Raw genomic sequence first — 137,523 nt, 5'->3', positions numbered from 1 at the left:
AACGTTTGCATTCACTGACTTAAAGTGATGTACGTTGAAACTGCGTTTCCACCATGTCATGGAAATAGACTTTTGAGCTTTAATTTTTGTTTCATTTGGACATTTCCATACAAAATTAGGGCAAAGCCGAAAATCAGTACATACTAATATTTTATTAGCAAGTGATGTGACATATTTATTATAGAGATGAATTGACTTATACTAGTGTAGCTAGTAATTATATTAATAAATTTAATTATTTTGATTTTGAACTAATAATTCATATCTTATATATTAATTATATTTCACACAGATTCAATGTTGTTATTGTATGTTTGAGTGTGTTAAATTTATAATTTTAAAATATTATAATAACAATTATACTAATTAAATTAAAGCTAATTAACTTTTTCATCTCCTATTCTCTATACAATAATTATAGAGCCATTTGTTAAGCTTGGGTTGTACAAAAGGTCGGGGGATTTTATTATTATTATTATAGCGTAGGGCAAATTAAGGCTCTAATTACTTTTTATTGGGATAGGGTTTGGGCATGGCTGAAGAACCAAATTTGATTGCCAAGTCAAAACATGCATAATTTCAACTTTACTCCACCGGCAACGACGGGAAAATGAATTTGCGTACAAAATTTTGATTGATAATTTTTTTGGATAAATTTCATTGAATTATCCAAAAATAAGCAGGAACCTGCTACAGGCTACATAGATTCAAAATTAATTTATAATTTTAATTTAAGTTAAAATTTCAATTAATAGAATCGAACATGACTCAAATATCGAAAAAATGATTTCTTAAAAAAATTCAAAATCCGTAAATAAGACCTTAACTTAACGATAACAAGGTTTTCGGCCTTAGTTTTCTCTTTCTTTTCTTTTTGTCATTAGTCTATTTTTTTCTTTATTTTTATAAGCGGCGATGATATCAATTTTAATGTTGATTTCTGACCGCCAATATTCATTGTTTTATCTTTATTTTATTATGTCGTATTTTTATCTTTTTTTCTTGTTTTAAATTTTTTTAATAATTATATCTTTATGACATGTTTACTATGTCTTTTGGCACATTTTTTGTCGTTTGACCGTTATTTCATTTATCATTTTTCTCAAGACTGGATTTGACATCGTCACGACTGATTAAGATGGTGCTCATTTGTTATTATGCTGATCTTCCTTGCCTTGGACCCTCATATTGGATTTAGATACATAATTTGCGTTTGTGGACAATTTCCTCATGTCGCTCGATTCTGATTTATAATTTTTTGGTCTTTGAATAGCTTGATCCCTTTTGTGGTCTGTTTATTGATGTAGTTAGATATGTTCGTATCTACCTTTTAATTCGAGATTATTTGGTTAGATTTTTTGTCACACCCAATTTATGGGCTAAATTTTATTAAATCGAAATATAGACTCAAATTCATAATTCATGGAATTAAAGGACTATAAGTGTAATTATACCTTTTTTAAAGTGGGTATAAGCTATCCCACTTGTCTAGAAACATCAACATTTTTTTTTCTTTTTCTATCTCTTGGTTTCTTTTTTTATCTCTCAAAGAAGCTAGTATCAACTTTTTACCGTCGATCGGTGGCCGATGACTTATACCGCCGACACCATTGTGTCTAGCTTGTCGGCAAGAGTCGATCGGTGATCCCGCTACCACTATCGTCGTCTTCGTGAAGGAGTTCAGGGCCGAGGGAGTTTTCCATTGGTTCATTGTTTCTTTTTTGTTGTTTTTCATCGCAAGACAACACTGGTAAGTGACTTCTCGACCCTTAAAATTTAATTTTGGAAAAAATGGTAGTTGTTCGACCACCGTAGGCTACCGCACGTGCCCCCTACGAGTGGGCATCATCTGTCGCTTGGAGGAGCTTCTAGACCGATCTGAATCGGTCGAGATAGCTCGAGTTGAACCAATCCAGATAGCTCAAACCAAACCGATCCACATCAAGTCGAACCGTTAATCAAGCCGCCCAATTCGAGCCATATTCGCATCGAGTTGTTGACTTGAGCCTAACTGTTGACCTACGTTGACTTGAGCCTAGTAGTTGACTAACCGTTGACTTTTTTAAGACCACCTATTCTGATGTGTTTTTGGGGTATGTTTTGAGAAATTCAAACCCGATAAGTTGTTATTCATCGTTTTATTTTATGATTCGATCTGTTTTTCCTGATTTAGTTTTGTTTTTGACTTAATTCGTTTTACTTTTTACCATAGTTATTATGGGATCTCGAATTCAAGTACAAGGATGATCAATTGTAGTTTAAATAATCGATCGGTGTACCTCGAAAATCAATGTAACACTTTACTACCCATTGCATGCTATATGGTACATGGTAAGTAACTGGTTGATGCATAAATAAGTATATTTGGTCTTGTAGTAAATATCAATTATTCTAAACCCATACTAATTCTGGTAAAATGATGATAAATCGATTGAGACCCTAATGACTGCAATTGAATTTTAGGGGATCATAAGAAAATTCTAATCTTGGTGGTTGTTTGATTAAGAAGTTAATCTCGAAAATGTTCATTTTCGAGTTGTGTTCGTAAAAGATTTTAATACCTGAAATTCTTGGTTATGAAATGACAAAAATGTCCTTGAGATACAAATATGATCCGATTTACTCTAATAGTGAAAATGACATGAAAATTTATACGGGATCTAATATAAGCCCTGAATCATCTGTTTAAGTTCCTAATCTATTTGAAAAATGACTCGAATAACTTGTATAAGGGACTAAAAGACTTATAAGAAATAATTCAAGTTTAGTGGTTATTTGATAAAGCGATTAACCCCATAATTCTTATATTCTAATCTTTCTCGTTAAATAGTTTTTAATGCTAGAAATAAGATGATAAAAAAATTACAAAATTACCCTTGTGAGATAAAAATGATATGAATTGATCCTAAAAGTGGAAATAACCTTGAAAAGTCATTCTTGATTCGATAAACTACTGATTCACCTGTGAAATACTCAACTTGTTTAAAAAAATTCCGATAACTAGTTTTTAACCTCTGAGATAACAAAGGACTTAGAATTTCTAATTTTAGAATAAGCACACGATGACTAAATTACTATAAATGATTTATACGACTTAATCAAATAAAATGACTAAAATACCCTTAAGCTTTAAAATGACTAAATGCCCTTATAAAACAGAAATAAGTGAATGCCTCGGATAGACTCTGGGAACATCGATAAACCTGATTGTGGTATCGTCCTAAATGTTGAGAAACACTTATCAAATTTGTTGGCCTTTTTTAACACCATTGTAATAATGGAATAAAATGAATATCACATGAATACATGTATGTCTCTCCGAGACTTCTCAGTGATGATTTGTGATGGTGATATGTTCAGCTATAATATGCAGTTGATACTGGAATGAGCATCCATAAGGCACATCTGTCTAAATATTTGGTAAATATTACATTGCTGAGATTTATTAGTTTGACTGAACTGAATGACTGATAAGTCGCTAAAAATGGAAATACTATAAATTACTGTTTTATCCTCATTAGATCAAATTACCAAGTTTTCTCCCGATAATAAAATGACTAAAAGCCCCTGATGTCTTAAATAATATAATCACTTTGGTTATATCTGAATCTTAGTAAATTTCGATGTAAAAATTCCTAAATACCTTCATAGTGCATTTGAATCCTAAACATTCCTAATGCAACAATTTCTAAAGGTATGATTAAATCACTTAGTAATCGAACCCTTTTTGTAGAAATATCATTTCTGAAATCCAACTGTTAACTTCTTAAAAGGTCTACTTTTAAGGCCTTTTTCACTTAAGTTATTGTTTGTTTAAAAGCTCATTCTAGTCATTTTAGATATAGTTGCATTTGTGGTGATAGTGTCGTTTTATTTCTTAATGGTGTTGTATGAGAGGAAGGTACAGTTGTTTGTGGTGTGCAGGGAATAACAGACAAAAGGAATCATTGGGAAGTAATGTCGCGGCATCATACGTTGCTGAAGCATATTGAAATGCCTTGGTATTTTTGGCACACAAAATGACAAAAGATACAGCTGTACGAGGGCAGCTGGCTCTGCACGTGAAATGATTGTTGTAAACACATGCCAGAGGACCACTTCCACCTGGAGGATAAGGTTCATGCTTATGGTGTGATTCTAGGGGTACGATATGTATTTTGCACCCAACAACCTAATCATTACCCCTAGATATTTTTTATTATATATGACACCTCATTGGAGAGAATGAAGAGAGAGACACACACATAGAGCAGAAAAATCAGATTTTTATTTTTCCTTTTCCATTCATCTTCCTTGGGTTTTCCTCCATTGATAAAGCTCCAAGGAGTGGCGAGCTAGGCATCCGAGAGGAGCTAGCGAGCTAAGGTGGTTTATGGTGGCCGAGGAGACCTTCGATAGCGCGGGTCGAAGGCTTCTTCTCACTTCCCTTTTGCTGTTATTTTTATATTATTCTTGGGTTGTTGGAACGAATATTTTCATGATTTATTTTGTGGATATTTCGAACCCCACCATGAACTAACTTATTTGGTGGTGGTTGGTTTAATGTTTGTTTAAACTTTATTTTAACGGTATATTTATGTTTATCTCGATTATTTGCTTGCTTTGCTTATGAATGCTTCACCATCTAAGCTTGTAAGAGGCATGAGAGTGTCCATTTCTTAGATGAAGGTTAGGTGTTCGAGAGAAACCTAATCTAAAAATACTTGCAGTATTCGAGAGAAACATAAGACAAGATCATCATAAGCAATGAGCTATAGTGTTTTCAAGGGGCTTTGAACTGGCCTAGGAATATTATATCCTAATCCCTTCGTACTCGAGAGAGACTAGGAGGATTTCAATGACTAAAAAGGGTGTTTTTATCAATAGAGTGGGCTGTCAACATCGTTGAGTGAGAGCAGATGCCTTGGCATCCTATTCTGTTAGGTTCCTTTGACTAGAGATAGCGGGAACACTCTAGAAAACCCTGTCGAGTAAGAAAAGATTAGATAGCATAAATATGCCTGAGCAATAAGTTTAGCATCCTTAAATCAATCCTTACTATTCATTACATTGGAAGCTTGTCACGTGAGGATTATCTTCTGATCATTTTATTTGCTATTTATTTACTGTTTTTACCATTTTTCATTACCTCGACATTACACCATTTTCAACACTAAACATCTTACCTTGCCACTGCATTTCCATCTATTGCACTATCAGACCATCACTCTATATCCATCTTCATACACTTTTCATTTGTCGTGACATTTGTATATATCAAGACTAACTATACATAGATAGATTAGTGCTTTGCTTTGGTTAGACTTTTGTAATTTCACCCAATACCTGTGGAGACGATACTCACTCATCACTGTATTACTTGAGCGATTGTGTATACTTGCACATTATTTGCGTATAATTTTATAGTACTCACAACACGCAACAAGTTTTTGGCGCCGTTGTCGGGGATTGGCAGCCTGAAGTTATTTAGTTTTCCTGAGCATTTTACTTTGCTTTGAATTTTTATTTGTGTATATTTTACTTGATATTTTTATTTTATTTTTCAGGTTTGTTTAGTGTATGCCTAGAAGAAATTCTGAAGAGCCTTTGGAGTCGATATAACCTGAGATTGAAAGACTCTTTAGACAAAGGAAACATGTTCAACGCGCTCAAGGAAATATGTATCAGATTGGAAACCAAGCCATTGGTCTGGATGACAGAAATTTATATGCCGTGTCATTAGACAATGCTGAACCTGCTGGTAGGTCGCGTGTTATTCAAGATCACTTAAATCCGATGTTGGATGATCTAAATCCTGGAATTGTGGCACCCGATATTCAAGCTGCACATTTCGAGCTTAAACCAGTCATGTTCAACATGTTAAATTCTATTGGTCAGTTTGGGGGTATGCCAAATGAAGATGCCAGACATCATATTCGTAATTTTCTGGAAGTTTGTGATTCTTTTCGCCAAGAAGGAGTGCATGAGGATGTTCTGAAATTAAAGTTATTTCCGTATTCATTGCGTGACCGAGCAAGGGCTTGGTTGAGTGGTGTACCGTCACGTTCGATGGAATCGTGAGCTGATATTTGTAAGAGTTTCTTATTGAGGTACAACCCACCAAACATGAATACACAGCTAAGGAATGACATAGCATTTTTTTTCCAGGGCGACAATGAATCCATGTATGAGTGTTGGGATCGTTACAAGAGTTTGCTTCGAAAGTGTTCAAATCATGGTTTTCATGATTGGACTCAAGTAGTCTTGTTCTATAATAGAGTCAATGCACCCATGAGGATGTTACTGGATGTCTCGGTAAATGGGACATTACTAGATAAATCACCTACTGAGGCGTTTGCTATCTTGGACAAAATTGCTAACAACGATTATCAGTTTCATTCCTCAAGACTTGGGAGTGGGAGGAGAGCACCTGGAGCATTTGAATTAGATACCAAAGATTCGGTGTCTGCTCAAGACTCAACTATCACCAACATGCTAAAAATTTTACAACGTTATACTAAGGTGAAGGAAATGAAAGCAACTATTTTGGCATGTCTGTTATGCCAAGACAATCATCATGAGAGCGAATGCCCGACCAACCATGAGTCCATCAACTTTGTAAGCAATTTCAATCGAGGCAACAACAATCCTTACTCTAACACTTATACTATTGGATGGCGTCAGCACCCCAATTTCTCATGGGTAAATCAAGGAGCCCACAATGCTAATCAACCTACTCGGCAACAAAATCACAATGAGCCTCAAGGTTACCAGAATGTTATGCCATGACATAATACCAACAAAGGAGCTTTAATTTTTAAGCAAGCACGAGTTCCTTGGAAGCTACAATTCAAGAGTTCATATCTACTACGAAGACAATGCTACAAGACCATTCTACTTCAATTAAGAATCAAAGAGCTTTACTTTAAAGTCAAGGCGCCTTACTTCAAAGCCATAGCTCGTCTCTGAGAGCTTTGGAAGGTCAAGTTGGTCAGATTACAACAGTATTGTAAGAGCGTCAGCAAGGACGATTGCCAAATGATACTGAAGTCACTAAAGACCATAGAAAAGAGCATTGTAATGTGTTAACTCTTAGGAGTGGAACACAAATCAATCAACAAGTCAAAGCTAGTGGGGCACAACATGAAGACTCTACTCCCACTACTGACAATGATGAAGCTGAATTACATGATGAACTCATTTCTGAGAAGGACAAGGAGGAGGATTCTGTTAAGGAACCAGATTCTGAAGCCAATGCAAAAGTTATTCCTACTACTACAGTTAAGGAAGCTAGACCTCCACCACCCATCCCGCAAAGACTAAAGAAGCATAATGATGAAGTTCAGTTCAAGAAGTTTGTGGACATTCTCGATCAGCTCCATATCAATGTACATCTCTTGGAAACTATTGAACATATGTCAATGTATGCCAAATTTCCGTAGAAAATCTGTACCAAGAAGAGGAAAGTAGAGATTGTTGCCACGACAATAGAATTTTGTTCTTCATTGAGTAAGTTGCCGCCAAAACAAAATGATCCGGGCAGCTTCATTATTCTTTGTTCGATTGAAGCTAATTTCGTTGGAAAAGCATTGTGTGATCTTGGCTCAAGTGTCAATTTAATGCCGAAATTGATATTCTTGAAGCTTGGCATATGAGATACAAGACCCACATCGGTTATTTTATAACTTGCCGACATATCCTATGTTAAACCTGAAGGGAGAGTCGATGATGTAATAGTACGGGTGGATAAGTTTGTGTTTCCAATCGACTTCTTAATTTTGGACTACGAAGTTGATGCCAAGGTACCAATCATTCCGGGAAGACCTTTCCTAGCCACTGGACGTATACTGATAGACTGTGAAAAATGTGAACTCACCATGAGAGTAGTTGATCAGTGTGTGACTGTCAACGTGTTTCGAACGCTCAAATATATCAATGACACTGAAGAATGCCAAGACATTTCTGAATTGAACTCAGTGATTGAAGAAGAGACTTAAGAGCTTTGTCAGAACAATTTCATTCAGCTAGCAGAAAATGATTATTGGGTGGATAATGAAAGCTTAATGGAGTACGACAACTTTTCAAGTTTGGAGGAGCAATCTAGCTTACTACAAGCTAGATCATGTATGAATTTTGAACCTCTGAATTTTGATGAATTTATTCCTCCTAAGCCTTCATTATTGCATGCACCTACTTTGGAGCTTAATACTTTCCTAGGACATCTTAAATATGTGTACTTAGGTAGCAATGAAACTTTACCAGTGATTATTTCCGCTAACCTTACTGCTAATCAAAAGCAAAGTTTGTTAAGTGTTTTTATGCAGCATAAGAAAATAATTGGTTGGACGATGGCCGATTTGAAAGACATTAGTCCCACGATCTGTATGTACAAGATTCTGCTTGAAAATTGCCACTACAATTCAATCAAACCATAAAGAAGACTCAACCCCGTTATGAAGAAAGTGGTGATGAAAGAAATTCTTAAATGGCTTTATGTTGGAGTGATTTACCCTATCTTGAATAGCTCATGGATAAACCCTGTCCAATATGTTCTGAAGAAATGAGGCACGACTGTGGTTACTAATGAGGATAATGAGCTATTACCCACTCACACTGTTACCGAATGGAGGATATGCATGGACTATCGAAAACTCAACAAAGCTACAAAGAATGACCATTTTCCTCTACCTTTCATCGACCAAATATTGGATCGATTGGCTGACAAAGCATTCTATTACTTTTTGGATGAGTATTCGGGGGATAATCAATTTGCCATCGCACCAGAGGACCAAGAAAATACTACATTTACTTGTCCTTATGGCATATTTACCTTTAGGAGGATGCCTTTCGGACTCTGTAATGTCCCGACAACATTTCAGCGATGTATGCAAGCTATATTTTCAGACATGGTTGAGGATTTTTTGGAGATTTTCATGGATGACTTTTCTATTTGTGGGGACGATTTTGAACAATACCTCAGCAATTTAGCAAAAGTTCTCAAAAGATGCGAAGAGGCTGAGTTGGTCTTAAATTAGGAAAAATATCACTTCATGGTGACTGAAGACATTGTATTAGGCCATAAAATTTCTCACAAGGGTATTGAGGTGGACAAGGAGAAGATTGAAGTGATTGAAAAATTGCCACCACCAACTTCGGTCAAGAGTATAAGAAGTTTTCTTGGAAATGCTGGATTCTATAGAAGGTTTATCAAAGACTTCTCCAAGATTTCTAAGCCCTTGTGCACATTGCTTCAACAAAACCAACCCTTTATGTTTGACGAGTTATGCCTCGACGCATTTACTAAGCTAAAACGACAACTGATCTCGGCACCCATTGTAGTTCCTCTCGATTGGACATCACCATTTGAGCTGATGTGTGATACAAGCGATTATGCCGTAGGAGCTATTTTAGGGCAACGCCGAGGTAAAATTTTCATTTTATTTATTACTCTAGCCACACTTTAAATGAAGCACAATTGAACTACACCACTACTGAGAAAGAATTACTTGTCGTGGTATTTGTTTTTGATAAATTTAGACCTTACCTAATAGGCACTAAAGTCATTATTCACACTGATCATTCAGCTATAAAACACTTAGTGAACAAAAAGGATGTCAAGCCTAGACTTATTAGGTGGATCTTACTGTTGCAAAAATTCGACTTAGAGGTGGTAGATAGAAAAGGAACTGAAAATAAAGTTGTTGATCACTTATATAGGCTATAGAACAATTATGAATGCCATGACACTATAGATATTCAAGAGGAATTTCCTGATGAGAAAATTTTATATGTCGCAGAAATCTCGTGGTACGCTGACCTGGTTAATTTTCTTGTTAGTGGAATATTGCCTTTTGATTTAGACAGTCAGGCCAAAAATAAGTTCAAGCATGATGCAAGGCACTATTTTTAGGATGAGTCATATATGTTCAAGCATTGTGCCGATCAACTCATTAGACGATGTGTACCCGAAGAGGAACAGCGTGACATTTTGTACAATTGTCATTCAGCCCCATATGGAGGCCATTTTAGTGGAGCAATGACTGTTGCTAAGGTCATGCAATCAGGCTTTTACTGGCCAACTCTGTTTCGAGATGCCCAAGCATTTTATAAAGCTTGTGATCAATGCCAGCGGACTGGAAACATATCCAGACGACATGAGATGCCACTGCAAAATATTTTTGAGATAGAGTTGTTTGATGTTTGGGGCATCTATTTCATGGGACCATTTTCATCTTCTGGAGGAAATCTATATATTCTGCTTGCTGTGGATTATGTGTCAAAGTGGGTAGAAGCAATAGCAACATTAAGGAATGACTTTAAGACCGTACTCAAGTTTTTGCACAAGTATATTTTCACTCGGTTTGGAGTGCCTCGTGCTATCATAAGTGATGAGGGAACCCACTTTGATAATAAGTTGATTGCCAAGGTATTGAAGAGATATGGAGTTCAACATAAGATTGCCACGGCATATCATCCACATATAAATGGCCAAGTAGAAATATCCAATCGAGAGATCAAGCATAATTTAGAGAAAGTGGTTAACCCAAGGCGTAAGGATTGGTCGCCAAAGTTGGATGAAGCATTTTGGGTGCATAAAATAGCATTCAAGACTCATTTGGGGATATCACCCTTCAAGCTGGTATATGGGAAAGCTTGTCACCTCCCGGTTGAACTTGAACATAAAGCTTATTGGGTCATCAAGCAATTGAATTTTGATGCTCAACTAGCTGGGGAGCAGAGATTACTGGAACTTAATGAAATGAAAGAGTTTAGAGAACAAGCATATGAGAATGCTTAGATTTACAATGAGAAAACCAAGAAGTGGCATGACAATAAGCTGATGCCACGGCATTTTCATGTAGGCTACCAGGTTTTGCTCTATAACTCCAGACTTAAACTCTTTCCTGGAAAGCTCAAATCTCGATGGTCAGGGCCATTTGAGGTGCATTATGTCTACCCCCATGGAGCTATTGACATTAAAAATGCAGATGAGATGATCTTTAAAGTTAATGGCCAGCGTCTCAAAGCCTATATTGGAGTTCCTCCACCGAACAACAAGGCAGTTTTGCATCTGCGTGATGTTGAAGAGTGCCCCTAGGAAAACCAAATTTCGATGCCACGGCATTAAATTTGTGTCTATTCATAAATAATTTTTTTAAAATTTAATATTTTCTTTATTTATATTTATATTTTATTTTGTAGATAATTTTTTATTTGATTTGTGAGGACCACAGTGCTACAAACCGTACAAGGAGCGGTTACCAAATGGAAGAAAGGACATCGCATTAATTAGAGAGATATTCTTTTGATTTGTTTCTTTTTAATTTATTTTATTTCTGACATTTCTCTTTCTCTTTCCTCAGGTTTGTCCTATCACTATCATTACTTTTGGCAATTTTATTTTCCTTCCCCATACACGCATTACCCCCCATCCATTCATTTCTTAACCGTCCCACACCTCATTTCCCTCTCAAATTTTTAACTTTTTACTTTCTCTTTCGTCCTTAACTTTTTCTATTTCATTTTAACTTTTACTTTTTCTCTTTTATTTCCTCATATTATTCACTCTTTCTCTCCATAGTTGAAACTCACTAAAGCTTTCAAAAGCTAATTCCTTTTCCATTTTTCTTACTTCACAACCGGTTAAAATGGTGCGCACAAGATCGGCTACAACCAAAGGTTTTACTTTCCAATAGTTTGAGAACGACGAAGCCAAGGCATGGTTCCAAAACTTCAAAAAACCGAAAACTTTTCTTTGAGTTGGGTTTTATTTTTACTGAGGAGACCGATGGTGGTTTTGGTCCAGACGTGATGGACATCGTCACGCCACTCAAATGGAAGAAATTTGCAAGGCATCCGGGTTCGGTGAATGCCTCGTTGGTTAAGAAGTTTTACGCAAATATGTCCAAGCCAAACCAACATGCCATTTTTTGTGCGAGGTAAACAGATTTGGTTTACACCCTCTGTGATTAATCGGTATTATCATTTATAGGATGTAGAGGACCGACATGCCACATTTGAAAATGAGGCCGATAGCACCACATACGACAGAATTTTTGAGGACTTATGCTTTGAAAACACTGAGTGGAATGGTCGTCAAACCATTAGATACTCAGTCAACCGGGAGCGTCTTCAGCCACACGCTAAGTTATGGAATCACTTCCTTAAACATAAACTAATGCCTACTTCCCACAATACGACAGTATCACTTTCTCGCTTACTGCTTTTACACTCGATAATGGTATCCCGTACTATTGATGTTGGTCGTTTTATTGTTCATCAAGTTCATGACTGTTTGGGTAAAAAGACAAGTGCTTTATTGTTTCCTAACTTAATTACTACTTTGTGTCGTAAGAAAAAAGGTCAATGAAAATGCTTTTGATGAAATTTTACCTAGATCATCGGGCATTACTAGGGCTAGGTTACCACTGCTATTGGGAATTTAAAATCTCAAGTCTAAAGACCCTGTTCATGAGCAATCTATAGGTACTACACAATCAAATGTCGAGGCAAGATTGCTTGCTCTCGAGAAAGTTATTCCCTACGATCAACGGAATTTCTTTGGATATGTAAAGCATAGAGATGTTCTGGTGGAATCAATGTTTCAAAAAATTATTCCCTACGGTCAACGGAATTTCCCTGGCTTTCCAGACAAAATTCTACCGACATTCAATGCCGAGGCATCTCCAGAACCCAAGAAAGATGCAGCCGATCCTCCAGTTGATGACCCGACTCCTGATCAACACCGTTCTAAGACACCTGATCCTCACCATTCCGAGACCCTTGAATATCCACCTACTATTCTTGTTGAAGAAAACCAAGTCCCGTTCTTGCACCACGTAGTGGCCGACGCACCAAAACCACGGCTGGATGTAAATATATTGTGCATTATTACTCTAGTTCTTCAGAGTCCAGCCCAGCACCCCAACACAAACGTACCATACGAGGAGTTGCTAGTAGCTCCAAGGCAACACCGCCACGCAAATCCTGAGGTACCTCACTTGCATTCATTTTCATTTAGTTACATTTCATTGCATGGCATTTAGTTTAGTTCTCTTTAAGCATTGAGGACAATGTTTCCCTTAAGTTTGGGGGAGGTAGTGTTCTTGGTAGGTAATATGCATGATAGCATTAGCGTAGTATTATGTCATGGCATCAGTAAATGGTAGGACAATTAGATAGAATATTTTGAGGATACTCGATGATGATCTTGTTAGGCTAGAAATTGGAATGTAAATGACTGTTGAGAATTATAGAACTCACTCTAGGGCTTAATGCTTTGTGAAATTTTTTTACACGATTTGTATGTTCTCTATACTTAGAAAAATTGGAAAATTTTTATGAATGAACTCTAGTTAGTTTTGGAATTGAAATATAGTATTGTGCTTAAATGAAAAATAAAAAACAAATCCCTTATATATGAAACTGTGAATAAATGCTTAGGCATAACTGTAGAGGGACACTCCTCTTTGCCGTGGTATTGCCTGGAATTCTCTTTAATAAATGGAAGCCTTGTACATATGAGTGAATGAAAGAAGTCACGAGATAACTCTACTTAACTAGCTCGGGGATGGAAGGTATGCTCCTTTTTATTTAGAGTGTAAGAGAGTATGTGTTATGAGCTGACTCCCTTCGTAACAGTGTTTAAAAAAATCATTAAAAAGAGAGTAAAAACGTGATTAATGAATAAGTAAATGCCTTGACAAAAACTAGGGAACTTTATTAGAAATTGTCTAAATTTTCTAAGTATAGATTGGATACAATCACGCGCACACACTACCACAAAGAATATTGACCTACGGAAAAGTACTTGAATTCTTGATATGTCTAGCATGTTGAAGCCTATTTTTCTGAGGGTTGAAATTCAATTTTGTCCTACTGTTCTATTGTTGAAAATTGCCATGACATTCTGCTTATGTAACTACTATCCATTGCTTGAGGACAAGCAATATCTTAAGTTCGGGGGTATGTTAACTTCCTAAAAATGCTACTTTTAAGGCTTTTTTCACTTAAGTTATTGTTTGTCTAAAAGCCTATTCTAGTAATTTTAGGATCATGTAGTTGCATATAGTTGCATTTATGGTGGTAGTGTTGTTTTATTTCTTAATGGTATTGTATGAGAGAAATGTGCAGTTATTTGTGGTGTGCAGGGAATAGCAGATAAAAGGAATCATTGGGAAGCAATGCCGCGTCATCACACATTACTGAAGTAGATTGAAATGCCTTGGCATTTCTGGCGTAGAAAATGACAAAAAAGATACAGATGTACGAGGATAGTTGGCTCTGCATGTGAAATTATTGTTGTAACCGCCTGTTAGAGGACCACTGCCACCTGGAGGATAAGGTTCATGCTTATGGTGTGATTCTAGGGGTATGATGGGTATTTTGCACCCAACAACCTAATCATTACCCCTAGATATTTTTTATTATATATGACACCTCATTGGAGAGAATGAAGAGATAGGCACATGCACACGCATAGAGCAGAAAAATCATATTTTTATTTTTCCTTTTCCTTTCTTCTTCCTTGGGTTTTCCTCCATTGATAAAGCTCCAAGGAGTGGCGAGCTAGGCATCCGAGGGGAGCTAATGAGCTAAGGTGGTTTGTGGTGGCCGAGGAGACCTCCGGTGGCGCGCGTCGAAGGCTTCTTCTCACTTCCCTTTTGGTGCTATTTTTATATTATTCTTGGGTTGTTGGAACGAATATTTTCATGATTTATTTTGTGGATATTTCGAACCCTACCATGAACTAACTTATTTGGTGGTGGTTGGTTTAATGGTTGTTTAAAATTTATTTTAATGGTATTTATGTTTATCTCGATTATTTTCTTGCTTTGCTTATGAATGCTTCACCATCTAAGCTTGTAAGAGGCATGAGAGTGTCCATTTATTAGATGAAGGTTAGGTGTTCGAGAGAAACCTAATCTAAAAGTACTTGTGGTATTTGAGAGAAACACAAGACAAGATCCTCATAAGCAATGGGTTATAGTGTTTTCAAAGAGCTTTAAACCGGCCTAGGAATACTATATCCTAATCCCTTCGTACTCAAGAGAGACTAGGAGGATTTCAACAACTAAAAAGGGTGTTTTTATCAATAGAGTGGGTTGTCAACATCGTTGAGTGAGAGCAGATGCCTTGGCATCCTATTCTGTTTGGTTCCTTTGACTAGAGATAGCGGGAACACTCTAGGAAAATCCTGTCGAGTAAGAAAATATTAGATAGCATAAATCTGCCTGAGAAATAAGTTTAGCATCCTTAAATCAATCCCTACCATTCATTCCATTGGAAGCTTGTCACGTGGAGATTATCTTCTGATAATTTTATTTGTTATTTATTTACTATTTTTACCATTTTTCATTGCCTCGACATTACACAATTTTCAACACTAAACATCTTACCTTGCCACTGCATTTTCATCTGTTGCACTATCATACCATCACTCCATATCCATCTTCATACACTTTTCATTTTCCGTGACATTTGTATATATCAAGACTAACTATACATAGATAGATTAGTGTTTTGCTTTGGTTAGACTTTTGTAATTTCACCCAATCCCCGTGGAGATGATACTCACTCATCACTGTATTGCTTGAGCGATTGTGTATACTTACACATTATTTGCGTATAATTTTATAGTACTCACAACACACAACACCAACCAACTTGCAAAAGTTCGTCTTTTCCTTCCTGATAATTACGTAGTGTCTTCGAAAAATATATGGATCATCTAGTGTGTTCCTTGTATGTTATATGACTGTTTTTCCTGTTTTGAAATATATTTTGTATCATAATTGCTTTATGAATATTTTATCTGATAGATATCTTGATTTCCTGAATTACTGTTTACGACCTATGTTTTCCCGATATATGCTCTCTAGTTACCATTTTGACTGAAAAATATAATTATGTCTAATTTATAAATCCTGGAACTACTGTTTTCTATCTGAACTATTTTATTGGGTAAGATTATGGAGTTCTAAGGTTTAGCTCTGATCAAGCTGATAATTTCTTGGCCTAAGGTGATCCTTGAGTAGGCCCAGAGGCCCCAAGGTGCTCTCTTAGGTTGGCTCCTACACCCTAAGGGCCTTATAGATGCAATTCTGGGGAATTGCATATGGAGTGTTCGGTTAGAGGATAACTCTTAGTTTTAAATAAAGACTCGATCTTTGATCTTTGTTTTCTGATGTATAATATATCTAACTCTTGATCTCTGATATTGTTGGTTACTATTTACTACTCAATCTGATTTTTACTAGGGTATTGTTTAGGTAAGAGTCTAGAGTTTTGAGGTTCTGACCTGATCTAGTTCGTAATTTCTTATGGACCTAAGGTGATCCTTGGGTAGGCCCATAAGCCCCAAGGTACTCTCAGGTTGGCTCCTACACCCAATGGGTCTAGGGTAAGTCTTTATGGATGTAGTTATGAGGAACTGCATATAGGTGTTTTGTTGGAGGATTCTACAGTGATTTTAAAAACTTGTTTTACTGATATAAACTACTATTGTTTTTAAACTATTATTACATTTATTCTGGTTTTGAGGGAACACACTAGACATCCTATTTCGATTTCCTGAATATGTCACTCTGAATGTTTTTTCTGGACTGTAGAATTCTCAACTATTACCTGAAAAAATTAATTGAATAAGTCTCAACTCATCATGAAAACCTGTAAATTCTTAATCAATAAGGAAATTTTATGCCTTGTCATATCTTCTTGCCCTATAGCATCATCTTGTAGTTATATATTACTTAGATTTCCCAAAACTCACTATGTTACTTACTATTTCAGGTTAAAAGAATCAATCATGTTCAGTTATCAACATTAGTGATGTGAGCTCCTTAGTCGTTGTTTGCAGAGTATGACGCATGCGTAATTATGGGGCATGTATGTCATATTTATTTTTATAATGAGTCTGAAACTTGTACGCCATTACTAAATTATGTTTTAATATATGAATGATTTTTTGAAATTTTGTTTTTATTATAAATTGTTTTATAGTTTGAAATAATTTAGCAAAAAAATTATTTTTCCTAGATTTTTATTGTGGGTCGCACTAGTGGCCCTAATGTGGCACTCCGGATCGAATCATATCACATGTATCGGACTAAAGGAGTTACATTTTTAACCTTTTCCTTATATGGTCTTTGTGGGATCTTAATGTAAAGAGTAGTGGTCTACTGAGTGTAACTAGCCTGAATCGTCTTTGTTGTGCTACACCAGTAGTTGGTTATGCAATTATATATGAGTTGTGGTTTGTTGAGTGTAACTAGCTTGAATGGTCTTTGTTGTACTACACCAGTAGTTGATTATACAGTTATTAGATTCGTTAGGGTTGTTAGTTCCCTGTTAACCAATCCATGGTTCCCTCTCCTTTGTATATATTGGCCTGGTTCTCTTCGAGAATATTGAAGATTTCTTTAATAAAATCAATGAATGTCACCTCATTGTTCCTAACTCTATCATTGTATCATTCGTCAACGTTACCTTAGGTTGCTTCGCTGTGTAGTATTGTTAATTTTTCTTTTCATTGCTGTTTCTTTGGTCTTTCATGGCTGACTTGTCATCTTTCTTGGTGTTAGTTCAACACTTACCGAAGTTGGATATTGTAAAACTCTCAAAAGCCAACTATATTCTTTGAAAGCATCAGATGTTGTTGACTGTGGATGGGTATGGTGTAGTATTGTTGTCTCCTTATCATCCAAGTGGCAGTGGTCCTTTGGCAGCTCTGGCAGGCGGTTACAGCAGTCCTTCACGTGCAGAGACAACTGTCCAGTGCCAGCTGTCCTTATGCAGAAATATTTTTTTGTCTTTTTCTGCGCCAGAAATGCCAAGGCATTTCAATCTTCTTTAGCAACGTGTGATGCCGCGGCATTACTTCCCAAAGAATCCTTTTTTCTTGCTATTCCCTGCACACCACAAACAAACTACATCTTTCCCTCAAACAGCATCATTAAGAAATAAAATAGCACAACCACCACAAATGCACTATATGCAACTACATGTTCCTAAAATGCCTAAGATGAGCTTTTAAACAGACAATAACTTAAGTGAAAAATGCCTTAAAAGTAGCCTTTTTAGGAAGTTAACAGTTTACGACCTATGTTTGCCCGATATATGCTCTTTGGTTACCATTTTGACTGAAAAAAATATAATTATGTCTGATTTATAAATTCTGGAACTGCTGTTTGCTATATGAACTATTTTATTGGGTAAGATTATGGAGTTCTAAGGTTGAGCTCTGATCAAGCTGATAATTTCTTGGCCTAATGAGATCCTTGGGTAGGTTAGAGGCCCCAAGGTGCTCTCTTAGGTTGGCTCCTACGCCCAATGGACCTAAAGTGAGTCCTTATAGATGCAATTATGGGGAATTGCAAATGGAGTGTTTGGTTAGAGGATAACTCTGATTTTTAAATAAAGACTCGATCTTTGATCTCTGTTTTTTGATGTATAATATATCTAGCTCCTGATCTCTGATTTTGTTGGTTACTATTTACTGCTCAATTTGCTTTTTACTAGGGTACTGTCTAGGTAAGAGTCTAGAGTTATGAGGTTCAGCCCTGATCCAGTTGGTAATTTCTTATGGACCTAAGGTGATCCTTGGGTAGGCCCATAAGCCCCAAGGTACTCTCAGGTTGGCTCCTACGCTCAATGGGCCTAGGGTAAGTCTTTATGGATGTAGTTATAGGGAATTGCATATAGGTGTTTTGTTGGAGGATTCTACAGTGATTTTAAAAACTTGTTTTACTGAAATAAACTACTATTGTTTTAAACTATGATTACATTTATTCTGGTTTTGAGGGAACACACTAGACATCCTATTTCGATCTCTTGAATATGTCACTCTGAATATTTCTTCTGGACTGTATAATTCTCAACTATTACCTGAAGAATTAATTGAATAAATCTCAGCTCATCATGAAAACCTGTAAATTCTTGAATCAATAAGAAAATTTTATGCCTTGTCATATCTTCTTTCCCTATAACATCATCTAGTAGTTCTGTATTACTGAGCTTTTCCAAAACTCACTCAGCTACTTACTATTTCAGGTTACAAGAATCAATCATGTTCAGTTATCAACATTAGTGATGTGAGCTCATTAGGTGTTGTTTGCAGAGTATGACGCATGCGTAATTAGGGGGCATGTATGTCATATTTATTTTTTATAATGAGTCTGAAACTTGTACAACATTATAAATTCTGTTTTAATATATGAATGATTTTCTGAAATTTTATTTTTATTATAAATTGTTTTACAGTTTGAAATAATTTAACAATAATTTTATTTTTCCTAGATTTTTATTGTGGGTCGTACTAATGGTCCTAATGTGGCACTCCTGATCGAATCAGATCACATGTATTAGACCTGAGGAGTTACATTTTTAACCTTTTTCCTTATATGGTCTTTGTGGGATCTTAATGTAAAGAGTAGTGGTCTACTGAGTGTGACTAGCCTGAATGGTCTTTGTTGTGCTACACCAGTAGTTGGTTATGCAATTATTTATATATAATGAGTTGTGGTTTGTTGAGTGTAACTAGCTTGAATGGTGTTTGTTGTACTACTCCAGTAGTTGATTATACAGTTATTAGATTCGTTAGGGTTGTTAGTTCCCTGTTAACCAATCCATGGTTCCCTCTCCTTTGTATATATTGGCCTGGGTCTCTTCGAGAATATTGAAGATTTCTTTAATAAAATCAATGAATGTCACCTCATTGTTCCTAACTCTATCATTGTATCATTCGTCAACGTTACCTTAGGTTGCTTCGCTGTGTAGTATTGTTAATTTTTCTTTTCATTGCTGTTTCTTTGGTCTTTCATGGCTGACTTGTCATCTTTCTTGGTGTTAGTTCAACACTTACCGAAGTTGGATATTGTAAAACTCTCAAAAGCCAACTATATTCTTTGAAAGCATCAGATGTTGTTGACTGTGGATGGGTATGGTTTGTTGAAGTATGTTTCCGATGATAGGCATTGCAGACTGATGGAGGGGAGAGTTTTAGGCTCTGCGTTACTCGTTAGCTGAACATGGTTTTCAGCATCATCTGTTGTCTCCTCATACGTCCGAGTATAATAAAATGATATAACACAAATACAAACATATTGTAGAGATGAGACTCACCTTGCTTGCACGATCTTCTTTGTCAATAAAATTTTAGAGTCACTTCTTTTTCACTCCAGCCTTCCTGATCAACAAAATTCCCATTAGAGTCTTGAATAACAAGTCTTTATTTGAGGTTTTGTATGGCACAAAAGCTGATCATTCATTTCTGAAGGTGTTTTGTTGTTCGTGATATCCATTTTTATGTCCATATAATCAACACAAGTAGGATTTTCGATCGAAATAATGTGTTTTTCTTGGTTACAATGCGTCACACAAAGGGTATAAATGTCTTAATGAGAGTGGTCATATTTTTATCTCCAGACGTGATTTTTTATGAGTCTATTTTCCCTAGTACAGGAAGTATTCGAGCCATTAAGCGGTTAAGGAAGGAACCTCTATGGTTGTTCCTTTTTTTCTTCCATGGATGCTCCTACTACAGTCAGAAAGGAAACTTTGACTGAGCAACACGTTGACAGTTATCCTATGGATCTGTCGGACACTTTAGAAGAGCTACCTGTTGATACTTTGAGACAGTGTGTGGATCAACTTGAAGGTGTTAATGTTCTTTTTGATCAGGTTGTCGATGCTTTGTATTAATGATTATAAGAAAATGTTTTGATTATGTGTTTTAGTTTACGATTCTGATTATAAACTTTTATTTTAATTTAGATTTTTTTTTAATAAACTAATAGTTTTTATCATGTAAAAAACTTAATGATTGCAAAGAGTTTCAATCCTATTATATGTATGTTTAATCCAGATTATAAATATAGTAAATTAAAAAAATCTTAATTTTAAACAGCTTGAAGCCACTACTTTTGTCCGTTTACCACCTACATTTCTTAGCTACTTATTAGGGATTAGTTGTTTAAATAAACTTAACTGAAAGCGATATTTAACAGCTAGTTCAACTTGAAAAGACTAATTAAAAGAAAATTAATGCATTGCCATTAAACTTAACTCCCATGCCCAAAAGTCATCCCATGCCCATGCCCTAAATTGACCATAATTTACTCACACACCTAATCCTTTTGTCCTTCGCTACATAGTTTATTTCACCTTAATTTACTCGTTGTCTCCCTACTATATTGTCCTTTAATCATATATGGATTATTTTATTCGACGGTAAATATTCTGATTTCATCCGGGAAAATACCTTAAAATAATAAAATTTTAAAGACTTAACCTTATCAACCCTAGACCTTATTATTATTTTGAACGCTAAGCAGATTGATTCAATACCAGTAGAAAAAGGAATTCAATTTTATGACTAATTAGAATAAAACAAAATAGCATTACCTTAAACTTTTCGATGAATACTATACTTATGGTATAAAGTAGACGGTCAAATAGATTTCATAATATCAAATACAACATAATACATAAATAATTTTAAAAATTATTTTTTGAATAGATATTATTTTGCACGAACATAATATAAATATATGAGTTATCGTATTTAATTTAGAATTCTTTTATTTGTATATATATGTAGACACGTAATAGATGCATATGAAAACCCAAAAAAAAAAGTGAAAATAAAATGAGAGATGTTTGCTAATTGGTACACGAAAGTGAATGGTTTGTAGTAAATAATGATGAATGAGTTGAAAAACAATGGGAGATTATAGCCAAAGTCCAGCTTCATCTGACGTTTGCAACCCAATATTTTCCTTGCTTCTTTCTTGCTATGCATGGCTCTATAGAAGATATAATTGAAAATGACTTCCTTTTACTTTTTATACATACGTACGTACATACATAATTTTAGGATAAAGTACACAAATTATCCCCCAACTATAGGTGCTACTTTATTGAGTCTCCGACTTTTAAAAAGTTACCAACTGGTCGTTCGATTGTATGATGTTGCTTTGTTGAGTCCCTTGACTATTAAAAGTCACACAATGGTCACCCAATTATTCATATAGTCTAAACTCGTCTTTTTTTAAAAAAAAATCGATTGTTGTTTGAGTTGGATGTTAACATGTTGACTGATATATGATAATCGTTTGAGATTCTATGGTCAGGTTTTATCATATCTCAGTCAGCATGTTAACGTGCAACTCATGTTATCGTCAATTTTTTTAACGAAAAGGGATGAGTTTGAAACATATGAATAGTCGGACAACCATTTTATAACTTTTAATCGTCAGGGGCTCAACAAAATAACACTCTATAATAAAAGGACCATTTTTAACTTTTAATAGTCAAGAGATTCAACAAAGTAACACCTTATACTCAGGAGACCATTTGTGTACTTTACCCATAATTTTATCATTTTAATGAAGATTTCATAACTAAAATCATACAAATGAATTCGAATAAAACATACCAAAGGTCATTGAACTATATCAGAATGATCTTTTTCAGTATCAAACTTTTAAATATTACAAATTAACATTAAACTTATCGGATTGTTATAAAATGGTACCCTGACGTTATAAATATATAGTAATAAATTTCGATACGTTTAATGACCACTTCATAATAGTTCGATAAATTTAATAACTACTTTATATTCGTTTGGGAAGCTCAATGTGTATTTTATAATATTTCAAAGTTCACCGACCAAAAAATCATTTTAACATAGTTTAGTAACCCATGTTATACTTTACCCTTAAAATTAATAAAAAGGAATGTGTTATAAATCTTGATTAATCCAAGATTTATTAAAATAAAATAAATATTTACGATAAATGTGATATGACTTTGACTAGTTCCCCAAGCCACATCATTCTTGTGTTGTTTTAATCAAAATCAAACAAGTTCAGCAGCTTCTATTTTCTATATAATTTGTCATTAATTTTTTTAAAAAAAGTAATAGTTTAATTCAGTCAATAATGTAAAAATTGATGATAGGAGATGAAATTATAAATAAAGCTTGACTGAAAATCATTGAGATTCAACGTGGCGATCTTCGTGCCGACCTAGTTATAATGTGGAAAACTTATGGTTATTGAATTACATGTTTTAATTAAAGAAGAAAGATAGCTGACTTTGAGAAATTAAATTATTATCATTAGGGGAAAATGTTAGGTTGAAATTCTGGGTGATCAAGATAAACGTTTGCTTAGAAGAAAGAAAAAGACAAAAAAAAATCATAATCAAATTCACTGATAAAATGGATTCAACAATTCATCTTAATTTGGTGATACAAAAATGGATTAAGTTAATTAATTTAATTATAAATTTTATTAACTAAACAACACTCAATTTGATCATAAAAATAGATTTAACCAAACCAATAAAGTAAAAAAGAAACTGTTTTTCGATTAAGCCGAGGTGAATATAAAGTAGTATATGTTATAAATACTCTCAACCATTGAACAATGAACGTTCAGTTACCTCTTGTTATAGTTGTTGGTACTTAAACCCGTAATCTCTAAAAATAACAACAATTCATTTAATCACTAAATTAGTTTGGTTCGTGGGTAAAGTGGGAAAAAAATAATTAAGCTGACTTGGCCGAATTTTACACAGTAACGTGAAAAAGGGTAAATAGTGCAACTCTTCTCCCAATCCCAATCCCAATTTGTGGCAGATTAAATAACCAAATTCAATTAAAAACCTAAGCCTACATAGTAAATTACGGTCCAAAGATGATAGGTTTGCCGACTTTCTTAGGCTATATGTGAAAGAAATGACCAAAATTCAACAATAAAACCTAAGCCTAAGTTTGTAATTTACATTCCTAAGATCATACATAGATTTGCCAAATTTCTTAATCTATTTTTGAAAATCATGTGATTATATGATAATTATAATTATATGGATTGGCTTGACAGCTATACCATTTGACAAAAAAACAATTATTCCATATTTCTCAGAGTTGTCATTCGATTTCAAGGATTGATAAAAACAAAAATTAGTTATTAATTATCATAAGTTCATTTGGAAAAAAATGTTGGTTCAAATCAATATTTTCTTCTATCCCCACCCTATCTTGCAAGTTGGCTTCTTATTTTCTTCATTGTTGATTTTTTTAATAATTATACATTTATAAATTGAGTTTTCTCTTCTAGGGTGGTTCCATTCTATTATGAAAAATGAATATTGTTTTACAAAAAGATTTGTAATTCACAAATAATTGGGGATTATGACTTGTTCTAGTGTAAAAATTAACTAAAATTTTGAAATAGAAAAAGAAACTGTAGATATTGAGAATTTCTTTTATTTTATTGATGATCAACGCACGAACGAAATGGTCTCGGTGGTAAATGAATTGTTGTTATTTCTTAAGATCTCGAATTCAAGCACCAAGAATGTCAGAGAATTGATCATTTAATGTCAAATGATTGAGAGTTATCTTTGAAAAAATATCTTATATTTATCCTAAATCAGTTGGGGGGAAAAGGGGGGAAGTCTCACGTGCGGTAGTCTAATATACGGCTAAGAAAGACGCTACCGAAAATGTTATTATTTTTTAACATTTCCGGTAAAAAATTACCTAAAACATTATTATTTCTACAGGAAATGTTATTATTGGGCGCTTTACCGGGTTTATTAGCATATCTTGTAAAGCGCTACCTAAAACATTATTTTTTACCGGAAATGTTAATATTGAGCACTTTATTAAAAACATTAATATTTTAGGTTAAAAAAAATAATGTTTTAGGTAATTTTTACCGGAAATATAAAAATAATAATAAAATTTCCGATAAGTCTTTCCCTAATCGTATATTAAGGCTACCGTACGATAGAATTTCTAAAAAAAAAAAAGGAATGCAAAGAATATTTCAATTTTAGCTTTCACAGTTTCGACTTTTCAATCCGCTAAAAACGCACCGTTTTATGTTTTTCGTATTATTGGAACCATTTTGCTCTGTTCTGTTGTCTTTCGGCCTTTAGCTTTTCTATTTCCCGACATATTAAATGGGCCGTTTGAAAATTTAAATGTTATTAATTATTTTTATTTGTTATTATTTGATTTACCATTGTATGAATTAATTTATCCTCCTTTTACGGTTTTCATTCTATATTTATATTTTATTTTTTGTATAATTTATTTTTATCCTCTCGATTCCAGGGCTTAATCTTAAATAATCCAGACCGACCCGTATCACACACATGATTTTGGTAATCGAGTCTCCCATAATTTTTTTTTTGCATATACAAGAAGTCAAAAACTCAAACTCGAGACCTATTTAAACGATATCAAATTGCTTACCACTTAAATTAGTATTTTTCTATATTTTATCCTAATAAAGACAACTAACACCAAATATAATACGTAACCATATAGTGTTTTTTTTATTAAACGTAATCGTATAGTTAAGAATATTTTCGTAATTAAATGTAATATCATATAAGGTAATAATATTATTTAGTATTACGGGTATATTTCACTCTACATTTGGTATGTTTATTTAAAAAGAAAATAACATCAGTGACCAAAAATGTCTTATATTTTAATTAATTTTTTTTGGATTTGTCAAAATGACCAACTAAATCGCAACGCGATCTCCGGTATCGCAAATCAGTTTTCAGATTCGCAACGCGAACTTCGACTATCGCATTGTGATTTACATATTCGCACTGCGATAGTCCAAGTTCGCGTTGCGATTTATTCCAAATTCGTTGCGATAGTCCAAAATCGCAACGACTGGTGGTATTGCATTTGTTTCTTAAGAATTTTCTTTAAAAATATAGTATTCGCGCGGACGTGTCGAAGACACGTATGAACACGACCACGACCACGACCCGAGACGAGACGAGACGAGACGGCGGCCACGACCACGACCGAGACGGCGGCGGCGGCGGCGCGCGAGAGTCCCTCTTGTTCTCTATCACTCAACAATGAAATGGGAAAGCCAAGCCTTAAATATCATTCCCAATAGTGTTTCCAATACTATGTGGGATTGAGCATTACCAACACTTGTTCCCAATACTATGTGGGATTGAGCCTTAAATAGTGATATTATTTTTGAATGTTTTGCTTAAATTTGCAATAATCGCGATTGATTGTAGATTGACTTTTAATTATGACATATTTAATCGTATAATACTAATACAATTGGTTGCTGATTCAGTTGTTTTAAGGTGCATGATTGTTAATTGTTTCCTGAATAATCACATTGTATTGGAAACAAGTGTTGGTAATACTCAATCCCATATAGTATTGGAAACACTATTGGGAATGGTATTTAAGACTTGGTTTTCCCACTTCCTTGTTGAGTGATAGAGAACAAAGGGGACTCTCGCACTCCGCCGTCGCCGCCGCCCGTCTCGTCTCGTCTCGTGGTCGTGGTCGTGGTAATATGTGTCTTCGACACGTCCGCGCGAATTATCGATCACATTGCGATTTAGTTGGTCATTTTGGTAAATCCAAAAAAAGTTGGTTAAAATCGTATATTATAAGGCATTTTTTGTCACTGAGATTATTTTCTCTTATTTAAAATGTAGAGTTTTGTTGTTCAATTGAGAATGGGTAAGATTATTTTTATTATTTGAACATGGTCATTTTTATAATAAGACTAAGTATTTTCAACACATCATTTCTCAAGTAATAGCGAAGGCCGGGGCATGTCCCCTAAAAAAAACTCTTGTTTATTTTTTTTTTAAATTCAGAAAAGAAAAGTAAAATTCAAATACGTTAAGGTTAAGGAAAATAGAAGAAAAGAAACAACATCCAATGGGATCTCCATTTGCCTTTCCTCTGTTGAAGTAATACCAGCTAGGCAGCTAGCATATCAAAACACCGCATCCTTGATAAATATGAGATTTCTCATAGTTTAAACGTCGTGAAGAAGATTAAATATTAATCTGAAGGTAATCGTATTTGAATTTTAAATTTTTGTTTGAAATCAAATCAAATTTATTTAATCGATAGATTAAATGAGTAATATCGACATAATCATGAATTATCATATGATCTAAGAAGAAAAAATAAAATATGTTACCGAGCATGAACGTCAATAATAGCCAACAAAGCACCTAAAAGTGTAACGGATAAAACTTTATGTATATATTTTTAACGAAAAATTCGTTAGGCGCTTAAAGTTAATTTTAAGTATAGTTTAGTCACTTATTTTTATATTAAGCTTAATCTATAGTGATTACGATGTAGTATTTGTTCTAAAGATTTTCAATAATTTGATAACGAAAGCTCATCACCTTGCAGTATCTGGTACTTGAATCTGAGACATCCAGGGATAATATTAAAGTCTTAGATTTAAATATTTACATTCGAGTTTAGTCTAAATATAATGTGTGAATTGTCCATTTCAGATTAAATATATTTTAATTTAAATTGTATTATATATGAACTTTTAAATAATAATTTTTAATTTTAATATCAAATTATTGAGAGTTACCTTTCAACAAATATTATTTTATATTTACCTCATATTAATAAAAAAATAATTATTTGAATCTTAAAAATAAAAAGGAATACACTCAATCTATTTAGGCCCAAATATGAAGTAAATGACTTAATGATAATCCTTACGCCCTTAGCATTCATGGTGTTTGAACTCAAGACCTCACAAAATAATAACAATTTTTTTACTATCGAGGTCATTTGATTCACGTTAATGTAATATTTATTAGCTTAGAATTAAATGATTTTGAAAGGAAAAAAAAAACTATTTTCATCAAATGAAATATATTTTTCTTTTACAAATCAAACAAATTCAACAACTAATAAATAAGTGAATAAATAATGAATTTATTTCATCTAAGCATAATTGCACAAACCAAAGACACAAAACTCTCCATTGCCGCACCTATTGTTGCATCCACCGCAATGTCTGGCGTTGAGAGATGGATTAACACATTTTCCCTCGCAGCATATCTCATTGTACTTGCATTTCTTCCCACACTTGCCACAGTTTTGCCTATCTTTTAATACGTTCACACATTTTTTCTTGCAGCATGTAGGTCCAGGGCTCCCCTTTGCACCACAAATCGTAGGGAACTTGTTGCAAGTAACCCTACGACTTCGTTTCCGTTGCAACAGAGAACGATGACCTTCGGCCGAAGAGTACTCGGATGAATCCATTGCTACATTACTATGATCTTCATGATCTGCTGAATAATTCTCACTACTCTCCTGTTGTGATGCTGCTGAGATGCTTAGGACTAGAATCATGATGATAATCGACACGGAAACGAACTTTCTGAACTTCATAGGGATTGTTTGTAATAAAATGGAGAAACCAGAGGTGGTGAACACTTGGAGAGAACTGAAAATAGACGTTTGGGATGAAGAATTTGGTGTCAAAGGAGGGTATTTATAGGGAGAACTATGAAATGTAGGGCATTGTACTTTGAACTTTTTGCTCTTAGTGGGAGGGTCAGCCCTTCACATAGAATAATAAACTAGCAAAGACCAAGTTCATAAAAGGTACCATATTCACATTCCTCAGATTCAAATAGTAAACAAATATGTAATATCAGATACGCGTAGGAAAGGTTGGAAAGCACCTATAGAGTTGCAGATTCATTTTTTGTTCATTTTTTCAGTCAAATTTTGACGACTTTACAAGTCCGCTAGCTGAATTAGTGAAAAAAACAGATATTTTTGAGCTGAAAGGTCAAATTTTCCCTACAATTAGGCAAATTTAGGGTCAGAAAAAGACACCCTTACGGATTTGGCAAGTTTGCAATAGTGTTGTTGTATGTTGAAGATGATGAAATGTACATTCATGGATTAAAGGGAATTGAGGTTTCAAGAATATGCTTATCTTCAACAAGGGTCTTCTTAAATCTATCTAAATTGATCTTTACATCTTGGCCATCAACATACACAGACCTGAATGCACGATATCCCTTTGACATTATAGATTCCGGATCACTAACAACAGGGTGATATTTACCGTAACGATCGAACAACGAACTTTCCTCCGGTTCTATCTTGTACTCCAAGTATCGAACCCCCATCGACTTTGCCGGTCCACCGTAATTGGAAATTGCCCCCCAATCACATCCCAGTGGCAACACTTGAATCATGACTGCACCATTGGGCAAGAATATCTCATTTGTTAGCCCTGCACCATGGGCTCCAACCATGAGACAGCATGAGTTCACCAGCACGGAGAACTCGTTCAAGTACATCCTCTCAGGTTCCACCCTTGTGACTTGAAAGCCTAGTCCCTCCATCATCTCGATCATTCCATGTTCGTTCAGAAACCGTCTCGTATTCTGTCGCGATATAAGCATCAACACCGGCTTTCGAAGCTCGGACACGTGATTCGTTTGCAGGTTATATGATTCTCTCAAGAACTTCCTGAAATTGTACATGGAATAACCCCCTGGACTATCAGAAACGTTGAGGGCTAGATTTTCATGATATTAAAGCCCTATAACAGCCCCTGGAAAACAATGAACGCTCCCATCTTCAGGATTTATAACATCATAACCAGACAATCGGGAGATAACCTTGCTGTACTTTTCAACCACCCAAAGCTCAAAATCGGTGACGACGAACTTCACTCGAGACCGAAAATGGCGGGTGGTGATGAACAAAGGGATTATAATCTCATTGAACTCGTGAAAAACATTGCCCGTGAAGCCTAGAGAAGACAACAGCTGTTACGTTATGGGTGAAATTGCGGGCTGGTGGTGGATTAATGGCGCCGTCCCAAAGAAGAATCTCGACCGGCGAGACGCTCTTCATGGCGGTTTCGTCTTCCTTCCTTGCGTACGGCCTGACAACTCTCTAGACTTGAGGTTGATGATCATGCGGCGCATAAACTGTTAACCCTTTGTTGTAAATCCTCACAGGTTTATTTGCAACGCATAGATCGTAATGATAATCGGTGTGGCATGAAAATCCATTGGAATCGAACTGAACACGATCATCTCCTGTTCCATTCAATGCAATAGATAAAGAATCTATATTTAATGTGTTTAAATTGTGCTCGGAATTTGGTTTCGACTTGAAATAAAATATTAGAATCGTCTGGATCGGATACCATCTTACCTGATCTGTATTTTATCAGCACCCTTGAACCGCCCTTTTAATACTAATTAATTTATTGGTTGTCTTTAGTTGCGAAAATTTGAAATTTAAATTAAAAATTTAAAAACTCGATTCAAATTACTTACCTCTTATTGGTTAGAATTTCTAAAAAATTGTCGAAAATATTAGTCAAGAAATAATAAATAAATGTTAAATAAATCAAAGGTCAAAAAATTAAATTTAAAAAATACTAAAATAAAAACAATATGAAATAAAAAGAAATAATAACGATTTTTAAAAATAAATAAATATGGAATAAAAAAATTTAAGGGACTAAAATATAAAAAATAAATATATAAATGACTAAAATGAAACACATGTATAATATAGTGCCAAACTTAAAAGAAAAGTAAAGCTAACATGTGATTAATATAAAGTCAAGTACCAAGAAGATAATTTGCCTCAAAAATTAAAAGCAAACAACCCCACTCATGTCCAGTAGCCTTACGAACCAAACAAATCAAATTGCAAAATGAAAGGTTGGCACATTAGCCAAATCATTCGAGACCTGATCTTTTGAAACAGCAAAGCCAAACCCACCAAGCTTCCAAGCTCCATACGAAGTGAAACTCCATGTGCATTGTTATGAAGAAAATCCAAGGTTTCTGCAACCTGAAGCAAACCATGCTTCACCTCCAACAAACCCATTTCATGTTGGTTCCAACGAGAGGGGTGAGGAGAAGAGTAGCACTGATCCAATTCTCAAAGACCTTGTGGGAGATCAGGCCCGGTAGATCCTTCCACCGCCCACTCATTATCTTCTGCTGGAACGGAGACAACGCGTATATCACCGCCCTCATCTTCACCGGCTGTTTCAAGGTGTTGCCTTGTCGGGTTTGCGCATGAACATACCTGGGAACATCGCTGCTTCTGTTTGTGTTCCGTTGTAATCTTCGATTCGAGTGGTCGATGGAAAGAAAGAGAGAGAGAGGTTTCGTATGAAGGCGGAAGAGAGGTGGTAGTAAAAAGCCAAGAACCTTTGGTCCCCCCTTGAAGAAGCATGTAAAGCTTTGATTCGTAGAGAAGTTGGGGACGCTCGGTCTTGATAGATTCCAGCTTAGCAGCCACTTCCTCTCAATTTTGTACATTAACGGCTAAATAAAGTTCACCAAAAGATCCACTCCCAATCTTTCGACCAAGCTTGAATTTTCCACCAACAATATGTTCCATGATCTAACCGATTACTGATTACTCAGTGAGCCGAAACACGCGTTTTGGGATCTTCAAGTTGCATTTACTAGGTGGGAAAAAAGTAAAGAGAAAAGGTTTCGTCCCCCTTAGTTGTTGCATCGTTGCACCATTTATAGGAGCTAGAGGAGGAGGAAGTAGGAGCGAAATTCGGGGGGGGTGTTGAGTGTGGAGTTGTGGTTATGGACGTTGTGGGAGACTGGGAGTAGTGGATGGAAGGGGAAAGGAATAGAGGTTCCTTTGTTTTTGGGTAATTTGTTAAAAATAGGGGATGAATATGGGGCTTACAAAAAAATAATAATAATAATAAAATATAATATAATTTTTTGTAGATTCGAACAAAAATGAGTATCTAAATTCTGAAAAAAAATAATGGAAGAGATGAACCTCTAACAAGCCTTCTTAATAGAAATTCTTGGGAATCAAGTGCATCGAGATTGATCATTTCACTGCTGAGATTGCTTCTTGAATTTGATAACCTGTATCCCCCTTCATTTCCCCGGATTTATGTCAGCCAAATCTTTTATATGAACAAAACTAGTAAAATGTTCGAATTGCTAAGGAAGATGATTACTTGATTCGAATATGGTGTCATTAGATCGAAAAAATGTAGCATAAACCAGAACAATTAACTCTAAACAGATGGCTGAAGTTGTAAAATTCACCAGCCTTCTTGGTTCCTTCTCCATCTCCTTTCAATCTGCTTAGGGGAAAAGGACCCTACAACCAAAACTGAAAATGGATAATTTTTCATATTGTTAACCTCTAATCATCATATAATAATATTTTGCATTTGATGATTTTTTTTTTCATTTTTTTGCTCATTAAAATTAAATTTATTAATAATAACTGAAATCGTAGAGGACGGACGATTAAAGCCAAATTTAGCCAACCGTTAGCCTTCCTGCATAGATGAACAAAGGATACAAATATACGCGTTATATAAACCATAGCATATAATTGTAATTTCAACATATTAACATAAATATTTTTCAATGAAATGAATTTCACAAGCTGTATCTTGAAGATGATCAAATGTACATTTATAGATTAAAGGGGGATGAGGTTTGAAGAATTTGCATAGCTTCAACAAGGGTCTTCTTAAATCTTTCTATTTTGATCTTAAAATCTTGGCCATCAACATACACCTTCCTGTATTCATAATATCCCTTAGAGGTCACAGATTCTGGATCAGTGACCACGGGGTGATCCTTTCCGTAACTGTCGAACAACGAACTCTCCTCTGGTTCGATCTTGTACTCCAAGTACCGAACCCCCATCGGCTTCCCTGGTGCACCATAGAGGTTGGTTGCCACCCAATCATGTGCCAATCCCACCACTTGAACCATAAGTGCACCATTGGGCAAGAATATCTCATTTGTTAGCCCTGCACCATGGGCTCCAACCATGACACTACATGAGTTCACCACCTCGGCAAACTCGTCCAAGTTCGACGTCCTCTCCGGCTCCACCGTTGTGACTTGAAAGCCTACGCCCTCCATCATCTCCACTATCTCGTCTTCGTTCAGAAACCGCCTCGTGTTGCGGCGCGATATCAGCATCAAGACCGGCTTCCGAATCTCGGACACATGGTTCGTTTTCAGATTATATGATTGCTTCAAGAACTGCCTGAAATCAAACATGGAATAACCCCCTGGAATATCAGTAATGTTGAGTGCTAGATGGTCATGATATTTAAGCCCTATAACCGCCCCTGGGAAGCAATGAACACTGCCATCATCAGGGTTTATAACGTCATAATCAGACAAGTGAGAGAGGACCCTTTTGTACTTTTGGACCCACCAATGCTGGTAATCCGTGATTAAAAACATAACTCTCGATCGAAAATGGCGGGTGGTGATGAACAGAGGGATGATAATCTCATTGAACTCGTGAAAAACATTGCCGGCGAAGCCTCTTGAAGAGAAAACAACCGCCGTGACATTGTGGGTGAAATTGCAGGCCGGTGGTGGATCAATGGCGGCGTTGTTGTTCACATGAAGAATCTGAACCGGTGAGACAACTCTCATGGCGGTTTCGTCTTGCTGCCTTGCATATGGCTTGACAATTCTCTTGACTTGAGGTTGATGATGATCAATCGGAACATGAACTGTCAGCCCTTTGTTGTAAATCCTTACTGGTTTATTTTCAATGCATACTTCTGAATGAACATCAACGTGACATGAAAATCCACTGGAATCAAACTCGACTCGATCATCTCCTGTTTCATAATCAACACACCATTTGATTGTGAATTCTGCATTTAATCTATTCTAAAAAAATTAAAGAGATAAAGAGATGAACCTCTAACAAGCCTCCTTAATAGAAATTCTTGAGGAACATCAGCATCAACATCGATCCTTGACTTTGGTAAACTGTATCCCCCTTCATTTCCATGGAGTTTCAAGTCAGTCAAGTTTTTATATATATGACAAAAGAAGGGGGGGAAAACAGAAAAATTGTTGAATTGCTAAGAAAGATGATTACAAGAATCAAATACGGTGTCGTTAGATTGAAAAAGTGTGGCATAAACCAGAAAGAATAGCATTGAACAGATAGCTAAAGTTGCACAATTCAGCAGCCTAAGCCTTGGTGGTTCCTTCATCTTCTTTCAACCTGCAAATGACCTTGAAAAATCTAACCTAAATATAGAGAAAAAAGAATATTTTTTTTGTTTTATTCTTCGTATTGTTAACCTCCACCATCATTATTACATTATGATTTTGGGTTTCTTCCGAGGGCGGCTTATTGCTTAACCACTGACAGGGAAACTTCATCTGCATTGCTGAATTATATTGTTTCAAGTACAAATAATTGCATAACTATACTTGTATTTTTATGTATGGTCGTTGGTGCTTCATTCTCATTTATCTTCTTGATTCTTTGATTGTGATTTTTAGGTATATTTTATGTTTTTTCTTCTTAATTAGCTCTCATGTCGGGAATCCCACACTCTTTAAAATAATTATTTATTATATATATTCTTGAAAAAAATATTTACTATATATATACTTGAAAGAAAAATAATTGTTAAACATTTTTTTAATGTTTAAAGTATTATGAAGTTAAACATTTTTTTGTTAATAATCGTTAATGATGGATTTAAGTTGAACATGCCACTTGTGCTTTGTTTACATTAGTTTTGGTATCGAATTTGTGTTAATCATGTATTTAATCAAAATACTATAAATAAAAGTAAGTTTAATTGTAATTTAAAATATATATATTATTTTGTTTAAAATTACAACAAGATTTTATGCACAATGGTTAAATCATAAACTTTTCTTCCGAGGACTTGGGTTCAAACTCTCTTACACATATTATTTGATTTTTATCCTTAATTTTCTTCGTCAAAACGACATGATTTCAATGTGACATCCACGTTGGCAACCGTCAGTCAAAACATCACGTTGTTATCGAATAAATAGTTCAACAATGACTTTTGTTTAGATTAAAAAACCCATTTCATCCCCGAGGAAGATATTCTTTCACGAAAAATAATTATTAGAAGTCATGTTATCGTATTGGGCTAATTTGTTTTTGCCAGCTTGCCGTATTGGGTCAAATTTGCGGCTATCGGCTTGATTCAATTATGGGCCTGATGATTGCCTCATGATGTTGCCAATTGAAACCCAATGCATCTTTTTGTTGGGCCCTGATAAGATAACTTTCTCCCAACTCCCAAACGTTTCTTTTGGGCCTTTAGACATCCAACATTGCGTAACTAAAGGCTAAAAATTAGAGACGATAATTTAACCTGAATTTGATGGATTTCAAGTTGATCTAATTTGATAGTTTGCATTTTTTTTATAAAAAAAATGAATCCGGGTCCAAATCGGACCAGATTTTTTTAGGGACAAGGTCGGGTCGAGTAGGATTCGGGTGGATGGTGAAAAACTACTCAATCCGATCCAAAGAAAATAATGTAATTTTCTTTAAAAAATATTCTTATTTTTAATAAAATCCTTGTTTTTTTATCAGATCGGTCGGATTTATACTCTAAAAATTCAGATCGAGTTTAAGTCGGATGGATGATATATATTTTCAGGTCGGGTGGAGGATATAAAATTTTCAAGTAAGATAAAATTCGAATAGATGATACATATTTTTGAATCGAATCAATTTGACAAAAAGAAATCTAAGTCTCACCTGATCCATTGCCGTCCCTACTCAAGCCACTCTCTCTTTAGAAATTATAACCTTCGTTTTCTCTTCAAGGGCTACAGCTTGCTTGCGAAAATGAGAGGAAATTTCCAATGCCACTGTCATGGGGTTTGGAAATTTCTTAAAGAAAAAGGAAAATGTACGAAATAGGTTTTCTTTTTCACCCATCATCAGTTAAAAGTTAAAAGTTAAAACAATAATTTAATTTCACCCACCTTCTTTGACGCCAGAAAAAATGGTTAATCATTGATGTTATATGATTGCGAAATTTCTGATAAATAAATAATTACATAAACATCTATCTTATGGAATTTATTATTTTTCAAATTGAAAAATATAATGAAATACCAAACTGGTAAAGAAAATATGAACCATTCCATGAAAAGTATATTTTATATTTAAAATAAAGTATTATTTTATATATATATATATATATGCTTACACATATAAGAAGCGTAAATATTTCAAATAATTCTTTGGGAGGGACCAAAGAATTACATATGTGAACAATGTTTCGCTTTATATTATATGAAATATTATTTTTAGGTAAATAAATTATTATTAAATTATTTAAATTACATGGAATTGTAGTTGGACAAATAGAAAGTTTTTGGTTGATGATTAAGCACTTTGTGGAGGAAATAATAATTAAATAGAAAGATTACTTTTTGTGGGATTGTCCACCGTAGAACTCGATCCCACGATCACAAAATTAAGAGACTTACGCTGTATCAATTGAGCTGGACGGACAATTCTTTGAATCTTTTCTTAACTCCTTTAACATCACGTTTTTCTTAAATAATAATTTTAACCAAGTAAACAAATCCAATTCTTTTCTTCGAGGAGCCAACCAGGCCAGACGCACCGGAGCACCTATCCTTCCGTTCCATCCTTACGCCCACACTGGGTTGCAACTCCAGGAGCTTACCATCTCCAGCCACCGCCTATTACATTCCCCCCTTCGAGTCTCCCAATGTACGGATGGAGTAGAAAAAATAAAATCAACATCAAGAGAAACACGGTCACTCTTTTTAATTTTATTACCTATTAATCTTTTAATATTTTCGATTGTTATTTTTTTATAACATTTATATTAAAATTAAAAATGTTAAAAAATTAATATTTTAAGTAACAAAATTAATATTTTAAATATTAAAATAAAATTATTTATTTCCACTTTTCTTTAGACTGACACTCCTTATGCATTCCCTCTCTCTCCCCCTTTCATTTTCGTGTTTCTGTGTCGTCTTTGAGCCCACTAAAAAAGGCCGACTCTGAAGGAAGCACACACAGGTGCCACAAACTCTACTGTATACCTTCGATACTTCCAAAAAAGCTACCTTCTCCTTCACTCCCCTCTTATCTATTTATCTCCTTTTTCTTCTCCTCCTTCCTTTCCTCACCAAGAAAATCAGGGGGTAAAAAGGCTTTTCACTTTGGGTTTTTCTTTCTGTATTTCATCGGCAACTTTGAAGCTAAATTGGTTGGGTGTTGGGTTAAATTAGTTTGCCGGTGTTTTTGAATCGTGGGGTTTTCGTTTCTTCGGGGGTAATACCCTGGTTAGACAAATTGTGGACATCACGGCTATATACAGAGTTTACCGGCCTCTTATCCATGCCCGTTCTGTTCGACGTAAGAGTTGTGTAACAGAGAGCAACCCTTCGCCGAACGGTGGGCGTGGAGCTTTGCCTTCTGAAGGCGGCAGTCCTTCCGATCTCCTATTCCTTGCTGGTGGTGGTCTTGTCTTTTAGAGTTTCAGTAGTTAGTATTAACTTAGCTTTAATCTATTAAGAGAAAAAAGAAAAGAAAAGAAAATTATTATCGAAGAAGCTTATTTAGATCGCTCGTAAGAAAGTAGTAGGAAGATGATGCTCAGGATTAAGAGGGTTCCCACTGTTGTTTCGAATCACCAGAAGGATGAGACGGAAGAGACTGCTCGCAGTAACGGCGGATGTGGAAAGAACTGCCTTAGAAGCTGCTGCATTCCAGGTATTCGTTAAATTTACTCTGTGACCTTATTTGTTTGAAGAAATGAGGTTTAACTGGAACTGGGTTTTGGTTTATAGGAGCAAGGCTTCCTTTATATGCTTTCAAGAAGCTGAATAAGATTGATGGTGAAGAAGATATGCTTGGAATTGAGGACAACGAGCCCCCTGTTGCTTTTCTCGACTCGCTCATTCTTGGGGAGGTAAATTTTGCTATTAAAAATAAGATTAAGATCATTGCGATGGCTGGTAATCGTTGTATTATACAAACAGTGAGGCTAAAAGGTGCTTTTATGGTTTTATGGTAGTGGGAAGATCGCATGCAAAGAGGGCTCTTTCGCTATGATGTTACTGCCTGCGAAACTAAGGTCTAATTTCTGCTTCTTTCCTCTTTCCTTGCTTCGATTGTTTACCTGCAAATAAGCTGAAATTTTATGGTTATTTGGACCATGAAAATATTCTATGTTATCATTGTTTAGGTGATTCCTGGTGAATATGGCTTCATTGCCCAGCTAAATGAGGGCCGCCACCTGAAGAAGAGGCCAACGGAATTCCGTGTTGATAAGGTTCTCCAACCCTTTGATGGGAACAAGTTCAACTTCACCAAGGTCGGGCAAGAAGAGGTTCTCTTCCAGTTCGAGGCAAGTGAAGATGGTGAAGTTCAGTTCCACCCAAGTGCTCCCATCGATGTTGAGAATGCTTCAAGTGTTGTTGCCATAAATGTATGCTAGTTCTACTTATTCAGAGTATAGAATAATAAACAGAGCAAGAGTGTTAGGCTCATAAGAATTAACATTGTTTGCGTACAATTTCACAGGTCAGTCCTATTGAATACGGACATGTGCTGTTGATCCCTCGAATCCTGGAGTGCTTGCCCCAGAGGATTGATCGTGAGAGCTTCTTGCTTGCACTGTATATGGCAGTTGAAGCCGGGAATCCATATTTCAGATTGGGTTACAACAGCTTGGGTGCATTTGCTACAATCAACCACCTTCACTTTCAGGTACTGACATCCCAGTTTCGTGCGTTATGTACTTTGTGCCACCAGGACATATCTATCTGTTAGATGAAGTTATGGTTTAGGTTACTTAACTATTCCGATCACTGCAGGCTTACTACTTGGCTGTGCCCTTTCCCATTGAGAAAGCTCCCACGAAGAAGATAACCACTTTGAAGGATGAAGTGATCATCTCAGAGCTTTTAAACTATCCGGTCAGGGGTCTTGTCTTTGAGGGTGGTTACACTCTTCAGAACTTGTCCGACACTGTCTCTGATGCCTGCATTTGCCTTCAAGAGAACAACATACCATGTAATGTTCTCATCTCTGATTGTGGAAAGCGGATCTTTCTCCTTCCACAGGTATAAACTAAGTCTAATTAACACTTTTATTACCTGCATGATGCTGCTAGTTCTTACAATTGACTTTGGAATTTGTCAATTGAACCAACAGTGCTATGCTGAGAAACAAGCTCTTGGGGAAGTGAGTCCGGAGCTTCTGGACACCCAAGTGAACCCAGCTGTGTGGGAAATTAGTGGTCACATGGTGTTAAAAAGGAGGAAGGACTATGACGAGGCATCTGATGAAAATGCCTGGAGACTACTTGCCGAGGTTTCTCTCTCTGATGAGAGGTTCCATGAAGTGAACAAACTTATCTTCGAATCCGTTGCTAATGGAGATTCTATGCTTAAGGAGTCCGTCGAAGAAAAGAACACCGTCACTGAAAGCTCCCACCGTACCATGGTGGCCAGGACTCAAGAATGCCTCGTTCAACAGTAAGAACCGGCATTGCACAAACAGAACTCTGTCCCTTATATTTTCAGTTTCGACTATGTCCGTTTGGTGTCTATGATCGTGTATGTGTTTTGTATGGCACTGGTAGCCTAAATAAGCAAACGTAGTTTGCCTTGGTGTGTATAGGTTATTCGACATTGTGAAAACTGCCATCTGCTTGTTGGTTTGGTGATTGATTGGATCATGTAAAATGAAATTAATGCTGTGTACTACGAGCTAATAAATAAGTGCACGTGATTATTGCGTGTTGATATATTCCTGTTTGCTGGGTTCTTGGATACGTAGGCAACTGGTTTTGTTAGCAGAAAATATAGTTGAACCAACTTTACCTGCCTCATTATTTTGGTTCTTCATGGTATAATGAGCAACAAAAAAGGTGCAAACAGATGTTGATGTTTCTTACTTCAAGAAAATCACCAAAGCATTTTACACTCGAATTAGAATTCATAAATAGGTTATTCTACTTGTTACTCTGGTCCATATTAATAGGCTGAAACCCAAGACTCATATGGCCCAAAATAACTACTTATCATTCGGATGATTAAAAAATAAATAAAAATTAAAATAAAATGGGAAAATATAGACATCGTTCATCTATTTTTCAAATGAACTTAATTAAAAAAGGGACACCCAAATGGTTATGTGGCTTTGTTGACTTGTTGTACTTTCTGACCATTATTAAATGAAAAAACATTATGGGTAGGAATAGAGCTAACAACATACATCCAAATCCACAAGTAATCTTTGAATGTACCAAACTAACATGAAGATTGCATCCTTCAGAGATCATGTCAGAAGGAGATTCCAGATTCAGATAAAACGTAAGGTTGCCTGTCTGAAATCTGAATCTTTCTGGAAAAATTAATGATAATTCAATCTTCTTCTAAACCATGCAATTTAGCCAAAACCCCAACAATGCTCGCTGTGTTATAAGTGCAAGCCTCGGTTTGCATGAATTTTTTCCTATCATCCCTGAATTCATCCATCTGATCCGGCCCTCCAACAAGTGCTCCGAATGGTTCTTTTTTGTGAAACCAATCATCGTACCCTTGAGTGCACCCTATAAATCTCTCGTTCTCCCTATAGGACTCGATTGATCCTCCCCTGTGGTGCATCTTTTGAGGGCAACTCGAACGGTATCCGACTAAGTAACTCGTGGCCATCGGATTCGCTCCCAAGATGTAATCAACTTGGGATTTTGCGAACGTGAGGACTTCTTCCGGTCCCATCTCGCCACGGTCTCATCTCAGCCGTTGATTTGACATTCGGAGATGATCGGAGCAAACGGTGATGAGAAATGCTGCATTCGATACATATTGTATGTTGTTCCATTGTCGGACGTACAATAGACCAGCCTGGTGCGGTTCACATTCCTGTCGTTGTTCTTGTTAAGGCAAGAACATAAATAATGTTCGGCCTTCGAACGATATTGTTCCAACACAAGCTTGGATTCCATCTTCCTAGGCTTTTCTTCCACCTACAATTGCATAAAACATAATGAAATGTTACCGAAATTGAGCGGGAAACAAAACTTTCGTATTATCAACACAACGCTCTAACATGCACGATAATCGAACACAAACACGAACGTAAAAGTATGAAATTTGATGTGTATAAACTGTTTTGTTAACATTGAAGCAATGATCTGAAGACCAGCAAACTTGACATCCCAACTGAACTCGTTCATGGACCAAGTGATCCCACCGAATTCATTTGCATTCTCCAAAGCGTACCTCAAATAATCATCCTTGTCGGTGGCCTTGTATAGCCACAAAGCTGCCCACAACATCTCATCTTTGAACCCACTCACCAACGGGTAGTACGCTTTCACCACCCTTACACTTTCATCGTACTTCCCTCTATACTTGTCCCCAAACTCAAACAGCTGCCCATATAATTTAATTCAGACAAGGGTAAGAAATAATAATAACAATCCCATATATTAATAGATAATAAGCATTAAACAATAATAACAATATGTTAGCACATATGGAAACCTCATTAAGCTACGTTTACCTGTTGTGCATGATGCAGTAGTAGGTGAGAGTAATGTGGGTTTTGTTGACACTCGTTTTTCCGTCATTATTTATATTATTATTTATAATTATATTTTATTTTACAGATTTACAATAATAGGCTTGGTGAGCCCAAAACCCAAACCCAAATTAAAAGTTATACCCGAAGCCCAACTGTAGTAGCCCAATCAGATTAGGGTTTCTTCATGTTTCATCAGCCTCCAACAGCTCTTGGTCGTTAGATCTGGGAGAGATCCAACGTCTCAGATTAATTCCTGCTAGGGTTTCCAAAACAAGCCACCACCACTTGGACCACTCATGCCACCGCCGCTTGGACCGCTCAACAGCCACCATCGCTTGGACCGCTCAACAGCCACCACCGCTTGGACCGCTCAACAACCACCGTCGCTTGGACCACTCAACAGCCACCACTACTGCTAACCACTCCCATGCCACTACAACTAATCATAGTTGGCCATACCATGCGTGAATCATCACCAAACACAAAAAATAATAATAAATAAAATAGATTACTATTTTTAGACTTGTAAAAAATCGGGTATAAAATCCGTTGAAACAATGTAATGAAGAGAGTTCGACCCATTCGGAGTTTTCTAGAAACAAAATATAAAGCAATAAATCAGAAAGTTTTTAATAGCATTCGAAATGTATCATCTTTATTTTATTTTTTTGTATTTTTCATACATATGTTTTAATAAAAAATAAAAACTTGTATAAATAAAACAAAAAGACCGAAATTTTGCATGTAAAAATAGGGAAAACCGGAAGTTTAAAGGAAGGAATTTACCTGAGTCATCGAATCTTCATCGGACGATAGCTGGAGTGCATATAACTTAAGGGTCGGAGCTCGATTTGGGGCTTGTTTTGTGGTTTTTAGGGTGTTTTAGCCTAAGATAAACACCTCGGGGGTTAGATATGTAAAAAAGGGGCAATTTGGTTGATTTTGAGAATTCCGGCCATCATGTACGATAGTCGGAGCGGTGGCCAGACGGAATCCGACGGTGGCTCACAGTGGCTGGCAGTTGGCCAGCCGAGCCCAAGGGGAGAGGGTATCTATCCTATCTCTCTCTTTTTTCCCTCAAAATCAAAACCACTCAAATGAGCAAAACAAATAAAATAGTGGTATATATATATATATATATATATATATATATATATATGAGATTAAGTGTAAAACTACAACATAAATTCCTTTTTAATGTTTAGATGTTCTTATTAATTGGTTTGACCCTTAATTTAGCCTTTGTTTAAATCCTAATTTTAGTAACTTTAACTTTTAACCTTCATAAAATATGAATCCCTTTAATTTAGCTATCTTTAACTTAAAATACTTTATATTTAGATATATTAATTAAATTTATGTAAACTATCCTAATTTTAAATGTATTTTATATAAAGTAGACGTATATATTTATTTATTAAATAATAGGTAAAAGTTTTAAAACATTTATACATACATTTTATGTATAGTAGGTGTATATGATTCATATAATATGAGATCTACTTTTAAATATACCCTTTAATTTTATCTCCAATTTCATTTTAATTTCCTTTTTTTTATTGGTGTGACTCACTTTTAAATTTATAATTTTTTTCAATGTATTTGCATCAATCCCGTAAATAGTATATTAATTTATTATTAAATATGTTACTTTTCTAATTATGTGCATTTGTTTTATTGTAACATATATGGTAAATATATTTATATTGTGGTGTGTGGCTACTAATGTGTATTTAAGTAAATAACTTTTGAATGCATGTTGACCTCATAATGTTCCCCATTTCATTTCTTTCCATGGTAAAATAATATTTATTTTTTAATAATGGATTTATTATATGTTTCATTAAAATAATTAGATACATGTATTTTAATTTTTCTTAGTCATATTTAATTACTATTAGTTTTTTAACATGTTTATAAATTACATATATAGTCTCATTTACTTGTACATATGAATTTATGTACATGACGTCCCTAATTAATCTTGTATGATACCCTCATCAGCATCACTTTGGCATTGTTTTCAAAGGGTTTTTAAAATAATAATGTTCGATCTGAAATAATTAAATATTATTGTTTTCAATCTTATCATTATTTTAGGTATTATTATTTTGAATGGAATTCCAATATTTCTTTATTTCGATTGGAGTAAGAATCAATTGCTTCAAGGTATGATAGATCGATTCTTCTCGATAGGAAATAATTAAATATTTTTATCTTTCATCCAAAATTTCAAAGAACATTATTCTAGGGGATCTTAAATTAAGTTAAACTTAAACTTGTACATTTTATTGCAAAGACAATTAATTAATTGACTAGGTATCGATTTAGGGCATTGTGGGGGTGCTAATCCTTCCTTACACGTAACCAACTCCCGAACTCAAAATTTGGTAACGCATACCACAAGCTTGTCGTTTTAATTAAAATTAAAATTTTATTTAAATGACAAATATATTTTTGGATGCCTAATCACACCCTAATCAAATATTGGTGGTGACTCCGTGAACTATCTTTTTATCACAAATTTATCACACTAAAATCATTTTCAAAGCGGGATCGCCCCTTTCCCTTTCGGGTAAAAGACCGTTTCGACAGGTTTGTTTCCCTAACCACAATGGAGGCTGACGCCATTGTTGCTGTCGTCTCGCCGGTGACATCCGATCCCGGGTTCCTCTCATCGACCTTGTAGTCTTGCCGGGATGTCGTCATGTCCTCTGGCCGTTGCCAACAGTAGTGATCAGTGTCGCCATCACCCACCTAGTTAAAAAAACTCATTGTCATTGAATATGTACCAAAACAAAGGTGGTTTGATTTATTTTTATTCTCTTACTTCGATGAGTACGAGCTTTGAGGAAATAATCGGTTCCCCATTTGATGGCCTCAAGAGCGTGAGTGTACTCTCCGGCACCAGCGATCTCGTCTCCGTATTCAATGACACCCCATGAGAGCATGGTGATAGTGAAAGCCATCGGCAGACCGAATTTCACATTGTCTCCGGCATCATAGTACCCTCCCACCAAGTCCACCTTTTCATACAAAGACAAAAAATCATATATCAAACTCACACTCCACCATACATATAAACATGGATGCGAAATGGAGGGCGGATTACCCCTTGCTCGAGGCCATCGGAGAGGCCGGAATGGTGGCGCCAGGTGACTCTTTGGTTGTACGGTAAGCGGCCGGAGCGTTGGGATTCGAAGTAAAAGAGGCTTTTGGAGAGGGCTTTGCCATAGTTGAAAGATAAGAGTCGAAGGCAATATTGCCAAGAAAAAGATCAAGAGAGTAGAGCACCAATGGTGCATAGCTTTTTTTTTCCTACTTATATATGTGTGTGTGCGTATAGCTATGGCTGGATGTTAATAAAATTTGGTAATAAATTTAAACTGAGCCTCAAATTCACTTGATGCTTCACTTTCCAAATTGGATTTTATCCTCACGTTTCTTTTCATTCATTTTAATTATTTCATGTCGCTTTGTGCAATCAGAATTAAATGGCATGGCTTAAGTTTCCACCTTTTTAGGTTAAATTAGCTTGTGGCCTTAAATCTCAATTATTTATGGTAGATCCCAAAATAATTTTAAAAAATTTAGAGATGATATAATGAGTTAATTTTTTAACCTGCATGGCCTGGTAGGCCAATAAAACCTATCCAAATGAACAAAGCCCAAATGTATCTTTAGTTGGTTTAAGCATTTAGGATGAAGTTTACAGCATGCTTTTTGTTCTTTTGGGTTGAGCTTACATGTCCAGTGGATAAAACATGAAATGAAACAAAGCCCAAATATATCTTAGTTTTAGCTATATGCTTACAGTGTCCTCTTTAAGGTCTGATCTCTCATCAATTGTGTGAAAATAAGAAAGTTATAAACTTCGTATTCTTTTATATAACTTAAAAAGCATGAACAAACAACCTAATGTAAAAAGAAATTATTGTTATTATTTGATGTCATTGACTGGAGTACCAGGAATATAAAACTTTAATTTATAATCAAATTAAATTGTATTGTATTGTAGTTCTAATGATTAAAAATATTTAATAATTAATTTATTTAGATAAGAATTCTTACGAAATAATAATTCTTGATGCCCAAGTTTATTTTCTCTATAAATATCATGTAAGTATTCATGTTTAGAATTACGAGAGAAAAATATTCTCGGAAGATGTAGTTTTCTTTTTGATTTCTTTGAAAAGTTTAGGGTGATTATAATGTTGTATGTATTCAAATACTCTCTTAATTAAAGCCTACAGATGCAGGTGTTCAAACCCAAAATTTCTAAAGAGAACAACAATCTCTATAAACATTAAAATCACTCGATATATTCAAAATGTAATTATTTTTATAATCTTTACAACTTTATCATTGCATAGATGATTTTGTAGGGATAATAAAAAGGAATTTTAGAATATATCAAATTTTTGAATATACATACTAGATTTTGGATATATATAAAAACTCGTATATTTATATATTTTTAGGGTTTAACATACATATAAGTGCTTAAACTATACTTAAAATTGACTTTTGGTGCCTAGAAATTTTTTCGATAAAATTATGTGCCTAATATTTTATCCATTACATTTTAATCATGTTCGTCTAGTTTTATTATTTCATCCTTTATCTTCACATGTATCATATGTGAAACGTCAAACCTTGAATTTTCCTCCTATAAGAAGAGTTGAGATGTGACAAGGGCAGCAAAACAAATGGATCTAAGAAAAGCTTTCATATGGCAAACATCCCTTTCATGGAATAACCTAATGCATACCAAATTGTCATTGTAATTAAATGCAGAGGTCCAATTATAGAAATTTTCCTTACGCCCTAAGACCTCACTTATGGAAAAGCATTCAATAATTGGACAACCATAAATTAGGATCAGGCAAGTTGCTTACATCCTCTTTGCTTAGCCTTTCCGTGTTAAGCTCTTTTTCCCCCCTCAAAATGACACGTTTTTTTTCAAAATTTTAAAAAAAGTATTATTATTAAATTTTTTTATCATTCATCTTTTGTTTTTTTTCAAAAAAATTTATTTTTAGAAAAAATTAAGAAGTTAATTATCAAATTTTTCGATAAATATATATTCTTTATTGGGGAAAAAATTGTGGGATGCCGACCTAAGTAAACAAATGAGACCCGCTTTCTTTAAGACAATCTTAAATAGGCCGACTTGTCCAACGTTCCCTTTGCCAACCGGAACCTGAAAATATCTTCCTATTTAGACTTGGGAAATCAGTTTAACTTAAATGATTCATTTATCATTTTTTAATAAATTCACACTAAATCAGGCAAATGTATTAAATTTCGATTCAATTAATACAGTCAAATTTTAAGGTAATTTAAAAAAATTAACAAAGTCTTTAATTTTGATTGAAAATAAATTTCTTTTTTAATATTTTTATTTATTGTCTTTCTTGTTGGGCTTAATATTGGGATAACAATACAAATATTAAATTTTAAATACTTATGGGTCATTGATGAGATTTGAGATTTTTACTCATTTTGAGTAAATACAAGATAGTATATGTTCAAAGACCCTCAATCAACAACAACAACAAAACTCTATTCCCATATATAATGGGGTTAGGGGAGGTAGGGTAGTAGGTTGTCCCCAACGCCAGGTTGAGAGCAGTTTCCGTGGAAGACCTCCGGCAGTCAGAAAAATTTAAAAATAAAGATAAAATACAATGCATGTATAAATAAAGAAATAAATAAATAAATACATAGTTGAACAATCTTCATATGCAGTCTTCATATGCGCGTCTGTAATGGGAAGTTATCCATGCAAATAAATCATTGCGTAAAAATCTTCAAATATTCTGGATCAGATCAAAGATTAAGTGAGACTTGCATACAGTGAGAGGAACGTACAAAGAGAAAAATTTATAAGTGAAACATTTGTCTACTCATTACGAGACCAATCAAAGACTCTCAATCATTTGATAATAAACACCAATGTTTTTAAAACTGGACCGGACCTTGAACCGGTGAAGGTACTAGTTCACTGGTTCAACCGGGTTCAACGGTATATATAAAATAATATATTTTTTAAATTTTACATAATATTCAAAGCAATATTAATATATATATATAACACTCTTTTTAAGTTCACAATATTAAAATGTATAAAAATATCACAAGTCATAACATATATAAGTTAAATACCATAATATCAAGTGAAACAAAATGATTCAAATTAACTACAACATAATATTTAAGGTTAATACCTAATGAAATTCATCAACAAATAAATAAATAAAAAGTACATAATTAATACAAGTATCAATCATCATAATATTCATTGAAATTGATTCCCTCAAATTCCAAAATATTGGGAAAAACTTCTTCATTAGTTGAACTACTACCGCCATCACCACTTTAAACTTGAAAGTCCACAACATCAAGATCTTCGTCACCTAGCAATATGATAAACAAATACAAAATTAAATTTAAATTCTCAAACAATACTTAACAATTAAAAATAAAAGTGTAAAACATATTAAATAATAAATATAATTATATAACTAAAATAAACAAGCAATGATTAACCTTCATTATTTTTTGATGATTTGTCAATTGGAATTGCATTCTCATGATAAAGAAAATTATCAATCTCATCAATATCAAGCTCAGGAAGTGTTTCTTCGTCAGTTACCCAAAAATCAACATGATCAATAGATTCATAATCAATAGGATCATAACATGGCTTCTTGAGCAACCTAAAATTAAACATCACAATATCAAGAAAGAAGTTGATTAATGATTAATTGATTATGCTTAAAAGAATAAGGAAATGAAATAATATTTTGACATTATACCTATTCTTTAAACGCAAGTAATAAGTAACATAAACTAGATCATTTAGTCTTTGATGTTCTAGTCTATTTCTTCTCTTTGTATGGATGTGTTCAAAGACACTCCAATTTCCCTCACATCTAGAAGATGAAGAAGTTTGACTAAGAAGACGGATTGCCAACTTTTGCAAAATTGGAGCACTACCCCCAAACAACGCCCATCATTGATCTACAAGAAATAAATTTAACTATCTTACCGGGGCGCAGGTCCTCTTGGAAGAATGTGAATCAAGATCGACAACAGTTCATCAAATTCCATATATATAAAATCGGGCCATAAAAATCAAACTACAAACTCAAAGATTTAAATTCAATTAAAAGATGAATTAAAAATATAAAGAAATGGGAAGCTTAAACATTACCATCTTACGAGAATAACGAACTGGAACTCAATGAAACGCCAGTGAGGGAGTGGTGATGAAGGAATCCAAAGTGGAAAAGCCGAAAAGGGATAGGGTTTACTGCTTAAACGTTCGTGAAAGAAAAAGAAAAACTGAAAATGGCTTAACCCTGCAAAATCAGAAAATAAATATGGGTTGAAAAAAATCATAAAACGACGATGTTTTGTTTATTAAAAAAAATACAGAACCGCTTAAACCGATAGAACCGTCGGTTCACAGTCGGTTCTTTGCACATCCGGTTTTGCATGCAGACTGGACCGAACAGGTAATCGGTTCCCGGTTCAACCGGTCGAACCAGTCGGTCCGGTCCGGTCTTAATAACCATGATAAACACTGATAACAACAAGTCTCTTAACCATTGAGGTCGTTTGGTTCGTGCAACTTAAAATTATGTGTGTGTTATGATCCACTTATATCTCATGTAAAACTTTTAGTTTTTCACCCTTTTAGGATCGTTTGATGATGTGAAATCAAATGTTGAGATTAACTCCTTATTTTTTTCAATGAATATTGTCTAATTTTTAACCGTTAATCTTAATTTTTGATTTTACCTCATCCAACGATCCCAAAAATGTATAAAAAAATTTAGTTTTACAGTATGTAGTTGGATTGTAACCCTATATATATAGGGTTAGAATCGACTTACATCTAGTATAAACTAATAGTTTTATACCTTTTAGGATAGTTGGATAAGTGAAATAAATTATTAGCTTAACTCTTTTTTCAATTAATATATTTTTTTTCTACTATTAGTTTCAACATTCGATTTCTCAAATACAACTACCCCATAAAAGTGTAAAACTAAAAAAAATAGGATATACTTACATAGTGTAAAACTCTTTTAGTTTTACACCATTTTAGGATCATTGGATTGAAGAAAATCAAAGGATGAGATTAACTACTTGTTTTTTCCCTATGAAATATCTTCTCATTTTTTATTGTTAATATCGCCTTTAATTTCTCTCATCAAATGGTTCTACAAAGATATAAAACTAAAAGAGTCCTACGCACTGTAACAATATCGTACCCCTATATATATATATAAAAATTAGGATCCAAGTACACATAGTGTAAAACTTTTAATTTTACACCATTTTAGGATCGTTGGATGAGAGAAAATTAATGACTGAGATTAACTTTATAATTTTCTAGTGAATATCTTCTCATTTCCTACTATTAATCTTAACATTTGATTTTCTATCGTTCAACGATCCTAAAAAGATGTAAATATTTTTAGTTTTATACTATGTAAATGGGTCCTAGTATATATATATATATATATATATATATATATATATATATATATATATATATATATATATATTGATCGAATACTTTGATGTTCGATCGATTAACTAAACTAAATTTTGATTCAATCGATTAATTTAATTTTAACCGAATAATAAACGTCTCTAAAATCGAATTTATAAATTTTATTGATGAAATAAGCAGATGATAAAATTTTAATTGTAATTTAAATAATAATTATTTAAGTTGAGATAGTCTCCATATGGTCGATTTTGGTTTACAAAAATATGATTAATAAGGTTTAAGATTATATTTTTTGTCCATGTTTATTCGTTCGAATTGAACATTAGGATTAGAACTTAGGTTAATGTTCAACTTATGCTTGATACGTCTTCACGTTGAAAGTGGAGTGGTACTTGCAAATTGCAGCTCTTATCTAATCATTTCTATATTGAAAATTTTATATTCTACCCGTCCTTTATTTTTTTTTTTAAATGTATAACTAATTATTTGATATATTAATAAAAATACATTTAATTATTTAATTTATTAATAATTTTTTTAAAAAACAATTTTCAATAATTTCCAATTTTCAATTAATATTTAAATAAATAAATAATTTTTTAAATGAGTGAAATATAAAAAACTTTCGCAATTAATATATTAAACAACAATTACATAAAATATATATCCTTTATTTAAAGAAAATCATATATGTGTATATATAATTATACCCGAGGTAAATAGTTGAATCAATCATTTCAAATTGGAATACTTGTTTGCTAGTGGATACAAAGTATAAATAAATAAAATGTTAATGGGTGGACAATAAATCATGATATTATCTCCCAATTCTTCCAACGCCTTGACTTGCAATTATACCCTTTCCCACCATGAATGAACAAATGAGTACCGCTAGGGATGACAATTTAACCCGAATATAACGGGTTTTGATTTGACTCGTTTTGGTAAAATCGGATTTTAAAAAAAAAATTGGTTCGGGTCAGGTCAGGTTTGAGTAGAGGATGAAAAAACTCATACTTGATCCGAGAATAATAATAATAATATTTTCTTTAAAAATATTATTTTTAATTAAATCTTTATTTTTTATCGGGTTGTGTTGGATCTATACTCTAAAAATTTGAGTCAGATCGGTGTCGAGTGAAAAATATATGTTTTCGGATCGGATAAGATTTGGATGAAGAATGCATATTTTTTTGTCGGGCCAAGTTTACCAAAAACTTGACCCGTTGCCATTCTAAGTGCCGGAACTCCATTCATAATTTTTTTTATATTTTTATTTACAATTTAATTTTATATTTTTTAAAATTATGTTTCTTCTTGTTCTTTAAATTTTTAATATAATTTACTGAAATATCAAAACATTTTTCCTTTTTAGATTTCACATATTATACCCTAACTTAATTGAAGGGAATACTAATCTCAAACCTAAATTTTATTAAATTATCAAATAATACTCCATAATTAAATCAATTTAGATGGACCGTATTAATTTATTTAAACATTTCTTTACGAGGAATGAATATTGATTTCCTTACATGTGACCCTCCTAGAAGGTGGATTCATTGGGAATGCAGGTAGGCAAATGAAGTAAACTTTGGACGTCATTCCCCAACCAAATTCATGTTCATTCAATTTGATCCAATAATAAAACCAAACAGCAATTAGTTGTCAACTCAACGTACAGTTAAGGGGGAAACAGAGCTTCTAAGCAAATTAGATTTCAACCCTAAGCCCCCCGCTTTTCCCATGAACCCTACTCTCTCTATATAAACAACTACGTCATTATGCCTTTTTCTCTCAAATTAGATTTGCTAATGGCTTCTCAAGGTGTCTCCATTCTCATCGTTCTCCTTTCAGCCGTTGCTGCTTCAGGTAAACACGCACACTGTTCTTTTGTTTATGTCTGAACTCTGAACATGAAAACTCGAGGTCGGTTTTTTGTTTTGTCATTGCAGATGCAGCTGGTTCGGTTGGAATTAACTACGGTAGAGTGGCGAACAATTTGCCTTCACCGGACAAAGTCGTGCAACTGTTGAAGTCTCAGGGCGTCACGAAAGTTAAGATTTTCGACACCGACGCCGCGGTCTTATCGGCGTTGGCAAACTCGGGGATCAGCGTAGTTGTCTGTCTTCCCAACGAACAGCTCGCTACGGCGGCCGGAGATCAGTCCTTCGCGGACAATTGGGTTCAAGCCAACATCGCCAAATACTACCCCGCGACAAAAATCGAAGCCATAGCTATCGGAAACGAGATTATCGGCGACGGCGTCAACGACCAGACGAAAGCCCTCGTACCCGCCATGAAAGCAATCCAGGCTTCACTGGTGAAAGCCAGTTTGGATTCAAACATCAAAGTCTCGTCCCCCATAGCTATGAGTTGCTTGGGAAACTCTTACCCTGCATCGGCCGGCTCATTCAAACCGGTATTGGTCGATGCCGTGATTAGACCGATGTTGGCTTTCTTGAAACAGACCGGGTCTTACCTCATGGTTAATGTTTTTCCTTTTTTCGCGTACAAAGATAACTCGAACCGAATCTCACTCGATTACGCTTTGTTTAAAAACAATCCCGGAGTGGTTGATTCGGGTAACGGGGTTAAATACAATAGCCTTTTCGAAGCTCAACTCGACGCCGTTTACGCCGCCTTGTCGGCTCTTCAATACGATAACATGAAAGTGGAGGTGACGGAGACGGGGTGGCCTTCGGCCGGGGACGAGGCTGAAACCGGTGCAAGCCCAGCTAATGCGGCGGCGTATAACAGTAACTTAGTACGGCGAGTATTGACCGGTAATGGTACCCCATTGAGACCCAACGATCCAATTAATGTCTACATATTTGCTTTGTTTAACGAGAACCAAAAGCCAGGTCCCACATCGGAAAGAAACTTCGGGTTATTTTACCCCGATATGCAAAGGGTATATGACATACCGTTATCACAACAGGGGTTAAACGGTAATTTTCCACAGCCGACGAACAGTAGTAGCCAGTCACCTCCGGCGAACAACGGCACCGGCGGTGGAGTGTCAAAGACGACGGTGGGGCAGACATGGTGCTTGGCCAACGCTAATGCGGACCAGCAAGAGCTGCAGGCGGCGTTGGATTATGCCTGCGGAGAGGGAGGAGCCGATTGTGGCCCGATTCAGTCAAACGGCGCGTGTTTTAATCCCAATACTCTCGTTGCCCATGCCTCGTACGCTTTCAATAGCTACTATCAAAAGAAGGCACGTGTGAGTGGCTCGTGCGTTTTCAACGGGGCGGCTTACGTGTCCACGCAACCTCCACGTACGTAATTTATCTCCTTAATTTAAATTTAAATTTAAATTAAATAAATTAGGTTAGATCCAAACGCAGTTAGTTGAGGTAATCTTAGGTACATTGCAAATTGGAACTAACATTAATACACGAATATCAATAGTGCAGTTGGACTTGGGGATGAAGTTATGCGGTAAGTTGGTTTCGGCCTAAACTTGTGCATTTTTTTATTGCAGCATTTGGGAACTGTCAATATCCAACTGGGCATTGAAGTGTGCAAAAAACAGAGAAGATTTGGTGAATTTCAGCAATACATTTATCTGGGCTACTAATTTTACCTTTTTTATTGTTACAAATAGAAAAGTGAAGAGTTTTGGTGTAACTCTCTATCTTTTGTATTTGTATTTAGTGATACGAGTTATTAACAAGGGAAATTATACATTTCTCTCACTCGTGGATGTTTAAATTAGAGGTTATCGTTATAATAATATATATATATTGTTAATGATTAATTTTTTTAAATATATATTATTTTATAATTATTTTAGACTATTTTTAAAAGAATTAAGCTTATCATTATAATTATGTGTGATTGTTAATGATTAAGAATTTTTTTGAAAATATAATATCTTATAATTACAATCATACCATTTTCAAAAAGAAAAATAGAGTTATCATTATATGGCGTGTATGTGACTTCATTGGTTAAATATATTGTTGTTTTCTCTTTTAATTGAAAGAGGGTTTTTTTGGTCCAACAAGACAAATGGGTAAATTATTTGAGGAAATAGAACAAGTAGAAGTTTGTTTTAGTATATACGGCATTTTCTACGGTGTTTATGAAACTCGTGACCTCGAGATGAAGAGTTCTTATAAAATATAATTTTTATTAAAATTTATCATATCGAGGTAAAAAATTAAATAAAAACTATTTTTTTATTAGAACCCGAGTTCAATGCACTGAAGAAAAATGTCATAGATCCCAAAATAAAAGTGTGTTTATTTTGAATTTTTTTTTCTGGCTGCTCATTGGGCCAGAAAAGCCTGAAAGAAGAGCCTTGGTCTACGTGGGGGATTGGCCGATTGGGTCGTTTGTAAAGGCCTACCAAAGCCAAAATAAAATGAGTGCCTACTTAGATGGACAGATTTACTTGGCGGTGTGAACGTCATGAACAAATAATTCACCTCTCATGGGCTACACTACATGTGGCCCAATCCTCGACACCATGTATCCCATGTTCTAGAACGCACTTCACTCATTTATCTTTCTCGAATCTTGGGAATTGTTTAACACTAGGAAATCAAAATAAGAAACACTTGTAGAATTGTACACTTATGATCGTCCAATCCCTAAATGCCATGTATATGTTGAAAATATGGTATAAAACCCTCCTAAAGCGGTCATAACATGTTGGATCCACGGCTCTCTTCTTCCACTTAATGCCCTCTATTCTCCAGCTGAGACTTTCTTCTTCATTAGAGGATAAGTATTTACTATAGTAAATACCTAATTTGATCCATCACTATTATTATTATTAACTATCACTGAGTAAACCCAAATTTATATTAAAAAAATTAATAAAGTCAAATTACAAATTCAATTATTTCTCAAGCCTAGCATGTGTTTATAAGATAATTATACAAATAATCACAAATATTTAAATAAGTTTTATTTTTTTCCAATATCAACCACTAACGTTTGCTAATGACATTGAGGACGTTGCCTCACATGACCAAACAACATCACATTCGTAATTTTAACAAAATATCATAGTTAGGAAGCTCATCCCATGGGTCAAAATTTTCCCCAAATTTTTATAAAGCATATTTAATAAAACATACTTTAAAAATTAAAAAAATAAAGCTATAAGAAGTAACAATTTAATTTAATACACATTAGTTCCATGAAATAAAGAACATAAGGGTGTTAATTCATATAGGCATGGTGAACTCTTTATGTTAAATTTACTAATATAGGATAAGTTAAAATAAGTTTTTCTACATTTTTCTCATGTAATCTTTATTTTTTTATTTCAACTTAATACATTAAGTTATAGTTTTTTATTTTTATTATTAAAATATAATTAGGGTTTATATTTACTAAAATTAAAATTTTTATATGTCAAAATATTTAAATTTTATTTTTATTTTTCTTCTATAATTGCTCGATGTAAACATCAATAACTATGAATTATATCAATTTCTCCCCACCAAACTAAATTCTATAAATACATAATAAATTTAAAATATATAGTTTAACTTAGTCTCGAACTCGTAAGTTTAAAACATAACATCAATTCCTTAATTACTGAAGTAGGTTGGTTCATTTAGTTTTAATAAATACTATAAATAAACATTTATTTTTTCTTTACTATGAACAAGTAAAAATATAAAATCCAATGCCATCTTATTTTGTTTGTTTGAGCAAATTTTCATTGTTTTTTGTATTTAAGGAATAATGGGAACAAAAATGAAGAATAGGGTTCAAATGACATTGACATACAAATGGAAACTACACTGATAAACATATAAATGAAGAATTATGCCCGAATGACATGCTGTTGTTGTCTAACACGTCCATTAGTCTCGACTTTGCCTTTATTAAAAATCCATATATAAAATACGAATTATTCTCTTCCATCTGCTGATAGTTTGGTCGAGTGGTCTACGGCTCATTGGGGAAAAACTCATATAATTAAAAGTTATTAATGTTTACATCAGTTGATTATAAAAAATAAAAAAATATATTTAATATTTTAATATTTAAAAAATATTTAATTTTAATTAATAAAAACTTTAATTTATATTTTAATAATAAAAATACTTTTTTTTAACTTAATGTATTAAGTAAAAATTTAAAAAATAAAGATTACATGAGAAAAAGATAGAAAAACTCATTTTAAGTTATATCCCACATTGTTAGCAAATATAGCATAAAGATTCTACCATGCCTATATAAACTAACATCCTCAAGCTTTTTATTTCATGAATCTAATATGTATTAAATTATATATTTAGTCTTTTTAATTTTTTAAAATATATTTTATTAAGTTTACTTTATTAAATATGACATTTTACCTTTATTTCAAAAAGAGCGTGATACCCATTAATGATGTTTTTATTTTTTATTTTAGGTGATATTTGAATAAAAAAAAGTTCATCACATTATCCTGTTCAATGCAACACATCCTATTAAACATGGATAACTTAATTGATTTTTCTATTATTTTTTATTTCTATTTAAAAATATACACATTTAATAAAAAAATTATATAGTATATAATATTTATAAAAAATATTTTTATAACTATTTAAATAATATAATTAAAATATGTTATATAGATTTCGAGAAATGATTAAATAACCCCTTTATATGCATATATTTTATCACTTCATTAATAATAATAATTTTTATAAATTTTTATAAACTAAGGGAATTAAAAAGTAGTACATGTTCTAAACACTCTTAATCATTTGACAATGAACACTCAATCATCATGCTGCAATCGCAGTGCTCGAATTCGTAACTTGTTCTAAAAAGTAGTACATGTTCTAAGTACTCTAACCTATTTGACAATGAACGCTAAATTGAATTCAAATTTAGGGTATAAAATACTCGACCCGACCTGAAAAATATATATTATAAATATGTGCCCATAATTATGGATTTTAATCCAACATGAACTATATAAATATTGGGTGGTAATTTTATAACTTTTTATAATCGTGGACTCAACAAGGTTATAACCTATAGTCGATATATCATTTTGTAAATTTTAATAGTTGAGGAACTTAACAAATAACTCTCTATAATCGAAGAATATTTTACGTACTTTACCCTACATTTTATTACTGATAAGTTTTGATTTCATTTATATGAAAGATATTATATTATTATTAGCAGAGTTTAGATTCAAAATTTAAGAATAGTGTAGTTTCTATTTTTATATTTTTAATAATATGGGATGAATAAAAAATAATATATTTTTAATACTTTTAATCATTCGATAACAAATGTTATTATAGTTATAAAAGATATACATATAATTTAAAAGTTATTGATAAATAAATATAAAGGTTTAAATGTTACTATTTTTTAAAAATAAATAAAATTATGAATATACTTTTAAAATGTGTAACCGTATTAAATATCCCTTAAAGTGCCATTATAAGTGTAGAAACTAAATTAAATATTTAAATGTAAGATATGATGTTAATAAAATTTATATTTTAAGATTAAAAAGATCATGTTCATTAAATAATTCTAGTGATAAAATAAAATATTTTTAAAATTTTTGAGTTTGAGTAATTATGTTTATAAAATGTGTATGATTCCATTATTAGTTAATTGAAATATTTTTAAATAAAATCATCTCGTATTGATAAAAAAATTGAAAAAAATCATATAATCGCCAAAATAGATATCATGATAGACTGGTTTAGGAAATGAAATAGTTCTTCTTGACGTTGAATTTACATTTTAACCCCCAGCTTGACCTTAATTCAAATCCATTCATACTGGTCCCCATAAGATCCTTTATGGTTAAGGACGCTTAACAATACTTAAAGCTAAGAACACTGCTTAATTGTCATAATCCCTAATGATAAACCTCCTTTCGTATAATGCAATCAATTGTATTTTTGAAGCTTCGGTCGAATTTTCCAATTGAACGATTCGATAAAGAAAAAAATTAAATCATAAAACTTTAGCTAAGATGGTTAATCAACCATATGATGTATAGTGGAACGGGTGGACAGTGCCACTAATCATGAGCCATGATGGACGGTAGTTACACCAAAAACATTAGGTTTGGCCCAATAAATATCAAGGATTATTAGACCCCGAAAGCACAAACCATAGAGGAAAAATCAAAATCAAATTAATTAATTAATGGGTAAAGTACACAAATGGCTACCCAATTCTATAGTGTTGTTTTGTTGAGTCCATCGATTATTAAAAGTTCTAAAATGGTCATTCGACTATGTAATGTTGCTTTGTTGTGTCCCTCGACTATTAAAAGTTAAGAATTTGATGAAAATATGAGTTGGATTTTAATCTATGGTATGAGATATGAAAATCATTTGAGATTCTAGGATCAGATTTTATCATATCTTAGACAACAAATTAACATTGATCTCATGTTGTCATCAATTTTTTAACAAAAAAATGAAAGATTTGAAACACAATGAATAGCTGGATGATTATTTTGTAAATTTTAATAGTCGGATGACTCAATAAAGTAACATCCTATAGTCAGAGAACTATTTTGTAACTTTTGATAGTCAATGAACTTAACAAAGCAGTGCCCTATAGTCGGGAGATCATTTGTGTACTTTACCCTTAATTAATTAAACCTACTTTTTGGGGGGAAATATGATAGTATTATTCGCCTTCGTTTTTTATTCCTTTCTTAGGCCATTTCAAGTAAAACAAGTACATTCAAAATTAGGGATGAGTGTATATAATAACATTCAAATCCTTAAAATTAAAATAATTGTGTGTCATCCGACTTTGCACAATCTTGATGCCTAAGTTTGAGGATTAATTGTGGCACGTTACTTAAAAGAAGCAACATATTGGAACATTTGTACAAACTTTGGATAGGGTTATTATTTGTACCAACTTTGGGTAGGGTTTAATTGTGCTAATTCCTTCATAATTTTATTATTTCATTTCCTCTCTTTAATTTTCATTTCGAAATAAGCTTTATTTTATTTCACATCGAGGGTTTTCTTTAATTTTAGTTTCGTGTGATTGTACTTTAAATTATAGTGAATATAATCTATTGAATGAGTTTAATGATAATTTTTTAAATAATTTAAATTCAAATAATTGTATTTATAAGATATATAAATTACTAATGAGATATTTTTTTAATATTATTAATATTATAATAAAATAAATCCCAACTTGTTAATATTTGTGTTTGTATATATATATACAAAAAAAATAACACCTATTAAATAAGTTATAAACTTTTAATATCAATCTTGCTTTAGTTCACTTGGTATATTTTGAAAGTTATAAATTTATTTTGGATAAACTACGTATTTAGTACCTAAATTATCAATTTTGGTCGGTTTCAGTATTTAAACTTTCATTTTTTAAAAACTATACTTAAAATTTAGCTTTTGTTTCATTTTAGCACATGCACTTAAAAACTTTAGTTTCTGTTTTATTTTAGTACCTCTTTTCAAAATTTAATAATAAGTTTTTAAAAAAATTGAAAGTTTAGATACTAAGACGGGCCAAAATTAATAATTTAAGTAATCAACGCCTTAATTTTTTAATGATAATATACTAAAATAAAATGAAAACCAAATGTTAGATATGATTAAAAAATTAAAAATTTAGGTACTAAAATATATCAAAATTGATAGTTTAGATATTAAATACGAATTTATCCATTTATTTGTTCGTTAAAGATTTAAAGATATTATAAATGAGTTAGATTTTATGAAAAATATTATTCCGGGAATATAAACCATTACACTCATGTATGTAGCATATAAGCAAAGTCGAGCAAAACACAGAGAATTTAGCGGGAAAAGGCTGCAATTTTGCTTTATTAATTTTGGTCAAAATTTGCAAATGATAAGATCAAATGAGCCGGCTGAATTTTTACAACAATGCGGTGGAGAAAAATAATTGTTTGAATAGAATGATTGTTACAGTGTAGAACAGAGTCGAATTGATCTCCTGGTGTCGCACCTCACCCTCCAAGGTCGCATGACTTTCCATGCGTCTCCCCAAGGTCATCCCGATCACCATGCGACTCCACCGATTAAACAATTATATGGATTGTTAGGGAATTCTACATTTCTACTCCATAATTAATGAAAGTGAAACTTATTTATTTTCAAGACAAATTTTATAATTCTTTTTTTAAATTATACAATGTTTATACTACACAGTTCTTCCTTATCTTAACATTAAAAGATATTTTCAGCATATAAATATATTTAGTTCGACGTATTTTATGCAACGCTGGTAATGATGCCAATCGAATTAAGTTTAAGAGGTTAAAGGAAAAATATAAAATATAAAGAAAACATAATAATTGGGAGAAAAAATTGATTTTTTTCAGAATTATGTGCAACGTTGATAACGATAACAATCAAATTAAGTTTAATTGGCTAAAGAAAAATATAAAATATAAAGAAAACATAAGAATTGTGAGAAAAAAATTGATTTTCAAAATTTATATTTAGGCAGGTAATTTTCCCTGAAATTTAGAGTGTTTCTATCCTTTAGTATAAAATGCAAATCCTTTTAAATTTTTTAAATGAAAAAGTTCAATAAAATTTTAATTTTTGCTTCCAAAATCATGACTAAGATGAATCAACAATAGCAAGGAAAGATGATGGCGCCATGGAGACGCATCGTGATCGGGGGAGACGCATCGTGATCGGGGTAGTCACATGGTGATTGGGACGACCTTGAGGAGACGCAGCCATGCGACCTTGAGGGGCGAGGTGTGACGTCGGAAAGTTAATGCGATTTCGTTCTACACTGTAACAATCATTCTATTAGAGCAAATAATCTCTCGTATATATTATTCGAGTAATTAGTTTTCTTCACCGTATTATTAATGTAAAAATTCAGTCCATTTTCTTTCTTTCTTTTATAAATAACAACTCTTGGCGCTAGTCTCAATACGAAACGGCAATTACAAACAACAAGACGATGTCGTTTACATAACTTTAAAAAAAACCGTTAAAAAAAACGGAGTTTTATACGACGACGTATCAGCTTTCCCTTTTCGTGCTGTAAAAGGACACCGTCTCTCGAGGAAAAAAAAAACACGGGCGGTACGCGTACTTCCATTTTTGTGGTACTATTTTTCTGTCGCTCTTTCTCTACTGTGTGGAAACCAGCTTCTCTTTCATCGAATATTTGAAGTACAAGAGGGACGAAGTATACAGTTTTCTATTCGGTAATGGAGATCGGGACCGGTCGGATCGGTTCGTGCTCTAAAGAAGACCAGAAAATTTATCAGGAGTGGTTTAACTTCACTGATTCCGGTACATTTTTATGTTTTACTTTTTGTTTGGAAATTTTAATTGCTTCTGTTTATTTTTTTCTCAATTTTTTTTTTATTTTGGTAGATAATGATGGACGTATTACTGGAAGTGATGCAATAAAATTTTTCGGTATGTCAAATTTATCGCGACCAGATCTCAAGCAGGTTAATCTTTTATTTTCTTCAGTTTGGTTTTGCTAATTTTATTTTGTTTATATTTATTTAAGTTCTACTTAAGCTTAAGTTTATTCTAAAAGTATGCATGGACCATATTATTTCTATTTTCAGTAAATTTAACGAAATCTATATTAGGGGACTTGGAGTTTGGTTACTGTTCTTGCTTCATTTTTGCTTTTTCTAAATGGTTCAGCTTCATAATGAGCAGTATGTTGAATGGATTTGTGCTCTTTTTTTGTTTTGATTGCTTAAAGGTGTGGGCAACTGCGGATTCGAAGAGACAGGGATATCTTGGTTTCAATGAATTTGTCTTTGCTATGCAGGTCAGGAGTTGTAAATTTTCTTTGGATTGTGAGCATATATACTGCCGATTGATTTCTTCAAATCTGACTTGCTGTTATTTTTAATGCTTATCTTGTTTCGCTGGCACAAGAAGGTCGTCAAATATCCTATGACCTAATGAATAGTGATGGTATGTTTAGCTTGTCCCTGTTTATGAATTGCATGCTTCGAATCTTTATGTAGGTTGAAAGCTTTTACAGTTCATTTATTTTTTTGAAAAACTGTTTTTTTTTGTTATTGTTGTTTTGTTGGTACATCTATAGTCTTGTATGGTGAATTAAAAGGTTAAAGCTAATGTAGGACATGCTGATATATTGCAGTTGACTTTGAGGATATTAAACCTCCTGTAATGGAAGGCTTAGATATATTAATCATGGTACGGTGTCTTCTTTCTTTTACCTTCTTAAACTCTATGTTCCTTATGCTTAGCATCAAGAAATTCTTACACTTTTGGTCGGTTTGTGCAGAGAAAGAAACAATCTTCAAAGTTGAGTACCCCTGAAAGCAATGGTACGACTTTCCCATTGTAACCTGTGATGATATTTTGCTCTGATTTCTTTCATATATTAATTTTATTAGTTGGGGCAGTGCAGGTAGTTCTTCAACGGAAACATCGCCTGCATCTCAGTGGTTTTCTTCAAAATCATCAAAGGAGGTTTGTTAACCTTTGTTTCATCATTTTATTATTGATCTTTCTTTGCTCCTGATGCTCTTGTTTATTACCTTCTTCTTTTTTTTTTTTTTTTAATATTGTTGTGTAGGTATAGTAGCTATAAATAAGTCCTTTAATTGAATTGAATGCATATTGGACACTGTATTTTACTTCCAGAACACTTACAATTTTGGAATTTGGTATCTGTAGCGTTAATGATGTTAATACTTAATACGTGTCAAGTTCCAGTAATTGATCCTATTTTTAATGTGTTTTTATTTATTTGCATCCTTAGCACGGGTAAGTAATCCTTTCTTGTGTTTAACAGATATCTTTGTCCTCCGTGACTTCAGTCATAGACGGCTTAAAGAGATTGTACATTCAGAAGCTGAAGCCTTTAGAAGTTGCATATAATTTTAATGATTTTGTATCCCCATTTTTGGTGAGTGAGTTGTATATCTGACTCAATTTAACCATCTTTGAGTTTGTGCTAAAGTTTTATTTTAACAACTCTATTAAGCTAATCTGCTGGTCTGTTTTTTTTGTTTTCTGAAGACAAATAGTGATTTTGACGCCAAACCAATGGTTATGCTTTTGGGTCAATATTCCACCGGGAAAACAACCTTCATTAAACATTTGCTTAAGACTAGTTATCCAGGCAAGTGATCCTCTCTCTTTCTCACACACTGAAAAATCCTTAATTTTGGAGGGTCCCCTCCTTTTCACTCATATATTTTTGTTATCATTTTCAGGAGCTCACATTGGACCTGAACCAACAACTGACAAATTTTTTGTTGTTATGGTAATTCAGAATCTCTGTTCTGTGATAATATCATACATTTAGCATGAACAGATTCAATTACTTGGTGGTTTTAGCATCAATTATGAAAATTGAATTATAATTTTATGTATAATATTTCTTTAGTGCTTTGCTTGTTATTGATAGTTTGATGTTAGTTGTAATTGTAGAATTTTGTTTTGATCTTGTGTGTTATATATGTACTTTCTTTCCCTTTATGCAGTCGGGAACTGATGAAAGAAGTGTTCCAGGGAACACTATTGCTGTCCAGGCAGACATGCCATTCAGTGGCCTCACTCGTTTTGGAACTGCATTTTTGTCAAAGTTTGAGTGTTCTCAAATGCCACACCCTGTGAGTCAACTGTTCCGTTCTAGTTTAGTGTGATGGTAAATTTTCTGCTTATGTAGAATTTAATATGCTCTTTTCATGTCTGAAGCTGTTGAAGCACATAACATTCGTAGATACTCCTGGAGTTTTATCAGGAGAAAAACAACGAACACAACGATCCTATGATTTTACAGGTGTAACATCATGGTTTGCTGCAAAATGCGATCTTATTCTTCTTTTGTTTGATCCTCACAAATTAGATGTAAGTGACGAATTCAAGCGTGTAATATATTCTTTGCGTGGTCACGATGGCAAGATTCGTGTGGTTTTGAACAAGGCAGATCAAGTTGATACTCAACAAGTAAGCAGTATGGCAGCCTTATTTCTGACTACTAATCTTTCCTTTGATGTTTGGATCTTCACGAGCTTATATATTTTCCTTCTACCGTAGTTGATGAGGGTATATGGAGCCTTAATGTGGTCACTCGGGAAAGTCCTTAATACCCCTGAGGTTGTGCGCGTGTATATTGGGTAAGCCGTTCCTGTTTGTCAATCTTTATCGTAAAGAATGAAATGAACGCGTCCCAATGTTTCTTGACCATCTTGGTCTCATCTATTGATGTTTAATATCTCTTCCTTGGCAGTTCATTCAATGACAAGCCAGTAAATGAAGCCGCAACAGGTCCAATCGGGAAAGAATTGTTTGAAAAAGAACAAGAGGACCTTCTTTCTGATCTGAAAGATATTCCGAAGAAGGCCTGTGATCGTCGAGTAAGTTTATTTTTACTATTGTTGTGAAAAAGGTCTTTTTCTCTAACAAGCTGCATGTTGAAGACAGGTTTCCGTACGTTGTTTACCTGCAGATAAATGAGTTTGTGAAACGCGCTAGAGCTGCCAAGATTCATGCTCATATCATTGGTCATCTTAAGAAGGAGATGCCTTCTATGATAGGGAAAGCGAAAACTCAACAGAAACTAATCGATAATTTGGAAACCGAATTTGGAAAAGTATCCTCTCTCTTCTCTCCACTTAATGTGCACGCGCGTGCATGTATCTTGCAAGTTTAAATCGACACTAAATTCTTTCATAATGCATCAGTTGCTTATGCAGAAATCTATTTGCCATACAGGTTCAGAGAGATCATCACGTACCACCAGGGGATTTTCCAAATGTGGATCATTTTAGGGAGGTTTTGACTGGTTACAACTTTGACAAATTTGAGAAACTGAAACCTAAAATGATTCAAGCCGTTGATGACATGTTGGGTTACGACATCCCCGAACTTCTGAAGACATTCAGGAATCCCTATGATTAAAAACCGATATGAATTTCGCGGCGGCGTACAGACCATCACGATCAAAATTGGATTTTTCTCAACAAAAATCTTGATTCTAATTATCAATCTTGAGGCGAATTTGTTGTAAGATTACATCAGTATTAGCTATTAGAGCTGTACCAAAATGAATATTTATCCTTCCGTTATCTAAACCCCTTGGATCCTTTTATTCTGTGCTCGTAGCAGACTGACAATGATTCTGAAATCAAATATTATTTGTAATAGAAGCCGGATCATTTGCAGTCTTATCATCAAGAAATTTCCATTAATTTGAATACTTTGAACAATGAGATTCAAGTTCTATATCCTTAAAGCATAAAAAGCATACAAGTAGTCTAAAAAAAGGGTAAAAAATTACTTCTGTTTCTTATCATGAGGTCTCTTTCCACCAACCCCACCACCATTGATGTTACTGCTGTTGAAATATCAACACCAATATTAAATTAAGTTTATGTTATAGTTAATAAATGTGGTTAACTTTAACTTAAAAATCTAGTAGTTTATTTAATGTTTGTGAATGTTACGTGGTTCTTTGCCTATATAAAAGACACTTTATGTTATCTTTCAAGTACATCATAATAAATCAAGTATCATCTTTCATTTGTTTCTTTCTTCCTCTAATTGTTTTGAGCCTTTGTTGTCCTGTGAGGTGTTCAACAATTAGTATCAGAGTTTTGGTGAGGGTTGTTCGGTTGTTGCTAAAGTAGTGTGGTAGTGTGGTAGTGTGACGGTGCATGTTTAGGAAAGTACTTGAAAAACTTGGTATTTAAGCGATCTGTGTGATCCACACCTCTTTTTCTTGGGGACTTACCTGGTGTATTGTTTACAAACTACTTTCACTGTTTCATTTAATTTTGTGAGAAATCTTTGTCAGCATTATGACTTACATACTGTTAGCCGAATGAGAAAACTTAACAATGACAACTACAATACATAATCAACTTGCATGATGTCATATATGCAAGGACAATACCTATGAAAGATTGTCAATGAAAATGAAGTGGAGCAACCGGATGCAAATGACATACTAAGAAAATGGAAGAAAAAGCAGACAAAGTCATGTTCGCCCTGTAGACAACAGTGGAAGAAGATATGATTGAACACATCCATGATGCCAAAACCCCAAATGAAGCATGGAAAATATTTACATTGTTCTCTAAGAAGAACGATACAAAGCTCCAACTTCTGGAGAGTGAATTGTTATCTATGAAGTAAGACAATATGACGATCAAACAATACTTTCACAAAGTAAAGTTGTTATGCCGAGAGATTTCTGAGTTGAACTCAGCAGCTCCTATTGGTGATACCAAGATAAAATAGATCATTATCTTATGTCGAGTTCAGGAGTTTTGTGACTGCTATACAAGAATGTCAAAATCAACCATCACTTATAGAATTTAAAAATTTGTTAACTAGTCAAGAAGCATTAGCTATACAAATGGGAGGAATCTCGTTGAAAAGAAAAAGAAAAGGCACTCTATGTCAATAGAGGCAAACTAAATTTCAACTAACGTGACAATGATAGTTTCAACTAATTTAAACTAAATTAGGGAGAAGGGAGCTCTTGTAAAGGGGGAGGTTCTAAAAACCATGACAACCATAAAAGATTTGAAGAGAAGTGTTACAACTGTGAGAAGAAATGTTACATGGCAAAAGCTTGTTGGTCGAAGAAAAAATCTGCAAAGAGTAATGTTGTTACTTTCAACAATGAAGAAAAAATATTCAATAAGGTGGAGCTTTGGTCAGAATTATTAAAACCAGAAAGTGCAAAATGGTTGGAGGTCTCAGGTGTCCCCCTTCATTGCTGGAACGGAACAACTCTTAAGAGGGTGGCAAAATTGTGGGGGTCTTTTGAAGCATTTGGAGAAAATTTAAACCGTGTGCATGACTGTGAAAAGGTAACAGTATTGATTTTCAAAGTCAAGCTAAAAGGATTGATGAAGTGATAGAATTAGAAGTTGGAAGCTTCGTCTATGAGATTCGGGTGGTGGAGCTAGGATTCAAGGACATTACATCTGATCCATTAAAAGCTATGAATCGCTTTCAATAACAAGAGCTTAATGCCGGCTTGAAATCAGAAAGTCGGTCGGAACTATCGTCGGAAAATGTTTTACCGGTAGGAGAATATAGCAACTGCTCAGTCGAAGATGAAGCATTATAAGCTGTGTTTGTTGGTAAAGATTGTAATAATAACCAAAACCATGCGGCTGAGGTCGTGGAAAGACAATTAGGGGAGTCAGTTATGTGAGCTCCGGGCTCAAGGACTCCTTGAATGCAGGTGAAAATTAGGTACTTTTGTTGTACGAAAATTTAATATAAAGTTAAAAAAGATTTTATTGAAAATATTAATATTTTTTTAATATTTTCGGTAAAGATTATTTAAAATATTATTTTTTTATCGAAAATATTAATTTTACTACTTAAAATGACAATTTAAGTATTGTCCGATATTAATATTTTTGATAAAAAAATAACATTTTAAGTAACATCTATTAAAAATATTAACAATAATATTTTTTTTTGTCTTATATTAAGCTATTAATCTTATACCTCAGAAAATTACATCGATTTGGGTGAGAAAGAGAAGGGGTCTTTAAATCCAAGAGTAGAGAAAGAGACATTTGTTGCAAATAATAATAATTGGTTTGGCACTGTGCGTGGAGGAGTTAATCCATCAGAAAAATCTAGAAATGATAATGATGTTGAAAATCTTATCATTGGCCCGGACGTTACCCTTGTAAGGGCCTTAGAAGATGTGGGTAATATGGGCTTTAAAGTTGTGGGGGATTCAAGCTCATCTAAACAAAAGGAAAATAAGGGTACTTCGGCCGAAGATGTCGATGAAGGGTTCACTTCAACAACAAATAAGAAGCTTGGAGAGCAAAGAGAGGTCGATTATGTCTTAACTCAAAGCGAAGGAGAAGAAAACGTGGGCTTTTTACCTGACTAGCAAAATTTCAATTACAAATTGAGAACTAAGAAATCCAAGAAATACGGGTCTTTGCTGGATATTCAGGACAAGGCAATTTCTACTGTCGAGAAAAAGAAAAGAGATCGAGGATAGATCTCCACTAGCTTTTGGCGTGGGATTATGGCATTTTCTGCTGTAAGAGTTTTAAATTGTGCAATCTGTGATATTCCATTTGAAGTTTATTCTAATATGCTGAGAGTTCTTTGAAGGAGCTAGGTGGCAGCTTCGTAATGGTCGTATGGGTTAATTAGCATTTACGGTTAATGGCAAGTTGTCTAAGCCAAAGGTTGTCGTGGGTTTTGGTTCTTTGCTAGTCGTTCTTCTGGGTGGTTCTTGGTTTTGTCTCTGATGTAGTTCGATATTAGCTACTTGGTTGTGTTTTCTGTTGATTTGATCTTTGCGTGCCGCTGAATCTTTTTTCCATCGATGTTTTGCTCGAGTCTTGGCCAAGGGGTTGGAGTTGTTTGCTAAGGTGACTACTTTTGTGCTATTGGTTGTGGGCGTTTCGTCTCGGGTCTGTTATCGCCTTGGTTGTCCCAGGAGGTTTTGGTTCTTCGGTGAAGTTGATGGTGTCGCTCAATCAAGCCTGGACTTACAATGTGCTGTTCCATTTGTTTCTTTTTTTTTTCTCTAATTGTTTTCAGCCTTTGTTGGCCTATGAGGTGTTCAACTGCTGACTCTGTTTCTTCCATGATCATGATCACCTTCAACCTTCAAAATGAAGGTTTTCATTTTGAATAAACTATTTTGTCAATCGAGTCCTTTTTCTCTGATGAAACACAAGCACGACAATTATAATAATAGTATGTCTAGTTTTGCAACAATGAACAAGTGCTTCTTATTTTTGGTTTTTAATGATTATCGGAACACGACAAGGGCTGTTTTGACGAGATAGTCGGCAATAATGAAATTCGTCTTCTCCGACGGGTGAAACGCGTCCCAGAATATGTATTTATTGGCATCCGAACATGTAAGCGGGTTCCTTCTATCACACAGGTAACTCATCTCGAAGTATCCAGTCCCACAGCATGCTTTTTCTGCATTCTCGAATCCTGTTATAATTGTAAAAAATTTCGTCAGTTATGACCAAATATGTTGAAAACGCATGTTTTAATGCATGTGTGCTCACACCAGGGCACATGCAGGTCGGAAATGCATTTCGAACGCTCGACCGTGAGGCCTACAATGGCTTACCGAACCGAGTCGGATTATGAATCATTTCTAAGACTTTGTCGTAGGTGTTCAGCGTCACAATTTGGATTCCACCGAGTTCCTGATTCATCTCTGTGATGGTCCCCTGTAACTTCACATTGAAATCTTTAGCCACGTTGTTATACTCTTCGATGCATGCGCTTCCGTGGATGATGTTCGTCGTTCTTTCCAACGGTAAACATCCTATTGGAGCAAGGCCGGTTATTGCTACCTTCCGAGCTCCCAACTTGTAAAGCTCCCTGATGAAATTGCTGGCGATTCCTATCAGGAAATCCTTGTATTTATCGACCGAATACTGCGATGATCGGGTCGGTAAAATGTAGTAGTTCTCTAGGAAGTCATTGGTTCCTATGCTTAAAAGGTGCAACGATTCACTCAAAAGGTGACTAGCTTTGTCATTGCCTAGGTACCCTCTTAGCTTGCTCTGATATTCTCTGTAGTACTCCATTTCCTTCCAAAATGGTATCACTGACTGCAAAATCAAGGCCAAGAAAATGAGACTTAAATTTTCGGTAAGATGGTGTAACTATCAGTGAGCCGTTGCTTGACTTACCAAGATATCGGAGGTAGCATTGTCGTAACCGGTTCCAGCGGAAGCGAACGAGACCCCGGTAGCGAAATCTCGTATGTCATACTTGGGATCCAAGTAAGCAGGTATGGCCGGCTTGATCCCGAAGGCTTCCGAAATGAAGTCCGTGGCAATCCTACCATTGGAGAAACGTCCGGTCGGCTGACCACCAAAGTAATCCCGACCGTAGGGTGCGAAATTGCTCTTCAAGACGGTGGATATCTGATTGTTGTTCCCCGGATCAACCGTCGAATCTCCGAACACGATAACTGCAGGCACCATTGCACTTGTTGTTGGCATTTCCACAAGGAGATAAGCAAAAACCAACAACAAAACAGCCTTGATTGCCATATTAAGCTTTCATTCCAAAATTTGCAGGTTTCTGTATATAAAAACCAAAAGTTGGTGAAGAACCAGAGAAAATTAATGAAACAGATGGAGTTTGTTGAGACTTTTAAATTATTGTTTAAGGTAGGTGACAGAAGCATGGTTCTCACGATAAATGATGTTTTCCATTTGTCTGCGATCAACTAATTTTTGGGGCAAATCCCCACTCAATATTTGTATCAATGACGATGACTCGTATTTACTTATGAACATGTAAATGAGAGGTTGTGCCGACATGTAATAAGGACCAACTTTCGTGTGGCTTTAAGCATTTTTCCATGGCTAGAAAGTAAGCATGCAACACGTATCAAACGTGGTGCACCATTTTTTCGTTTAACTTTTCGTTTGACCAACTCATTTTACATACACGTAATGCTTCGAGAAAGAAAAGATCGGAGTTGCTCGCATGAACAAATTTATGACGATTGACATAGAAATATGAAATCAAGGAGAGAGAGTCAATATTGGAGGTTTCCGTCGGCCGAAAGGGCGGCTGCTGCTTTAATTGCTGCAAAACGAGGATCCCATTTGTTGCAGTGAAGGGTTCGAGTATAGCGGGAAATGGAATCGTACACAAATGATCACTGTAGAAAAAGAAATATGTTTTGCGTGACAAAACAGCATTAGGTCAGTTGGGTTAACGTACTCCATCGACATTTCGTCATCCCAAATAGTTAGTTTTAAAATATCAGTAGAAAAAGAATATAAATTTATTCAAATATCAATGACCGCTACCTTCGTTTTTCTAATCCCTGTTGTATTGGAAGTTCTAATGAAGCCGAATTGCGAGTTCCCAACTTTCTACTTTGTAACTCTTGTCAATGTTTAGTCTCTGTGCATCATATTAAAATGGTTACAAACCAGCTAGAAATGTTTTGCTTTAAGGTATTTTAGAAAGTTTCGAGACGAAAACTTCGATCCTACCAACGAACCATTCGATTCGAACATGCACAATGCAGCATTCCAAGTACCTGAAAATTCTAAGCCTCCCGGCACAACCGCTCATGTGTTTAAGGCATTGTTTTCTAATCCATTTCAATCGAACTGTTCCATTTGCATGTCGTCTTTTATAATAGATTCGAATCCGAATCCGGGTGAAGCATATGGTAAATAACCAAGAGGATTATGAAAGTACAATCACCATTTACCAGCTCGAATTTTCTTTCGTTTAACTACAGAGTTCTGTTTGAACAGCCCAAGTGGTATTGTCTCCCATCTTTTATTACAGGCAGGATACATGTTATGCCACATGATCGAGTTATCCAATCAGCTGAGGTCGGAGTTACTCGAGCGTTGGATAATGATGCAGCAGAGAATAACGCAACAAACAAAGGCTCTACTGCTTGATGATAAGCTAGGTTGGCAAATTTTCACGAACTTTGCCTATGTGATTAGAATCATATACATAATGAGGTTTTCACTTTTCATGTTAAGATCCATCTTTGAATGACATAATAATCTTCTTGTTTCAATACTCAATAAGAGATGTCACAAGAGGGCTAAGTTTTTAGGTAATATTGTTAGCATAATCCACATGGTTTCTATTCTGTGTATGATAACTGCAATGACAGTTTGATAAGGTGCAAACTCGAATATATACGGTTACTATTACTACTGCAATATTCGATCGAGCATATATATGTACCAACAACTATTACTACTACACTATATGATCCATTATTACCATGGAGTGACCAAATTAGTGGATTCTTTTGAGCACATCAACCATGTTCCCTTTTAACTACTTACACATCAACCGACAGCCCAAAATCCCATCGAGCTTGTGCTTGTTGCCTTTTCCCGACCGACACTCTTGCCTACAGAATTGCGGCTGCCATCATGGCCTTTCAAACACAAACCAAGTCCAAATTACTCATGTTCGGATACTACAAGAAAGAGCAGGAAAATCTTGTTTTTATCCAGGCTTCAACTTTGAGCAAGATGATGTACACAATTTCAACAACTCGACCATTTCTTTAAACATACGAATCAACTATGGTGCAAGCCATCATCGAATAACCCTGAACTTCCTAACGTTTAACAATGTCCTTCCGGAAACCATGATAGGCCACCTGTTACAGTCAAAGGGTTATATTGCACCTATTTTTAACTTACAAATGCAGTAAGATAGCTTAAACAGAACTTATAGGTGTTACTTGAGTTTCTTTCTTTAAAAGAGCATTCATTTTTAACTCGATATCGGTCTTAGAAGACAACCAGTCTGTGGATTGCTCGGCCTTTTTACGCTCTTCCTCTAACACGGCAACCTGCAAAAATGAGAATCAACAACCATTTTTATGATAATTAAAACACTATTTTTTTCTGTAAAAATAAAGGAAACAATATTCAAGCAAAATAAACTAAAGGAAAGAAAGCCCATTTTTAACTATATAAAATATATTGGAAATTCAGTGTTATTCTTGATTTATTGAATACATGACAATCTGGGTAAACAGGTGTTAATGGTTTAGCTCCAGATTAGTCAAGATTATGAGAGTGAAATTAACAGTGACCAAAAAACCTAAGCTAGAAGCCTAAAACGACCAGAAAAAGGACACATACGTATAATTGTACGTACATACATAAAGGTTACATACGTATATTTAGAGACTTACCGGGGTATAGCGGAACTTGCGCTTTGGGGGCTGCTCATCGTCCTCGCCGTCGACGGAAGACCCGGAATTAGCTAAGGAAAGTGGGGTCCACCTACAGAGCAGGACGCTGGAAGCGGCGGAACCTTGCCCACCGGACTGGGAGTGTTTAGCGGTGGATGAAGGCGACAAGTGAACCCACTTCTTCTTCCACTTCCTCACCGGACCATTGAACACCGCCGTCGAACCACCGTAACGAGCAGAAGCTCGACCAAGCCTGGTGGAGCCCACTCCTTCCATCTCGAGATTCCAAGTCTCGAGATAAGAGTATCAGGTTGCTGTAACCCACAGGGGAGATGAAAAGCAGAGATTTTTTTTGAGAGTGAAAGCGGAAGTGTCGAATCCGTTTTGTACGGTTGTAGGTGTTCGGGTTCGTTTTCTGTATTTAAAAACAGACAAGGCACAAGAGAATTTAGACAATTAATCAAACTTTGAACCAGAACGGCGTCGGTTTAGTTCGGTCGTTTTTCCCTTTTCGTACTTGTGATTAGGTGGTAATAATTAAGCATTAATAAGGTGTTACAAGAATAAAAAGGGGTTTAAAAATTTAAGGGTAAAACTACGATGGAGGTCACTTTTATTTTCGCTGTTTTAATTTAATCACTGAAATTAAAAACAATTATATTCTAATCACTTACATTATTGATATATTACATATTTGTCACCGAACTGTCAACTCTCGTTATATCGATGACATGACATGTTAATAAAAAAAATTGATTTTACTTTTAAATTTTAGTTTTAGACAACATATAGATTTAATTTTTGAATTTTCTCACTCTTTTAATTTATACTATCATTGTTCTCGGTCGAGTTGCTCCAATCACCTGATGATGAAATCGGACAAAACTCTCTCTTCCAAGATGGTTTTGCATGAGTTCTTGTGGATGGATATGGTAATATGAACATGATAGATGTCAAGGCCATACCCAAGACAGATTTTCAAAACGGCAACGTTTTCCCCTTCAGTTTTCTTTATATGTGAAGAGTATAGGTAATTTCTTGAACAATTTTTATATTGTTTTGTTCTTTAAGGTCATTTGGTTCAAGATAGTCTTGTTTACAATTTCTTGATATCAGGTTTTGTTTCCATACCTCAAACTTTTATGGTGATAGCTGTTTGCTTTGTTAGATTCATTTTCAATGCTGAAATATGTTTCTATTTGGGTTTTCTATGTAGCGTTCATCCGAGGAGCTCGCGAACGAGCCGCAGAACTCGATCGCTGAATTCAAACGACACAAGCAAGAAAACGAACAAACATTTTTCGAAACATTGAGTTTTCTGAAGTACTGAGTTTGCTAAGGTACCCATGTTCTTGTCTTTCTGATCATAAACATGAATGTATCTTCCTACTCATTGGTGCCATAAGACAAAGTTCACTAGCTGTGAAACTTTACCTAGTCGAAGAACGAGGGATCATGCAAGAGACCTCTGTAGACTGTAACCGAGTCTAATCCTCACCGGAAAGAGACAAAGTGTTGCAATATTCTCCTTCATGAGCGAGAAATATCGATCGGATACCTTCAAAGTGTATTCGAATAAACTTCAATCTTGTCCTATCACTCTCTCCTGCAGTATCTGTCCTAGTTTCGTATATAGTACTAGCTGCTCTTCCAAAGAAAGGCTACTTAATACCTGGCGCGGAAGGAAAAGAACAAACATAAGATCATACTCGATTCACGTCTGAAAAGAAAATGAGAACGTTATACGTGGCTACCTCGCTTAGAATCGTCTCAACCGTATAATCTTGGGGAACGACAAACGATTGATGATAGATATATGCAAAAACAGCCATTACCATCTGGAAAGTACCGAATAAAATCGTATTTAAAAACAAAATAAAGATACTCGGATTGAGCTCTTAACTCGACGTCCAAGAAATAAGAAACAAACTAGTCACGGACAATAGGGAAATGAATTCAAATATGCTAATCGATATACAGAAGATTAGGATGCCATCATGTTTTAGGAATCAAGTCATAGAACTATAGCAGCTTACCTGGCAGTCCATTCGGTCGGTAAGTCCGCCATGTCCGGGTATACTATCACCAAAATCCTGTGTCACCCGAGTAAAGGTTGATCGATGAGGTCAGAAGGGGCACGACAGAGTTAAACAGTTTTACAATTTATACAGCACATTAGTGAATAAAATGGTCACCTTAATCTTAAAAGCTCTCTTGAAACCACTAGCGAAAAAGCCTCCGAATGGTGCAATAACTGATGCAAATAAGCCCAGCAATAAAGCAATTGAACTGGCAAGATTGCTATCTTGGTCCACGGCAACTGCAACATATTACTGAAAGTAAATTACTGAGCTGATCATATTTTGTTAACAGATTAACACATAAATAATTGCAATATCACTAGGCAACTAACTGCATTCACTGTCCACAAGCTCGGGGATCACTAGTCCATTTTGTTCTCTTACATGCAAACCATTAGGTACAATGTTGCTAGTGCCGTATTGTGACTATCAAGACAACATCCCATTGTCAAGGAAAATTTATGGATGACGGTCAATCATACGTGAAAGAAATTTTTTTCATCTAATCCGACAGTTCATGCTCGTGTTTTTAGTTGCCTCACTCACCCATGGCAACAAGGAATAATACTCTGGCTTAAAAAGAGGACCAGGATCGCAGTGAAGCCAACCAGTTGATAAATCCTGCATGCATTTCAGTGATATAAACATTATCAGAACGGTAAAACATTTTTTTCATTTAAAGATAAATGCATTCCATTATGTGTTACCTTCCTTGGACACGTCAGCCACAGAAAACTGCCATAGATATTTGCAAGCTGCATGAAAGAAAGTGAAGAGATTAAGTCGCAACTATATCAACAATATATCGCGACGGAACCTAAGTTTGTTGAGAGATTCAATCCGGTTCCCATTGATAAAGTAGATGTTCACAACAATTATTGCAAGTTTTGTTTTCAACAATAATCAGATAACCCGTTAACCCCCAGATGATCAAAAGCACTTTGGGATTAGACTCAATTGACAGATTTGTAAACACCTATTTCACATGCACATGCTGACGTATCGTTTTCACCATTAAAGGCTTATACCTCAAGAATAAATCTAACATCAACTAAACAAAAACGAACCATGAATCAGGAATCTTTATCTTTTTCTTCTTCCCAAAAAAAGAAAGTTGAAGATTATGTCATACTGGCATCATAAAATTTCTTACCAAAAATGCTGAAATGGTAGTTGCAACTGATGCACCGAGGAAACCCTCCCATGTTTTCTTAGGAGATAACTTGATCAAAGGAGTTTTCCCGAAGAAAAAACCAAAGAAATATGCTGCAACATCATTGACAGCAATTAGGGATGCTGGGAGAAGGAACCTGCATAAAAGAAAAAAAATCAATTAATCGGCAATAAATGGTCTGTATTATTTATGGAAGTACAAATAAAATCAAAGAAGCAACTAAGAAAGCTAAATTCGTTTGCAAGTTACCAGAAGATGCTTTCAAAAATGTTGGCCACGGTAAATGCAGACTGAGTGAAAACAACAATGAGTATCATGTGTGTCCATGCAAACTGCCCAAATTGATACTTGTACATCTTCTTTAGTGTAAGAATGAAGCACATGACACCTGAATCCGAAAAAAATTGAGACCCTTTCATCCAGAATGGAATATAAGTTCAAAGCTCGATAAGGTAATTGCGGAAATGAATATAACAAGGGAATGCAGAGAATGTATGTCGTGCTTCTTTCAAAATCAAAACAAAAACAAACCTGCTATGTATAAGAAATAACAAATAACCATCTGATACTTGATGAGCCTACTCACAAGCCTATAGAAGATTTTATCTGAAGTTACTGTATTCACGATCCGGTGACTGAGAATGCGACCGTATACGAAGAGAATAGCCGTAAAGTAAAAGTGCCTGCAAGGCCATAAAATGCCACCAGATATCAGTCTTTTTAGGCACTTACTACAAAATGAAACTTGCATTGTGATTGTTCATACCAGTTCAAGAGCCTAAACCCTGGCAGGCATTTATCTTCATGAGCTTTTCTGAGTAGATTGAAGAGCTCCCTTGCCATGAATATTTGGATAGTAACAACCATGGCCAAGATATAAAGATGACCCATATAGATAACCAAGAGGAAGAGCCCCAACATCCATATAGACGAGCATGCTCGAACCCACATTGACCGGTATTTGTTGAGATCTTTTGCAAGTAAAGGATGTCCGTTTGTTTTGCTTGTATCAGCAGGAAACTGCTTCCAAAGAACAACGTCACGGTACTTTCATCACTCGAGGAGAAATTGAAAGAAAAAGGGACCTTAACACTTATAAAGCACGAATGGCACATTACAATGCATCTCTAATTCTAACCATGTCTCGAAATTCATGATGAACATAGGCACACAACATAGTCGAAATTAAGTGAAAAGAACAATCCTTGCAAAAAATATTGAACCAACCTCCAGGATAATCTGATGAAAACTCATTGCCACCGAACAAATTACCGACAAAATCGAAGTATCAAACGATTAACTGAAACATAAAGCTTGAAATTTATCTCTTTCATTCATTGATAAGAGAGTCCATATGACAAACATCTAGAAACATACATAAACAAGCCTAAGCACCAAAAATAGACAGACATAACAAGAATGAGGCATATACGAACCTCATTGGACCGCCTCCGGTGCCAAGCTCGAGCACTAGTAGGTGTATTTGGTGCACTGTTATCCTTTTGCATCGTTCTTCTTATTTTTATATTGACACAATATAAACAGACCCCTGCTTACCAATCAGACATTTCCTTGGATTAAAGCAAAGAAATGGTGTCAAGCAAACAAATGAAATAAACTCAGAATTCAGAAACTATGGAATCTAATGAATTGTTCTTTCTTATATTATGTTAAATTATGTTATTATGAGATGAATGAACACACATTGATGGATTCACGATCAAGTAAGAGTAGATATCATTTTAAATATAGTTGAATATATTAAGGGGAAAAAATAAATTTTTTTGCATAATCGTTTTATTGAAAAAAGAGTATTAAAAATTTTGTACTTCCATTTTTTAATTTCTAAATTCGTCATTGGTAGATATGTACTCACCCTAAAATATCTGAATATTCTTTAGGTAATTATTTATTTTATTAATTGTGTTCATCTTGAAATTTTATTTTTACGCATTTTGATATTTAAATTTTCTTCGAGTAATTATATATTTTATTGATCTTGGCCATCCTGAATTCTTTTTGTATCCACTCTTTCAACAATTTTACGTGGTTAATATGTATATGTATGTATCCACTCTTAAAAATATTTTTGAATTCGTTACTGAGCATACAACATAAAAAATTCAAAATATAATTAAAATACAAAATTTGACAAAAATTTATATGGAAAAGGTTGATGGTGGTGCTGTAAAGTAATTATATTATCATAAATATGATATTAGGAAGTATTTCATGGTATAGTTTTTGGAATGTTAAATCATGAAGATATTTTTAAATTTGAGTGGACGTACATAAAGACAAAAGCCATGTGAGGGATTTGGGCGGTGAAATGAACCGGGAAAGAAAAAGGAATTGGCCAAGTGGTCTCTCTCTCTTATCATAGTTTCCGACAAAACATGATTATTAGTGAAAATAAATATATATTAAGAATAATTTTGAGTCAATCGACGTGTTGAAATATCCAAAAACATTAGTCAAAATTCATTTGCCTTTTTGTATAACTTATGGGATTTTCTAAGTCCAACTCATAAAGCACCACCTAATTGATTAATCTTTTAAATCTATGAAGTGCACACATTTTTTATAGGGCAAATTACACCATTCCTCACCTTCTTCTCTTATTTTTCTCACCCAACTTTCAATTTTTCTATTTTGCTCACTCAACTTTACAGACTGAATCATTTTACTCGTTATGCCGTTAACTTTTTAGTGGTGTTATGACATGGCACATGAATCAAAACTACGTCGTGTTGAAAAACTCAAATATACTCTAAAACGATGTCGTTTTGGTGAGTAAAATATGAGAGAGAGTAAAGTTTAATGACTCATGGTGTAATTTACATCTTTTGCTTTTTCTCTCTACCGGCCACTATATCATTTTCATTCCAACCACCGTTGACCGCCATAGATGGTGCTCGTTTGCTCCCAAAATGGGATGGGTCAGTTCGTCTCGATCCATTGAGTCCGAATCTGGTGGTTGTTTCACCGGAAAATGTCCCAAAACCCGTGAATTTGGACTGAAACGTTTTTTTTTCCATCACTTTCAATCTCAAATTCGTGGACTTCGGATCAACTTTTGACAAAATGGAGGTTGGATTTGAACTCACGACGTCGAGACGAAACGGCCCATCCTATTTCGGGACCAAACGACCACCATCTACGGTGGCTGACGGTCACTTTCTATTTTTATTTTATTTTTTTAATTATTTTATATTAAATAATAAAAAAAATCCACATCATCAATTGTTAGAGAGAAAACGGGAGAGTGAACAAAATGATTCAATTTGTAAAATTCAGTGAGCAAAATAGAAAAATTGAAAGTTGAGTGAGGAAAATAGGATATAGAATATAGTTTAGTGAGGAACGGTGTAATTTACCCTTTTATATTATAAAATTTTATTGAGACTATAATTATTCTCCCACTTTTATTTTGCTCTTTTTGTATTTCTTTCTATTCTATATTATCCCATGCAGATGCTCGAACTTATTTAGTTAAAATAAGGTATTTAAATATAGTGGAGGATTCAGAAATATCTTTCAGGATAAAAACATATATTAACGACATAAAACTTTTAAATAAAAAGTACAAATAAAATTTTAGAGTAGAACCGTCCGTAACTAATCCAAGAAAACTTGCCAACCCTCACCAAGCTATGGCTCTGCCAATGATCTAAAACATATGCAAAGGCCGAGATTAGAAAATTATAATAAATGACGTACCTAAAAAATGATATAATAAAAAAAGAATAATAATAAAATTACCTTAATGTTTGCACAAATGATTATTCTTTCTCCTATGTTTTTTCTGGAACATTTTAGCCTCTGACGTTTTATTTTGGAGCAAAACACCTTTTAGGTGGATGAAAATCATTAGTTGACTGACGATCAATGCTTCTTATTGATGTGATAGATCTACGTGTGATGTTACATCATTAAAAAATATCTTTAAACTATTTTTAAATATATTTTTATAAGTGTATATGTAATTAATTATAATTATAGTTTACTCTACAAATATTTTTTTTTTATAGAAGTGGCATCACATTTGAACTTGCCAAGTCCTTATGAAACATTGACAATTAGTCAATTAATAATTTTTATCCAATCAGACTACGTTCTACTTAGGGATGGCAACTCAACCCGAATCCGACGGGTTTCGACCCGACCCGACCCGATCGGGTCGGATTTAAAAAAAAAAAATCGGGTTCGGGTCGGGTCGGGTTTAGGGTAAAAAAAATCCGACCCGACCAGACCCGAAAAATATATATAATTTTATCTTATATATTTAGGGATAATTACAATAATATCCCTCCATATATAATTTTTTTCAATTAAGTCACTGTTTTCATTGAATTAATTTTTTTTATTATTATTTCGGGTCGGGTCGGGTTTCTAAGTCATATATTCGGGTCAGGTCGGGTCGGGTGAAACATTAATTTTGTCGGGTCGGGTGAAACATTAATTTTGTCGGGTCGGGTCGGGTCACGGGTGGAGAACCCTTTTTTCTCGGGTCGGGTCGGGTGGCCCAAAAACCCGACCCGACCCGACCCATTGCCATCCCTAGTTCTACTTCAAAATGAAATGTAGGGGTTAAAATACTAAAAAAGAAGAAGATGAAGAGCAACGTGATCAGTTATGTAAATATTGGGAGTGATACGCATTATCATTTTTTTCATCATAAAAAATACAATTGGGAGACATGATTTCCAATGAAACAATATCCAAGACATAGATTTCGAAATGCATATCTTTCTTAACCTAATGGACACAGAACAAAGTGGTGTTGAAATACTAGATTCCACCGTCTTTATAACCCTAATTTAAAACCAACTAGCATGAATCAACTTATTTCAATGGTTAAAAGAATCATTATTATTCCTAAAGATTACGGATTCGAACACCAACGATTACAACAAAGTGACTGAACATTCATTGTCAAACAGTTGAGAGTATTTAAAATAAATACTAAAACATGTGATAAGTAATGAGGCTAAACAAAGGACTTCATTGATGTCATTTAACTAATTACATATGATAAAATTTAAAAAATATCAGTGACCAAATTAAAAATTGATAATAGTTAAGTAATTAAGTATGTAATTTACCTTATTTAAGAAGAAAACCGTTTTTCCCATCAAATGAATGCTTGTTTTCGGTAGGGGTGTGTAAATCTGGGTACCCGGATTTTTGGTACTCGATTTTTGGGTATCGAAATTTTCGGGTCGACAATTTTTTGGTCCGTGTCTCGATCTGGATGTTACGGGTATCCGGTAATCGGGTACCCGGATTTTACGGGTACTCGGTAATTGGGTACCCGATACTCAGTTTTTAATTTTTTATTTTCAAATTATTAATTTAAAAATATATATACACAAATTTAAATGTTCGAAACTTCGAATTACATACTCTAATATCCGAAATTAAAATTAAAAAGTTCAAAATATAAATTATAATAATCCATAATATAAATAATTTATTATATTTATATAATTATATATAAAAAAATAAAAACTAACCGGGTACTCGGGTACCCGGAAAAACTAGATTTTGTGACCCGGGTCCGACCCGGGAAATGTCGGGCTGAGTAATTTTTTTTAGAGAATTACCCGATTTTTTTAGATCCGGATCGATAGATCAAATCAACCGAATCGGATAATTTTGCACACCCCTAATTTTCGGGACAGTATATAGAAACGGGCAAATCTAACCACCAAAAACGAAGTAAAAGTAATGTACAAAAGGAGGAACGAGAAAACGGGCTTTTTGCAAAGGGTTTTTAATTATGACACCAATATGCAGTAGAGGCAAACTGGTTGAGCCACCAACAATAAATATGGACTCGCCTTTTTGCATGCTAATGATGCTCTATATAATGTATACGTGTAAGATGGAGATTAGAGAAGCAACTGTTTGATTCGTGATGCCAACCTATGTAATGTAACAAGGGCCTCTGCCCATTGCCCTGCCCTCCCCCTGCCCTTATTCCGATAGAAATGGATAGGGATGTAATAAAAGGTAAGTGAAGTGTTTGCGAATCGTTTGTATAATATTTGTTTATGTTTATTTCTTAAAATAAATAAATAAATATAAATAAAAAAATTACGTTCATTTAATGAACAAACAAACATTAACAGAGGTACGTTCGACTCGTTTCATAAATAAGTTCGTTTATAGACTCATTTATTTATGTTCATGAATAATCTTATTTACCTGATTATCCTTTTCTTTTTTTACGTTATAAATATTGATGCAGATAAAGATTAAATTAAACACATGATTAAAATTAAATTTTATAACTATGAATTTTTGGAAATTTAAGCACTAATAGTTTAATTTTATCATTTTTCTTTAGTTTGTAAATGAAACTAAAATTTAAATATATATATAAACTAATAATAATGGAATACTAAAAGAACACTAAATGGACAAATTCATGAATGCGTTCGTAAATATATAAAAAAACACGTTCACGACTTTAAATAAATATATTCACAAACAATAAAATAAATAAATAAATACGAATATCTTCAAAAAATAAAAAACGAACACGATATTAAAAAATTAAATAAATATAAATAAAATATAAACACATTTAAAAATAAATAAACTAGTATAAACAAATCTTATTTATTTAAACTCGATTAATTTAAGTTAATAAAAAACCCGACCTATAATCATTCCCGTCGACTTCGTGAAATAATCCAAAAGTCTCTAGAATCACCAGGGACAATCAGGTAAATTCATAACGATATAGTGTCGTCATCGTTAATAACCCAAAAAAACAGGGGGGCATTTATGCATCAAAAACATTTGTCCAGATGTTGGGATGTAATAAAGGGTCCCACACTCCACTCCTCTTTTCTATACCTAAGCTTCTCTCTCTCTCACAAGACAAACTCTGCTGCTGTCTTCATATATCAAAGCTTTAGATCTGAATAAGCCTTTGCTGAAAAGAAGATCTGGGTATGCCTTATTTCTTGTTCTTTTTTTTCCTTTGCTGCATTTACAGTTTCTAGTATTTATTTTTGTTTTAGTTGGGATTAAGGGAGATCTAGGGGGCTTTTGGAGTTGTTCTTGCACTTGTTTTTCTGAATGTGTGTGGTTAATTAAGGTTTTCGAGCTTGTTTTTAGTTTTTGTTACGTGAGTCGTGAGAATAAGCGAATTTTTAAAGTTGATTATTTTGTTAAGCTGATTGTTCGGTTTTAGTGAATCAAAGTAAGGGTTTCTTTGGTTGTTGAGCGAGGAATGTGAGGATGAAGAAGTTCAACATATTTTTTCAATTCTGAATTGCTGTTGATTTTGCAACAACTTACCGAATATGTATTTCTCTACCTTTGTAAAATTGCAGTGTTTGAGAATCCAAATTTCTACTAGTATGCTTGATCAGTTGCCCTTTGGTTCCACAGTCACTGATTAGGTCTGTTCTTTTGACTTCTTTTTTGGTATAGCTGATTGTTCGGTTTTAGTGAATCAAAGTAAGGGTTTCTTTGGTTGTTGAGCGAGGAATGTGAGGATGAAGAAGTTCAACATATTTTTTCAATGCTGAATTGCTGTTGATTTTGCAACAACTTACTGAATATGTATTTCTCTACCTTTGTAAAATTGCAGTGTTTGAGAAGCCAAATTTCTACTAGTATGCTTGATCAGTTTCCCTTTAGTTCCATAGTCACTGATTAGGTCTGTTCTTTTGACTTCTTTTTTGGTATGACCTGACTTAAATAATACTCCTGTTTGTCAGATTGCTGCAGTTTCTAAAAATCAAAATAATATTTGATGCATTATCTAGTCTGTTCGCTAAATGCCATAGAATTAGTTGAACTAGACATTGTTTACTCCTTCGAGTTTCTTTTATTTCATTTCGATATGCCAATGCCTTAGCAATTGATGTCTTTTTTACACTTTAAATTTACACATTTTTTTGCCATGATATTCTTTAGTTACAACTACAATTCTTGAAGCTTCTTATAACTTAATGATTCTCTATGTTTTTGGCGGTTTATGTTAGATGTTTATATCATTTAATCTAGTAAAGTGATGTTTCTAGCTGCTCTGTTCTCTACACCTGGTTTGTTCTTTTCATGTGTGGCTCCAGATTCAAAGGAAAATGTGTTAAATGTCTATTAAGTGGTTCCCTTGTTGCAGGCTGGTTTGAAGTGGTAGAGTAAATGACAATAACGGACGCTGAAAACCCTCTTCTTGAAGAAATCACTTGCGGTTCTTTACTGCAGAAATTGCAGGTAATGTGACTTTTAAGTTGGCTCTCTCCCATGAAATTTTTTCCCGTACATGTATGTAGAAATATAACCAAGTAAAATATTCTGCAATTGATTGTAGGAAATTTGGGATGAAGTTGGTGAAAGTGATGAAGAGAGAGACAAGATGATTCTTCAGATAGAGCAAGAATGCTTGGACGTATACAAGAGGAAGGTTGAGCAGGCTGCAAAATCAAGAGCACAACTTCTTCAGGTCTTATCAGATGCCAATCTTGAGCTCTCTACTCTTGTATCAGCTCTTGGAGACAAAAGTTTGGCTGGCATTGTGAGTGCCCACCTATTTCAGCTTATATTCAAAGTTATTATAGATAATAGGAAGTTGCTAATCTATGAATGCAAATTATACGTTTACTGTAAACTACTGGGACCTGGATTCGTCATTGTTCCTTCGGGTTTGATTACAGCCTGAGAAGGCATCAGGCACAATCAAGGAACAATTTGCTGCTATAGCACCGACACTGGAACAACTGTGGAAGCAGAAAGGGGAGAGAGTTAAGGAATTTTCTGATGTACAGTCTCAGATTCAGAAGATATGTGGGGAAATTGCTGGGAATACCAGTGAGCAGACAGGTGCTCCGGAAGTGGATGAGTCTGACTTGTCCCTGAAGAAGTTGGATGAATATCAAGTAAAGCTGCAAGAGCTTCAAAAGGAGAAGGTAAATACATTGCCTTGGATAGCCTTGTTCCTGGTCTTTTCATGCATCAATCCTCTGACTTCTCATTTATGTTGCAGAGTGATCGGCTGCATAAAGTCCTTGAATTCGTCAGCACTGTGCATGATCTCTGTGCTGTCCTCGGAATGGACTTCTTTAGTACTGTAACTGAAGTTCATCCGAGCTTAGATGACACTACTGGTGTGCAGTCAAAGAGCATCAGCAATGACACACTATTGAGGTTGGTCAAGACAGTTTCAGCTCTAAATGAAGATAAAAAACAAAGACTTCAGAAGGTATCCTTGTTGTATGCAGAATTTCTTTCTTTCTTATTTTCTTTTTCCTATTCGAAAATGTACAACCCATTTTGCTTCTTGTGCTTTGTTACTTTCACTGATGCATACTGATAAACAACCTTTCGGAATCATCGGTATAGTGGACATAGATATATGAGTTAATATATTCTTCTTCATACTTTTGTTCCAATAAATGAAATTACGAGGTTAACATTTCTCACTTTTGACAGCTTCAAGAGTTAGCAACTCAGCTAATTGATCTCTGGAATTTGATGGACACTCCTGAAGAAGAAAGAATATTATTCGACCATATTACCTGCAACATCTCTGCTTCAGTTGATGAAGTGACTGTGCCTGGTGCTCTTGCTCTGGATTTGATTGAGCAGGTAAATCGAGTTTCTTAGTTGGTGTTTAAGTTTAAATGAGAAAGTTGCTTATATTCATTTACCGTTTGCCTAAAGGCGGAGATAGAAGTTGAACGGCTTGATCAGCTAAAAGCAAGCAAGATGAAGGAAATTGCCTTCAAAAAGCAAGTGGAGCTTGAGGAGATATTTGCCCTTGCGCATATAGAGATAGATCATGAGGCTGCTAGGGAGAAAATAATGGCTCTGATTGATTCTGGAAATGTTGAGCCTACTGAGTTACTAGCTGACATGGATAATCAGATAGCAAAAGCAAAAGAAGAAGCACATAGTAGAAAAGAAATATTAGATAGGGTGGAAAAATGGATGTCAGCTTGTGAAGAAGAAAGTTGGCTTGAAGACTATAATCGGGTATTAGATCTCTCCTCCACCCTTCTTTTGCTCTGGCTTCTTGCTCCCACAGCTCTCTCCCTTGTGGATGGGTGTATCAGTTATTCAGTTTGTGTCGAAAATCAGGAAAAAAATTGATAATCTGGTCATAATATTTATCCTTACATGATACAATTAAGAATCATGGTCCGAGTGATTTGCTTGATATTAAATAATGCTTTGAACATTAATGCTGATCCTTGAATCCCTCATCTTATTCCAATTTCCCTTGATTAATGTTTTGGACTTCTAAAATATGAATCGCTTCAAGCTCATAGCATCTATATAGGGAAAAGTATAAAAATAGTACCCAAGACACAGATTTGATTGTGTTCTCCCTGTGAATGCTCATATTTTGTTTTACCTCTAATGATACTGAATGTTCTGCTCACACTGATATTTTCTTGCTGGGACAGGATGAGAATAGGTACAATTCAAGCAGGGGTGCACACTTAAATCTCAAGCGTGCGGAGAAAGCTCGTATTCTTGTCAACAAAATTCCTGGTAGGACCTTCTAGAATCATATTTACAGGATTGTGATTCATATGCCATTGGTGGACATTGTGTGCATGTGCATTGTTTTTGTTCAGTAGAAGCTAATAATGTTGGTATAAATGAATACAAAATCTCGGTGAAGATCATTTGCAATCCAGTTTCTGGTCTTAAAGTTGCTTCTAATCTATTTTTGATTAGGCTCTATATAGAAAGTAGGCCCTAAATTTTTGTTATCTACTTACCAATCTATAATGTGGTAGTCCAATAGAAAACATTAACTCTCAAAGATGAAGGATCAATTGGTTTTATTGGACTTTTGTAGGTATGGTTGACACTTTAGTTGCCAAAACTCGAGCTTGGGAAGAAGCTCGTGGCATAACGTTTACATATGACGGTGTTCCCCTCCTCGCCATGCTAGATGAATATGCCATGCTCGGCAAGAAGAGAAGAAGAAAAGCGGAAGTTTAAGGTGAGGTTTCTATTCATGATCAGTTATAACTTCAGATAGGAAGAAAGTGAACTCAGAAGAGTCTTCAGCTAAATATAGTCAACGTATGGACTTACAGGATCAGAAGAAGTTCAGTGAGCAGCAAAACCCTGAGCAAGAAGCCATCTTCGGTTCAAGACCAAGTCCTGCTCGAGCATCTGGTACGAAGAAGGTGGTGGGTCCTCGAGCGAATGGAGGAAGCAACGGAACTCCTCCTAGCAGACGGTTGTCTCTTAATGCTAACCAAAATGGAAGCAGGTCTGGTACTAAAGATGGGAGGAGGGACAGCACGAAGCTGGCATCTCCTTCCAATTACGTTGCAATGTCAAAAGAAGATGCAGCCTCCCACGTTTCTGGAACTAATCCAGTTCCAGCATCACCCTGAAAATAAAATAGATTTTACACTAGTGTCTTGTTATTAGTGTTATTCCCAGATGTCATTTAGTGAATTGGTCCGAGTCGAAGAGATGTCGTTGTAGTATGGATATAATCTGTGACCGGAGAGTATACTTTTATTCGATGTGCAATATTTGTGATATTTAGCATTTGGAAGCCGGTTTTTGATCCATTCTGTGTTCTTTGCACTAGTTAGATTTATAATTACATTTATGGATGTGTCAGTTGCAGTAGAGCACTTAAAGAAATCTCTAGAATTGCTGACTAATCCATCAGCCAAAGTTATTTCTTCGAATCATATGACTTGGTCTTTAAAGGTTTTATTAAGAGTATGGAGATTATGACCACTACTGTTACTTGCCATGTAATTTTCATTTGAGAATCATAAAATTCCGTGTGGTTTTCCATTAAAGATTCGGCAAGGTTTTCTTTCTTTTCCCCCCAGTAAGACAGGGATAAGGAAATTCCAAAAAACTTTGGATATAACACTAAAACATAGGAAAAACCTAATAATTCTGGATAAGTTAAACCCATTAAAGAACTTGATTGACTAGAAACAAGCAACATTAACCAATGATTGAATATCGATGGTAACTAAGCTATTTCCTGATGAATCTTATCCCTTGTAGAATCCATCTTGGAATCTTATATATATGTACACCTTATTGTACTATCAAGAACGCCACTACTGTCTAAACAAAGTTCTACAGTTAATGATCTTTGATCGTTAGAAAACATGGGTTGTACATTCTCTCGTTCAAGCCCCCAAAGATTGTCTGATCAACAGGAAACAGAACACAACAACGACCGTAACCGAAGCTCTTGTTCGTTCCTGTCGTTGCTGTTGTTGGTCTGCATGTGGAAAAACGAAGCGAAAGAGAGGGAGTTGTTGCAGGAAAAAGAGAAGCAGAGGCTAAACAAGGCAAAAGAGCTCACTCTGGAGGATTGGCTCATTGCTTCACCAGGGTTGCAAAAGATAAACGGGACCTCATCAGGGGGTGAATACCATGTTTTCAAACATTATTCATCCAAGAGAGTTTTCCCATCTTTTATCGGAGAAAATACGACTGCCAATAGCAGCAGCTCATCGAAAGCGAGGGGGAGTTTCTCTAAGGAGAGGCTTTTGAAATTTGAAGGAGGAGGAGGTAGGAACGAAGAGATCATTGAGGTTTCTTTGAGCATGAGCCAAAGTGGGAAGCCGAAGAAAAGGGTGAGCTTTAGGCTACCGGAAGAAGCTGATATTTTCATATTTCATTCACCTCCACCACCAGAAGAAGAATCTCATTAGGAGGGAGCTTAAATCAGTGTGTGATTTGTATTTCATTTAAAAACTACACAAACCTCAAAAGATTGATTTGTTTCTTGTGATCGGTTTGGGTGTGCTTAGTTTGGAGAGAATGAATCCAGTGAACGCTAAAACTTTATTCAAGCATCAACGGAAAATGTAAGATATTTGTATGATAGTCTCATATTTTTAATGAGCCCTCTAAAAAGCTGATGTGGCGATTTTCTTTTTCTTCTTCCAATTAAACTAAGGTGATAACAAAATAATATCTGTTTTAAATACTCTTAATCATTTAACAATAAAAGCACAATCACCCTTCTATGACAGTTCGTGTTTGAACCCGTAACCTCTAATAACAACAATGATTCTTTTAACCACCGAGATAAGTTGGTTCGTGTTAAAATTTTATAGGTTCACTTTTATCATAAAATTCTGCGTACTATTTTATATCCCTAGTTTGTTAGGGGTCTTAGTAAGTTCACATAGTGGTGTCTGAACAAACCACACTGATAAAAGGAAAGATAAAAACAAAGTTGACTAAATTAGGGAAATAGTCCTCTAGTTTTGCAATAATTTTTTTTTTGCTAGTCAAAGAATAAAAAAGGGAAGTAGCTAATTGGTCTTAAAGCACTTTTTGAAGTAAAAATGGCTTTGTAATAAGATTACAACCGAAATAACTACCATTGAACCCCACCCCCAAATTTAAGATTACAGAGAGGTGGGGATGTGAAGTCAATTTAATCAAATTCAAAAGTAATTTCGCAAGATTTTAGGTACTAAAAAGCAAACACTTTTCCGCATGCAACCTTTTTTTTTTTCACATATGCAAAGCTGCATATATCTTTAATAATTTCTGAATTATAATTTACAGTAAAATATATCTCATATCATCTAATTGTGTTTGATAATAAGTAAATAGTTTTTTTAAAATATTATAAATATGTCGTCTAATTAAAATCTTTTTGCAAACAAGTCACTGACAATTAGGCCTGGCCTGGTGTAATAACAATTTTAGTCCTCTATACTTATACAGTCTATCATTTTAGTTTTGGTTCAAAATAATTCAATAAATTTAACTCTTTGTATTTGAAAATTTCATTTTTTAGTTTATTTTTTTCTTCTTCACAATTGCTTATTCTTCTCTCAAAAATATTATATTACTTTCTTGTTACTTTTATGGTATAATAATAGTTTATCATTAATTTACCGGTGCTTTATGGTAGAATACAATTATTCAACTACTACTTTGATTGGATGGATTCATTTGATTCGACAACATCGCAATGAAAGATTAAATTGATTGAATTTTTTAAAGACGAAGGGTTAAATTTATTAAACTACTTTAAATCAGGATGAAATTGATAAAATATATAACTTTTTAGACAAAATTATTATTATCTCATGTCACATTAGATATTCATTTTAGTTTTAATAATATGATGATCCGTTTCTAACAATATTTATAATTAAATGACATAATTATATTTTTTCCTTAAAACTCATTTATTATTATAAAATTAATTGAATTACCTAAAGTGTATTTTAATATATATATGATTTATTTTTTTAACAATATTCATTTGGTTCATCTCTTGATATTATTCTTCATAAATGATGGAACAAGTTAAAAGTGCAAAATTTAATATGAGCAAAAGGAACCTTATCCGCTTTCCCCTTCCTCTTCCATACAGTAGAAACTCTTTAAATTAATATTCGATAAATTAATAAACTCTCTAAAATAATAAATTTGTCCGGTCCCGACTTGGGCCAATGTAAAAAATTGAAAAACTCGATAAAATAATAAGATAATAATTTTTCGTGAGATCCCTTTATAATTTTCGGTCCCAAGAAAATCATAAATTAATAATTCATAGAAACTGAAAAAAATATATTACACTCTATTGAAATATGATTCAATAGTTGTCTGTTTTCCTTTAAAGTTCAAGTCTATTTGGAGCTCATTATTAATTTAATTCATCTCTTGCAACGTAATTCTCAGATGCATAGACTAATTTGTCTTTTTGTTTGGTATGTACAGTGTAATTACTTAAAAACTCTTTAAATTAATAATTATTAATTTATCGATAAATTAATAACTCTTTAAATTAATAAATTTCTCCGGTCCTGACATTATTAATTTATAGAGTTTTAACTGTATTTTTTTTTGAGTTTGAGTCGTTTTTTATAGACTAAATCATTTTCTTCTTCTTTTTATTTTGTTTAGTTGACGGCGACACTGATTTTGATACTAATTGTCGATCTTCGGTTCTCTTTTATCTTTATTTTTTAGTTTTTTTTAATAAGAATAATTCTTTATTTGTGATACGTTTATCTCTACCTTTGTGGGTTGTGGCACGTTTTTTGTTTTTTTATCATTTGACCGTTCTTTTATTTATGTTTTCTCAGGGTTAGATTTGACGCCGCCACAACTGATCAAAATGACACTTATTAGAAATCTTATTGATCTTCCCTGCTGTGACCTCCGGATTGAATTTGGATGCATAATTTTGTATTCGTGGATAGTTTTTCACAACGATCAACTCTGATTTGAGCTTCTCGGTGGTCTTTCAACAACTTAATTTTCTTTTGTGGGTTGTTTGTCGATGCAATCAAATTTGCTCGAATCTATTTTTGTTCGAGTCTTTTGGTTAAGTTTTTTTACCATTTCCATGTATGGTTTTTATATAATCTAAAATGGCAAGTTCCAATATTATAGGAAAATGTCCAAATTATATATTTAATTTATGATGATAGTTGTAAATGTTTATAATAATTTTGGATATTTTCACTTTCAATAATACTAACGGCTTTGATTAGAAAAAATAAAAGTTTGAAATTAAATGGAATATATATGGTTTGTTTTTTACCATTACAAAAAATAATGAATTTTAGATTTTTTTTTTATGTAGTTTGAGTTAAAAGAAACATAAAATATTAATATTTCATTAATTTTAATCACACAATAAACACTCTCTCTTTTGTGTGTTAATTAATTAATATTGAGAGAATTAACACACAAAAGAGGAAAATATATATCTATATGTATATAAAAGCCTTTTCAAATATTCTTTTCTCCTCGTTTTCATTAGCCACCTTTTTGCTTTAAGCAAGAGAAGTGATGCCACTATGTGAAAGAACTGCAACTGCTCTAGAAGGTCTTTAGCATGACTTGTGGCTCGGCTTGCAACCCGTAAAAACAGCTCTTCACTGAGATTGTCGCCGATGTGAGCATCGACGAGTACCCCGGAAACGCTCCGGCAGCTGTTGGCTAGTGCTCGGCCTACCTCCGATGCATCATCGGGCCGGCTAACGACCAGAGGGCTGCCTCCTTTGAATACCTCAAGCTTGTTTATGGTGAATGAACCATCTGCCTCGACCACTTCCTTGAAGTCCTGTAGGCTTGGAGCATATACCGGGATGTTGAAATTGTCACGCTTTTCGGCACTTATAAGACCCTGTATTTAACATATGTACATAGTTACGATAGCGTAAATTTTAAATCTAAATCTTAAATTATTATTAAATTATGGTGAGAATCTATGTGGTTAGAGCTGATTCTCTTAACCAATACCATCCAACGGCTGGCATTAGAGTAAGTCAATCATGATCAGTGACAATCCATCATAAACCCCAACACACCTAATCATTCCCTCTTTTGCATGGTGTTTCCCCTTTGCTTTTTGGTCTGCCAAATTGCAGAAACAGACCATAGGTGAAAATTATCACTTTCTTTTGCCCTAGACCTCAGTCGATGTCAAACCCTAAACTTGTTTTAATTATATTTTCAAGTAGTGATTAATCATTCTTAACCCTAAATTAGGAAATGGAGGTGATATAAAGAATCTAATGATGTGGGTTATGATATATGTAGAATTGAAGAGCACTGTCGACACTTCAGCCGCGTGTAAATTAGTATGAAGAGCTTTAAGTAAACATGGTGTGATTAGTGATTAATCAGCAAGTAAAAGAGGGTAAGGGGTGACGTGTATATCTATACCTCTTGGACAAGATCATCCCAAGCATCCTGAAAGTGGGTCCCAAAGAGGAGGCCGGCCCCACCTTGGTCGGTGGGGTCCACCGGGGTACGTCCCAAGCAGACAAGGAACATGGACCCACCCTTCTTCATCTCTATGGATCTTGCCCTGAGAAACTCCGCCAGGTCTGCTTGGAACTGCCTCTTGTATGCGGCGGCTGTGCTCTCGCTTGCGCCGTGGATGAACACCCTCCCTTTGTTGTATGCCGCCGATCTTCTGTCCAGCACAGCTTCAGGCATCTGGGTGCATGAACGGAGTCCCATGTTACATACACCAACAACAAATGTTTGCACATACAAAGACACACACACACACATGTTTGCACGTATAAATTGTAATATTATTTTTGAAACTATGCTTTACATTTATTTAGTACATTTCGAAGAAATTAGGGTTCCAATTCTTTTCGAGGTTCAAATATATATTTATATATACTTAGCATTATCATTTATGCACTCACTTTTGACCTACTAAATGCCGGTGAAAATGGGATGGTTAAAGCACATTCAAAGTCGCATAAACTTTTGTATTTTTGTTGACCATGAAATGAACTTAAACAATATTTTGTTCTCCTGTTAATTTCACCTTAGAAATCATCAAACAAACTTTCACTATTCATGTGTATGATTATCTCCTTATCAGTAATGTATACTAATATACATATAGTAATAATAACTAACCTGTGATAACCAGTGCAACGAAAACGCCGAATGGAAGAAGTCGACGGATCTAGCCGGAAAAAGGCGTCGGTAAAACGATCCAGGGACACCGGCAGCAAAATAAGATCGGTGTCCGTTTGATGCTAGGCATTCTTCCATGCTACTACCTCCGTTATTCTCCAACGGGGGTAGGAGTTGGAAAAGGGTGTTGAAATCATTGCTAGGAAGATCGGAGAAAAACGCGGAGAATTCCGGCGGCTCGTACCCCGAAGACTCGTAACGCTTCACCATGTGCTTGATGATCACATCGACGATGTAGATGGTGTTGCTGCCGCAGGAACACCCCAAGTCGACGACCACAAAAGGCGCCTCCGGGGAGCTTATACGTACACCGTCCAGGGCTTCTTCAAGAAGGTGAAGCATCGAACGAGCATGTAAAGCCTGCATGTATAAATAAAATAAAAAAATTCATATGGTGATTTAATCATATAAAAATATGAAGAAAAAAAAAAGACCTGAGCTTGGGAATTATTGGCATAGCTGCCTTCGCCTTTGCCACCTTTCATGCTGAGAAGCTTCTCGAGGTTTATGTTAGAAACAGCAACATTGTCTCCCATGGGTGACATTTTCGTCTTCCCTGTAGCTTTGTTTGTTTATTTTGATGGTAAGATTTGAGTAAAGCCGAGTATATATATAGGAAAATCTCCCTGGTTAGAAGGACAAAAACGGATTAACAATATATCGGTACATTATAATACGACAGGCAATAACAAAGATAGAAATAGGCCGGCAGGCCCAAGATTGACGCCGGATTTCTTGTTTCCGGTCTCCGGTGCCGGCAAATTCAACTCAATGGTGGTTTAAAACAAGATGTAGGAGTACTAAGCTATTGATCTAGCCGTGATTTACTACGAAGTATTATGAACATGTTTATCGATCTTATTATCAAAAATATTGTAATAGATTGAACTAAAAAATATTATCTATATTAAATAATTTTTTATTAAATTTATATAATAAATTGATCATATATTAGTTATGTTATAAATTTATAAAAAAAATATTTTATAAATCAATCGCATATTGATATTATGCATCGAAACCGAGATTAGACTAAATTAAGACTGCCGGCCGGACCGAAATCTATTGCTTAATATAATAAAAATATAAAGTATGAAGGAATTATTTAGTGAATCATTAATCTATTGCCAAATTATGGTGAATTATTTAGAGTAATGATTCCTTAATCTATTGCCAAATTATGGTGAATTATTTAGATTAATGATTCATTAATTTATTGCCAAATTATGGTGAATTATTTAGTGATTTATTTTAGCAGAAATAAATCATTAATTCTATACCAAACCCCTTTTCAACTACTAATTAGACTACTAGTCTCTGTTGGATCAGTGCTTAATCCTCAATGTTAACTCCCTCGTTTATCACGACTTCATCTCACTTACCACCTTTTCTCTCCATATGATAAATTTACATTTTTCGCCTGTGGAGTGATTACAAGGTAGTATCTGTTTAGAAATCTTTCGACAACGTACACACACTCTGCAGATACAGCCGCTCGAATTCAAGACCTCTAGGAAGAATAATACTCCCTTCAATCCCTAAGATCACTCGATGAATTCAACTGCTACAATACCTAATTTGCCTATAACCTGTTAAATCTTTAGATCGAAGAGAATTGAACTTAAATATATTTAAACCAATAACTTTTGAAAATATCAATCGAATCTTATAAAACATTAATATTTAAATCTGATATTTCATTAAAATTTAACATTTTATGTGAAATTAAATTCACACACATATATTGAAGACGTGATGTAGTTATCAATTACACGTTTTTACTTACCCACAAATGATATATACAAAATGGGTTTTATATTTTTTAAAGACTTTTAAATGAAAAATGTAATTAAATTATAAAGAAAAAAAAGGGTAACGGAATCTTGCTGTGATATTCTTCGTATTGGTCCCTTGTGGTATTTCATGGCAATTTTCTTCTTTAAAGTCTAAACGCGTGATGGTCGGGGAGTTCACGTGAAACAAGGTCGGGCCATTTTTACCTATATCGACTTAGGTCTTTCCTTATATTAAAAAGCTCTATGATAATGAATCAAATACAATTCCTATGCAAAAAGTTGCATTTCTCAATTATTTTAAGTGTTCTCATTTAGTCCCTGCCCTAGCTTTAGCTTTGAATTTATTAGTCAACAAAACAAAGGGAAAAAGGGGAAAGCTAAAAGATGAAGGCTTTGGAACAAGAGAATGGCCCCTGCACCGCACTGGTCAAATGAGCTTGGAATTTGGACGCTTTGTAATGACTCCTTACATGAAAGATTTTCATTTACTTTCCAGGGGTTTAGGGTTGAATATTTGGTACACCAAAACCCTTTAGCTTCTTGCAGGCTGGAGAGCTGAATATTTGTTATCCAAGGCATGAGCCTTGCAGCTCACGGAATACTGGGAATTGTCATTGGTTTTGGATTTATCAGGCAAATTCCCAACATAAGGTTGGGATCTAAATGCACAAAACAAACTAGAGTCAAAATGCCCCACAACAGAGGATTTACTACATTAATGGATCCTACCCTTTAGTTTATTAATGTTTAAGAGCTTATTTTGTGCCATTAAATCCTATGAGTTTATACTTATTATTTATAGCTTAAAATATTGGATATATCAGAAGCTACCAAAAGGGCTTTAAATGCAGCTGTCTGTTTGCTCCCCTGCATGTATATAGCCGCATGAACTGGATTTAGCGAGTATGGGGAATAGTGGCTATGATTTGCTTGAAATTTAGGGTTTTTTCTTTCATATTTCATTTTTTTTCAAATGAGAACAAAGTGGTTGGATCTCTGAATTTAAGTAGAAAAGATTTTGGTCAATGCTTGGTGAGATGTGTATAATTTTTTTTCTTGCTTCGTAAAAATCTCTGAAAGTTACTGCCATGTTCATTCAGTCCTTTTCCCTTCCATCAAAGGAGTAAATATTATAAACAGGGCCGTGGCTGAGGCGGAGTAAACTGCGTGACCGCGCAAGGACCCCAAAAATAGGCCCCAAAAAAATATATATATATAGTGGTATTTTTTTCAATAAACGCCACTATAGATGGATCTATTGCGATGTTTTTTAAAAAAAAACCCATTATTATTGTGGTTTTATTGATAAAACGCCATTATAGATGGATCTATCGCGGCGTTTGTCGAAAAAATGACACTATTATTGCCCCAAAATCGAATATATCTAGAAAATAAGGACCCCTTTATAAGAATTTGTAAAAAAAACCCGAAAACCTAGCCACGACCTGATTATAAACTTCAACTTTAGGGATGAATGTACATAGTGGTTGGAGCTCCTACCTAGTCCCAAATTCTTTAGTATAATGGCATGTTAAGACTTTTTTATTTAAATATTAATTAAATAAGATATTTAACTTCCTCCTTAAGATTTAAAATATTTTTTTTAAATTAGGGTTGAATGACTTTATTTGGACACGCAACGCATGATTTTTCAAAATATTTAAATATTACCGTAATAACTTTAATACTTGAATTACTCTTATAGAGAGAATAGGATAAATCTAGATAATGAACATAAAATAAGATTACGATAAGAGACGAGTACATATTATGCAGCTATTCCATACCCTAATCTTAATTAAACTCCTTACCTAAGAACAACCCTAGATAGCATTACCATGACATGAAACAAAAGTGAAAATTGGCTGAAACCTGAGCCGAACAGCAAGATCATTAATGTCAGCATTAGAGGATCAGGTTAAAGGGTTCAAAAACCAAAATTCTGAATATCATCCCCTACAGATGATGGATGATGAACCATCTATTCATTGAGCCAACCAGCTGAATTCTGATGCGAGTACGGGTGGTATGGACCAGGAGCGAAACCCATAGGATATGGAGGTCGGGGTGCACGAGGATCATAAAAAGCACTTCTATTTCCCATTGGTGGCTCAGGCCCTGCTGGGCCCATCCTAGCGTAGTTCAATTCATCTAGACGAGGAGCATATCGCTGCGTTGCAGACATATGCATCCTGTAGGATGGATTCATTGTAGCACCGGGGTGTTGTCCATAAGAGGGTGGTGTTGGACCAAAACCAGAGTTAAGTCCAGCCCTCTGAGAAGACGGATCAGGAACTTGACCATAGAAATGAGCTTGTGAGCGCATGCCAAATTCTCTAGCCATTTCATTGGTGTAATGTCCATAACCATGACTGCGGCCACCAACAGAATAGGGGTCATTTGTCATGTTGTACCTTCTTCCCATGTCATCACTAAAACTGGTCCTGGAGTCGCCATACAATGTTCCATGCGGAATATGTGAACCATGCATGGCAGGGTTCTGATGTTGGTTTGGCGATTTGAAGGAGGCACCTTCCACTGAGGATCTGCTACCCATCACATTGGATGGAGAAGAGTTAGGAATTCCACCATGCGTCTCGCTTCTTGGAGTCCTTCCTCCACTCTTTTTATCAATTCCCCTTCCATGATTCTCTTCAGTATGCTTTCTTTTAAGCTTACATGAGGTTTCCCTGGACTGGTTCTTCTCATCACTTTGCTGATTACTCTTATTCGAGGTCTCCCTGGATTGGTTCTTCTCATCATTTTGCTGAGGAGTCTTACTCGAGGTTTTCCTGGATTGGTTCTTCTCATCACTTTGCTGATGAGGTGAGCACACTTTCGGAGTCACCGACACAGATTTCTCTTGTTTATATTCCTCAACTTCATGATTTTGCAAATGATCTTTCAACTCAGAAGCATCATTAAGAAGAGCAGCATCCTCCAATGGCATTTGAGACATGTTTGTCTCATCAATAACCATTTCCTGATCTAAACTCTCTGATTCCTTGGGAAGATGACCATGTTTTTCAGCTATGCTCTTGTGGTTAGCTGAAAAATCAGAACGACTCCAAAGATAGAGAGGCGGAGCCATCACATTCCACTGATCCATTTGTTTGTCATTTGCATCAACAGAACCAGGCAGATAAAATGACTGGAACACAATGCCAGAGTTACCGACAATACCAAAAGATCGTAATAAGAACATCAAGAAAGTTCATATACGAGGAAATTGCACAAGACCTCTAAGATACCTTTCCAGATAAAAAGTTATTATCCTCCCAAATGAGTTCATAAGGAGGTTCCAAAAATTTCTTTTCATCCAACCTAGTGAAAGCCAAGAAATGTGAGTGTTTGAGAGAGAGAGAGAGAGAGAGAGAGAGAGAGAGATGAAAATACTACCTTTCCGTTTCTGGTGGAACAATAAGGATCAAAAGTTTAGGTTTAAATTCAAGGGCCTTATCAATGAACTTGTTTGCCAAAGCAGCTTTAACTCCAAAAGGAGGATTTAGACCCATTATCTACACAAATAGTGAACAAAAAAATTAAGTGAAACATGACAACAGGACAACCTGCATGTGTGTAATTCATACATTATAAAAATTTCCTTACCAATTGTGAACCTTTCGGCAATTCATTTGGTTTCACGCTCATCCAATCTTTCTTCTCAAAATTAAAATCATTCTAACAAACAAGTAAAAGAAAGAATTATAAATTATCTACATATGTATGCTAAAAGCCAGGGTCCCCTCTGTAATCCAGGAAACTAAGGCATACCTTTGCTTGGAAAATATCATAGTTTTTGAATGAGCAATTCTTCCCCGTCTCTTCAAGCTTTCTTTTCATTATTAAACTAAAATCATTAGCACCGCAACAAAAGTCGACAATCTGTACATGGAAATAGTTAACCAGACAACTTGCTCAAATACCATACTTCCATCTCATCTTTCGTTATAGGGATGTGCTTATAAGATGAAAGAAAGAACTGTCAACAAATAACAGCTCTGTTGTTTTTCCATACCGAATAAGAATATAAATATGGTCAGTCATGTAGTGTTTATCAGTATTATTGCACATACTTTCTAGGTGCTCTATTATTCTGTATATCCAAGGATATAAACAACTTAGTAACTAAAACATCTCTCTTTTATTCCATCATCTATTTCAGTAAAATATGAGCAGGAAACCATTCATTATGAAGCGCGTATCAAAGTATAATCACGGAGACTTGAATTGCAAAACATAAAAGCAAATGAATAAACAATGGAAGGAAAGAGAGGTGGGAAAGAGGGGGCAGGGGAGATTGGCGAGGCACAGAAACCCTTACCGTATCACCGTCTTGCACATACCAATGAAGTCTATCAACAATCTGTGCACATTTAAAATCAGGCATTAGTGTATTAAAGCATCAAAGAACTTATAATAATAAAAGAACATACATTAACAATGGGATTAGCAGATACAGAACTATAGGATATGGAAAACAATGGAATTTACCTCCTTAAGTCTATCCACTTTGGTAAAATGGCGACCAAACGATGAGTAGCGCATGCCAAATAGGAAAGGAGCAAGATATACTTTGAATTTGTTCTGCAAATAATAATTTTAACAAATTCAAGAGCAAGAGAAAGAGAATGTGATAAGGCACTCAACGACACTTTGTAGAAACATGTACATGCAACAAACTTGCAGAGCATATGTTATGTCCAGAGGGAAATAGGCCCCTTATAAAAATTTCATATCAACTTATTTTAAGAAACAGGATAAATGATGATTTATGTGTACCCCTAACCAAACATTAATTTTTGCAATGAAACAAAAAGAAACCCTGTATTTCTTTGAAAATGAAATCACACATACAAACTAAAACTCTTAATTAAACTAGAGGGTATAATTACAAATAATTACGGTTAATAACCTGCCAATTTAAAATCTGGTTTAAAACCCCTGGCTCACAAACAGCTTGAGCATCGTCAATACTACAGCCATCCTCTAGTTTTGCTAAAGCCATTCGAACAGCCTGCAAACAGTTGAAAAAAGACTCGAAAAAAGAAGAAAATAAGCACACAGCAAAACCATATCTTTGCTAAAAGCCATAAAGAAAAATTATCTGGAATGATGAAATACCTCAACTGAACCCTCTATCTTTCCAAGTGTAATTCTTTCAATAGTACTTTTTGAAGAATGTTTGTGTGTAGATGGGAGATTTTGCTTCGCTGTTATATCTTTTAAAGTTACTGATGATTCAGCCTCCTTCATTAAATCGAGTAATCTACATTGCAAAGAAGTCCAAAAACAAACCACATTTGATGCATAAACTAAAATATAAACTCAGATCAGTTTGACCATATGTGATTAAGCGTCACGAAGCAAGAAAAATACAAGGCAGAAATAAAAAGAATGCCACCTTTTCTCAGAATCAGCATCTAATGAAGGCATTACTGAGCTTTTACTTTTTGCAGTAGAACTGTCCATTGCAGCCTTATTAAGACCACCTTTGAGAGTATCTTGTCTCCCAGTCTTAACTTGCTCACTCTCCTGAGTCATAAAAGCGAATAATTTGTCCCCAGCGAGCTCTTGTTTCCACCAGTAGCAGAGGATTTGCCCATATCCATTGACACAGGCTTTGATATCTGCCTTGAAGGCTTTTCAGATGGGTCAGTGGCTTTGACTTTCTTTAGGGTTTTTTTCCCAGGAGTAACTTCACTCTTTTTTCTAGCTTCACCAGTTTAACAACAGAAGATTGCTTTGTTGCTTTCATGGCAGTTCTTCCTAGTGAAGTGTCTTCTGACACAAGACTTCTCTTCTTCAAGCCAACCTTTTCATGACTTTTGAGCACATCTGATGCTTTTCTTTTCGTTGTTTCATCAAAAGGGAATTTTATATGGTCCCTTTTTGGAGTCCCTAGTTCATCATCAATCTCATGTTTTCTACCCAAACAAAAATATAAACAATTTAAAAGACAATCAAAGCAAATAAAAGAAGAAAGCAACACGCTTAAAACACTTACAAGCAATAAATCAGTACACGATTTTCAAGAAGACCATCCCAAGCCCTTTGCATAACACCTTCCTCCTCTATATCATCAAATGCAATCTCTCTGACAGGAGCAAAAAGAAACCAACCAGAATGTTAAGAATAGGAAATATTCTGATGAAATATGCTTAATATAAATGAGAATCTTGTTGTACCTTGGTAAGCATTTCCTGTGGTATGATGTGGGGCAACGTCTACACAAAGCAAATTGCATCTCCTCGACTTTCTTGTTTTCTCCTTGTTGACAAACACAACATTTATGAGTGGGGCATGTAAAAAATTCCCCTGCTGAAATTTTGTTCCCGTGCTCTTCAGCAGCAACTTTATCGTCCTTATGGAGCAATTTTGCCACACAATGTGAATGATAAAAGCGACCGCAGGTTGCATTACTGCAGCAAAAGACCTGGCAAAAATAATTGAAATTTTTGGAGCCATTCAGCAAAAAGTTACAATAAAACTAGAAGAAATAAAAATCTATTGAGGATAACAAAAAAGACCAACATAAGTCGTAAAAGAAGATTTATCCAGAAAATAAATCGAAGAAATCAATTTCTCAACAGAAATCAATTGCACCAATCTAAAAACAAACAGACCAATGCCACAACAATATAAAGCTCTTATTAATGTTTATTGTTTAGAATTGATTATCTAAATATTTTGTTGCAAGAATGATCAATGACATTGGTAGGTATTATACCTCAGCACCAGAGGACTTATCAGAAGAGCCTAACATCCCACAAGCAAAGCACTGATGTTGATTATGTTCACAATTCTTGCATAAGAAAGTTTCCAATGCCTGCCATTTAGTAAGGATTAGTAATTAGAAACAAGAAACCGACAAACTAAAAGCCAATGATGTAAAAATGGGTCACTAGCTTACTTTAGCTTGCTTCGGAGTAAGGCCAAGAGATTCACACGCAGATTCACATGCAGACTCTTCATCAGCAGTAGGATGAAATGATCTCATACACCTTCCATCACAACATATAATATTACCCCCATTGTCACAAATAGCACAAACTGAATCATACAAGTCATCTTCATCATCATCATGATTGGAATCATCCAGCTCATGGTCATCATTATGGTTGGAATCATCTAGCTCAGGGTCATCAACTGCATCATTAACTATAAATCCAGAAATTGATGTGGCTCGAGCATTCTGATTAATCAATAAGGACACTTGATCAAGATAATGTAAAATTTTGAGAATATAAAAAAACTGAATAGTCATATTTGAAAAAAGAAATAAACCAAGAAACATAGAAGGCAAATATCCAACCTCATTAACAAGTTTCCGCTTTTTGGGCCTCTCCTCCAAAAATGAGTGCAAAAACTGTTCACAATATAAACATTACATTGACTTCAATGACAAAAGAACCCGAAAGATAGCAACATCATTATAAATAGCTACAATGCTTAAGATGAGTATCTCATGTTTTACAAGCCAAAAATCATGATATAAAAGTCATCACAGACTAAGAAATGATAAATCCGACACCCACATTATCCAATGGAAAATAACAATTAAACGCACCAAAATGATTTTACCATATTACGACATACAAACCTTGGATTTTGCTAATGAATCATCACTTTTAACAGCCTCGGCAATCAAATCCATGTGATCCACCAAATCATTCTGTGAAGGTTTTACCTCATACAAACTGCAAACATTATAAGAAAATTCTTTTAAAGATAAAAAAGGGCATCCGACAATTTCAAATGGAAATAGGAAAAGTGCTCCCATAAGAGTGATAAACTACCTAAAAGTTTTAGCTAACTGCTCCCACAATGATTTCCCAGACAAATCGGGTTTCCTACTAAGAAGATGCAAACAATGAAGCGTTATTAAAACACTTCTAATCTCAGGCTCAAAGCTCTTCCTTGGCTTCTGTAGCTTAAGCCACCCATTTTCTTTACTTAAAACAGAAATAACTGGCATCCCAACATTAGACAGATCGAATTTCCAGGCAGTGACAAGCTTGCAAATTTGTAAGAGCCCATCATCAGCTACTCCTCTCAAAAATATATTCGTTTTAGATCCATCACTTGAGCATTCTTTTCCCACAGGTTGTAGGGGCAACTTAGTAAAGCAAACCGCCTCATCTTTTTCATCATGAAAATAGTAATTTGAGACAGAACGGAGTTGAGCCTCTTCTTCCTCATCGTCAGAAAAAGCCATTACCACACTGATGGTATTAAAAAAAACAAGAAAATAACTACAAGATTCTATTAAAAATAAAACAATTAACAGCGAAAGAAATTGCATTAACATTAACAGAACCTCTTCTTTTTCATCATTATATAACTCAAGTACCACACCGATCATATTAAAAAAAATAACAAAAATAATTACGAGAAGTTTATTAAGAACAATGCAATTAACCCTAAAGTAAACTGCAACAACAATAACTACAACTGAAAATTGAACGCAATACACTGATAAAATTCAGAGTTTCAATCAGCGGAGGAGCAGCGGTGTCGCCGCCTCTGTTTTGCGGTAACGTGTGTGAAAAAAAAAACTTCACCTCAATAGCAGTTATCACGGCCGCAAAAAGCAGCGTAATTGAAAATAAAGGCGTTAACGGCTCGCTATTCCCGCTGAACAGATATCTTTAAAAATATCCGATGAAACATAGACTAACAAGCGGAATCCTTGAAATTAGGTTTAGGGTTTCAAAATTTAACTGATTTAATTTCATGGTCTATCAGAAACTGGGAAGGCAGGGGAGGGCTTCGATGAGAGGAAAGGGATAATAAAATTACGAGGAATAGGAGATGGGTCGATGTTTCTTGATAGTTTTAATAGGGGAGGGCTTCGATCAGAGGAAAGATTAGTAAGTATATTTTAGACATAATTACTATTTAAATCACTTCTATATTCTAATTTATTATTTTCTATTAGTTTTGTATATTTTATATATAATTAAAAATAATTTATATGTTAATTTACTAGTATATATTATTAGTCTGAGACATGGGACGTTTCATCCATATTCATTTCCTGATTTATATTTGTGTAATTTAAATTTAATTATTTATGCTACAAATTTTTAAAAATTATATAATAAAATTCAATTGAATACTAATTTAATTTATATTATGAGCTGCCGTTGAAAAACTAATTAATCTTAAAATGTGTTATGGTAATCATTTCCCTCATTAAATTTTAGGGTAAACTCCATAAATGATCACTCAACTATGAGTTTGGTTTCGAAATGATCACTATTTTTAAATTTACATCGATATGACCATTGAACTATTTAAATGGTTTCAATATAGTAATTAGGGTGTGAGTCCTTGTAAAGTTACGTATTCACGACGCTGGCACTCTGCTTTGTTTTCTTCCATTTTGGTCATTATTTGTATATGATTTATTTCTTTGGATTTTCATTTAATGCAATTTGAACCTGATTCTATTTTTAATTTATCTAATACCTTAATTTGAGCATTAACTTTAAAATATTTTATTCTAGTCATGTATTAAAATAAATGAAGTGAAGTGAAAAAAATAATGAGACTTACGCATGACTTAACTACTGAGCTAATTCTCACATTTTTTTATTGAGATAATACATATGTTATATAACTTGTTCGTGTTTAGGTAGAAAAAAATTAAAATAACTTAATTGGATTTGAACACAGAATAAATTAATAACCAAGCATGCCTTAACCAATAAGCTAAATCTAATATTTAAGAATCAAATATAATACTATATATATATATATATATATATATTATAGTTAATGATAAAAAATAAAATAGATAAGTGAGAACTTACATCTAAGTCAATTGAGAATATGGCAACGCTTAAATCACTAAAATAAATCTAAATATCTAATAATTTATTTATAATTGATTTAAAATTTTAATATTTTTAAAATAAATTTATTGTTTTCATATTTATTTTTTAATGATTATATATGAAATCATTAAAAATAATTTAATATTTAGATTATAATCATAAGAAAAATATTGAAGATTCAAATTATAAATTTATCTTTTGATTTTAAATTGTTGAAAACATTTTGATGTTTCGATATAACAAATTAAGTTAAATGAATTTTAAGATTTTACAAATGATTTTCTAAAAGTATATTCGATTTAATTACTAGAATATCAAGCTATTACTCCAAGTCTTTCAAGATCAATTTTAAACCTTACTAAATGTGTAAATTTGTATTTTATACTTAAACTATTTTTAAACAAATTTTCACAAAGTATTTTGAACCAAAATCAAGCCTAAAATCAATTTTTCAGAGTGATACACCGATGCACCAATCCATGCATCAATGCACCATGAATTAAATTGAACATCGAATGCATTTCATGCATCGATGCACTTACCATGCACCGATGCACTGAGGATTTTATGAAAACATCAAATGCATTTGATGCATCGATGCACCAGCCATGCATCGATGCACTCTGGCTATTTTGAAACATCGAATGCACTTGATGCATCGATACACTCTTAGTGCACCGATGCACTAAGGGTCCAACGGTCAAAATATTTGAATTTTACACTGATGCACCGATGCACCATGGGTATGCATCGATGCACTGACGCTCCCAACTACTTTAATTAATTGTTTTCACACTTAAACGGCTCTATTGACTCCACTAATCATCCCAAACGTTCAGAAGTGATTCAAGGTGTATTTAAACAAGCTTAGAAGCCATTGATCAATAACAAGAAACAACAAGCAACTAGAATCAAGAGAGAATCAAAGAAAAAGCATCAAACCTCAAGTTTGTGCATTTCAAGCCTATTTTTCATTCAATATTCATTTTGCTTTCAAGAATACTATTTGTACTCAATTGTATTCATTCTTGAGTGTTCTTTTCTTTGTTTTAGAATTGTGCAAACAATCTACCTTGTGAGGATTTCCTTGTAAGTTTGCAAATTTGTAATCTTCTCTTTGGGAAATAGTGTTCTCAAGAATTGGGGTATATTCTTGAGGGTGTTGTAAGGTTATCTCTTTGGCATCAAAAGAACAAATTAGTGAATTTGTTGGAAAATCCTTAGTGTGGATAGCTAAGGTAGTGGACGTAGACTTTGGTTGATAAAGTCGAACCACTGTAAATCGCTGTGCAATTACTTTCAATTTTCTGCAAAAGCTTCCACCAAAATTTTTATTGCCAATTCACCCCCTCTTGGCCGATTCCATCGATCGATTAACTCAATAATTGGTATCAGAGCCTAATTCATTTGAAGGTTTAATCGCCTCTTGAGTCAATTCGGGAAGAGTTACATCGATAATCAAAGTCATCAATGGCATCTACTTCAAACTTCGACTCCGGTCTCGATTCAATGCCCGTCAACAAGCTTTTTTTCTTCAATGGGGCTAACTATGCCTATTGGAAAAATATGATGATGTACTTTATTCAAGCAAGTGACATGGGAGCATGGAATGCAGTAGAAGAATGATACATCAAGCCTCTCACTCATCCAAGATTGTGGAGTGAATGAGAGACAAGAATGTTCCAGCTCAACTCCAAAGCCATCCATATCATATTTTGTGCTATTGGACCAGATGAATACGAAAGAGTTTCATCTTGTACAACCGCCAAAGAAATATGGGTCAAACTTCAAGTCACTCATGAAGGTACCGATGAGGTAAAGAAATCTAAAATTAGTATTCTAACGCATAGCTATGAAAATTTCAGGATGAAACAAAATGAAGATATCAAAGCTATGACGGATAGATTTTCAACGATTGTCAATGGTCTCAAATCATATGGAGAGATTATTTCAAATGAAAAGCTTGCGAGGAAGTTAGTCTACTCCCTTCCAAAATTGTGGCAATCAAAGAAGACGGTAATCATCGAGTCTAAGGACCTAACGTCCTCTTGAAGAACTAATCGGTTTCCTTCTCACTCATGAAATGATGCTTGAAGATGAAGTGGACCTCGATAAGATTGACGAGATACCAAAGGAGAATGAGAAGAAGAAAAACATTGGAGTTGCTCTCAAATCCACAAAAGATGAGAGTTATTCGAATGACAATGATGATGACGAGAAAATGGCATTATTTGCCAAACGATTCAGAAAGTTGATGATGCCTAACCGAGGAAGAAAATTCAAACGTCATGAAGGCTTCAAAACTGAATCGAATGAGAAAGACCCGATCATTTGCTATGAATGCAAAAAGCCGGGGCATGTCAAATATGATTGTCCACAATTAAAGAAAAAGGGTCAATCCAAAAAGAAGCACAAGGCTCATGTAGCTACATGGAGCGATGAAGAAGGTTCCGATGAAGATGAACAAAAAGTTGCAAACTTGTGCTTAATGGCTATTGGGGAAGATTCTAAGGTAACCTCTAACTCATTCGATTCAGATGAATTATCTTATGATGAGTTATTAGAGGATTATAATGATTTGGATTCGGATTATAAGACTCTATTTTCAAAATACAAAAATGATATTTCAAAATTGAAAAACGAAAATAGTCTTTTATCCAAGACCAACAATGAGCTTGAAAGTAAGATCAAAGAATTGCAAATCAAAATTAATGATTTTGAAAAGAAAAATATTGATTTGCATAACTTACTTTCAAAAGTTCATGATGATCATCAAAAGAAGATTGATGATCTTAAAACTTATTTTAATAAAGTCGGTACAAAAAGTTTTGAAAAATGTGAGAATTCAAAATCCAACTTTGTTAAGAAAAGTTTTAGAAACTACAATCATAGAAGTCCTCAAAGAACTTCAAATGGTAAAATCATTAGAAGTATATGGGTTCCTAAAGAACTCATTACTACTAAAGATAAAAATGTCCTTCATAAATGGATACCTAAGGGGACAAGAATTTTAGAAACTAATGAATATGGACCCAAAAGAATTTGGGTACCAAAAATTAGAAATTAATCTATGTTTGTAGGAAAAGGAGCATTGCTACAAGGCACGGGAAACAAATCCAAATTCATGGTACCTTGATAATGGATGCTCAAGACACATGACCAGAGACAAAAGTCGGTTCATAGAGCTTAACGTCAAAAATAGAGGAGAAGTGACTTTTGGTGATAATTCAAAAGGTCATATTGAAGGTATTGGTATTATAGGTAATATCTCTTCCATACAAATTAAAAATGTATTATATGTGAATGGATTAAAGAATAATCTATTGAGTATTAGTCAATTATACGACAAGGGATTCAATGTCATGTTTGAAATTAATGGTTGTAAAGTCATTGACATTGCATCTAATCGGATTATGCTTGTTGGTTATAGAATAGGAAACATATACATGGTGTATTTAGACTCTATTGATATGAATAATTTGTGCCTAGTTGCTAAGGATGAACATGATAGTTGGTTATGGCATAGGAAACTAGAACATGCTAGTATGAGTGTTTTGCAACGGCTAATTCAAGGAGACTTAGTAAGAGGGTTCCCTAAGCTTAAATTTGATAATGATAAAATCTGTGATGCTTGTGCTAAAGGAAAACAAAAGTGAATTTCTTTTAAATCCATTAATGATGTATCAACTAGTAGAGTATTATAATTGATCCATATAGATCTTTTTGGGCCAACTAGGACTACTAGCTTGGATGGAAAACAATATGCATTTGTCTTGGTAGATGACTATTCTAGATATACTTGGGTTCTATTCTTAAGTACTAAAGATGAAGCATTAGAAAATTTCATCACATTTTCAAAAGTAATCCAAAACGAAAAAGGTTACTCTATCACTAGTGTTAGAAGTGATCATGGCACTGAATTTGAAAATCTTGGATTTAATGAGTTTTGTAATTCTAATGGTATTAGCCAAATTTTTCAGCACCTAGAACCCCTCAACAAAATGGAGTTGTTGAGAGGAAAATCGAACTTTAGAAAAATGGCTAGAACCATGCTTTGTGAAAATAATTTGCCAAAATATTTTTGGGCGGAAACCACAAATACCGCTTGTTATGTGTTGTAAATCGAGTAATGATTAGGCCAATTTTAAAGAAAACTCCATATGAAATCTTCAAAAATAAAAAGCCTAACATTATCTATTTTCATCCTTTTGGATGTAAATGTTTTGTTTTAAACAACGGTAAAGAAAATCTTGGCAAATTTGATGCTAAAAGTGATGAAGGAATTTTTCTGGGATATTCCTTAAATTCTAAAGCTTATCATGTATTTAATAAAAGAAATTTAGTTGTAGAAGAGTTTATACATGTTGTTTTCGATGATAATCCCCTTCCGAGGAAGGATTATTGTGTTAATGATGATGTAGGTATTGTATAAGAAAATACGTTAGACATGACGTTGGAGAATCATCATCATCAAAGGAGGAAACGAAAGATAATGAAACTTATGATCCTTTAGAGAATCCAACCATTGAAGAAAGGGAAGTTTCTTACCCAAGAGAGTACAACTATGTCAAGGATGGTGAAATTATAGGTGATCCATCCAGAGGGGTAACTACTCGATCTTCTCTTAGAAATATTTGTAATTATGTTGCATTTATTTAATGCATAGAGCCTAAGAACATCAAAGAAGCATTAAAAGATGAACATTGGATTATGGCTATGCAAGAAGAATTAAATCAATTTGAGAGAAGTAAAGTATGGACATTAGTTGAAAGGCCTAGTAATAAATATACTATAGGTACTAGATGGGTATTTAGGAATAAGCTTGATGAAAGTGGTAATATAGTGAGAAACAAGGCTAGACTTGTTACTCAAGGGTATACTCAAGAAGAATGACTAGACTATGATGAAACATACGCTCTCGTAGCTAGGATGGAAGCAATTAGAATGTTATTAGCATTTGTATGTTTCAATGAATTTAAATTATATCAAATGGATGTTAAAAGTGCATTTTTAAATGGTTTTATAAAAGAAGAAGTGTATGTGGAACAACCTCCTGGTTTTGAAGATTTAAAATTTCCAAATCATGTTCTTAAATTGACAAAAATGTTTTATGGTTTAAAACAAGCTCCTAGAGCTTGGTATGAAATATTGTCAAATTTTTTAATTGAAAAAGGTTTTTCAAAAGGGAAGGTTGACACTACATTGTTTTTAAAGCATAAAGGTAAAGATTTATTAGTAGTTCAAATTTATGTTGATGATATAATATTTGGTTCTACTAATGATGTTCTTTGCCAAGAATTTTCTAAGCTAATGCAAAGTGAGTTTGAGATGAGCATGATGGGGGAACTCTCATTTTTCTTGGGACTCCAAATCAAGCAAAGAAAAGATGGCATCTTCATCAATCAAGCTAAGTACGTCAAAGATATGCTCAAGAAGTTTGGACTGGAAAATGGCAAGCCTCATGACACTCCAACGAGCTCTTCAACAAAGCTTGACTTAGATGAATGAGGTAAATGTGTAGATGTTAAATTATATAGGTCAATGATTGGATATTTACTTTATCTAACTGCAAGTAGACCAGACATTATGTTTAGTGTTTGCTTATGTGCTAGATTTCAATCATGCCCTAATGAATCATATTTACTAGCTGTTAAGAGAATCTTTAGATACCTTAAGGACACTCCTAGTATAGGACTTTGGTATCCTAGAGACTATAGCTTTAGCTTTCATGCTTTCTCAGATGCGGATTATGGAAGATGCAAATTAGATAGGAAAAACACCTTCGGTACTTGCCAATTCCTTGGAAATATGCTGATTTCGTGGTTTTCAAAGAAACAAAATTGTGTTGCATTATCTACCACTGAAGCGGAATACATTTCAACCGGTAGTTGTTGTGCACAAGTTTTATGGATGAAACAACAACTTTTTGATTATGGAATTGAAGTAAGTACTATTCCTATCAAGTGTGACAATACTAGTGTTATTTGTCTCACTAAAAATCCCATCCAACACTCTAGAACTAAACATATTGAAATTAGACATCACTTTATTAGAGACCATGTCACTAAGGAAGATGTAGTTCTAGAATTTGTTGATACTTTGCACCAATTAGCGGATATTTTTACAAAACCCTTAGATAAGGAAAGATTTTGGACACTTAGGAGAGAATTAGGTTTAATTGACCTATCTTCACTTAGTGTTTAAAATAATTTTAGCACTTTTAAGAATAAATGAAAAATTCTTATAATAATAATTTTTTGATTGCATTCTTTGCTATTAGTTAGGGGGAGTTTATGTTCTTTGGTGAAAATTAATTTTATGTTAAAATAAAGTTTAAAGATTAATTTGATTGATTGAACATAATTAATTTTTCATATATGAGTTGCCAATACCACTAGAGCCAATTAATTTAGCATTTTGAGTATTTAAAACAGATTTATGACAATTTTGTGTTTAGTGCATCGATACACTTAACAGTGCACCGATGCATCCCTTTGAATATGCATCGATACATCAGCTGATGCACCAATGCACGCCCTTGAATGTGCATCGATGCACAAGAGCCATGCATCGATGCATCCGTCAGGTTTTGGGTTAAAATGCCTCATTTTCTTCATTTTTCTCAAACCCTAAAACTAAAAACTCTCCCACCATTCTTCCCTCTCTCACTCTAAATCCTACTCTTGCTCAAAATCATCAGAAAAATCATCGGTTTCTTCGTGCTTTTCATCTTCAAAACCTGCTTATATCATTAAATCGTGCAAAACAACTCCCCATCCCTCTCAATCCGAATTTTCAAGGTAATATTTCAAAAACCTCTATTTTATTGATTTTTGATTTTAGAACTAGTTTTGATTAGTTCTAGGATGAACATTATATCGGACATTGATTGTTTGTTGGTTCTAAACTAGATTTTACTACCAATTTCGTCAAAAACAAACAATTTTTCAAGATTTTTCTTTGAATTTCGAACTTAAAAAAAATTATGATTTCAAAAATTAGTAATATTTTTGATTTAATTGTGCTGTTTTCATGAAAACTATATTATGATTATCAAATATTATTAAATAGTTTCAAAACATGCCCATTAGGATATGGTTTAGAGAACCTTGAATTATTGAGAACTCATTTGAGTTTTGGGATTGATTGTGCATACATGTGTTTCAAATTGCAGGTGATATTCCTTATTCCGATTTCCTTCAATCATGTCAAACCCTAAACGACCTAGGTCATCTTCGAGTCGGTCAAACCAAAATCGTCCTCTCGTTCCTCAACCTCCTAATCTCGTTCCTCCTCCACTTTCATCTCTATTAGGATCTTGTTTTAACATGCCTGAGCGTCGTAGAGACGAATTGTACTCTAGGTACAGAAACTCTTTCCAAACTTATAGAATCCGTGAAGAGCGTATTCATTCGTTTCAAGCCATGGTTGACATTGATTTCGAATACCTTCCGATTCTTAAAGCTTGGAAGTTTGATAAATTGTTTAAGCTTAAACCTATCGTCTATCAACAATTGGTCCGCATTTTCTATTCCAATGCGGTGTGTATTCAAAATGAAACTCAATGTGAAACTATAGCCATTAGATCCTATCTTTTAGGCCAATATATTAATATTGACCCCGAGACTATAGCTTTCCGATTTGGGTTAGATGATAGTGGTGTATATAATGAGAGTGAAAATGTGGAATATCCCTATGTTCCAAACTCAAGTGTTAGTACTCTACGATCTCATCACGATTGTTTTCTCCATTTGATGATCTCTTGGTGGTTTAGACCATCCGGAGGTAGGTACTCCACACTTCGTGCTGGGGATTTATGGTGGATGTGTTGTATTAAAAATAAAATCAAAATAAATCTGCCCCACATTATATTCAGTCAACTAGTGGACATTATAAACATTGTTCCTTCAAAACATGTTGAAACATTGATTTATGGATGTCTTCTTAGTAACCTCTTTATCAAACTTGGTCTAGACGTCTCTCTCGACAATCCTATCCCACTCCAAAATCAAATCAATCTTACATCCTTGAAGAAAGCGAATTGGAAACAAGACGAGGTAACCGATCAATGGGTTTTTAGACCCGGAAAGCAAACTCCGGGAGCTAGTTCCTTACGAGCTGCTCCTAGCTCCTCTCGTGCTCCTCCTCCTCCTCCAGCTCCAGCTTCTGACGATGATCCTAAATTTCAACAACTTATGCAAGACATCGATGATCACGTACCGGATGACGAGCCTGCATCGGAAACAACTCCACAAGAAGATCAAATGCCTCTATATTTTCATTCGTTTTTGGAGACATTTGATTTACGGTATGCGTCCATGGATTCGCGCTTCACATTCATTGAGTCCCAGCTCTCTACCTTAGGAGCTCGACAACAAGATATGAATGATCGTTTGGATGCACTTACGCTTGAGATGAGAGCTCGTTACCCTCTTCCTCCTCCCGATCATTCGATGGATGAATAGACTTATCTTACTTTGATTGTTTTTGGGTTTGAACTTGAATTTAAATTGTTAAAACATTTTGGATTGTCTTTCTTTGATTGTTGGATGTTTGTTTGATGGATATTTGAACTTTTATTTCATATATATTTTGGTTTGTTTCAATATATGCATCATTTATTTTAGTTGAAATATGACCAATTTACCATTTCACATTTTATTATGAATATTGATTATGAACACTAATGGCTAACCTCTCTTTTGATCTTTGATCTTAGCAGCTTAAGCTATATTCAATTACAACATTTAATCAATTGGCTATGTTTTTCAAAGCATTCAGTTTTTGAGTCTTTTTTATTTAACAAAAAATGGGAGAAGTGTTAAGTGTTAAAAGTTTTAAAGGTGAGAAGTGTTATAGTAAGGGGGAGTAATTTGGAGTAATTTCAAAATTGATTTCAAAACTTATTTTCAAAGAAAATCTTAAAATTACTCAAGATTTTTGTTATATCAAAAAGAGGGAGATTGTTGAAAACATTTTGATGTTTCGATATAACAAATTAAGTTAAATGAATTTTAAGATTTTACAAATGATTTTCTAAAAGTATATTCGATTTAATTACTCGAATATCAAGCTATTACTCCAAGTCTTTCAAGATCAATTTTAAACCTTACTAAATGTGTAAATTTGTGTTTTATACTTAAACTATTTTTAAACAAATTTTCACAAAGTATTTTGAACCAAAATTAAGCCTAAAATCAAATTTTCAAAATGATGCACCGATGCACCAATCCATGCATCAATGTACCATGAATTAAATTGAACATTGAATGCATTTCATGCATCGATGCACTTACCATGCACCGATGCACTGAGGATTTTATGAAAACATCGAATGCATTTGATGCACAGCCATGCATCGATGCACTCTGGCTATTTTGAAACATCGAATGCACTTGATGCATCGATGCACTCTTAGTGCACCGATGCACTAAGGGTCCAACGGTCAAAATATTTGAATTTTACACCGATGCACCGATGCACCGATGCACCATGGGTATGCATCGATGCACTAACGCTCCCAACTGCTTTAATTAATTGTTTTCACACTTAAACGACTCTATTGACTCCAATAATCATCCCCAACGTTCAGAAGTTATTCAAGGTGTATTTAAACAAGATTAGAAGCCATTGATCAATAACAAGAAACAACAAGCAACTAGAATCAAGAGAGAATCAAAGAGAAAGCATCAAACCTCAAGTTTGTGCATTTCAAGCTTATTTTTCATTCAATATTCATTTTGCTTTCAAGAACACTATTTGTACTCAATTGAATTCACTCTTGAGTGTTCTTTTCTTTGTTCTAGAATTGTGCAAACAATCTACCTTGTGAGGATTTCCTTGTAAATTTGCAAATTTGTAATATTCTCTTTGGGAAAAAGTGTTCTCAAGAATTGAGGTATATTCTTGAGGGTGTTGTAAGGTTATCTCTTTGGCCTCAAAAGAAAGAACAAATTAGTGAATTTGTTGGAAAATCCTTAGTGTGGATAGCTAAGGTAGTGGACGTAGACTTTGGTTGATAAAGTTGAACCACTATAAATCGATGTGCAATTACTTTCAATTTTCTGCAAAAGTTTCCACCAAAATTTTTATTGCCAATTCACCCCCTCTTGGCCGATTCCATCGATCGATTAACTCAACATAAATCGTGCTTGTGAGTTCAGACATATTAAATATTTTTTTTATTTAATTTTAAATATAATTCCATATATATATATAACCATTAATAAACAAATACAAAATAAATAACTTTAATTTAAAAATATTAAAATCTTAAATTAATTATAAATAATATATTATATTTTGTTAGCAGTTTAAGTGTTATCATATTTTCAATTGGCCTATATTTAAGTCCTCATTTATCTATTTTTATTTCTATCATTAACTATAATATATAATATATAAAAAATACTTTTAATTGATTCCTAAATATTTAGCCTATTAGTTAAGGCTTTGCTTGGTTACTAACTGATCTTGGATTCAAATGCAATTAAGTTATTTTAGTGCCTAAACCTGAATAAGTTATATAACATATGTATTATCTTGATAACAAGTGTGAGAATTGTCTCAGCGATTAATTCTAAAATCTAGGGGATTTAATCTAAAATTTCATACATGATTAGAATAAAAGATTTTAAAGTTAATGTTTAAATTAAGGCATTAGACAAATTAAAAACATAATCATAATCAAATCGCATTAAATGAAAATCCAAGGAAACAAATCATATGTAAGTAGTAACCAAAATGGAAGAAAACAAAGCTGGATGCCAACGTAACTTTACAACACCTCACACCCTAATTATACCAATTTTATTAACTAGACATGTTAGGTGACTATTAAAATCATTTAAATAGTTCATAATCATATTGACTCAAATTTAAAAATGGCGGTCATTTGGAGACAACCCGAATTTCAAAATGACAGTCATTTAGAGACAAAACCTATAATTGGGTGATCATTTATGTAAACCTATAATTGGGTGATCATTTATGTAATTTACCCGAATGTTATAATTAATTTACACTTAAATGAATATGCATAAATGTATATGTTTTTAAATCCGTACGTCCAAATATGGAAAATGTAGCAAATATATATATATATATATATATATATATATCCAAGTATATAAATTAAATATGAATATAAATGTTAAATTAGTCCAAATATGGAACTACTTAAAAGGTACCAAGGGAACCTGCACCGAATCCAATATTACATCAAATTAACAGACTTAAAAATCATGCAAAATTTTATATTAAGAAAAACAAAATCGCCTCATTATTTGCGATTCCAATAGTAATTGTGTACCATTTATGAGATTTACCCTATTATTGTCCAAGAATATTATCTAAAATACAATTGGCTGATAACAAACGAAAAGAGAAGGTAAAGGAGGAACTTTCTGATTGTTGAGTTGATTTATGGCTTCTTCTACCTACCGAAACCATATTCTCACTTGTACGGGGTTTACACGGTTGCAATTTCAGTATCTCCATTCTCACATTGAGATGACGAAACTGTAATGTCCGAGGCAGCATCGTCCACGGTCAAGCTCGCCATCTCACCACACAGCGATAACCTTTCATCTTCACCGCTGCTGATGGATGGTGCTGGACATGCATCTGATGTGTAAGTAATACTCCCGTTGCCATTTGAAGGGGATAGAGCTGCATCGCCCTAGTCCGCCGCTTGTTGAAGGCACCAGTACATCATGCTGGCTGTTAATGTGAGGACCATTTTCTGGTTTACCTGCGGATTCCGTAACAGCATTGAGTTGTGAACCCCATATATTCATCCATTTGCAATGCCTGCTTATGTTAGTGTGCTGACAATATTGTACATTCAACTCGGTTACTTCGAATTTCTCAATAGTTCGATACAATTCAGTAGAAAATGACCTAGTAGAGTTGCACCCTTACCTCCATGATATCCTCAGGCAACAAGAAAATCGAGCACCCAAGCTTTCGTGCCACGCTTATGATATATGTTGCGTTCAACCTCTTCTCCCCATCTATAATCCATCAGGGATAAAATACAGCAAGTTGAGCTTAATATCGACACTTTTTATCAGACCAAGGTACGCGAACTTCGCCGGTTCATTCCAAATATAAAAAAAATGTCCTCAAAATATCATCGGTATGAAAATAACTGTACCGCTTTCACCCTTGGTTACAAGGTTCCAGTTGACCACTCTTGGCTCCACCGCACTTAAAAGTTCGAGGAAGAACAGTCCATTGGAAAGGCTTTTGTCCTGCAAATTTAGAATAACCATCAGCCCTAACTCTTAAACTATGATGGTTTTTTTTAACCCCATTCTAAACTTAAACTATGAAAAACGCTGATAATTGTAAAACCTTGAAGCTTTCTATCTGAGTAGTTCTTCCTGAAATTTTGACTTTCAGGTTTGCCCAGTTCAAGATATCTGCATCAGTTATCTCCTTTCCTCGGGAGTGGGATCTCAGACTCTTGAGAAGTTGAAGTATGTTGAACCTCATTAATTGCCACAGGAAAGCTGTTACACATGTAATCCATGAGCATTTGGAAAAACATCAAAACGTTGAGCAACCAAACACATTTTTAAAGAAAAAACAAAAAGAAAGCTGCGAATAATTCCCCGCAGCATGAAGCAACAAACGGCAACTTTATATGAAAATCCAAGGCCAGACATGGAAAAGACACAAAAATACACCCGAAAGATCAAAAGCAATTTGCCGATCTTTCCATACAGGCCGAGGTAGTCAATTTACCAGGATGTAGGTTCTCTTTTATAGTAATAATAATAATATATGTAAACAGGGTTTTCCTTCTTAACGGAGGGAAACCATGTAAAGCTCCGAAGGGAATCATATTAAAATCAAGGGAAAAACATAGACATTACCGACTATGAGCTTTTTATTTCCTTGTACTATATCATTTCCGCCAACATTCACGACGGAAAATTTCAACTGTTTCCCGATCTTCACTACTTGATTGCAATTTTCTACTTTCCTAAATGGAAACTTAATTGGAGGTTTTGATGCATGCTTCCAGTTCACTGATCCAGGAGCAACTTTATCAAGCACTTCTAAAAGTATCCAACTGCATCAAAAATCAAGCTTTTTATGTTGATAGTCGAAATATTGAATTGCAAACCTTCAATGCATCCCTCAAATATCATCATAAATCTATATGACATAAACAAGCTGAATGTGAAATCATTGTAACCTTCTTGGACATAAAAATGTATGCATGTTTTCACCATAACGAAAAGGACAAGCAGGCAAATTGATGCTTTCATCGGTTCATCATTCTCAGAAGGATTTTTTTGAGAAAAAAAAGGACATTAACCTAACCTTTTGTAATGCTAGCTTAATATCTACAGTAGGAATAATTCATGCAACTAGAGCGATTTAACTACATCAGCAACGTGGAGAACTTACCCAGTTCTAACATCCTCAAAGACATTATTAACATAACTTTCAAGTCCAAGACTATTGATCCACAGTCGAAAACACCTCTCTTCTCTTGAAATTTGAATATCATCAGTCTCCCTTTCTGCAAAAGAGATCTTTTTGCTATCTGTGCTCAGGCCATTCCTGCAAAATCACACATGTTTTTCTTACCCGATTACATAAAAATCAAAGAGCAGACTTTAGTGTTACTATCTAAATAATCTAAACTACCGACTTGTAGGCATGGAAAACAATTAAATAACACCAAAGCAGAACTGTTTAAACATCAAGTCATAGCAATTTCCCCCTACCTTTTTCACAAGAGATAATGATGGCAATACTGTGCAATAGAACAAAACCATTCATGATCTGAAGTACATGAAAATATCCGTCCACCTTGACTCCTAATTTCGTATTAACATTTTTATAATGTATACCAACATAACCTATTCCTAAAACCTTTGAGTGAAGTTAGCTCCAAATTTGATCAGAAAACAGCTCTCTAAATGCTATTAAACTCAAAAGGATTAAAAAAAAAAAGCAATTAACACAAGGCTTGTGATTTCTAACCTTTCATGGAAGATTTGGGCCACAAATGCAAGATTCAAGTTTGGTGAGCCCTCAACAATGTCTTTTGGGCTCAGATACCGTTTGCAGCCCATTCTCTCTGCATGGTCAAGAACAAGTTTAGCCCTTTCAAAGGGATCCTTTGTATCTAGGGTCAACGGATTGCAGTACTCCGGTGCCAGAATATTAAGCAGATAGGTGTAAGCTTTTGCATCCTGGTATGAGAAAACGAGTACAATATGTCAAATTACCAATGCAAAATAAAAAAAAATATAGAATAATGCAATCTTATTGGCCTTGTGACTCGATGTAAATTAACATATTCAAATACCTTCACATCTGAAGAAAAATTAGCAACAGTTTTCTCATAGCCGGCTTTATTTAAATGGAAATTCATCCATTTCAGTAGAACTTTCTCAGGAGCTAACCCCATAAGTTCCTCAACATCCTGCAAGTAACGATAATCATAAGAGAAACAATCAGATCATCTATTTAAACATGCTTATTTCGTGTTCTGTTCTTAATTAAACATCAATCACATGGTAAGGAGATATATTACTGCATTGCTATCCTCCACCAATTCCACAAGCTGAGGTGTCTTCTTAAGGTTGAGATCTGCTAACAATTGAATCTGCAGTTTCAAAGATACATGAGAAAGAGAGCACCCGAAGACAACTTGTTTTAAGTTTAAATCCTACTTTTCTCAGTCAATCAAAACAGTTTAAAGCCAACACAAGAAATTGCAAATGAATAGTAGAGATGAAATTTACATGCCTACCTTTATAATTTGTGATATCAACCCAAGTACAAGATGAGGCAGCAGTAAAAATAACATAGATGAAAACCATCGGAATATCGGAATGTTTCATCCTAACTCATTTAGTAACTGTTTAGCTGCACTAACCCTTCCTTCAACCAAGTCTTGAGTGCCAATATTTACAACAGTGCAGCCAATAGCCTTTGCAGAGTTAAGGCAAAGGGTATGGTTCTCATTCCTCTCCCATGGGTTAAGTACCCTTTTTGTGTTGATAGCTCTTTCATCTATTGTTCCAGGCACAGCAACATTTATGAGCTTACTGCACAAATATAAGAGAACAGAATCGGAACCATTTTTACCAGCTTTTATTGAAGAAATAAATAAGACATGCATAATCGAGCACACCCCATAAATGTACCATAAGAGTACTCCGTCTTTTGTGAGATTGGAAATATCATTTGTAGCTGGATCAAGCGGAAGAAACTGTTTTAAAAATGGATCGTCAGCGAGATAAATATTTATGTGTGTTGCATAAATGCCTTTTTCTGATTCACTGATTGTGTGAAGAAGAGTGGTTGTGGAGGCCTTTAGGAACGATGATGAATGCTTTGAACCACCCAGCTTTCCTGTAGCCTGACCTTGCATATTTAAATACACCTGCACATTCCATGCAACCAATCAAAATGTTAGCCTCCTTTTACTAATTCCGGTACCGGCCAAAGTTAAAACCCATCATTCCCACTCATATGCAACTTGACTGAAGCAATGGTTAAAATTTTCAACACAATACTGTGCTCTTATTAATAGTTAAATAGAAAACAAAGATAGAACATTAACATGCACAAGCTCGTATATATATGACTCACCCTGAGGAATGTCTCAAAATCAATCTCGGTGCTCATGTCGGTATAAGATTCTCCCAATATCTGCCTAACCTCATCCTCAGTAAACAAAGCACTAAAAGCCTTCAATTTCACCATCAAGGGTGGCAAATCTTCTACCGTAACTTTACCATTTTGTCTCTTTACTGAAACAAACTAGAAATCAAACAAAAAAAGGTTAAATTTCTATCGAACTACATTAAAAAATATAAACAACAATATTAAATAATAATTCAACAGCTGAACCAATAAGTTGAGGAAGGAACAAAATATGCTTACCTTGGATTTAAGGCCGTGAAGCTCGACTTGTGTGAATTGGCTCAGCAGCCATTGATCAGACACAACAACACCCACAAAACTAGACATACCGGCCGATTAGGGCAGTGATTCTCAAAATTACACCAACTGAATCCAGAAACCCAATGACCAATGCAAGACTCTATTTAGACTTAAATCTACCCAAGTAACTAAAACCTCCCAAAAAGATTCCTCAAGCCCGGAATCTGAATATCTGAGAACCAAATCAATGAAACAGGCATTAGATCCAGTGAATTCAAAACAACGACTCTTCATGAAAATATCAATATGGATTGCTTATAACTGGCATAAATAATGGAAATCCAATACATTTATCATCTAACAGATATAAACTAATAAAAATCCAAACCCAGAACTCAACTTTAGATCTAGTAAGCATAAATATCAACAAGAAGCCATCATGTAAACAACATACGTATTGCTTTCTAAGTCATAACAATAAGAAAAGAAGCACAAAGAAAACTCAAAAAGAAACGATATGACCCAACAAAGAAAACATAAAAAAACGAAGTAATCCCAGAAATACTTGCCTGTAAGAAGCAAAGATTTTCAATAAACGAATTCATTTCCCATCAAAATTTACACACACGAAACGATAAACACTTAAAGTATTAACATTTTTTTATTCATAGGATTGATTATAGAGGAAGATAAAAGGAAGAAAGGATCAATTTTTTCTTCTAAGAGGAGCAAAGTGAAAAGAGGGAGAGATGAGAATTAGCTATTACCTTAAAGACAGCATACAGAAACACAAGGCTTTGAAACAGGTTTAAACCTGTTAAGAATTGGGTTTTCCCGAGAGTATTGTCAGCCGAATGCACTCGTTTGATTGTTTGACACGTCAACAAACTTGTGTGGACACGTGTGATTGTAGGGTGTTTGGTGGATTTTGGGATTTTTTGTAGCGACCTTTCGATAAATTTATTGTAGTTACTCTTCCCAATGACTTGCTTTGCCATTTTTCAAGTTTCTTCTATTTTTTTTGTGTGCAAATTAGGTAGTGTATCCCACTCACCTATGAGTCTTGCACTCGTTGATGCTTTTCTCCATGTTTGCCTCCTGCCATAGTTTCATCAGATAATTAAGAGGTTGAAGTTAGATGTCTGCCTTTTCTATCTTTACTCTCTTCGCCTGACATCCTCTACCGTCTGCACAATAACTTAGCCTATACCTATCTTTTGCTTTCACTGAATATGAACCTCTTTTTTTTTCTTTTGTTAGATGCTAACATGTGTTTTACATAGCAGATTGTTTTGCTTACCTAGGAAAAAATGCTACAAAACAATGTATGTAATTATAGAATGCTTCTAATCAAAAAACCTTATACACGCACACATACTCACTGAGGGTTAGTAGTAATGGGCATATGACTCTGTTTTAAGGTTCCTCATAAACTATTTTCTTTTTTTCGGCATGCCACAGTGGACCTTTTGGTCATCTCAAATAACGGAGCAAGTGGAGACTATCTTGGTTGTTCTGACATGGCATATGCAAAAGCAATTCAAGATGGTGTAGATGTTCTAGACTGTCCTGTTCGAATGACAAAGGATGGAACACCTATTTGCATGGGCTATATAAATCTCATAGATGGTACAACAATTAATCAGGTTTTAGCAATCTTACAGCAACTATTCCAGAGATTATGCAGGGCAGTGGAATCTTTACCTTCAAGCTGTCATGGAGTGATATTCAAACCTTGAAACGTATGTTGATTATATTTCTAATTTGCTTTTTTCTTACTGTACTGAATTGTTTTCTTTTTCTTTTTTCCTTATGTAATGTGTGGGATGTCATCAAGATTCTAGAATAAAAACATAACATGTTGAAAATAAAAGTTGTCTAACTCGATATTGATTGAAGTTTGTACATGTCATTGACTAGGTTTGTAAGATATTTCTGAGCTTGAAACATTGTTAGCCATCTTGATTGAGCGTGTGAATAATACCATGCTTTGTGATGTAATGTGTCCTTGCATACAGTACTTATTTGAGTTTTATTTAATTTGCCCTATCATCTAAATCCGTGTTTTAGTTGCAGAGATTCAGCTGGTTTGTTGTTTCTTTGATATAATTGCCATTAGCTTGTCGTCAACCTATTTTAACTTATCATTACTTCAGCTGTAATACCAAGCCCACAATCAGAGTACAAATTGTTTCGAAATCCGAAGTTCAGAAATGCTGGGAAGTTCTTAACGTTATCTGACTTTTTAAGCATGGCAAAAAATGCTAGCTCTCTTCATGGTGTCTTAATTGGCATAGAAGTCAGTTCTTGCCATTCTATATTTTCCTCAAGTTTATTGCTTTACGATGGATGTTAAGAGATTAGGCACAGTGACTCAAATCATGAATAATGGCTATTGTTTTCTGTTGTGCTATGGTGGAACTGTTAGCGTGGTATCTTTAATTATTGTGAGAAACATATCAGATTGAATCATATTCTTGTATGGAAGCTGTGGGTTATGCCGTGTGGAATATACCGAGCTGAATGATTAAAGAAATTCTAAAACATTTAATGCCCGTCTTAATTGAATATCACTCGAGATTTGAAAACCATTCTCTTCTTTTTTTCAAAATGCTAAAAGTGCATAACTTGTAAAACTCTACACCGGTACGACACACAGTCGACCGGTTTAAAGTGCTACACAGAACCTCCGAAGTGGCTAACAAACTTTAAACTTACTTTCTCATGCTTTAAAATGATCATAAAATAAACTGAAATATAATAAAAATCTTTTCACTGAGGAGCTCCAAAACAAAATATTTACACTTCAAAAATATTACAGACCAACTTAACTGAATCTACAACTCAACTGGACAATAATGTTTATAAATATACATGCCCAAATAAAAACGCTGAGACATACATTCGATCTGCACTGAACTGGTCTGAACCTTGGTCTATCTACTGTTTTCCAATTGTTTGATCTACTAACTTGCCCACGGAAACATCCGAAGGTTGAGCTAACTAGCTCAACGCCACACTAACGACTGAAACATACTAACTGCATCACTGAAAAGCTCAAGCTATCAAGTCTACTGGTATAAGGTATACGGCTACCTGTTCTACTATTTGTTCTACTAACCCACTCCTTGAGTGTTGGACCTTGCGCCTAAGCTAGTCTGCTTTAAAACTACTTTAGTGAGTACTCACTCTCTAAGCTATGATAGGCGTCATGGTGCGGCTGAGAGTTCTGCATCTCATAGCTCACACACCCCTCTAGTCTACCCTAGATATGGCCCCCGAAATTCTCCGCATCGGAAACCATACCCCTGACTAGCCTACCATTTCTTCTAAAGAGTGTTAAGGCCTCGACAAACATAGTTAGTCAGAAGGGTCTCAGCCCTACCTAAAGATATCTGGATTGAATCTATAATGTTGAATCTGCTAGCTTTTCTAAAGGAACTCAGGTGTCCTGGTCATTTTCCCGAGCATTCAAACAATGATAGTTTTATTTCTCTCAACTTTAACTTGTTTCTACGTTTGAAAATAACATTAACGTTCTCACTTGTAGTCTTATATGAAGAATTACTAAAGTGTTGGGGTACCTCGAGTCTAAAACGCTAAAAAATTGCCCTTATTGCTTAAAACAGACTGAAAGTATCGATACTATCCCTGGAGTATCGATACTCATGCTAAAGTTTCGATACTTTTATATAAGTACTGATACTTTTAAACATTCTGTTCTGCTCAGTTTCGAAACTTTCTGAGGTGACTCTTGCCAGAAACTCACGAATCTGCCCAAAATGAAGAACAAGTATCGATATTATCCCTATAGTATTGATACTCCACCTACAGAAGTAATAAAACAAGTACTAAAAACTCTATTTCTCAATCCCAAAGACCTTAGTGAGGTCTCCAAGCATGCTTAAAGTTTTATTTGATCAACGATGGTCATAATAGAGGCTTATTAACATGCTTATAACATCAAATGAACAATCTACAATGGAAATTACTAAACATGCTTTAAACTTAACTTTCTAACACATCTTAACTTTCCATGATCTACCCTTGGTATGGGAAAGCTATAAGAGTGTTATCCTACTGCCTTAGCTGCTAAAACACCTCTTGAATCAATTAGGATTTACCGTACCTTCAAAAAAAATCCATTTTTGAAAACAAATTCTAAAACTTACAAAATGAAGCCTAAAACAAAGCTTGAAGGATGGAGAGAAACATTCTCACCTTAGCTTAGCAAACGCACACTTAGAATTCTTAGTATCTCAACTTGGAAGGAAAAAGAAATAAAGGAATTATGGAAGAAAGAAGAGAAGTATTTGGTGAGGAGATAATGAGAGTGGTTCACGTATATGATATAAAAAGAATGAGTTTTTAGCTTTTAGTTTTAACTATGGGAAAACTACATTATTAATCCCCCAACTTCTAAATCATAAAACTCTTATCACTTAACCACAATTCTCTTGGGCCTCAACTCAAGCCCACCAACACTAAACTTGGTCAAACTAATTTATAAAGTCTTTTGGGTTCAATTTTGGGTCTCAAGTTGACCTGAACTACTAACCCGAGATTCGAGGTGTTACATAACTCCTGTCTCATAATTAAGTAACTTTGTAAAATAATGTTGATAGAAACAAGAAGGCTATCTTCCAATGGCTGAAGAGAGTAATCTTCATGACCTCTTCCCTTTTACGTTTTGCAATTGTCTAAGTACATTCTTTGACATTCTGTAACTAAATCTCCAATCGTCTTTTCTCTTCCTGATGATTGAAATTTTGCCATCTCCTGCAACCCTTAGCTGCTTGAAATCTTTGTTAATGTTCATTGTCTCTGCTAGCCATGAATTATGTATATTTGCATTTCAGTTAGTTTCCTCTTTGATAACAAGAAACAAACATGTTCTTCTGAAGATTTCTGACAGTTCCGACTTGTTTATTCCTTTCAGAATGATCCTTACCTTGCAGAGCAGGGATTTGGTGTAACTGATGCAGTGCTTGATGCCTTGAGCAAAGCTGGCTACGATAAACAAACAGCTCAGAAAGTTATTATACAGTCCAGTAATAGCTCTGTTTTAATGAAGTTCAAGGGTAAAGCCAACTATCAACTTGTCTACGAGGTTGATGAAGATATTGGTGGTGCTCAAATTTCAACCATTGATGACATTAAGAGATTTGCCAGCGCGGTTGTCATTAGTAAGGACTCTGTGTTTCCCGAGAATTCGGCATTCCTTGTCGGCACTACAGATGTTTACAAAGGCTACAAGCTGCTAATCTCTCTGTACTTGTTCAAACCTTCAGTAATGAGTTTACATCTCAAGCATGAGACTTCTTCTCTGATGCAACCGTTGAGATCAATACCTTCTACAAGGGAGCCGGTATAAATGGTGTCGTTACGGATTTCCCAAAGACGTCTGATAGATACCGGAGTAAGTGCTTACCGATTGAGTTTTGCAGCATTGGACTTCCAGATTGACGTGATAATCTTTTTGTAGAGAACCGATGCTTGAGGCGAGGCAACAAAACACCCAATTACATGAATCCTGTGAAGCCCGGCGATCTTTTAGAACTAGCCACCAGCTGAAGCTCCAAAACCCTACCAGACGGAGGCAGATGTTGTTGAGCCTCCTTTGCCTCCTGTTGCTGCAAAAACCCCAACTTCAACTCCATCCGGTACCACATCAGCCCCAAGATCATCACCAAACGGACAGCCTAAACAATAATGGCCTATTGCGTATAGTTGGCCAAACTATTGTTGATTAAAGCTGTTAATTAGCTCTTGTTGTTCTTAAATTAAAATGAATATTTGAATTATCACTCTATGAACAGTCGGCAGGGTTAGGGCAAATAATAGTTGATTAAGGCATTTTCTCTCTCGGTTCCTTTATTTGTAGTTAAATCTTTATTAGTGTAATAATAATTATATATCAAATTAATTCCATATTTATGAGTACATAATCAAAAGACATAAGTTGAAGAATAAAGGGTAAAGTACACGAATGGTCCCCTGACTATAGGGTATTATTAAGTCATTTGATTATTAAAAGTTACAAAATGATCTTCTGACTATTGAATGTTGCTTTGTTAAGTCCATTGACTATTAAAAGTTACAAAATGATCACCTGACTATTCATTATGTTCCAAGTTCATCCTTTTCCGTTAAAAAATTGACAGTTGTTTAAGCTGGACATTAACACGATGACTGATATATGATAGTCGTTTGAGATTTTAGGATAAGATTTTATGATATCACAATCAACATGTTAATTTTAACTTAGAATACTATCAAAATTTTAATGAAAAATGACGAATTTGTAATATAATAAATGATCGAGTGACCATTTTGTAACTTTTAATAGTTGAGGGACTCAAACAAAAAAACACTATAATTATAGGACCGTTTTATAACTTGTAATAATCAATAGACCAAATAAAATAGTACTCTATAGTCAGGGGATCATTTTTGTACTTTATCCAAAAATAAAACAACTCAATTTCTGAATTTTCATTACTTTTATTTTACATTTTAACTTTGATAAATAACAGGAAGAAACTACCTAAACTTGTCAGACAAAAAACGTACGGTAATAAACTCAAACTAGTCTTGTCTTGAAGGAAACATATTTTTGCAGTGAAAACAAATTCATCAAAAAACATGAGCAAGAAACAGCGGACTCTTCTCAAGATCCTCTTAGCTCTCTTCGCTCTAAACTCCATCTCGCTCTACTTTTACTTCGCCTCCAGCCACCACAACCACCACCGGCCCCTGTATGACCACCGCCGCGACACGACGGCTGAGGGTTTCCCCGGAATAATCCCACACCGTGGACCTCACTTGTCAAAGCCCTGGCCGATCATCCCATCGTATCTCCCCTGGTCCTTGACCTCGAACGTAGCTCCAAAGTCATGCGAAGCTTATTTCGGAAATGGGTTTACGAAGGTAGCCGATGTTGTGTCCCCAAAGGCCGCCGTGAGATCCGGGTCGAGCTGGTTCAGGTGCCATTACTCCGAACCTTGAGGAGCTCGATTTGTGAAGGTGGGAAGATAAGGATGGATCCCGAGAAGATTAAGATGTCGCGAGGAGGTGAAAAGCTGGAGCATGTTATTGGGAGAACTGAAGAAGAAGAATTGCCGGAGTTTGAAGACGGAGCTTTCGAGGTTGAAGTTGAAGGAGGAAGATCAAGGTTAAAGAGAAAGAAGCTTGTTGGGGATGGATTTTTGGACCAGTTCTTGCCTGTTGGGAATATCTTGAAACATACCATGAGGGAATTGGTGAGGTCTATTGTTGTTGTGGTTGAAAGTGATTTCACTTGCCAAGAGGTTAGAAATAGATTATATTCCCCAAATTTCCTTTTTAATTTCCAAAGTTTTCGATGTCGGTTGATCGATCTTGATGCTTGATGAAAATTGCTATTTCTGGCTGTTAATGGAAGTTTCGGAAGTAGATTAATGCTTATGCAGATATGGGTTATAATTTAATGCATGTCTGTATGTCAAAACATATGTTTAGGCTATTATGTTTGTGTCACTAGCTTGTTTTAGCTTGATTTGTTACTTTTATTGGTCTAGTGTCCGGGGAATTTTGGATAGGCAGCACCTGCAGCAGCATTTTAATGCCGGTCGATCATACGGATTACGGTTCTTATGAAATGAATTTTGCACCTCTGGCTTGAAATCAGTTGGGTAGAAAGTGGAATATTGATCTAATTTGGAAGTAGACTAGTTGATTTGTTTGTTTTCTTTCCTTCTGGTTCATTTAGCTTGTGATTGTGAACTTAATTGTTGTTATGTAAACTGGTCATGTTCATCATTCGTTTCGACTTGATGATTGTTATGTCCTTTTTCTTTTACTTTGGATTCTAATATGGGAAGATTTGATTGCAGTGGGTAGAGGAGCCTACACTTCTGATAACAAGATTCGAGTATGCAAACCTTTTCCACACCGTGACAGATTGGTACAGTGCGTTTGTTTCCTCTAGGGTTACTGGCTTGCCGAACCGGCCGCATTTGGTCTTTGTGGACGGTCATTGTGAGGTATACATGTTCAGTATTCCGTAACCCAGTTTCTATTAATGTGACATCTCTTCACTTCAGAATATTATCGTTCTTCCGTTACCATGTGATCTGTTCATGTGGAACTGTCATCCCATCTGGTCCGAATGGAATGAAGGGAGAGTGTTTGTATATGAATGCTCAGTTATCGAATAATGAACCACGAATCGAACGTTATTACCTATTTAAACCTATCCTTCATGCAAATACCTAACTGTAACTCATACACTTTGTTGAATAGTCTGTTTGCTATGGTTGAAAATTTCTATTGCATAATAGTTGTTGCCCTGCTTTGATACTCCCTGTAGAGATCTTCCTTTTAAGTAGGTGTAATGTGTCATCTTCGACCCTCGTTTTCGCTTTGCCTGCAACGAGAAGTTGCTCTTGCGGATAATTCGAACACATGTTGCATAACTGTTTGTCTATTTAAAGCTTATTATCCTACAATAGCTGATTCATTTTCCCCATTCTTGGCTGAATATTTCCAGACACAATTAGAAGAAACATGGAAAGCATTGTTTTCAAGCCTTAGATACGCGAAAAACTTTAGTGGTCCGGTCTGTTTCCGCCAGGCTATTTTATCACCGTTGGGATATGAGACTGCGTTATTTAAAGGGCTTAGCGAAGACATAGATTGTCAAGGAGCTTCTGCACAAGAACTATGGCAAAGCCCCGATGACAGAAAAACTGCTCGATTATCTGAGTTCGGAGAAATGATCAGAGATGCTTTTGGATTTCCTGTAAACAGACATCATTCCGATAAGGCAGCCTCGGGTGATTATAACGTTCTCTTTGTCCGTCGAGAAGATTATTTAGCCCATCCACGCCATCGAGGTAAAGTTGAGTCAAGACTTAGCAATGAACAAGAAGTGTTCGATGCATTACAGAGCTGGGCATCTAATCGTCAGGAATGTAAAGTAAACCTCATCAACGGGTTGTTTGCTCACATGTCCATGAAAGAACAGGTTCGAGCCATTCAGGATGCTTCGGTTATCGTCGGTGCTCACGGTGCTGGTCTAACACACATAGTTTCAGCAACACCAAACACCGTGATTCTCGAAATCATTAGCAGCTTTTTTAGACGGCCACATTTTCAATTGATCGCACAATGGAAAGGATTGGAGTATCAGGCCATTAACCTTGACGGATCGTATGCGAATCCAGGGGTTGTTATCGATCGGCTTAACAAGATAATGAGGAGTCTTGGGTGCTAAGAAAATTCTCTCTTTTCTTTTTTCCAGATTTCGGTTTCCGGCACTTACTGAACAAACATAGAAGAGATTATCTATAGTCTTTGCAGGTGGTTGAATTCATAGCTGACCGAAAAGGACTGTGATAGAAAGGGAGATGCTGAAATCATTCGGCTTGGTGACGGAAATTCATTCGGAGACGGAAAAATTTTCCGGTCTGCGACACTGTCTTTCAATGTGACCTTGTGGGTCTGATTTCAATAATTTTCAGTTTGAATTTTAGTTTACGTATCATTCTGATTCTTGAATACAATCGTGAATTCCTTCAACTTCCATAAAATATCGATAGTCATTCACAATAAGATCGATATTAAATCGTTCCAATTTTACTGCTTTCTTTTCTTTAGACTTATTTTTTATAGAACTCACTTAATTAACGAAAAATAAACTAAAACTTCATCGTTCTAATACTATGATCTTTTTTAACAATCGTTCAATGAAACTAGTTTCGAGCTATATTAAGACAGTTCACTACTTGACATTGGAAATATGAGTTTAACCACTAATACAATGCTCTGAAAAAGGTTAAAACAGAGAGAAAAGAACATTGGATCTGAAATATGGAATCTCTTCCAAGCTCGTACCTTTAAAACCCAACCGTCAAAAGTCATGATAAATGCAGGCTGAAGATCAAGTTAAAATCTGATCTAATGGCTGACGGTGGAAAATAACAGATAAAAAATGATAATGAAGAACAACAGATAAGGAAAGTAAAGGGTCTTGCAGATTACTCTCTTCTTCCTCCAACCCTTCTTCTTGCCGCCTCTTGTGCATAGAATCACGAGAAATACCTATCGGGAAAATGTAATTGAACTCATTAACCAAGAAAATTACATGATTTAGAAGATATTAATGAAGACTGATAATTAGTGGACTTCGAGAAATACCTATTTTGGCTGAGAGAAAGCTCAAACCTTTCCGTACAGTTTTATGTGTTGAAGCAAATCTATAAATAAAATAAAGATAGGCTTTCGGAGGAAGCAATCGGCCGCAGTTTGAGTTTTTTTTATTTAAATAATTCATTCATTAGATACCAATAGCGTCAAGAAATATATTGTTGTTAATATAATCAGGTTCATCGAAATAAAATTATAAGAGATTGGTGCGTGACAATGCCCATTACACCACCGAGTGTGCAATTCGATTCGCCCTTCGGTTAGTGTATTGGACTTTGAGGTTGGGGTGACCTACAATTATAATTCGAGTCACATTTGAATACAAAGATTAAAGGCCAACGCCTCGACTGATTCAGGAGTTAGAGGTGGGGGGTCGACTTTTCGCGCCATACCTCCTATGACCATCCCGTGTAATCCCGAGCCGCTATTTTCGCTGCTGCCTCCCATGTTGATGCCGGTAAGTTCCATCAACATTAATTTTAATAGTTCCTTCAAGGTGTCACCACTAGTTCGTCTTTGGAGAATCACACGCGATAGTTTGAGTTTGATATACACATGAACCCTATTTTTTCATATTTATTTTTAGGGATACTGGTGGTGGATTCAGAAATATTTTTCAGGGTGAGCACACATACGTTAACAACATAAAATTTTTAAATAGAATGGGTATAAATAAGATTTTAGGGTGGGCATCATCCGTAAAATAAGTAACTAATCTAAGAAAACTCAGATTTCAGAGTGAGCAAGAAAAAATTTAGGGTGGACACCGTCAGTAAAATAAATAATCGAATAAAATTTTGATTTCAGGGTGGGCACCAAGCTGTGGCTCCGCCACTGGGGGTAAACTACGTATTTAGATATTCACGTACTTCTTCTAGTTTAATTTTGATCACTCAATTATTTTCTTAGATCTTACATTAGGGGTGTACAAATCTGGGTACCCGAAACATCCGGGTCGGTGATATATCGGCCCGTGTGACGACCTGGATATTGCGGGTACCCGATTTTTTCATTTTCAATTTATTAATTTAAAAAATATACACAAATTTAAATGTTCGAAACTTCGAATTACATACTTCAACATCCGAACATAAAATTTAAAAGTTTGAAATACAAAATCTAATAATCCATAATATAAATAGTTCATTATATATATATATATATATATATATATATATATATATATAATAAAACAAATAAAAACTAACCGGATACTCGGGTAACTGGGTACCCGGAAAAACTTAATTTTGTGACCCGGGCCCGACCCGGGAAATGTCAGGCCAGGTACCCGACCCGACCGAGTAATTTTTTTATAAAATTACCTGATTTTTTTAAGTTCGTGTCGACAGATCAGGTCAATCGGGTCGGGTATTTTTGCACATCCCTATCTGACATTACATTTTAGCTTTGTTTTGGTTATTCAAGGTTAAAAATTAACGATGACACTAACATGTTACCATAATATAATATCATGTCATAATCATTGAACAATTTGATACGTTCGCAGTTCTATTTATTTTTAATGATGGATGACCAAAATAAAACTAAAATGTAACATTAGGTATAATGTTGTAAAAAAAACTGAGTGATCAAAATAGAACTGTGAGAATAAATGAGTGACTAAATACATAGTTTACACTTCACGTTGTTGTCCCATTTGGTTTGGGTTTATGTTAAGAGTAGTTAGGTAAATTTAAGTATAACTAATGTAGACCAAGTGATTGGATTTGAGATGTTGATCTTTTTGAAATTTCAGAACATTTTGTCTTTTTTCGGATCGGAAACAGCTAAAGCTCCCATCTTTGCTCGACAACGGCAACCAGGGTTGCACAGAAGTCGGATTTTAATTCGATTTGGATCGGTTTTATTCGATTCGGTTTTTTTCAATAGAAAAAAAATTGATTTATAAAATAATCGGTTCGATTTTTAACCGGTTTGGAGGGCCGGCTATCCTAACCGGTGTAACCGGTTTCGGTTTTAAAAAAACTGTTTTTTTTAAAAAATCGATTTTAATATTATTAAAATTACATCGTCATCAATTGCAACAAAGTTTACGATAATTGAAATACTTAAATACTTCCAAGTTTGATAAATTCAAATACTTAAAAACTTCAAATTCGATAATTGAAACAAAATTTACGATAATTGAAATAAAGTTTAAAAATAAACTCCCAACCTATTTATACATGTTTAGGGTGGTAAAATGATAATTTTTTAAAGAAAAAAACTGTCAAAAACGGTCACAAAACTTCCCCTCAACGGCTATATTAACGGCTAATTTTTTTAAACTCAGACCAATTTTTTTTCCGGATAAAAACCGGTTTTTTAACCGGTATTTTTTCAAACCGATTTTTTATCCGGTAAAAAAATCGGTCTAGATTTTTTTTCCAAACCGGTTAAAATAACCGGTTTAAAAAAATCCAATCCGGTTAAAAAAAAACCGATTTTTCCCAAATCCGATTTAGGATATTTTTTTCGTAAAATCGGATATTCAGAGTTTTTGTGCACCCTAATGGCAACAAGTAAATCAAATTGGGATAAATTTATTCTCTCTCCAAAAATCCCTTGCGACTTGCAAATGTTTAGATAACAATTTGATTCTCCCTTTCCCCTTGTTATAATTCATAACCCACTTTCTTGAATCTACCAGTATCTGCAAAAATCTAGTCTTGGATACATTTAGCTAGTATTCGAGCTGTATCGTGAAAATCTACATATGACAGACAATTAACAATGATCAATGGCTCCCCTCCCATCAGTTGCCTGTAGGAGACTTGCCTTTATTCAGTTTTACTAATGAGTTGTAGAAAGAAGAAAAAGCTCCTTTCAGCTCCTCTGGAATTGGGAGTGAAAGAGGGAGCACTAAAGGACGAGGTCCGTTGTAGCGCCCACTCTTGTTTCCAACGGAAAATGGATGTGCCAGTGCCGGCTGCTGCTTGTTAAGCCCTTCAACGATAAACGAAAATGCCCCAAATGTGAGACAGCTCTGTAGAAGTTCCTGAGGAGCACCTGCGTAATCATTTCAAGAAAAATGCAGGCTCAAACCAGAACCTGTGTTTTACAACAATCAATTGAATCCTGAGATTCTTATACCTGGGAAACTTAGAGCCAATCCAGTGCAACATCCAGCTACACCGGCATTAATAACTGCAGAGGAAGAAAACATTAGCGAATATTAACATACCAACCACAAAGAAGGGGCGGTGTTACTCTGATTTTCACAAGGTATACCATCATCTTTTCCCCGCAACCTCTTCAAAAAGCAAACGACCAAACTGTGTACACCCGACAAAACTGCAAACGTCTATAAAGGGAAAAATATATAAGAGAAGGTAGAGATTTGTTCACTAAAAAGGGGAAGAGCTACAAGTTAATCACTTGAAATCCGAATCACTAGATACTACTCATATACCTTGGCATAAGATCCCGCCTCCACAAAGGATCCTTTAAAGCCTTTCTTTTTAAACAATCCTGAACCTGAAACAAATGCAGAGACGAATGAGAAACAAGACAATCCTATTTGAGAATGCCAAAAAGATTTGCCCAACATTCAAGCTTAAAGAATTCCAAGTCACCATTATAACACCCGCGCTTTGTTGCCTTAATTATTCAATCCATGTTACAATTCGAGATGCTGAAAATTCCATTGTCCAAACACTTTTTGACAACCGCGTCCACTCAATCACTACCCTTATTCCATAATGCACATTATTCTGATATTTTCAGGTTTGAAATCATATACAATATCGCAAAGGATCCATACAACAAAATTCCCTGAACACTAGGCTAAATCTTAACATCAAAGCTAAGACAAAAGAAATAAAGGAACTACGAGATTCAAATAAAAAAATTCCTTCATTACTGAAGCTAAGACAAGACAAAAAGCAATAGAGAGAAAAAGACCATTTCGCAAAAAAAAATATAAAAGAAGAAGGGAAATGATACCGTAGCCGAAGATGGATCCCATGAAAGCACCGGCGGCGGAGTCTCCTGCGAATTGGAAGAGACATAGGGCAGGGGAATTGGAACCGAGAGGACCGGGGATTGTGGCTTTTGAAGAATCAGGATTAGGGTTTGTTTCAATATCTTCAGAAGAAGAGCTTGAAGAATCCACAGTCGCCATTTTTACCCCCGGAAAGAAATGAAAAGGAACAAACCCTCTCTCCCTTTTGTCGCTTTAATATCTCTGCAGTTATCCCCAGATACTTACTTTTGCTTAGCACCATACGGCGTCGTTTAATTCCAGGAATAGAATTCCATGCATGACTATCGAGGGAGTTTCGTTAACGGAATTATATTTGTCATATTTAATTAAAGGAAAATATTATTATTAAGTAATAATTTATTATCAATATTAGTGGTTTTGGATTAAAATATTAGGAATGTCATTACCTCTAATTTCTTAGGTAATGAACAATTTTCATTATTTTAAACGAAAATACCTTTGAAATAATTTTTCTTCATATGAATCCCTCTCAAATTTTATTCTTCGTGTTTTACTCTAAATTATAAATTTAATAATAATAATAATAATAATATTATAAAAAGAGTTTAATTTAATGAAATATTAATAAATTTGAGTAGTTAAAATTATTTTATATTTTTAATATTTAATATATTAATTATTTTATAATTTTATGAGATGAAATATTATTATCATGAAGATTTAGATATTTAAAATAATATTTAATTTTGAGTTATTAAAAAATAGATCTTACACATTAAAAAATAATATATTTGTTTACTCGAGATCATAATATTATTTTTCTTGTTCTATTATATTTTATATAAATGAATATGATACTTATGAAAATTATTTAAAATTATAAGTTTGGTATACTAATTATATTAGTTATATGTTAAATGTATTTTTTTCTTTAAACTTGAATAGTGTAATAATTAAAATATTTTTATAAATTTTCATTCAAATATTTATAATTTAATATTAAAGTTTTATTTGTTAAAAAAATATATATTACAAGGATAATTTTGTAAAATATGCATCCAAGTAATCATATATTTCTCTAATCAAACACTGTAATCTTATATTCCTGCTAAGTAAACCAAACAAGATAATACAATATTCTCAGAGTAATGTTACTTTCCAATAATCTTATTTTCAAATTTAATATTTCATTCCGTGAACCAAACGTACCTTAAACTTCATGACATTGATAAAATTTGGTAAAGTAGACTAGAGAGGTCATTGAAGTATGCTTGAATGGTCATTTTGATAACTAAAGATTTAAAAAGTATGCAATTATCATTAAAATTTATAAAATCTTCACTACAACATTATAATAAGTATAAAAATTGATAATTTAATTGAAAATTTTATAACTTTTGATTAAAATGATAATTTTAATATAATTAAGTAAATTTTAAAATATTGTACCTTAATAAATTTAGGCCGAAATCAATTCTGTAACCCAAGAAGCATTTTGGCGAATATCAAATTCCTTCACTAAATTAAACTTTAAGTTTTATGGGGTTTTTCCCAATAGGCCATGCAACTAAAAAATTATTCCTTTAGGTAATCTCCAAAATTAAATTGGAATCTACGGTAAATGTTATAGTGCAAGGTAAACTCGTCACACTCATATGATGAATTGGCCCAAATAATATTTTTTATTTAAACTCGTCATATCAAAGTGACGAATTTCAATAAAATATAATTTTTTAATTAGATTTTTTCACGTTGGAATAACATGTTTCAATAAAAAAAATTATTGAAAATCGTCATATCCACGTAATGAATTCCAAGTCACTATAGTAAATGTCGTAGTTTCAAAAAAAAATCTGATGTCCTATTGAACTAAATAATTAGCCCGCCTTTATATTGGGTCAATTTTGCTAGTTTTGTGAGCTTAGTAATGGGTCCATGAAACCTGTGCTCACAATCATAAATTAGCCCATTTGAAAACCAACTTGTGAAACATTACTCACTCCATTCTTTTGATCAAAACATAGGGTTCCATGCCAAACTGAAGTAGCCATCAACATCAGCCACAAGTACCCGTCAACAACCAATGTGAACCAACTAAAACACCAATAATTCAACACTATTCATGAAGGGCAAGGGACTATGACTTTCAAACCAGTTTAGTACATTCACGATATCAAGATTAAAAACATTTGATCTTGCATAAGAAATTTCGTGTCTCACGCACCTATTTTTTATCCATTTAAGAGCTATGGATGTGGTAATAAGAAAGGGGCTACGGGACCCTTCTTGACATGAAGAGCATCAACCAACTTCAAAACCTTACCCTGGTCTCCCCCTCTTGTCTCCCTTGCTGTAAGGTACAGGTTAACCTATATTTTCAGCTTTTAGGTCCCAAAGCAATTTTGCACTCAAAATGAGAATAGAAACCAAATCTCACTCCCTTACAGATCACAATCTATAGCTGACTGGGATAAAAAAAATAGAAACCCTAAACTGCCACTAGGGTGGTGATATCATCCTAACCCTGAATTGGAGTGTTATATCATATGTAGAAACAGCAAGCAGAATGTTCTAAAATTTGTTTAATGAACAGTGATTTTTTTTAGTTTTCCAATATTTAATTGGAAACCCTGGGGTGCATGAGTCCTTTGACAGGGCTCGAGGGTTATAAAAAGTCAAAAGACATGGATGAGCTTAAACCACACCTTGAAAGCTATCAACAGACA

The 137,523-nt window shown here is 34.5% G+C and overlaps 13 protein-coding genes, 1 long non-coding RNA gene and 4 pseudogenes across 14 annotated transcripts; 6 read left to right on the top strand and 12 right to left on the bottom strand.

Annotated features, from left to right (window-relative positions):
- Nucleotides 1-27,654: 27,654 nt before the first annotated feature.
- LOC120202402 (stigma-specific STIG1-like protein 1) lies at nt 27,655-28,259 on the bottom strand. The gene has a single exon (XM_039202828.1). It carries the CDS (start codon nt 28,208-28,210, stop codon nt 27,758-27,760), a length of 453 nt encoding a protein of 150 aa, XP_039058759.1. The 5' UTR covers nt 28,211-28,259; the 3' UTR covers nt 27,655-27,757.
- Nucleotides 28,260-28,725: 466 nt separating this feature from the next.
- LOC120202390 (alpha-1,3-arabinosyltransferase XAT2-like) lies at nt 28,726-29,322 on the bottom strand. The gene has a single exon (XM_039202819.1). The coding sequence runs from the start codon at nt 29,320-29,322 to the stop codon at nt 28,726-28,728; it is 597 nt and encodes a 198-aa protein (XP_039058750.1).
- A 355-nt stretch (nt 29,323-29,677) lies between these two features.
- On the bottom strand, nt 29,678-31,831 carry LOC120202401. Its single transcript, XR_005523730.1, has 3 exons — nt 31,806-31,831; nt 31,619-31,720; nt 29,678-29,886 (listed from the first exon to the last, which is right to left on the bottom strand). It is a non-coding gene; the product is annotated as an uncharacterized LOC120202401 (long non-coding RNA).
- A 392-nt stretch (nt 31,832-32,223) lies between these two features.
- On the bottom strand, nt 32,224-33,836 carry LOC120202400 (alpha-1,3-arabinosyltransferase XAT2-like). The gene is made up of 3 exons (XM_039202827.1): nt 33,719-33,836; nt 33,536-33,616; nt 32,224-33,452 (listed from the first exon to the last, which is right to left on the bottom strand). Exons 1-3 carry the CDS (start codon nt 33,834-33,836, stop codon nt 32,275-32,277), a joined length of 1,377 nt encoding a protein of 458 aa, XP_039058758.1. The 3' UTR covers nt 32,224-32,274.
- Nucleotides 33,837-37,077: 3,241 nt separating this feature from the next.
- Nucleotides 37,078-39,422, top strand: LOC120202428 (GDP-L-galactose phosphorylase 1-like). The gene is made up of 7 exons (XM_039202848.1): nt 37,078-37,384; nt 37,462-37,583; nt 37,689-37,748; nt 37,860-38,102; nt 38,198-38,383; nt 38,491-38,739; nt 38,831-39,422. Exons 1-7 carry the CDS (start codon nt 37,261-37,263, stop codon nt 39,155-39,157), a joined length of 1,311 nt encoding a protein of 436 aa, XP_039058779.1. The 5' UTR covers nt 37,078-37,260; the 3' UTR covers nt 39,158-39,422.
- A 453-nt stretch (nt 39,423-39,875) lies between these two features.
- Nucleotides 39,876-44,514, bottom strand: LOC120202389 (annotated as a pseudogene).
- A 6,954-nt stretch (nt 44,515-51,468) lies between these two features.
- On the top strand, nt 51,469-53,440 carry LOC120202426 (glucan endo-1,3-beta-glucosidase 12-like). The gene is made up of 3 exons (XM_039202847.1): nt 51,469-51,611; nt 51,695-53,020; nt 53,227-53,440. Exons 1-3 carry the CDS (start codon nt 51,524-51,526, stop codon nt 53,259-53,261), a joined length of 1,449 nt encoding a protein of 482 aa, XP_039058778.1. The 5' UTR covers nt 51,469-51,523; the 3' UTR covers nt 53,262-53,440.
- Nucleotides 53,441-60,813: 7,373 nt separating this feature from the next.
- LOC120202425 (EH domain-containing protein 1-like) lies at nt 60,814-64,636 on the top strand. The gene is made up of 16 exons (XM_039202846.1): nt 60,814-61,015; nt 61,100-61,179; nt 61,446-61,514; nt 61,606-61,663; nt 61,854-61,909; nt 62,001-62,043; nt 62,127-62,188; nt 62,514-62,627; nt 62,741-62,843; nt 62,938-62,987; nt 63,208-63,336; nt 63,422-63,673; nt 63,764-63,843; nt 63,957-64,083; nt 64,176-64,319; nt 64,442-64,636. The coding sequence occupies exons 1-16, from the start codon at nt 60,931-60,933 to the stop codon at nt 64,625-64,627; spliced, it is 1,638 nt and encodes a 545-aa protein (XP_039058777.1). The 5' UTR covers nt 60,814-60,930; the 3' UTR covers nt 64,628-64,636.
- Nucleotides 64,637-68,408: 3,772 nt separating this feature from the next.
- On the bottom strand, nt 68,409-69,750 carry LOC120202388 (GDSL esterase/lipase At4g26790-like). Its single transcript, XM_039202818.1, has 3 exons — nt 69,385-69,750; nt 68,814-69,303; nt 68,409-68,671 (listed from the first exon to the last, which is right to left on the bottom strand). The coding sequence occupies exons 1-3, from the start codon at nt 69,748-69,750 to the stop codon at nt 68,478-68,480; spliced, it is 1,050 nt and encodes a 349-aa protein (XP_039058749.1). The 3' UTR covers nt 68,409-68,477.
- A 1,502-nt stretch (nt 69,751-71,252) lies between these two features.
- Nucleotides 71,253-72,812, bottom strand: LOC120202399. Its single transcript, XM_039202826.1, has 3 exons — nt 72,402-72,812; nt 71,943-72,053; nt 71,253-71,858 (listed from the first exon to the last, which is right to left on the bottom strand). Exons 1-3 carry the CDS (start codon nt 72,675-72,677, stop codon nt 71,817-71,819), a joined length of 429 nt encoding a protein of 142 aa, XP_039058757.1. The 5' UTR covers nt 72,678-72,812; the 3' UTR covers nt 71,253-71,816.
- A 1,073-nt stretch (nt 72,813-73,885) lies between these two features.
- LOC120202424 lies at nt 73,886-77,197 on the bottom strand (annotated as a pseudogene).
- A 5,277-nt stretch (nt 77,198-82,474) lies between these two features.
- Nucleotides 82,475-87,185, top strand: LOC120202423 (annotated as a pseudogene).
- Nucleotides 87,186-91,341: 4,156 nt separating this feature from the next.
- Nucleotides 91,342-93,652, bottom strand: LOC120202386 (indole-3-acetate O-methyltransferase 1-like). Its single transcript, XM_039202817.1, has 4 exons — nt 93,542-93,652; nt 93,048-93,467; nt 92,331-92,606; nt 91,342-91,788 (listed from the first exon to the last, which is right to left on the bottom strand). Exons 1-4 carry the CDS (start codon nt 93,650-93,652, stop codon nt 91,342-91,344), a joined length of 1,254 nt encoding a protein of 417 aa, XP_039058748.1.
- Nucleotides 93,653-96,616: 2,964 nt separating this feature from the next.
- LOC120202421 (protein ENHANCED DOWNY MILDEW 2-like) lies at nt 96,617-103,712 on the bottom strand. Its single transcript, XM_039202844.1, is given in 20 exon segments — nt 96,617-98,054; nt 98,155-98,227; nt 98,303-98,421; nt 98,513-98,584; nt 98,678-98,788; nt 99,228-99,269; nt 99,398-99,490; nt 99,819-99,920; nt 100,028-100,172; nt 100,308-100,470; nt 100,473-100,628; nt 100,631-100,830; nt 100,911-101,000; nt 101,092-101,339; nt 101,634-101,732; nt 101,817-102,098; nt 102,219-102,272; nt 102,507-102,603; nt 102,703-103,128; nt 103,468-103,712. Coding segments are annotated over 19 exon segments (3,735 nt in total). The 5' UTR covers nt 103,122-103,128; nt 103,468-103,712; the 3' UTR covers nt 96,617-96,884.
- A 12,341-nt stretch (nt 103,713-116,053) lies between these two features.
- On the bottom strand, nt 116,054-120,887 carry LOC120202422 (fimbrin-1-like). Its single transcript, XM_039202845.1, has 14 exons — nt 120,664-120,887; nt 120,370-120,540; nt 119,922-120,160; nt 119,651-119,822; nt 119,525-119,563; nt 119,306-119,377; nt 119,078-119,194; nt 118,750-118,961; nt 118,168-118,323; nt 117,627-117,826; nt 117,103-117,260; nt 116,903-116,999; nt 116,668-116,759; nt 116,054-116,573 (listed from the first exon to the last, which is right to left on the bottom strand). Exons 1-14 carry the CDS (start codon nt 120,748-120,750, stop codon nt 116,337-116,339), a joined length of 2,049 nt encoding a protein of 682 aa, XP_039058776.1. The 5' UTR covers nt 120,751-120,887; the 3' UTR covers nt 116,054-116,336.
- A 1,173-nt stretch (nt 120,888-122,060) lies between these two features.
- LOC120202385 lies at nt 122,061-126,364 on the top strand (annotated as a pseudogene).
- A 919-nt stretch (nt 126,365-127,283) lies between these two features.
- Nucleotides 127,284-130,078, top strand: LOC120202420 (beta-1,2-xylosyltransferase). The gene is given in 4 exon segments (XM_039202843.1): nt 127,284-127,660; nt 127,663-127,973; nt 128,538-128,687; nt 129,194-130,078. Coding segments are annotated over 4 exon segments (1,539 nt in total). The 5' UTR covers nt 127,284-127,308; the 3' UTR covers nt 129,920-130,078.
- A 3,452-nt stretch (nt 130,079-133,530) lies between these two features.
- Nucleotides 133,531-135,012, bottom strand: LOC120202419 (chloroplastic import inner membrane translocase subunit TIM22-2-like). The gene is made up of 5 exons (XM_039202841.1): nt 134,797-135,012; nt 134,264-134,328; nt 134,083-134,155; nt 133,945-133,998; nt 133,531-133,860 (listed from the first exon to the last, which is right to left on the bottom strand). Exons 1-5 carry the CDS (start codon nt 134,972-134,974, stop codon nt 133,607-133,609), a joined length of 624 nt encoding a protein of 207 aa, XP_039058772.1. The 5' UTR covers nt 134,975-135,012; the 3' UTR covers nt 133,531-133,606.
- Nucleotides 135,013-137,523: the final 2,511 nt, after the last annotated feature.

Source organism: Hibiscus syriacus, unplaced genomic scaffold (assembly GCF_006381635.1).
Source record: "Hibiscus syriacus cultivar Baekdansim isolate YM2019G1 unplaced genomic scaffold, ASM638163v2 tig00008706_pilon, whole genome shotgun sequence".
NCBI lineage: Eukaryota > Viridiplantae > Streptophyta > Magnoliopsida > Malvales > Malvaceae > Hibiscus > Hibiscus syriacus.
The sequence above is the reverse complement of the archived record's forward strand: the minus strand, read 5'-3'. Positions and strand labels throughout refer to the sequence as shown.

What these genes read in the sequence shown, in the direction of transcription:
- LOC120202400 (XM_039202827.1), bottom strand. Translation starts at nt 33,836, where the DNA reads ATGAAGGAACCACCAAGGCTTAGGCTGCTGAATTGTGCAACTTTAGCT. An exon ending in CGACACCGTATTTGATTCTT is followed by an intron (nt 33,617 to 33,718) that starts GTAATCATCTTT and finishes ATGGAAATGAAG; the next exon opens with GGGGATACAGTTTACCAAAG. An exon ending in ATTAAGGAGGCTTGTTAGAG is followed by an intron (nt 33,453 to 33,535) that starts GTTCATCTCTTT and finishes ATTATGAAACAG; the next exon opens with GAGATGATCGAGTCGAGTTT.
- LOC120202422 (XM_039202845.1), bottom strand. Translation starts at nt 120,750, where the DNA reads ATGTCTAGTTTTGTGGGTGTTGTTGTGTCTGATCAATGGCTGCTGAGC. An exon ending in GCCCAAATCTTCCATGAAAG is followed by an intron (nt 118,324 to 118,749) that starts GTTAGAAATCAC and finishes GTGATTTTGCAG; the next exon opens with GAATGGCCTGAGCACAGATA. An exon ending in CTCAGATAGAAAGCTTCAAG is followed by an intron (nt 117,000 to 117,102) that starts GTTTTACAATTA and finishes CTAAATTTGCAG; the next exon opens with GACAAAAGCCTTTCCAATGG.
- LOC120202428 (XM_039202848.1), top strand. Translation starts at nt 37,261, where the DNA reads ATGATGCTCAGGATTAAGAGGGTTCCCACTGTTGTTTCGAATCACCAG. An exon ending in TTACTGCCTGCGAAACTAAG is followed by an intron (nt 37,749 to 37,859) that starts GTCTAATTTCTG and finishes ATCATTGTTTAG; the next exon opens with GTGATTCCTGGTGAATATGG. An exon ending in GGATCTTTCTCCTTCCACAG is followed by an intron (nt 38,740 to 38,830) that starts GTATAAACTAAG and finishes TTGAACCAACAG; the next exon opens with TGCTATGCTGAGAAACAAGC.
- LOC120202425 (XM_039202846.1), top strand. Translation starts at nt 60,931, where the DNA reads ATGGAGATCGGGACCGGTCGGATCGGTTCGTGCTCTAAAGAAGACCAG. An exon ending in AATTTGTCTTTGCTATGCAG is followed by an intron (nt 61,515 to 61,605) that starts GTCAGGAGTTGT and finishes TTTAATGCTTAT; the next exon opens with CTTGTTTCGCTGGCACAAGA. An exon ending in TGGAAACCGAATTTGGAAAA is followed by an intron (nt 64,320 to 64,441) that starts GTATCCTCTCTC and finishes TTTGCCATACAG; the next exon opens with GTTCAGAGAGATCATCACGT.
- LOC120202402 (XM_039202828.1), bottom strand. Translation starts at nt 28,210, where the DNA reads ATGAAGTTCAGAAAGTTCGTTTCCGTGTCGATTATCATCATGATTCTA.
- LOC120202390 (XM_039202819.1), bottom strand. Translation starts at nt 29,322, where the DNA reads ATGTACAATTTCAGGAAGTTCTTGAGAGAATCATATAACCTGCAAACG.
- LOC120202399 (XM_039202826.1), bottom strand. Translation starts at nt 72,677, where the DNA reads ATGGAAGGAGTGGGCTCCACCAGGCTTGGTCGAGCTTCTGCTCGTTAC. An exon ending in GCAAGTTCCGCTATACCCCG is followed by an intron (nt 72,054 to 72,401) that starts GTAAGTCTCTAA and finishes TCATTTTTGCAG; the next exon opens with GTTGCCGTGTTAGAGGAAGA. An exon ending in TTTTAAAGAAAGAAACTCAA is followed by an intron (nt 71,859 to 71,942) that starts GTAACACCTATA and finishes TGACTGTAACAG; the next exon opens with GTGGCCTATCATGGTTTCCG.
- LOC120202426 (XM_039202847.1), top strand. Translation starts at nt 51,524, where the DNA reads ATGCCTTTTTCTCTCAAATTAGATTTGCTAATGGCTTCTCAAGGTGTC. An exon ending in TTCAGCCGTTGCTGCTTCAG is followed by an intron (nt 51,612 to 51,694) that starts GTAAACACGCAC and finishes TTGTCATTGCAG; the next exon opens with ATGCAGCTGGTTCGGTTGGA. An exon ending in CGTGTCCACGCAACCTCCAC is followed by an intron (nt 53,021 to 53,226) that starts GTACGTAATTTA and finishes TTTTTATTGCAG; the next exon opens with CATTTGGGAACTGTCAATAT.
- LOC120202419 (XM_039202841.1), bottom strand. Translation starts at nt 134,974, where the DNA reads ATGGCGACTGTGGATTCTTCAAGCTCTTCTTCTGAAGATATTGAAACA. An exon ending in GGGATCCATCTTCGGCTACG is followed by an intron (nt 134,329 to 134,796) that starts GTATCATTTCCC and finishes CATTTGTTTCAG; the next exon opens with GTTCAGGATTGTTTAAAAAG. An exon ending in ATTGGCTCTAAGTTTCCCAG is followed by an intron (nt 133,861 to 133,944) that starts GTATAAGAATCT and finishes ATGATTACGCAG; the next exon opens with GTGCTCCTCAGGAACTTCTA.
- LOC120202386 (XM_039202817.1), bottom strand. Translation starts at nt 93,652, where the DNA reads ATGTCACCCATGGGAGACAATGTTGCTGTTTCTAACATAAACCTCGAG. An exon ending in CCAATAATTCCCAAGCTCAG is followed by an intron (nt 93,468 to 93,541) that starts GTCTTTTTTTTT and finishes TTATACATGCAG; the next exon opens with GCTTTACATGCTCGTTCGAT. An exon ending in CGTTGCACTGGTTATCACAG is followed by an intron (nt 92,607 to 93,047) that starts GTTAGTTATTAT and finishes TCATGCACCCAG; the next exon opens with ATGCCTGAAGCTGTGCTGGA.
- LOC120202388 (XM_039202818.1), bottom strand. Translation starts at nt 69,750, where the DNA reads ATGGCAATCAAGGCTGTTTTGTTGTTGGTTTTTGCTTATCTCCTTGTG. An exon ending in ATGCTACCTCCGATATCTTG is followed by an intron (nt 69,304 to 69,384) that starts GTAAGTCAAGCA and finishes TTGATTTTGCAG; the next exon opens with TCAGTGATACCATTTTGGAA. An exon ending in TCATAATCCGACTCGGTTCG is followed by an intron (nt 68,672 to 68,813) that starts GTAAGCCATTGT and finishes CAATTATAACAG; the next exon opens with GATTCGAGAATGCAGAAAAA.